Consider the following 113,193-nt stretch of genomic DNA (forward strand, 5'->3'; position numbering starts at 1 on the left):
TACTTCCGGATCACGGTGAGCAGCCGTCATCTTCGTGGAATTGTGCGAACCGAGCGCGCTCCCCGCTTCATTTTCCTCTCGAGTTCCAGGTGCGCGGCGACGAGCCGACGACGGCTGGCTGGACGCGAAGCGAGCGCGCCGTGCGGCCGCGGGTGTTTCCTTTTTTCGGCCGGTGCCTGTACGTCCGCCCAGTTGCCACAACCGAACCAACAGCTCGTGAGGTCCATGGAGATCCGCCCGATTGCTCCACGATGATGGCAGGTGACCGAGGAGGCTGTTCCAACTACCAAACGGCTAACCGGGGACGATTCAATTCGCCAGTCGGATCCTGCTGCTCGAGACTGCCCTTTTCCGTGCTTGTTGGGAAGGCGAACTGAGAGGCGCGCGGGCACTCCTCTGTCTTCTTCTCCCGCCCGAAATTGGCAACGCCACGATCGCGGGAGAAGCCCGTCTGCGTCACTTTCAGCACCCGGACGACGTTAGCGATCTGGATCCCTGGGAATTGGGAAAGGAACAAGCACATGGGGAATCAGCTGTTTTGATCTTCTCGCGGCGTGCTGACAGCTGATAGATCGACCATCAGAAGCATAGTGTACCTGACTTGATCTGAACACATGCATATCTTGGGCATGCGGACGTGGACATGTCCCAGCTGCTTCTCTGACTTCACGCCGAGTAGGTATTGCCAAATGCATTACTACGTAGCAATGAGTGTCGAGAGAAACATTGCTGCCGTCTGTATACTGCAGACAAGGGCAGGTTGAGATGGACATATCACATATGCGCATATCAGTGCATCACACTGCCACCAGGCACCAGCATTTGTTCCTTCTTTTAGGACAGGAGGCCACCAGTGAGTGTGAGACGGCGAAAGTATCAACCGTGTCCTGGGCCGGATAGAAGCCCCAGTGGGTTGGGTTTGGTATCCGAATCTTGGGCCGTGGCTCATTGTTCTCTAACGAATTTTGAGTCCACATAACATGTTTGCCTTTCTCTCTGTCACCTTGGGGACCCTCCTCCCTATTCAAAGCTGCAAACGGGACATCTAGTAACGACCAACAAACAATAGAATTTAATTACTTTTACACGATTTGTTTTAATCAAATCCTATAAATGTTAAAATGGTATAGCCTGGACTACCAAAATTTCAACCCCATGAATATCTTTCGGATTAGTTTGACGGGTACGGATGGTCAGGGATGAAGCTGGGATTGGAAGAGGAGGGGGCCAACTAAGTTAATTCATGCACCAAATATTAAGAACATTTTTCTAATCTCAAGGTTTATAGTAGAAAAATTGAGACCATGAGGGGCCATGGCCCCTGCCAGCCCCCTACTGGCTTCGTCCCTGCGGATGGCAACATAGGGCGCGTTTGTATATTGTCCAGTGCCCTGTCCTGCCAAATTAGATTGGCCGGACAAATTCTGGCGACGAAATCGGTTGTCGCGATTTGGTCGTGCATGGCCTGAAAAATGAACTGCGCGTGGGCTACCTGTACGGTGGCCTGCCCACTTCATCATCCCTCACCCAGCCCTTGTTTACTTGGAAAGTTGGGAGGTGCCAAATTGGTATTTTGCCATAAATGCGACACTGTAGCGTTTCGTTTGTATTTGTGAATTATTGTCCAAATATTGACTAATTAGGCTCAAAAGATTCGTCTCGCAAAGTACAACAAAACTGTGCAATTAGTTTTTGATTTCGTCTACATTTATTACTCCATGCATGTACCGCAAGTTTGATGTGATGGGGAATTTCTTTTTGCATAGTGTCAAAGTTGGGAGTTTTGTGGGAAGTAAATAAGGGCCCAGTCACCCCCCCCTCCCCCACACATGCAGTCCTGCTCCCAATTGTCATCCGCTCAACAAGAGTGATTGTCGCCATACTAACTATATCGAAGACTCTCTCTTCGCGCCAAGTACACGCCTATGTATCTCTCCATCCTTGTGCAACGATGAGGTCCTCCATTCTCACCATTGCCCTATCCGCTTACCATGGGCCTCCTCCATCGACGGCGCAGCAGGGGGCGCTTGCACCTGCACAGGACGCATTGTTGAAGCAACGGTGCCTGGAAGATGGGCACCTGAAGCTCGAGGCCACCTCCCACCCGGCCCTCTTCGCCTCCTCCGAGCTCCTCACCCTCCCGGCCCTCTCCAAGGTACGCCGCCCCGCCTCGGCCTCCTCCTCTGCCACTTTCCTTGGCGCTCGCCGCCGGTCAAAGGGTTAGGGTTTAATTATTCTTTTTCCCGGGGCGATTGGGTAGGGTGTGGTTGGATCTAACGCAGTGTGTGCTGGTTGTTTTGTTCGTTTGCGCAATGTGTGCGGTTGGATCTAACGCAGTGTGTGCTGGTTGCTAGATATTGTGGTTTTTTGATCAATCCGGAGACAGCTCTGAAGAGTGCTTGAACACAGTGATTTGGTGAGTTATCCTCTTTAATGGGAATCGTCCAGGCCGTGAAGATGCATCAGTGGTGTCGGACACCGTCAGGAGGATCAGGTAAAAAATTCTTGCATCCCCTGTTGGTATGATTCGTTTTCTTATTATATGGGGTTGCTTTGGTCCTCTCCAGTTTTTTGCAGTATTCAACACTGCATAATCTAAATGCATCTCTTCCGTTAGTCTGATTACACCTTTTGCTCTATCCATCGTTTAATCATTATAGCTTCTGTGAATTAGGTCCAAGTTAATTATGTATTTTTGCCAGATTAGCAATGAATCATAGTTTTATGAACACTTCCGTACGTGAAACTGATGTTTCAAAATCCTTTCAGTTTTTGCCATAGAAGATCACAGATTTCAGTTATAAAGCTTGGACAATTCAGTATCCATTGGCTCTATCATGGTTCTCTTTTGCCATAGAAGATCACTTATATCAGTTATAAAGCTTGGCAATTCAGCATCCATTGGCTCTATGGAATTATTTGAAGAAAAATGAGCGATGGAGAAAGGTATGTTATAGTTGCTGTTACAAGGCTCCAGTGTTTTCTTTCTTTTGAGTTTTTGGTCAATTTCTTTGTCTTGGTTCAGTAAATAATTTTGTTTATTCAGTGAGCCATGAGCCATTTTTCATATTGGATATTTTATGAAACATGTATAATGCATAAACGGTCACATATATTTAGTGTGGCTTGGTAAGGTAGCAAGGTACTTATTTATTCCTAAGAGCAGGATAACCTGTTTATCTCTAGGGCCCTACTATTTCAGCTGGAAGCATCATAGTTCTCTTTTGCCATAGAAGATCACACATTTCAGTTCGAAAGTTTGGGCAATTCTGCCTCCGTTTTCTCTATGGAGTTATTTGAAGAAGAATGTGTGAGCACTCATAGTATCGGCCGCGGCGGCCGCGGTGGTCATCGCGGTCGTGACGACGCTGTCTGTCGGACTCCGTGCGTTCGCAGCTCCGTGCCTGGATCGTGTGACGCGTGTCGTGCGCCCCACCCAAGCGGCTGTGTGCCGAGGCTGCGGGGCGCTGTGGCGCTAGCGCCCCTCCCGCGGGTTGCTCAGCTTCCTGCTGGCCACCTACTGGTGCGGCGGGCGCGCGGGACCCTTAGGGACCGCCCGCGCTCCGTGTCTGATGGCTGCTACTCGCTTCTTGTCTCCATTGGAGGGAACTCTCCGCCTGCTGGACCGCCGTGGTCTCAAGCAGACCCTTAAGCTCGCGATGGATGCACAAGCCCTCGGGGTCTTGCGGCTAAGGGATTGAGCGCAAAATCATTGCCGCGGCGGCCACATTCTGGCTAGCACGGGCGCAGCGGTGGACTCCGTCTTCGTCGCACATGATCTGCTCATGCACGCGATGGGAACGATTGTGGGCCGCTCCGGCCGCCTGTTCCCCCCGTTGCTTGCTGAGCTCGGCGCACTCGTGCTCCAGCTGGGCGCGCTTGCCTTCGAGCTCCGCCGCTTCGGCGGCGAGGCATTCCGCTTTTTCGCGGAGGCATACCTCGCTTTCCTCCGGCGTGCGCTGGATCGGCTGCGCGCGCTACCCGTGAGGAAGGGTGTGCACAGCAAGCTCTTCCATGAAGCACTCCCTCGACAGGTTATCACGGTGGACGAGGTCCACCTCCGACGAGGAGCTGCACGCGGAGTGGATCTCCATGAGGTCATGGAAGGATGCCGATGCGTACTCCGCCGCATCGACGAACGTGGGGTTCGCGGGGTCGGGGCGAAGCCTGCGCTCGAGGTCCATCTGGAAGAGCTGGGCTATGTCCTGGAGACCATACGGCAGCTGAACCATAGGGTCCCAGAACTCACTCTCTGGGGGGAGTAGGGCCTCCCCCGAGAGCTGGGTGAAGACGTTGGCCAACACATAAAAGGTGCGGCGGCAGGCCTCGGGCTCGGGGCCCGCCCCAAGGTGTACGTCGATCTGACGTGCTAGGGCATCGCCATTGATGGGCAACGCGGCGGGGTCGCCACTTGGTGGCGTCCCCTCCAGCTCAGGCTGGACGGGGAGCTCCTCTTCGAGGAGCTGTAGGTGACCTAGCTGGTAGGCGACGAAGTCCAGGCTTCCGAAATGGAATGCCTAGGCTGGAAGAAAGCTAGGGACGAGCTGCAACTCACCCCCAGCATTGATAGCGAACTCAAGGCTCCCAAAGCGAATGGTGTCGCCCGGGGCAACGCCGCTGCCGGTGCTAAGACCGAAGGAGGCCATTGAAAGCTAGCGAGGAATGCGCGACTGCCCCTACTTGGCGCGCCAACTGTCGATGTTTCGGACCGCCGACTGGTGATTGTATGTCGTGTTCTCCTCACTTCCGATGGCTTGCACACAAGAGACAAGGAGTTATACTAGTTCGGGAAAATCCCTACGTCCAGTTTTGACAGGAGTCGTCATGTTCCTTGGATCAAGTGCACTGGGCTTACAACGGGGTGCTTGCAAGCAAGCGTTCGTGCGATGTGTGGGTGTGTGCGTTGAATGAGAGAGAGAGAGAGAGGAGGCCTGGTTCCCCTTATATAGGCCAGGGACCGGACAATGACATTGAGAAATGGAGGGGATCCCCGACCTCAGTGGTCGGGGGTTGTGGCGTGGTCGGGTCTTCCTTGCACCAAGAGGCCTCCTTGTCCTGTCCCCTTGGCTGGTCGTGGACTTTGCACGCCTTGTACAGTGGCTCCTGTGCATCGTGGGTTGCTTACGCACGGCCCGACCTGCTCCGTGGCGTGCTCCTATCCTGTCCACCAACTCTATGGCAATGAACGGGACGGGTGCTGTTGCTGTCGTCCGTACTGGTGACGAATGGGCGGGCCGTAGTTAGTGGCCTGGACGGGGCGCGCCGCTCGTCCCGGTTTTCCCCGACCTCTTTAGTGCGCTCACGGCCGCTCCTCGCCGTAACATCTGTTGTTGGGTCCCACCTTATCTGCGGGACCGTACCGGGCCTGGCATAGTAGCATGGCCTTGATCTTGACGGGTTTCTTTGATGGCGAAGGCGATGATGACGCTGGGGCGCGTGGGCGCGTACTGCTGTGCGTGGCCTCATCCTGCAGGCCGTCTTGGGCGGTCCGAAGGGTGTAGCCTCACCCTTTGTTGTGCATACATCTATGGGCTCACCAGAAGGTTTGGACAGTCCTAGATATATGGTTGTACACCAAGATGTGTTAGACATAAGACTACGTTGCAGGACGGCGTGGTCTACCTAGAGGATAAGAACTAGTCGAGGATTAGGAAACTACTCGTAGCAAATAGAGTATGACTCACTAGTCGAATCTGACTAGTATTCTTGTGAACAACCGACCTGTAACCCTGCCCCCGGCGATATAAGACGAGGCAGGGATCAGTTCAATACAACCAACACACAGGACGTAGGGTATTACGCAATCTAGCAGTCCGAACCTATCTAAATCGTGTGTTCGAGTTCACTTTCGAGTTCCTGATCTTGGCGAGCCCCACGCACTAAACACTACCTCGGGCATCCCCCTCGGTAGGTTGCCGTGTCTAAACACCAACACCCTCGGACCCCCTGGTTAAAGGTCGTCTCCTCTCGCCCGGTCATGTCTCCGGCGTGGGGCGGTCAGGGGGGCCACACCGTGCATTTAATGCCTCTCTACGGCGCAGGTCTTCCTGAGTCAAGGAGTGGGTGAGGCGTTGTGGGCCCCTTGCGGGCCCCGCCCCTGAGCTGGCTGAGCCGGCGAGTCATGGCTCCTGTCTTCCGACCAAGGGAGGTCAGGCGGTGGACCGCAACGTCGTCTGGCCCGCTTCCAGGATGCTTCTAGCTGTTGGGTCTTTGGCCTTTTGGCGCTTGGTTGCCTTAGCCCCTTTCCTGAGGGTACCCTTGGTATAGGTACCCGTCACCCATCTTAGCTCTAATTGGCAAAGGAGTACCATGTGATGAAATAAGCAAATCAAAGGAACGAGAAGAGGTAACATGTTGGCTGAAAGTCTGAAGCATCAATGGATTACTTCAGTGACTAATTTTCATAGGGTACTAATTTTGCATGTAAAGTAGATTTCTATCCCTGATTATGAAGACACTTTGTTATTCGGAAAATAGATGGATTTGTACTAAAAGTTCAAATCAAAATTATACTCAGTACATTTACGGAACTGAAAGAATACGTAGCACCGCAGGTATGTAGAATGAAGACCTTGCAAACTCAGTAATAGAACATGCAAATTCAGAAATTTTGGAGACCAGTTGAACAGAAGTTGCTGTGACCAAGTACATATAGAGTTTTTTGAAACATGCAGCCACAAAGTAGTTTGAAATCGGATGGTCTATACCCTGTTCTCGTGGATTACCACTGATGTCATCATTTAACACAAATCTGATTTAGAGGATTATTGGTCCCCCTATATATGATTGAGTGAACTGAATATATGCTTCAGTTGGCAATAAATATGCAATTTTTAAAAAAACATTTCATTTTAATTCGAATATATGATGTATTTTTCCCATGTTGTGATTCATTTATAGATTATAGATTGTTGGATTTAATACAGTCCTTGACACAAGAAAGAAAAATGATGTTTGATGCACAATAAGCTTCACAATCCTTGTTTTCACTCTTTTGGCCACACGATTAAAGCATCGTTGCTGAATCTAGCGTGCAATTAAAAAGTAAGATGGTCTGTTCTCGAAATGGCTTGTACGATGTATTGGATGATTGGGTAGACAATATTTTAGTGAAGCATAGGTTGCTTTCTGTCTACTCAATTCTTACTTTATTTGTTTCAGAAACTGATTGAAAGATGCTAGGTATTTCTTTCCCCTTGTGATCTTGCTACAATGCTACTTATTGTCTTGCCAAATGCTTTGGTTGCTGAAACATGCTTGGTTCAGATTTGGTCTGATTGGTGTGATTTGTGCAGAACTGGGGTGTTGTATAAGTTGCTGGTGATAGGAAGCATGCTCAAGATGGACGCAGTGCTGCCTAGGATGGATGACAAAATCAAAAGCTGGACGAGAACGAAGTGACTCACTGTTTGACCTTTTCCTGCTTGTTTTTTGTGATGATTACTAGGAGCTGTTGTTATTTTAGTTTTTTTGGAAAGCCCTGCTAAGTTTTGAGAGGGAATTATCTGGTAATCTCTGCACGGGAAAAATTCTTTGACAATTATAAATACTAAACTAAACAAGGCTTAGATAAAGTGAGAGATAGTGTCATGAGACATACCAAAACCGACAATTATAAATTCATGAGATGTTGCAGATGAGAAAGATGTGGTTGTAAATATGGGACATGGAGGAGTAGGAGGCACTGCAGCTGCCGATCTGGGTAAGAACTCTTATTGTCGGTTTTGGTACTGTAATTTCATAACAACTCTTTGTTTCTTTAGATTAGATGTGGTTGCAAATGATTGAGATTAGTAAATTGATGGGTTCACTGTTCGGTTTTATATTCTTAAGAATTGTACAGTTTTTAGTTTAGTTCATTTCCCAGTTGTGTTACTGATGTAGTGTGATTCCAATGTTATTGTAATCATAGGACAGATGAAACCAAATTGTTAATGTACTATATTGATGCAATACTATACCTCATGTTGGAATGCAAATGAGCGTGACAAAACAGAAAGCAATCTCATGATGTTGTTCATGTGCGCATCTGAAATCACAGTGAAGCCTTCCGTGCTCGACTGCTACTCTGTACAAGCACGTGTAAGGAAGAGAACTGCAGAGCTTGCTTCTTGTGCACCCATTGTATGTATTTCAGTTGCTGAGTTGAAGGATATGATCCAAAGGATTTATGAGCTTCAGAAATATGTGGAAGCTTTTCGTAGTCTTTGGTTGGTCTCCTTGGATTTTACGAGATATTAACCTTCCACTCTTGGGAAAAAAAAAATGGAAGATTTGGACTGTTTTCAGCTTACCATTTATTATCCCCCTCCCCCCCCCCCCCCCACACCCCCGGCGCGCGAACAGATTGCTTTCATATACGTGGTTTATCCTGCTCTTGTACTGGTTTATATGGGACACGATGCTTTTACTGCACAACATTACAACTTTAAGAGTAGTTATCATATTGGATTTTATGTGTCAGTACCAGATAAATTTTTTATTTTCCTTTGCTCCTTTTTTAATTTTTAGTAAAGTAATTTGTTATCGCAATATTCATTTAAAACATCGGACTGTGTTTGTAGAATCACTCAGATCGCCTGTTCTGGTGAGTGTAGTTGGAATCAAGCAATTAGTACTGGAACTTTTGCAATCATCAAGCACTGCTCTTCATTATGCTGTTTTTTCTGGAGTGAAGATTGTGCATACATGGTCCAGAGTGCATGGTCAGATATACATACCAGAAATCAATTGGACGCTGATGATACTGTGCCTGGCTGTTAATATTGGCTTCAGAGACACAAAGCACTTGGCAAATGCACAAAATAAAGAAAAAGCGAGCTCATTTAACTATCTAGACGATTGTGGTGTCATTTATGCGCTTCATGCATTTATTTGAGCACGGTGCAGCTTGGCTTTGCATATATAATATATTTGATTGCCATATGGTGCAACAAGGCTGAGAGGATATATTAGCTAGAGCTATTTTAGATTGAGAGGATCATTTTCTCACAATGGGGTTTCTTCTCTTCTTTTTGCTACCAAGCTGAGACGATTCGTATTAGCTAGAGCTATTTTGATTATGGTGCAGGATTAACTGTGGTGTATACCTGTAGTCGCACAATGCAAATACATACGACATGTCCAGTGTTTTGAAATATGCAATATGATGGGCGTGTTACAAAAACTGTGATTGTTTCTCTGACTCGTTTTAAAAACAAAATATGGAATTCTGAAAGGTCAAATCTGTAGGTTGATATCTGGAAGCTATTAAACAATTAAAGTGTGCAATCTGGAGTTAATGTGGAGTGGAAAAATTCAGAAACTTTCTGAATCCTTTTTGAGAAAAAGGAAGAACAGATTCTTGTTTAGTAAAAAAAAATTGTTCCCTAAATGGCTGATCTTTTCAAACAATATAGATGAGTTCACATCTCATATATAGCTACCCAATTCATGATCCCCAACTATTGTAGTGCAACTCGAAATAAAATGCAGAGTGCAACAAGGAAGGTACATGTATCAGACTTTAATTTCTTAACAGCCGGCTGCTCGATCAACTCCCAGTAACATATCTGTATGTCCTTTTTTTTATCACGTGCGGCACGCACGCACGTGCACTTCCATTAGTAATCTAGTAGTAATACCTACTTTGAGTTTGATTGCTCTCTCTCATCGTTGGAGCTGTAACTCAAGAAAGTGTTAATAGATTTTGTAAATGGTACGCTCAAATTCAGAATATAAAGGTAAGATGACACGCCAGGAACATTCTCATCGTTGTAAGGCCACCGATAAACTAACAAAAGCATGGCAAATCAAAAGATCTCAAAAAGCAATAGTTTCAAGAATGAGGGTCCTGTTTGTTTCAACTGCATTTTTTTAGCTTTTCTAAAAAAACCAACGCTTGCTTTAGAAGATGCATTTAGCTTCATGACTCAAAAAGATATAAAAAAGTTTATAAAACTGAGTTTTCCAACTTTCTATATAAACCCATCTTTCCTGAGCTTCTAGCTTTTCTGGAAACCGCACAAGAAATTCGTTGTTTATTTAAGCTTCTGACTCTTTACACTGAGAAACTGCTAAGATCAAACAAACAGCCTTGAGTATGAGCCCTTGCACATGCCCAATATATTGACCTTACTATATTGTTAGGTAGTTTTTCCAATTCCAATGCATATAATTTGTGCTCCCAAGCTTGAAAATATCTCCGCTCTCTAATTACTAATAATGATCTAGCCATGTCGCACATGTCGGAGAAGTAAAGCTATGTCGCAAATATGAGTTGAAGCCTCGATGAGGAGAGGTCCGCTGTTTCATGTTTGCAAGAATACGTTCAATACGCTGAGCGAAGGTAGATGGAACAACGGGTCTGTTGCTCCCCTCTCCCGTTCCGTTCGATCGACCTCGGCCCCGAAATTCGCAGGAAGCGAGAGCACGCGCTGGACCCGAATCTAACGACCACCGGTTTCTTTTCTTCCTTTGTTTCGCGACGGAATAATGGCCTGCGCCGGCCGGCCCCCGTCTGTTGTCCGACGACCCATGCCGTGCTGCTGCGTCGCCGCACCTGACCGTATCGCGCGCTGCCGTTGGGACCGGCCAAAGTTGACGCGCCCCACGACGGCAACTAACCCCTGCCCGGCCAGCCCACACTGTTATCCTATTAGCCTGTCACCAACTATAACCCGTCCGTCCCCGCGTGGATCCCCCGCGGCGGCGTCTCCAATGAGCCACCCTGTGCTGCTGTGCAGGGGCATGTGGTAGTTTGCTACGGTAATGCATTGCGGATTTGCAGTTTTACTAGCAGGCTACTAAGCAGTAGTAGCATAACATGGGTTACTGCAGGTGGCGAGAGGTGTCACTCGTGGGGTCCTTTCTTGATAATGCCGAGTCTAATCATGTCCCAAATTATGGTACGGTCTACTACTGTTACAGGGGAGCTACCTTGACGTTGTTTGCTCAATGGAACGTGAATGCAAAAATCTATCATTTGATCGTGGACCACTCCACCGAATCTTTTATTGATCGTGGATTAGCTCTTCATTACCGGCTGCCCTCATTTCACTCCTTACATTAGTATTTTCAGCTAACGAAAAAGTGGACAAACAATTTATCACCTTCAATTAACGTTCATACACACGTACTCCGCCAAGATTCGTAGCCTGAGCCCTAGGGCACACAGAATTTCTTCGACGCCGCCACACTGGATCCGGATCGCCAGTTCACCCAGGCCAGGCTTGAGAAGATGAAAACCCAAGCGCCTGCACCCAGTTCGGACAGCCATTTGTTTAGTCCCCACCACCCCCCTCCGCTCCGCTGTGCGGCGCCCGGGAATCACTCCGCACGCGAACTGCAGTCGCGGACACCCCACGCCCAGCTCAGCTCGGCACCACCACTCCATCGGCCGCGGCGGAGGCAGGCAGCAGGAGCTGGAGCCCATCGAGCCGCGGCCGGCACGGCAGGCACTCGCTAGCCTTTTCTTTAATCCGGAACCCCTCCCTGAGCTCCCCCGCACTACACTGCATCCCTCCCGCGACGTTTGACATTGGGCGCGGGCGCATGGCCCCTTCCCCACCACCGCCACCTCGTCGTCTCCTTCCACTCCCCCTCCCCCGACTCCACGCGGAGTGGTGAGCTGTCGCCTGTCGCCTCTCCGGGCGAGCTGAGGCGGCGGCGAGGAGCGCGCGCTCGTCCTCGTCGCAATGGCGGCGGAGGCGGCGGCGGAGATCGTGCGGGAGATCGCGGCGGTGGGCGCCGCCGACCTGGCCGCCGCCGCCGAGCCGCTGCGCGCGGACTGCCTCCGCCTCGCGCGGAAGGTGTCCCTGCTGTCGCACCTCGTCGCCGAGGTAGCCGAGGCGGGGGAGGGCGACGCGGCGGCGGCGGCGTGGGTGCGCGAGCTGGTGAGGGCGCTCGAGGCAGCCAGGAGGTTCGTCGACCTCGGGCGAGCGCCGCCGACGCCGACAGCCGCGGCGGGGGCGTCAGATCAGGTGAGGAGATGCTGGGATGGTCTCGTATGGTTGCCTGAAGCGTTCCGCTCAAGCTGCATTGCTCGTTAGTCGGTGCGTTCCCCGTTGGGGGATTCCGTCGAACACCTGTGGCGCGTGTTCAAAGTAGTTCTGTTCGTCTGTTTGCTGCCCCCTCTTGCTTCGTTCGGGGTCGGCTGTTAATTACCGCACTGCCCTGCATCTGTAGTTGACGTAGCAACTAGTTTATCTGTGATTGTTGGGATTCCCGATTCCGTCAAACTCTTGATGTTCGCGTCTAATTTGTCTGTTGCCCTTCAATTGATTCCCACTTTAGCCCTTCAATTTACTAATTGATTGCTGCAAAGGCCCCATGGAATTTGTGAATATGTCAGTTGACGATATCTAGCATCTTCAGCAAGGAGGAGCAGAGATCGGATTTCAACCTGGTTTCATATTACCTGACATGCTTGTCGTGTGGTCATCTAAAAAGGGTCATTGTCAGTGTTTTTCACTGATTACTGAAACTATCCTCCTTTTAGAAGAGAAACACTTCCAAGGCTTTCTATCTTATTTTAGTGAACATCATGCATCCCTTCTCGGTATTCACCATCATCTTAGCAAATATGTCTTTTCCGTCCATTATGTGTAAACTTACTCTAATGTATTAACGATTTGCTTCAAAGGAAATGTTAATGGCTTTAGTGCAGCATAACTACATCGTATTACAATTTATCAATTGTCAATTTACTTGTTTATTGGTGTTCCAAGGTAACGTTTTGCTACTAAAACTTGCACTGAAGAAGTTGTATGGCTGCTTGTGCTGTGGAATGGACTGAGGGAGTCGTCTCACTCCTTGAGGGCATCCCATCTGAGCTATATTTGTTCAAATTTTATCCAGATATAGCTAGACACTGTTCTTATTTACTAAAATCTGGATTAGTTTTGTTATGTATGGAAGTTTTTAGAAAGGACATTTTCAGGCTTCTATCACCTTGCTGCTCACTTATGGGATTTCAAATCAGCTTGTCTAGCATATTTTTTTATCAGTCTGGTTAATCTGGTTTGCAAACAGTCCTGTCCTGTAAGCAATCTACTGGGTTCTTTCCTGAAAGGATTAAAGCTGGCAAGTGCTGGGCATCTTTTTGCATGTGTTGCATCTAGAATTGTCCTTTTCACTTTAATGGCACACTTTCATTTCTGTTATATGGGATATATGGATCTGACATTTATGTAAAAGCAATCTCTGCTTCTTTCTGTCTTATTTTCTACAAGTTGCCTGTGCCTTAAAAAAGTTGATCTGTTTAAAATATATGATCTAAGGAAAATTTTGATTTATAATGTAACGTGATATATATAACAGCTGTGGACATGTAAGGAAAACAAAAAAATTTTAATGGCAAAATTTCACCATGCATCTGGATATGAAATTTGTGAATCATTTGGAAACAAAAAATCTATTCTCGTTTATATTGCTCCCTCATCCTTCATGAAGGAGATAGAAATGAGAGAGATAGAGCTCAGGAGTGAAATCAGGAGCAAACATGCCTTCTATATGATCTCTAGAGTTTATATTACACGTAGAAGGCAATGCATAGCTAACTGAATCCTAGTCAACCAAATCTGAGCTCGAGATAGGTCCAATTCTAACTGAAGAACTTGTACATGATTTGAGCTAGATGTTCGCTAACACTCGTCTTTTTGTTTCCATACCTGTTTGTCGGTTCGTAAGCTTGAGTTTTGCCTAACCACTTATGATCGTGTTCCTCAGTAAATGCAGCCTTCAAATGTAGTTGCATCAATGCTTTGGTCCCATGTTGTCTTCTGCTTATGTTTGTATTGTTATTAACAGTTGTTCTGACCTCCCTGTTTTTCTCCCTTGGTTAAGGATGCCACCTGCAACAATACTGATCTCCAGTTCAAGTATGTCACCTGGCAATTGCAAGTTGCTCTAGCAAATCTGCCACATAGCTGTTTTCGGATATCGGATGAAGTTCAAGAAGAGGTATAGTAAAGTTGGTTCATTGTGGAGATAAATCCTTTATTTTCAATCATACATGTTTGAACTTTTTTAAGCTTATAGGTTGACTTAGTGCGAGCTCAGCTTAGAAGAGAAATGGAAAAGAAGGGAGCCCTTGATGTAAACGTGTTTACAAAAGTTCATGATATCTTAACTCAAATTGACAATGCTGGACCACAATCTCAGCAACCCCATCAACAACCAGAGCAATCACAGATGGAGAAATTTAGTAAAGATCACCTGGAGTTGCAAAACACTGTTTTACTAGTTTCAGAAATAAGCGGGTTATCCAAATCTGACATGACAAAAATAACGTCCGAGCTGATTGAAGGACTTGAAAATGTTGGAACTCCTGATTCTCCCAAACCTGCCAATGTTGATAGTCAATCAAGTGATGAAACAAAAAGCTCATCTGAGGAAGTTAAGAAGCCTGACTCCGTAGCTATTCCTGAGGATTTCCGTTGCCCGATATCTCTCGAGCTGATGAGAGATCCGGTCATTGTTTCCACAGGACAGGTGAGGCTTCACATCATCACCCTTTTACTGGTCCTGCACTGTAAGATTCACTCTTAAACTGTCATGTATAATTTGCCATCTGCTGACAAATTGCTCACAAATTCTGTAGACTTATGAGCGTGCTTTCATCCAGAGGTGGATTGACTGTGGAAACCGGACCTGCCCTAAAACTCAACAGAAGCTCCAGAATCTTACATTAACCCCAAACTATGTGCTAAGAAGTTTAATAATGCAGTGGTGTGAGGAAAAGGGGATCGAACCACCTAGCAGATCTAAAAGTGATGGCTCTTCTCTTGAGGTTGGTGGGAACAGATTAGCAATTGAAGCATTGGTTCGCAATCTCTCTAGCAGCTCGTTAGATGAACGGAAATCTGCTGCCGCTGAGATAAGATCTTTGGCCAAGAAAAGTACAGACAACCGTATAATTCTAGCAGAGTCTAGTGCTATCCCAGCTCTAGTGAAACTTCTGTCGTCAAAAGACCAGAAAACCCAAGAACATGCCGTGACAGCTCTTCTAAATCTCTCCATATATGATCAGAACAAGGAACTGATAGTGGTTGCTGGTGCCATTGTCCCAATCATACAAGTGCTTAGGACAAGTAGCATGGAAGCAAGAGAAAATGCAGCTGCAGCTATTTTCAGCCTGTCACTAATCGACGATAACAAGATAATGATAGGAAGCACCCCAGGGGCAATTGAAGCATTGGTTGAGTTGTTGCAGAGTGGTAGCTCAAGGGGTAAAAAGGATGCAGCAACGGCACTCTTCAATCTATGCATATACCAAGCTAACAAGGTGAGGGCAGTTCGAGCAGGGATCCTGGTGCCACTTATGCGGATGCTGCAGGATTCATCCAGAAGTGGGGCTATTGATGAAGCGCTGACCATCCTGTCAGTTCTTGTGAGCCATCATGAGTGTAAAACTGCTATATCTAAGGCGCACGCCATACCCTTTTTGATAGATTTGCTACGGTCGGGCCAGGCCCGCAACAAGGAGAATGCTGCTGCTATTTTACTTGCACTTTGCAAGAAAGATGCTGAGAACCTGGCCTGTATAGGGAGGCTTGGTGCTCAGATACCACTAACTGAGCTGGCGAAGACCGGCACAGACCGAGCTAAGCGCAAGGCAACCTCACTCCTGGAGCATCTCAGTAAGTTACAGGTGCTCTAGTTCCACTGCCCACCGCATACCGTTTTGTGGGTGTGCGTGTGTTTTTTCAACTTTTTTCACGTGTATGTATACATACAGGAAAATTGTAACTTCATCTGCCATCGAGTGTGAATTTAGTGGGTTGGTGATTAGTTTGTTTCAGTCACAGTCAAACGTGTGTCAATCGATTCGCACCATAAATTGGTTGGTGCTGCTGAATCTGAAATGTTCTGTTGTTCATCTGCATGAAGTTTTGATTTCAGATTTTAGGCTCAAGGTGCGAAACTATCTAGGTCGCGATCGAAATATCTACTCATGACATCTTTGTCTTCAAGATATCAACCTGATATAAACCTGATACCTTCAGCACTTCATTCCTGGGGGTTCCTTTCTGAAGATCTGGAGAGTTTCGTTTGAGTGCAGCACCATCTTTACCTTACGCAATTAATTTGTTGGAGCCACATTGTACCCACCTGGACATGATTACTGAGGCGACTGATAGAAAAGCACCACGGTAATGATGGTTTTATGCTTGTTACCTGAGTGCCTGTTTCTTTAATCCGAGGTTCCCCTATGTCTTGGGCACAATCATATCATTACTTGTTAAAAATGTCGACCTTGACTCGAAACAGGATAAGGATGAGATGGATCGATGACGAACCAATATTCCCCTACTACAAAAATTAAAATAAAATAAAAAATCAGTGCCATGGTATTGTTCCCGGTCGTAAACACTGAACTGCTCAGAGCATCTGCTTGCATCAGATGCGGATCATACCATCAGGAGTCAGATGACAGAGCACTCCAACGCAATGCAACGAGTACGTGCTGTGTACTGCTGGTGAGTTGGCCACTCGCTTTCATGGGGTGGTGATGCCTTCGCCCTTGGGACTTGGGGAAGAGACCAAAACCACGTGTGCACACGAATTGTCAGTTTGTCCCGCCCGTTGTCACTACGTAACAGATGCTGTTTCTGATGTATCGCCATGGAAAAAGATGATGGCTTGATGAGCTCGGAGAGTGTATTATAATCTCAAAGGCATGCATCAAGTGCTGTACCAAACAATGCAGTGGAAAAAAGACGATCGCGCCTGATTATCTCAACATTATCAATGCAATCCTCGTTTTAATTTAGTGTCAGAAAACAAAAGGCACTTTCGCAGGCCATCATAGTCATCAGGAAGATGCATGATACGTACCAGGCACATTGGATGGTCACACGAACTGACAATTTGATACCGGGAGTCTTGTCAAGATCGTGCACGAGCTTTACCTCACGCACTACCGACACGAGAACCCTTTCGTGAGCAAGCACAGGAGGACGAGATGGATGGTGCAGCCTCCAAAGCAAGCTCCCATCTCCATTGCCCTACAACAAACAAGAAGGAACCGTTGACCTCCGGCACGTCTTGTACACGCGTGGCAAGACGCAAGAGGAGGAGATCTATGGGATTGACCGCGTTTACACACACCCATTCCGAGGGAAACAAGAGGACAAAACGGCGTGTGCGAAGACCAGCGATCTGGAGCAGCGAATGGAGAGGTACCTGAGTGTTCACACCGACGCAGGGTGGTGTGAAGTGAAGTTCGAAATTCCTGTGGTTAAGTGAAGTCAAGTGGCGAGGAGCTTACCCTACCCCCGGACAATCTTTTGAGAATGCTTGCAAGCTTCCAACCCTCGCATTTTCACATGCACGGTCCTCCTTTCGTGCTGGAGCCTCAACGTCCTCGGACAGTCTGTAGGCGATGTTGTAGGGAAAGTGATAGCGGGAGAGTTAGATGCGGCAGCAGAAATGGAGGAAGATGTCAATGGATTTAAAAAATAAAATTACTAGATAGAAAAACGCTATAATGTCTTCTCACGCAAAACCTTGTCAAAATTAGGCATTCAAATCGGGTCAAGAATCTCAAAAATGTGGATTCTACTCGCTACTAGAATCATAGAATCGCTCTAGTCAATCTAGATCTTAAAGCCATGAAATCGTGGTACTAGCATAATTGAGCCACGAAATCGTACACTAGCATAATTGAGCACCATCCCATTCCCATCCACCGGTGTTAGAGGGAAAAAAGTCAGAAGCAAAGCAGAGCCCCCGTAGGTTTGCCGCTGGCCCAATCGAGCGCGGCGGCTCCGGCGACACACGGATCTCACCGATACGGAGCTTTTAAAGTGCTTTACCACCCACCCCAAATCACGCGCCCTTCCACTTCCGCTTCCACCCCGTCCCTCCTGCAAACAAAACAACCTCTGCGTCTTGACCGAAAAGGCGAAAACAACAAAGAGAAAACACCCACCACCTCGGGCTCGGGGGCATCTCCGCTCCTCAACCCCTCGCCTCGAGCCTCCCCTTCGCCTCCTCTGCCCCCCTTTTAAAATTCCCTCGCCGCCGCGCCCCCGCACTTCCCCCGCACACACCACACCCCCTTCGCAGGTCGCAGCGGCGCCACCGCACCGCACCGCACCGCAGCAATGGGGAACAGCCTCGGGGGCAAGCGGAAGAGCGCCAAGGTGATGCAGCTGGACGGCACCTCCTTCCGCGTGAAGCCCCCCGCGGCGGCGGCTGACGTGCTGCGGGACCACCCGGGCTTCCAGCTGCTGGAGTCGGAGGAGGTCAAGCTCCTGGGCGCCCGCGCGCGGCCGCTGGCGCCCGACGCGCCGCTCCGCAGGGGGCGGCTCTACTTCCTCGTCGCGCTCCCGCGCCGCGCCCCCGCCGGCGCCGCCGGCCGCATGCGCCGCGCCTGGTCGGGCAACCTCCGCGTCGGGGCCCGGGAGCGGCTCGAGTCGCTCATGCTCGCGCGCCGCTCCACCTCCGACCTCTCCTCTCTCCCCGCCCACGCGTCGGCCTCTGCGCCCACCTCCCCGCTGCCCAGCGGCGCCACGTCCCCGCTCCCCGCCGCGGGGGCCGGCGGCGGGACCACGCCCGTGCGGCTCAAGATGCGGCTCCCCAGGGCGCAGGTGGAGAAGCTCATGGGCGAGAGCAAAGACCCCGCAGAGGCCGCCGCCAAGATCATGGAGCTCTGCGGCGCCGCCATGGGCGGCGACGCGCACGCCAGCGCCAGGGTGACACCGGAGCGCCCGCCAGGGATACTGCGGAGCCCGCGGTTCGCCAAGACGCCCGAGTGGGGCGCCGGGTTCATGCTCCCGCCGCCGGCGCCGGCGAAGACGCCGCAGCGGTGGCCCACGCTGCCACGCACCAAGGAGGTAATTCATTCGCTCACAGATTTAACCCCATCCCCCACGTGCATTGCATTATTGTTTGTTCCCATGCCGGCACGAGCACAGCAAGATTCGCACGCTGCGACAGAGGAACGTGATTTGCGATCCATTCCATCTCTTGTTACGTGCAATGCTCAACACAAAAAAGAAATCCCTAAACTCACGATTGGAGAATGCACCAAAATGCCCATTTATTCTTAGATCGCGTTGCGCATTTGGTTCGTGTTCATCTACTCCAGTGTGAACGCGCGCGGTAGCAAGCACGAACAAGGTTACATGGCAGCATGTTAGATGCAGTTTGCTTGTCGTCGCAGAGAACATGATAGACTTCTCTAGTGGCATGTGGAGTTCTTTGACAAAAAAAAAAGTAGGTTAGAATTGCGCCTCAATAGTTGAATATCTGGAACTTGGTGGTATGCGGAAAATTTTCTGGTAAAGCATCCAAAATACTAGAATACTAGCCTTGCCTGTGTACATGAAAACGAAGTTTGTTATGCCTGCCTCCAATTGACATATTGTTTCAGTTATTTTTGCTCATCACTTATAATAGAGCTCTCATTTGATGTTCCAGAAAAAGGCGAGGTTTGTGGAGTTGCCGGACGAGCTAATAGCATGACATGTACTTCCCTGAAGCGAGTTAACTCTTCTTGTTTACTGTCCCAAGCATGTTTGGTGATTGTCAGGCCAGGAGATAAGGAATTGTAAACTTATCTTCAGGCGGGGCTGTACTTCTTCTTCCATTGCTCATTTGAGCGAAACAGCTATGGTTTGAAGATGAGAAGCCGCCGATGGCTTCCAATTCACCTTGATCCAATGATCTGACACCGTGTTTGACTGTTAGTATGTTTCCTTCCGCTTTCTCGAATCTCTGCGTGTTCCTATTGCTGGCTTCTCTTTGGTGGTTTGTTATTCGCCCAATATGGCCTGTCATTTGCAAGCCAATTGTTCAGGTCAACTATGGTTGCCGCTGGGTAGTTTCATCTTTAGACACAGGGCAGCATCAACATGTGCATCTGCATCCATACATCACTACACGGATTAGAGATGCCAATCTGTTCTCTGCATTATGCCCATCATCTCATCCATTTCCTGCATGATTTTGGAACGAGAATTAGGGATCATAATGCACAACAATCTCTCTACGCGTAATGGTCCGTTGAGTTGAACTGGTCGATCGTCTGTTGAGGAATTATTGGGAGGCGTTGCTCAACTGCATTCCTCAGCACATGCAAGAGCATCATTTGCAATGCAAAGTCGTGCGTCGCTGCACCGTGAGCATTTCTTATCAGCCACCGATCATCCGGATTTGGATAAAGATTATCGCCGCCAATCACCGGTAAACCTGCACATGCAGAAGGATCTGAGTATCTGACCTAGACCTACCCTACTACCCTCGTATATACAATCCGCCCAAGTCAGAAGAATGCGCTTCGTGAACCAACAAGACGACCTCGAACATCTTCTGTACCCCGTGCGACTGCTTGAGCCTTCAGGCTCAGGGATGTTCTCTGAATCTCACTCGCCGCCGCCCTCGTAATGCAATAATGCATAGTTCGTTTCAGGCCCTCAGAAGGCCAGAACTTCTACTAACCCAGCGCAGCTATTCATTGTTTCTATTTGTTGACCTTAATGAACAATTTCGTTTGGCACCACCAGACACCAGTTGGCCGTTACATGATGGCAATAAATTATTCCAGCGTACTAGTACTATTGTTCAGATTATTCGAACAAAAAGATTATTGTCCAGGCCTCATATCCCTTCTAGATCTGATATGTGCAATTCTCATGGACAGTGAGTACGTGTAGCTAGTTTGAATTGGTTAATTCAATTGCTTCATAAATGGGATAAGGTCAGAGCTCAAACATCATGGCAGCACCCACCGGTAAATCCGGTACGTAGAACAGTAGCTACCATCCTGACTTGGCGAACGCCAACCTGACAAATTACCTGCTGCTGACGGGAAAAAAGAAAAGAAATTCAAACAGCGTCACGCTTACCATCACGTTTGGATTATGCGGCAATGAATTGTTCGGGGTCGATATTTCCTGGCACTGCGCTTGGCCACTCCATTCCACGCCGATCCGATCCGATTTGGGCCTACCCGTAGTGCCCGGCCGGCCTCCCAATCGATCGATCCGCGGCCCGCCCGGCCGGCCGCCCTCCTCCTCTGGATTTCGGCCTCGTGCGGTGGCGAGTCCGCGCATGCGGCCGGGGCCTGGGGGTGTGAAAAACTCCTAGCCTTTTGCGGGAAAACGTTGGCCGGCTGGCCACCCGGCACCGGCGCAAGCGCGAGGTGTCGGGGGGTGTGACAGCCGCGCCTATTTATACAGGCGCGCAGCCAGCCTAGCCACGCCTCCGATTCCGACATCGTCCCTAACCAGCAGCACAAGGCACAGGGCAAGGCACAGCACAAGGCACAGGCCGGCGTCGTTCGGTTCGACGAGTACCCAGCCGCACGAGACCCTGTGAGCGCGAAGAGATCCCCGGAGCCGGGGAGAGAGAGAGAGAGAGAGAGAGAGATGGAGCTAGACCTTCTTGGACTCGGCTTGCCGCCGGCGACTGCCGGCCACGGAGGTAACCATACCATTACCATGCACACCGGCCGTCACTCACATCAATTCCAGAGCAGATCAAGCACGGCGTTCGGCCCCTATTGGCTCTCGTCAGAGACGTGATTGTTGTGCAGCAAGAGCGTGAGATGTTTGCTGATCGCTGTGCGTTTTAGATTCAGCGGTGCAGCGGCCTGATCTCGAGAAGGCGGGCTCCGACGAGCCCCTGCGTCTGGCTGCCGCCACGGCCGAGACCCCTCCACTGGTGCGCTCGCGCATGCACCGGCGCCCCGTGGACGCTGACGCTGACGACGTCCATGCACCTCCGGCGAAAAGACGACCGAAGCCCCCGTCGATGGCGCCGTCCCCGCAGGTTCGTGTTCCGGGCGCCGCTGGAGACAGATCTGATAGATTTGCAGGAACACTAGGAGCTCAACTAGTAGGTTAACTAACTCATTCTTCAGATTAAATCAGTGTCCTAGAATCTAAACAGAGATACAACCAAGAGGGAGAGATAGAGTTAGAGAATGAGAAGGTCACCAACCATCGGGCTTAACACTTGAGGTCGCCATAGCGGTGAAGATGACAGTGGCATTGACGCAGGGCGGCGGTGGCGGCGCGATGAGTTGGCGAAGCTTCCCGCCGCTAACAGCGTAAGTAGATCGGATACTAGAGTTGTTGGTGGGCCCGGTGGGCACGGCGTCGAACTTTGACGTTCGTAACCTTAACCCCCACCTCCGCTTTATATGCGCTGCGCGACGGGAGTGGTTGTGCGCCCCCGATCAGGGCGGGGGCGCGGATCAGGGTCGGACTTGGCCGTTGGGCCAAATTCGGTGGAGATCAAACTAACAAGATCTCCACGAGCCTCTCAGCTCGTTTTTTCCAGGGGGATGTTTCCATCGGGGCCGGGTGATCTGGCCGCCGCCGGCCACGCCCAGGTGCACGCCATGGCCACGATTGCGCCGCCGCCGCTGCTTGGCGTCAGCGCTCCCGCCGCGAACGGGTTTGGCAGGCCACCGCCGTTCGCCGCATGGCCGATCTTTGAGGGTTCCGCGGCGGCGCCCAGCAGCAATACAGATCATTCCACCGCGCCATTGACGATAATCTACGCTGGCTCTGTGCGCGCATTTGACAGTGTGCCGATGGAACAGGTACGATGTCAGCCCTAACTCTGACGACACGTTGGTGACCGAGTAGTGTGTGGTTGTGATCATATGCCATTACCTGCAGGCTGAGAAGATTCTGTATCTGACTGCAAAAGAGGCTCAAGCTGCAGAAACCCCGGCCTTCCAACAGCCAGAACCAGCTGCTGCACTCCCAATCCCAAGTAGTAGTGCAGCGCAGATAATGACGCTCTTGGGTTTGGCTAATGCCAATGATAGTAAGCAATTTCCCTGCCTCTGAAGATTGCCTCTGGGTATGGATGTGCATCTTAATTATGCCGGGATGATCTGATTGCTCCAGGTCTTCTACCGAAGAGGGCGGCGTCCCTTGTCCGCTTCCTGCATAAACGCAAGCAAAGGTAAGAGCACACCACTCAGACTGCTAGTTCATGTCATTATTTTTCAATCTTTATTATCTCAAAACTTTAGTGTGGAAAATTTTTCAGCCTTGGTTTGCTGAAAACAAATCGCTACTAGTAATTAACCTTGTTCCCGATCCGATGAATGGGACAATCAGATTGTCTCGTGCTGAATCCGTATCGGGAAACTGTTGCACTTTGATTTTGCTTCTTGCAGGGTGGAGAGTGCAGCAGCAATGCCTTACCCTTGCGAAGAGGTACTGCCAGTGCCTGCTCAAATGGACCCTTCCACTGCGGTTTACGCACGAGACAAAGCCCCGTCTGGGGACATAGAACAGCCATGGGGGACCTCCGAAGATGGGGCAAAGAGCATGAAAGAAAATCATGGAGAGGCCGAGGAGGCAGTGAACACTAACCTGAAGCTATAGCTGGTCTGAAATCATCGGCTTCTGCACATTCTTGAGTTCGTGGATTCAGGCATCAGAACCCATTCCGCTTTGTCATCTTCACAATAAAAATACACATGGGTGTGCCCTTTAGGATCTATCTCATAATATGGTGTAGTAGGATCAGCTAACCTGTTGTACCTTCAGAATGACTGCTAATTGCATATCTTAGTGTGGCGAGGGTGCTGTCTAAGTGTTAACAATTCTTTGATCTTATTTGTTCATGCTGGGAATAGTGTAAAATTCTTTTTAGCTTCCTGTGGCCTTGTTTAGTTCACCCCCAAATCCCAACTTTAGCACTATGTAAAAAGAAGATTTCCCGTCACATCAAACTTACGGTACATGCATGGAGTACTAAATGTAGACGAAATTAAAAACTAATTGCACAATTTTGTTGTACTTTGCGAGATGAATCTTTTGAGCCTAATTAGTCAATGTGTGGACAATAATTCACAAATACAAACGAAACGCTACAGTGTGCTACAGTGCTGGCACAGTGATTTTGGCACTCCAAAATTGGGCAACTAAACATGACCTATGTGTTTGGTGATGGAATGCTAGTAAATTCTGTAATGCCTTGCACTGTTACAGTCTTGCAAACCAGTTCCGTTCGGTGTACGATAAAATTGCATCGCAGACTGTAAACATCCGGTCAATTGCCTGACTTCGAATGGTTCGCACTGTCAAGGTTTTGAGTCTTGCATCAAGGTGATCTGTACATTCGGAATTATAGGATCTGCTGAATCACTTCCTGCGTCCTGATATATAGTCAGACTCAGAAGGTGTTCTGGAAAAAAAAAGGTAATAGAACTAGTGACAGTTTATATACTACTTAAAAAAAAACATAACAAAATTTTGTAACAAACAATGTTTTGAGAGATTAGGAGATGAACTTTCACTCTTCCATAATTGATAAAGAAATCTATGCCTCCAAATTAGGCTGGTCTGGTACGCGAGACGCCAACAAGAAAAAAACACTAAACACCCACAATAAAGAATAATAAAATAGTCAAAGGTGTTTACAAAGGAGTGCAAAGGTTGAGATGTTCAAGTACTAGACACCATATTGTTTGTCTGTGAAACCAAAGAGGAGCAGAGATCGCAAGGTGGTCGCTTTTAACAACTGGACCAGGAAACAGGAAGTGGTGATTCACAGGAAGACTCAAATCACCGCGCATCAAGGAAATCTTTGCCTCCAAATTAGGCTGGTCTGGTACGCGAGACGGCAACAAGAAAAAAACACTAAACGCCCACAATAAAGAATAATAAAATATTCAAAGGTATTTACAAAGGAGTGCAAAGGTTGAGATGTTCAAGTACTAGACACCATACTGTTTGTCTGAAACCAAAGAGATCATAGATTACAAGGTGGTCGCTTTGAACAACTGGACCAGGAAACAGGAGGTGATTCACAGGAAGACTCAAATCACCGTGCATAAAGTGATATAAACACACAGAAGCTACTTTGCTGTTCTAGAGTGCTTGATAAGCCAGTCAATGACAACGTCTATGTTCACAGAATCCTTACAGGAGATCATGTAGCAACAAACTTCACGATCCTGTATTGATTCTAATCCACTGAAACAAAGAAAAAGAGCACTTCAGCTAAAATATCATGTACTCCCTCCGTCCCAAATTACTGTTCATTTTGACTTTTTTAGGTACATAGCTTTTACTATGCAACTAGATATATATTATGTCTAGATACGTAGTAAAAGGTATGTACCTAGAAAAGCCAAACCGAATAGTAATTTGGGACAGAGGGAGTAGAAAGAAAGAAGAATGATGAATAAGGTAAGCCCATCTGGAACAAGATTAAACTCACAGTTGGTCAACCAAAGCCTGCTTAGAAAGCGCTTCTGACTTGTCAATTTTGTTGCCAAGGACAAGCAAGGGAATCCCAGCTAAAGACTGTTTCATCAGCAGATCATGCAATTCACTTTTCGCTATTGGGACACTATCCCGATCCGCAGCATCCACCACATATCTGCAATTAAATCACAAGATTAACAAATCATTATCCATCCGTGCTAGCTAGTTAGGCTAGAGAACTGAAAAATACCTGTGTAACACACACACACAAGAGAACATGGTAAAGATAGGAACAAACAACATGGTTACATTTTCAAAGGTATCTGCCTATTCAAGTAAAACAAATATAGGCTAAAAAAAGTAAAACAAATATATGCATTAGAGGATATGGCTCTGTAAATGTAATTGGGTTCCTTTATCCTTTATTTTGATAAAAGCATCAATCAAAAGTCAATACAGTGATACATTAACGACTCACTGCAATAAAACCCCATTTGTAAAGCAGCATAACTGGCGATGCTCCAGTATGTGTCAGTTTCCAACTTAAAAACCATGATCCTTCAACATGTATAGCCTATAGCGGTAAACAGAATGCAGCACACATTTTTTGACTGGCCATGAAAAAACATCATCTACATATCATGCAGTTACCCACTTTAATATCTCTTTGCTACATGGATAAACATAGACAATGCTCCGCTACTAGCAGATGGTTTGACTATTTTTGTAAAATGAGAAAACAGCAAACGTGCTCCAATGGAAGTTATTTGTCGTATGTTATGATCCTATCTTATTATCACCGAATTGAATATACAATGTACAGAATATGAAATATCTAAGAAGAGAAGGAATTACAGAATGGCAGAAACTCCTCGGCAGTAGCGCTCCCACATAGTCCGGAATCTCCGTTGCCCACCAAGATCCCAAAGTTTAATTGTGACATTGCCCTTGGTAACTTTCCGCATATTAAAGCCTACCTGTTTTAAGAGGTGAGCATTTTGGATCACTTAGATAACCAAAATATTATTCAGGATATCATAAAGAAGTGGTGTACATACGGTTGGAATCATGTCCTCGCTGTAGCCACCAGTCTGAGAAGCACAGCAGCCATGAGTTAAAATTAAAACATCACAGCAAACATGATAATATATCTTAAGTCGGGTGAGTAGATGCATACAGCAACAGCATTGACTAGAGATGTCTTCCCAGCATTCTGTAGGCCAACCAAGGAGAGTTCCATCTCCTGCTTAAAAAACAAGCTGAAAACGAGAACATTACTGCTGTGGGTAGGATTGTAATGATTTAATATGTACTGCTTCAAAGCCAACAAAATGCTACTCGATAGCTAAGGCTGGCATGCCTACTAATCTCAGACTAGCTGAGTTAGCTCGGAGTTAAGATTTAAGACTGTAACTTTAGTAAGAACTTTGCCAACAATATTCAAAACCATAGGTAATCCCATATAACACAAGCAGAATGCCAAGAGTACACAGGGCAACGAAAAATGGTCTCAAGCTGACCAGCTGGCTACGAGGCAATTTGAAAACTAAGATTCACCAAATATAAGCTGGACGAAGTAAGCACTTTCTCAAGAGCAGGACACAGATTGTTCAGAACCATCCTAACAATGAAAGTCCCCATTCACACATGCAGATTGTAGGCAGTCCTTCCGAAATATGGAATTTAAACTTCTTTCAGACAGTTGAATATGATATTTTTCATCCCGTACTCCAACTAATGATCTTCACTCTTCAGCCTTCTAACTATACTGACCGCAGCAAAATCTATCTAGGTTAGTACGCAAAAGCAATTAACGAATGCTTGTGTTAACTAATAGCCTGGATCTAACTGCGGAGAGCACACGACCCACTTCAATTCGCAATGAAGCCGCATAATCTCGCCGCACAGTAATCCCCAATCTAAGAGAACTCGTGGTTCTGCCCCCCAATCGAAACACCCTAGGTTGTGGAGCCAACAAACGGGCGGGATTTCCACCAAACGAATTGGAGCGAAAAGGGCAGACGGCGGGAGAGAGAGGGGGAGAGTCCGGGAGCACGAACCTTCGGAGCCAGTTGAGGAGCGAGTCCCAGAGCCCCATGCCGCTGTCTCCGGCGATCGACCGCGCGCGCCAAGGGCCGGATCTCTCTCCCGAGGGGGAATCCGCGGCTGCGGCGCGGGGAAGGGGACGAGCTGGATTCGATGCTGCGCCTGCGCGACTAGGAGACGACGTGTCGCGGGCGGTGGGAAGCAAATCGAAGGCGGGGCGGCCGCGCGCGGCTGGCTCAGGCTGGCCTAGGCGCGTGGCGTGGCGTAGCGTCCCGGGAAGGGAGATCCGGAGATGGCCAGGCCAAGTGGGTCTGTTTGGACGTCATCGTATCGGCCGTGGATTCTTGTGGTTTTCTTTCTTCGGGTTCAAGTTGCGATGGACGGATAAAATATAAATCCAACGGTGGGAACGTGTCCAAGGCAGTAGCAGCCGCCACCGTCGCCACCTCGCAATCCAGACCTAGAGCTCGGCCGGTTCGGTTCCGCGACATGGAGTCGCACGCCGGATCAGAGGAGGCGGAGAAGGAGCGTGCCCGTTTGATGCCGCAGGATCCAAGCTCGACGAGGAGAAAGCGCGCGCCGGCCCGAAGGAGGAAACGAAGAAGGCGCTGCGCCTGCGGGATCCCGTGCTCCGCGAGTCTCGGTTCCCTTTCGGGCCGGAGGAGGATGGCCGCCGCCGCGATTCCAAGGCGGGAGGCAGGAAGAGGAGGAAGAAGGTGACGATGAGGTTGGACAAGGCATCCGTCGAGTGCATAGCGGAACTCCCACTTCCCCCGCCCTTCCAAACCTTCCCTCCGTGCCTGGACCTGCGGTTCGTCGAGGTACAAGAAAGCTGGGCCGCTAGGCTAAGGGCTGAGCGTGAAGAACACGACAGGATCCTCAGGCAGTAAGAGGATCACGTGTACGCTGAGATCGAGATCGAGATCGAGGTCGTCGACGACGACGACGAGGAGGACGCTGGTGAGGGATTAAGGGTCGCTAAATAATTTATTGCATGTTGCCTCTTTGTATGGAAGGCATATCCAAATTCTAGTTGTAGCATGTCTTGTGTGTGATCCTGCTGCTATCGTAAGTTGGAGGACTCGTATCGTTTCTAAAAGAAATGAGTTGAGGTTGAACCTGAAATATGAGCCAGGGATGCGCGTTAGGCTGAAGGCACCGGTGCCGTTTCTTCAGCAAGTCTCCTAGCTGATGCTAGGCGTATCAGCATCTTTGGAGATGCTTTTAGTCGCCGTGCACATAACTAGTAGATTGGACTTGTTTTGTGGTTTACCTCGACAAACCCCCATTCACATCATCACGACACCATTGGGCTGCAAATGGCCATGACGAGGATGCTCCGCCTATCTGTGTGTGGGCCGATCGATGCAGCCCAGCTTTTGTTGTATGCGTGTCCTTCGGCCTTCTGTTCTTGCAACAAACGAGCGTTCTGTGAATCTGTCTGCTGTGTGGCGTCGACGAAATCCATCCAATCCTCGCCGCCGGTTGACGTCGTCCGCGCGCCCCAGCCGGAAGACCTGCTTCCGCATCCCACGTAGCTCAAGTGCACGCGCACGGGATCGGCGTGCGGGCATTAGAGAATTCCCTATTTGATAATTGATATGAGATAGGCTGAGGAGTTCTTTGAAGAACTCGGGGTGAAGTGTTTGGAACCAGCCAAAATTTTGGGCCCGGGGCACTAGCTGAGGCCATTGGAGCCTCCCTCTTTTTATCTACCTGATGAGGCAAGATACAATCCTCCTACGTGATCGTCAAGTTTACCAGCTCATTATAACTATTTACCTTGATGGAATTCAGTCGTTCCCTGAGCTTCAAAAATTTTCGTTCTCTACTTGACACCAAGTTCAAGTTTCATTCCTTATACAACACTCTGTTGGATTTTCCATTCGAGAACCGTTAAATGCTCTGCGAAAAGATGATTTTACCCATGTGGGTCCCACCACCCTTCTCCCTCTTCTCTTCCCTTCTCCAACTCCAGCTCCCGTACGACGTGTTCCTCCTCTCCTCCTTTCTCCTCTCGTTCCTTTCTCGGCGTCCTCTATAGGGGCTTCCTGGGGAGAATCCGAAGCAGAACACCTGGCGTGGTGGTGGTGGTGAGGGAGAACCGTCGCCGCCGTCGTCCCGCCCCCTGTTCCGCTCCCGTAGCATCGGCCGGCCCCGCCGTCCTGACCCAAACAGCCTCTCCAAGTCCTCGTCCTCGTCGTCGTCGTGAGCCGCGGGGACGGTGGCCGGTGGACGCATTGGCTGCTACGGCAGTGGCGGCGAGGAGTCGCCCTTCTTCTCGACCACCTCCGTCGCCGCCGCGTCTCCCGGTGGATGCTCGTCTTGGGCCACCGGGGCCAACGCGAGCGGCTGCTCATGTGGAGGGTGCGGTCGCGGCGGGTCGAGCAGGGTAGGGTGCGGCGCGGTGACACTGCGATCGAGGCTCCTGACTGGTGCGGCAGCGAAGGGGCGGCGAGGAGGGACTTGAGCTTGCGGAAGCAGGACTCAAGGCTGGAGGGGAGGGCGGAGTTGTCGGCAACGTGAGCGGTGTTTAGCTTGGCGATCTGCTCGAGTGCGATCAGGTCCACCGCCTCCGCGAGAATGGCGTTCACCGTCGACATCTCGCCGCCACCCAAGTAGGCCATGGTGGGCGCCGCCGGTTGCGTGGAGGCAGCGCCGGGGATCGGGAGGCCGAGGCCGAGATGAGAGGGAAGGGGGGAAGAAAGAGAGTCAGCTGTAGCTGGGGGAGAGGAGGAACACGCCGTACGGGAGCTGGAGTTGGAGAATGAAGAGTGGTGGGACCTACAGGGGTAAAATTGTCTTTTTGCAGGGTATTTAACTGTTCTCGGATGGAAAATCTAACAGTATCGTGCGAGGAATGAAAGTTGAATTCGGTATCAAATAGAGAACGAAAATTTTTTGAGAGAAAAAAAGAACAAGTAGTTTTTCCAGTATCAAATAGAGAGTTCTATCTCGTAGCATTCGTTCTCTTCGTCCTCATCGACCGGCCCGTCGCACTCGCACCCCTGTTCGATCGGCTGCTGTTCTCTGCGGCCAGCCGGCCACGTACGTCGGACTGATTCGCGCGCTCTCCTGTCCAGTTAACTTCATTTGCTCGAGGCGCACACGGTTCCGGACGTGCATGGTGCACATGTCGTCGTCGTGCGCATCGCGGTCGCCGCGCGTCGCGTTGGCATGGCGCCCTAGCCATGGCCTCTATGGGCATGCACGGCGCTGGCATTGGCATCCGCACTCGATCCGGCCTCAGCGTGTAGGCCAGGCGACCAGGCCCCAGCAGCGCGGCCAGAAGGGCGCGCACGGCATCGAAGCCCCTCGAAGAAGCTACTACTAGTACGAATAGCTAGCAGGCTGGCCGCCCGGAATCCGTGTAATGAAACGAAACGGGACGAAATGATAGTGGGGAAAAGGGAAGGGGACGGGACGGGCGAGATCGGTGGCACGATCCATCGAGAGCATGCATGGAAATATGGAATGGGAATGCTGGCTAGCTAGGCTGGTAGGGAGGATAAGGTAGTTAATAATCGGGAATGGAGCACGGGGCCGGCAGATCTCATCCACCTAAACCCACTACCCGGAGCGGAGCCATGGCATCATGATGCTGCCTGCCGCTTGGCTCCGCCCGATAGGGCGCCTTGCCGCCTTTTGCAGCCGGCGGTATCGAGAGCACAGTGCTTGAGTGCTGTGATCGATCGCCGATCGGGATCTCCTGTCACGTCGAGCGAGCTGCTCCGCCGAGATTCCACGCGCCGGCTCCATCTGGCGCTCCCCTCCTGCTACCAAACCCAACTCGTCAGTCACATCCGTCGACCACAGTGCCCCCGGTGGTTCGCTGGAAAACCCTCCGCGAACGAATGAAACGCACCTGTGCGCGTGACCGGGCAGGCGGGCACCGCAATGTGGTGTGGTGCCTGGTGGTGGTGGACGGCTCAGGTGAAAGAAGATCCCGTCCCGGGCCCGGCCGTTGGCATCACTGACCCGATCTGACCACCCAGTGATCTGGGACCTGTTCGCTGCAGCTTATTCAGCCGGCTTATCAGCCACCAAACAGTATTTTCCTCTCACAACAAATCAGCTGTTTCAGCTTTTCAGCCGACTTATAAGCTAAAGCGAACAGGCCGCTGAGCGGCCCGGCCGTCGATCGGTTGGGGCCTGCAAATATATTCACATTTTATACTCAAAAGGCTCGAGTGCACGCTTGCACTGCAGGGACGATCTTTTTGTTTATCGATTCCTTGATCTTTGGCTTATTTTTTTAAGCAGCAGCAGCTAGGCGCTACGAGTCGACCGTGGGGGCTAACCACTCCATCTGCCAGGAGTAGAATAGTAGAACCGCTAGATTTGCCGGTCGGACCATCAGCGTCGCGCGGCCGGGCCACCGCCCCACCAAAGACGGCCGCAGCGCATGCAGGGAAGGGAATGGCCGCGAACGCATGCAACAGCGCACGCTTCCACTCAGAACCCGTTACCCGTCCATGCCTTGTGTTGTGTGGCAGACTGGCAGCAATCCACCCATTACCACACGACGATACGAGAGAATGAAGCCTAGCGCGGGGTCCCGTCCAGGAGCCAGCCCGGGCACGGCGAGATCCGAGTTCGTTGTCCCATCATTGCGGGCGCCTGACACATCCCCCTCGCCTTTGCCGGCGCCCCGGCCGGAAAAGCCACCGTCATTGGGTCATCCCGGCACGATCGGCCGGGCCCTTTTCCGCGACGGACCGGAAAAAAATGAAGTGGTGGTGGAGTGGAGTGGAGGGCGCCACACGCGCGCGCGGCCGCCGTGCGATGACACCTGGGAGCTCTGCCGGCCTCTCGTCGCCGGCCGCGGCCGGGTCAGGCCGCGGCCGACTCCGATCCGTCGCGGCTGCGGCAGCGGGCAGGCGTGCTCTGCTGCACCGCATGATGGGATGCAACGATTTTGCCGGCATCATGGTAGCCTGCGGCGCGTACTGATCCTGGCCGTAGAGCGTAGTAGAGGTCAGGTCGCACTGATTTGTGTGGCTTTTGTTTTTGCAGGGATTTGGATACGAATTATCATGTGGCCTGCTCTTCGATTACGACCTCTTTACAGATAATACGAGACGTTCATGCTCATGCATGCTCGACTCGAGAGGTATAATGAGCAACAGTGGCGCATGATGTGCATACGGTACGTACACGTACGTGTCACCGAAGCCTGTTCCCAAAAAGCTGGGCTGACGTGTCGTGCTCCCGTGCACCCCGAACTATCACAGGCTAATCCGAAGCGCAAATAAACCGGTGACGCAGCGATTACGCGATGCTGAGGTCACGCCGTGGGAGGGACGAGACGGGTCCGGGCGAAACATTCGCGCGGCTCGGCGATTACAGGTGAGGTGTGTTTGTGGCCGGCCAGCAGCAAATGCGCGGGCCGGGCAGCTCGCTTTTGCAGAGGACGATGGAACGGACGGCCGCGTCGCTTTCGGCAAAGCTCCCTGTCGCGCCGCCCGAGCCATCGGCTTCGGGCACATCAGGCACTCAGGCAGGCAGGGTGTAGCATGTAGCGTACCCCCGCGAGCCAGACGTCCCGCCCGGCGACCGGGCACCTACCGGTGCTGACAGCGGCTGATGGAACAGCACTTCACTCAACACTGATGCATGCGTGTGCTACCTCGTAGTATGTGCTTGGTGCTACTACTGTATAGTCTGTATTACTGAACCAAGAGTTTTTTTTCTTTTTTGTGTTTGCAGTTCTTTTTTAACAATGATATAATGATTTGAAGGAGTGATATATACAACACTTCATGTATCTTGATCAAGTGCTATGATGCTTTTGTTATAGTCGTGTGCTACACATTGCCTGGACTGTTGTCTGTTGTTGGTCTTTATGCTGTTCTTTCTTTCTTAGCATCATTGCATTGTTGATTTAAGATTGAAAAGTTCAAGGGAGCCAAGTTCATGCCCACCTTGTGCTTTTTCCTTACTTTACACCAATATATTACTAGCTCAGACCTTACAGCTGGCTAGGATCTACCTTGAAATGTCAAATAGATTTTTTTTAATTTGCTTGAGGGGTCAACCGATCGAGTACAGTGGAATGTTTGGTCAACAGATAAAGGTTTGTTCAGACATCACAAAATGAAAAGGGTTTTCAAGGACGATTTCGAAGGACTCCATGTGCATTCAGGATTACCGAGCCAAAGCTCTGTGCAATGAATTTCTGGTACGGAAGAGTCTCTGCAGCAGTCGTCATACCAAGACATTTGGTTTGGTTGGGGGTCTGTGCAATGAATTTGTGTTTTTGCCATTGTCCTGTCCAAACTGTACTTGAAGTTAGTACCATGAAAGGTAGCATTCCACATCAGAAACTTCACATTCCTGAACTGTACATCAGAATTTTACTGTCTCGCTCTAGCCATCAGATGCAATCACTCTATCTTTCTCCGTCTTTTTTTTCACGAATCACGCACTCGGTTTCTCTCCTCATAAGCAATCATGCATGCATGGACATGGATGACAGGATGAACTTGAATTCACCCAAGAAACCAAAAAAAAAAGAAAAGAAGAATTGAAAGGAGAGAAACACATGACATGCAAGAACAGAGATGATCACGAACCACGACAGTTTCTAAGTCCTACCAATCAGCAGCATCCTAGTATCGGCATCACATCCAGACTTGTTGGTCGAAGCCATCGCCGGGGTAATGGTCGAACAGGTCGACGTCTACGCCGGCGCCGTCGTCGCCGCAACCGGACAGGATGCCTGCCCAGTCCATGTCCATGATGCCATCCACCTGGAAGAGGTCGATGGGGTCGGGCCAGGCCGCCACGTCCGCGCCGGGGGTCGCGACGGAGGCCGAGGCGGCGGACGAGGAGGAGCAGGACGGCGACACGGCGGCTGCCGTGGAGGCCGGGGACATCGCGCCCTGCAGCGGCTCGGCGCTCGCCGGCGCCTCCTCGTCCTCGGCGCCGGCGGCAGGCCCATGCGACGACGACAGCGCCTGCTTGGGCTCTTCCCGCACGTGCGGGGGATCGCTCGCCTGCGCCGCCGGAGAGAGCGGGCGGTGGGTGACGGGGTCGATGCCCATCCTCTTGAGCTTCTTCTTGATGTGGGTGTTCCAGTGGTTCTTGATCTCGTTGTCCGTCCGCCCAGGGAGCCGCGCTGCGATCTTGGACCACCGGTTGCCGAGCTGCGCGTGGAGGTCGATGACCAGCGCCTCCTCCTCCTCCGAGAGGAGGCCCCGCTTGAGGTCCGGCCGCAGGTAGTTGGTCCACCTCAGCCGGCAGCTCTTCCCGCACCTCAGCAGCCCTGATGAGAGAGGAGATCGAAGCTATGTCAGGATGCTGAATTGCCATCGACATCTAACATTCTGCATGTCGGAGTAGCGAGCTCCTGGAAGGAAAGTAGGAGACAGAATCGGCAGTGAGTGATCTCGCGATCGAGCACCGCACCTGCGAGCTTGGGGACGAGCCGCCAGCAGCAATGGCCGTGGGAGAGGAGGAAGGCGACCAGCTTCTGGTCCTCCTCCGCCGTCCATGGTCCCTTCTTGAGACCGACCTTCTCGCAGCACGGCTGCCTGCCCATCTCTCTCTCACACACACCGTGGATACAGAAACGAGAAGCGGTTGACTTGCGCGCGCTCTCTCTTAACTCACTCTAGTGTGAAGTCAGAGGTCTCAGCTCTCAGCAACGCCGGCCGCGGCCAGGAGTGGAAGAGAGCGAGAGCGGCGGCAGCAGCAGCCTTAATTTGGAGGGGAGGCGCGGCGCAGGGGGATTAATAGGTGCGGCCCGAAGTGGAAAGGGCCGCGCGTGGCGGGGAGCGGGGGCGGGGTGACCCGCACGTGTGAGCCCGTCTCTGACTGGCCTGTGGCCTGTGACCTCAGCGCAGGCGCAGACGAACGCTGCCCTGGCTTCGCCTGCCTGCGACGGCGATCCGATGCGTGCACGGTGCACTGGGCCGACGACCACGACATGCTACTAGCTAGAGGGGGCTTGGTTGAACGAACCTGACCAAGCATGTACCAGAAGCCCAGTGGGTAAGTGTAAGAAAAGGAAACGGGGCAAATCGCCGTGGCAGCGTTGTAGAGAAAGGACCCTTTGATGCTGGAGGAACACAGCGTCAGTCATACTCAGAGATCATGAGTATAACAACATCCTGACAGGTTTTTGCATGGTAGGAGTTGACCTAGCAGTTAACTTATTAGTGTATATCTACACTAGATCCTAGGGATTTGATTCCAAACCAACATTCTCCAAGCAAGCCTCTTGGTTGCGAACCTTCTCGTAGCCGCGATCTAAAATTTAAGGCTAAACCTGACCGAAATTAGAGGCTCTGGTGCAACCGACACAATTCAGATATCAATTCCATCACAGGGTTGAGAGGACAGCAAAACTCGAGAAAGTATGAAGATAATTTTTTTTTGAAGGTGAAAGTACGAAGAGAAATGGAAGACAGTCGGCCATCGACCTGGAAAACGACCGATGATCTCGACAGCAGGAACTTAGGACGCGCCCTGTGGAAGACGTTTGCCAATTCATTACGACAAGATGTGCACAGTTCGGGTTGTACACTATTAGCTGATGATGCGGTCACTCCTCTGACAAATCTTCCACAAATGGATACTGTTCCGAACAGATCTGCTCGGTGACAATCGACCAACCGGCATAAATCTTGCATAGGAACGCGACCGTGTCGATTCCCCCCTCACCCCCTTGTGCGACAAGATGCAAACAATGCATAGTTCAGAAGCATGACAACCAGCATGCTTTGCCTGGCATGGTTAGCTCCATGTTTATGCTATAATCATGCATGTCTCAATATGCCCCTTAAGCAGATATTTACAATATTGCTAGCTAAAGGATACAACTGACAACGACGATGCTCTGAAGAATATGTCCCTGATCATTACGGCAAGATCTATACTCCGGTTAGATGAGGATACAGGTTACAGCTACTGCAATTCTTCTGATCCTACAGCATCACTTCTGCAGCGGTTCAAAGGATCTCGCATTATACATGCACTTGTAAGCTGTGACATTAGGATGTGTTTTGCACGAGCTTTGGATGCGTCGCTGCATATATTGAGCAGTTGGGATCAGTCTTCAGGTGCGAGAGGAGATGTTGCACGTCTGGCCTCAAAATTTCTATAACTTTCCCGCATAATGTCAGTATCTCCAGCTTAGGTTTGCTAGTGCTCTGAACGGGACCCCCTTGGCCTTCATACATCACAGCATGATGCCTACTTAGCAAGAGAGAGAAATTCATGAGATGATCATGCAGCAACAATTTGACGGGAATGAGAACAGAAACGAAGTGCATGTCAGGAAGGAAGTAAAAATATCTTACAAGAAGTCAATTATGTCTGTAATTTCTGAAGCGTCCACAGGATTCGGGACCTGAGAGTTCTTACCAAATACATCACCCAAAACATTGAACAGTAAAGCCAAGGTCTGCAAATCCAAACAACACAACCAATAATAATTAGTAGAACAAGCAAGAGAATGTATTAGTCTGTAAATAATTCAATACAGCAACATATTCGCACAGGCTAGCAAGTACAAAATTATCAAAAATGGGTTCAAACAAACAATCTTACGTTAACAACATAATGCAAGAACTTAAGTAAATTTGGAAGTAATTATTTAAAGCTTGATCATATCAAAGACACCCAAAGCAAAGCATGCGTTTAAAATACATGTAATTTCTAACAGAAAAAGTTGGAAGAATACTAAATGATGTAACATAAACTTGCTGGGGTTATTGAGTGCATTGCAGGTACAGCATGCGTTGATCCAATTCAGATTCATCAGCGCCTCGCCGTACAAAGTTGATGACTTCAAATCATGACCAATTCCAACCTCATAATTTAAATGTAATGCACATTCTTTTTAGTAACTGCGAAGGAAAACCAAGTATACCTTCATGAACAAAGGTCGAGCAAAGGCTAGACGAGGTAACAAGGGACCCAATATGCGGAAGGCGATCCTTAACATGGCAACTGAATTAACTGGCCGAAGGTGTTTTATGACAGTATGGGTAGATTCCAGCCATTCTTGTGGAAGATTGCTAAAGAATGAGTGCAGAAGGGCGACAATGTTACCTGAAACCAAGGCACAGATAATACAAGTTATAAATGTAGGCACTATCATATTAAGTTAACTCTGATCTGATCCAGCTCAAAAGATGAAAATCTACCTATGGCTGTTGATGTGTTGTCTTGAGAAGCCCATGTAGGATCCAGCAGTGCATAGCCAACAGCAGAGTCAAGCTCTTTAACAGGCCTCGAACTATCAGCTAGCCACCAGCAATCTTTTATGACACGGGCTGCTTCTGAGTATAGTTGCATGTGAAATTCTGGTGGGAGTTGTGCCAGCAAAAGACCACATGCTTGAATCATTAAAACAGACAATTGTTGGGAGGAGTAGCCACTCCTAGAAACAAAGTTAGTGGCATTGATCCCACTTGCAGCACTGTTTGCTTGGTTGGGACCTGCAGATTCAGCACCTCCACCTGAAGGAGAAGTTGGCAGCCCAGAACTTTGCCCCAAACCACCTGACATTCCTTGGCCACTATTTGACTGTATAAGCATTGCTTGTACATGAGCTATTATTTGAACTAAAGAGGACACTATTTGAGCAGCAGAGACGGGAAGTGAGAGAATCTCAATAGCTGCTGTTTCCAAAACAAGCTGTGTATATGACCCAGGATCTTGATTCTGATAAAATGCCCTCTGACCATCAGTGTTACCGATTCCACCAGCTTGTGAAGACGCATGATGCTTGTTGAAAGTCGAGCGTGTTGTGTCTGCTGGGTTTGATTTGGATTTGCTACTTAAAGGAGGTATGACATTATTGACCAGGTTTAGCAAAAGGTTGGCAAAGTATTCCGGTGGTGGACAAACTGATGAATTAGATGACACTAAATATTTAGCAAAAGACTCTGAGAAGGGAGTCTGAAAAAAAAACTTGTAGTTAGCAGGCATTAGGTATAAAAGGCTCCAACTAAAAGAGTAAATAGGTTTACCTTAGTGCTAACACCAAGCAAGTTGAGGATCCTACCAATCAGTTTGATTGGAAGATGACCATAGAAATATGCAAGAATATCACGTACAAATGTAAACCTTAGCGGGTGGAAGGCAAGCAAGGAAGAATAAAATGCAAGAACTCTGTCTGCAATATCTGTAGCATCATTCTCAATAAGCCTATAAATAATCAGCGGGATAACAGGAAGCAAGCGCGCAGCAATGTCATCGAAGAACGGGGGATAACTGCATTATAACACAACACATACGAGTACATCAAGATTCTATAACCATGAATGAAACAAGAAAAATGGTGAACATAAGGTCTACAAGGTGAATCTTTGACCCAACATTTCTATAAAAAAAATATAATATTTCAACGAAAAATAACTGCACATTATGAAAGAAATTTTCATGATGGAGCGAACAACATCAAACTTATCTTCTCAATCTACATGATTTTTCATCAATTGATGGTCAAAGCTATAAATGTTTGACCGACAGGAAGTCTAAAATGACTTGTATTTTGGATAGGAGGGAGTAGACAGGTAGCCCTACGCTAAAGTAGGACAACATCTGGTGTAGCAACAATATGCATCTAAGAAGAAAATCATCACATTCAAATCTGTTTGGTAAGCTGAAAGTTAATAGCAGCCTTATAATTTGGAACAGGCGCAGCATATAATACTTACAATATCAACCTGTCAAAATTGAGTTTTAGGCTGGGATATCAATGGATAAACAATCATTGATCATAGAGGAAATATAGTCCTATTAAAAAAACTACACACCATACTAGCCAAAAATATGAACAGAGCATCCAAAATACCAAACTATGTCAGGAAACCAAATTAGTGTAAAGAAACATGACTATGGAATAACTAGATGGAATTGCTATTCAACACAAAATACCATTTTTTTTAGTGGCACCTATTTATTACATCTGTGCCACAAATATGTTACACAAGTATCAAACATGAATAAGTAATTGCATAATTGCTTGATGTCATCAAATTACCAATTATAAAACATTTTTGCAAGTAAATAGATCAAAGGGTTGCAATTACCGGTCCTTCCATGATAAATGGTTACCAAGAGCTTTCTGGAGCTCAACTCTTTTAGGATGTTGATTTTTGAGCCAATGCTCTGGGGAACGAGAACTGCAGAATGCCTTGACTCTTTGCTGAAGTTCTGGCTTTTCAAGCAGACTTATCTGTGATTTAAATTGACGATCAATACTAATTATGTGCATGCATGGCTGAAGCAACTAGTAATATATTAAATTTAGTCCAGTAAATCCATTTTAGTAACCGTGAACAAGCAATACAGAATCTAGGCAGTTACAGGTTACCGTCAAAAACTGGAAACCAGCAAGCTCAAAGCACTAGTCAATAGTCAAATGCAAGGAATCAAGGTGCAAGCATAGTGACATCTTATTGACAATCTTGGTTGGTCACACTGTGGATATACCACTTACACTAGATTCGAAATCTGTGAATAGAATGTAACTAGAAGCTTTAAGGTCTAACCAAGAACACCTGTTGAACTGGCTACTCCGTCTGATCGGAAATGCTAAGTTGTTCTGAGATTTGTGTCTGTCAAATTTCTTGGGCTTTGAGCATTAATATATAAAGAATTACATGGACTGATAACATGGGATTGATGCTACTATAAACATCATTTTTTCATAATTTACAATTCTAGATCATCTCAATGTCTTAAATGACTTAGATTTCCAATCAGAGGAGTATAGAATATTTACATGTTTACCTATTTCACATTTGAACAAAAACAATCAAAACTAAAAGAACAGTTATGGTCCAACACGATGTCAGAAACATAGAACAGAAACTTTTTTAAGTTTCAAGAGTATTTACCACAATGCGTAAAGCATAAGGATCATCATCCCTGTCAATAAGAGCTAGCAGTAGAATATCCAGTGGAAGAAGCTCATGTGTCCATATAAAGAAAGAAAGATTTGTGATTGCTTTGGATAGTAAGTCCTGCATAAATAAAATATCAGAAATTTTACATGGTAGCTTCTGAATAAAGTAGGCCATAAGCAGAAGCGAAAGAGAGTTTTCTTAATACACCAGTGAAGTATACAAGCAGCTCTTGTTCTGAATAAGCAAACCTGTGCTAGATGGCCTCTTTGCACCTCAAATTGGATATGATGCAGAAGAACATCAACCATTGTATAGATATTTGCTGTAACTTCCTCAGGTGAAAACTCCCTTAAGACACGAGCCTGCATGAAGATCACAAGATAAACATATAGAGAGAAACAAACAACAGTCACATTAAAAGAAAATTAAGAAACATACAAGATTTGCACTGTTGATTTCAAGATGTCCATTCATCAGCATCCAAGCACCAGCACAAAGGTATTGACGATGCTGAGGGAAACTGTGGCTCAAATAAGTCATGACATAGTTTGGCTCAGCAGATGGTGAGAGCAGCTGATTGCATTGGTTAATGACAGTTGTTTCTGCCTGGAAAAAAAAGAGAGGGGGAAGCTATCAATACACAAGGTAAGGAATTATGCAGCCTGGCGAAAATTTCACTGATAAACATGTGGTAGCAATTTAAGGACACTACAAACAGTATTATATTATAAAATGAAACTTCAAGATTTTTTATGCTTATGTAAGGATACTGCTGACCAAACTTTCGCTGATAAACATGTCGTATCAATTTAAGGACACTATAAACAGTATTATATCATAAAACGAAAATTCAAAATTTTTTATGCTTATGTAAGGACCCAATAGTATTTGAGAATAAATTTCAATTAAAAATCAGGTAATAAAACTCCATCAGTGCATTTTATTGAGCCCATTCCTTACATGCCGTTATAAACTTTTTGCAGTCTATTATTGCCATCGATGTGTCAATGACTCGTTGGAGCCACCTTTTCACTGACAGTGGCATTAAAGAAACTTTGGATTTAATCAATGGACGGTGAGAAGTTTTCCCATTTTATTAACCATAAAAGTACTGACAATATCATTCTGTAGACTTTAAGTGAAAGGATATGATGAATTTCTAGCAGCAACAGTAAATAAGAAACTTTAACGGACTTCATCAAAAGGCTACATGTTGTACATGAATGCATAGAAGCATTGAATAAAACATACAAATGGTCAAACACCCAGCCCAAAAGATAATAAAAATAATACCTGCTGCCATGCTTGAATAGCTTGGCCCCTCTTATCCATTCTCCCCATTAAAAAATCACGAATAAGAGGAGGAAAATAACGTAGCGTCTTTTCCGACCAGGTATGCTGACTGGTTGCCATAATTTGCTCTAGCAATGGTTGAAGATAAATCATGTGTTCAACCTCAGCAATTCCACGTGTCTTGATGGTGATAGCGAGACTTATTATCGTTATGCGGTTAAGAGTTTCAGTAAACTCAGTTGGCCCCTGCATTAAATGCATGTAAAAGCTAATTTTGTATGATCTGTTAATTGTCAAATTTCCAAAGGCAAGGAAGTACAATCATTACCTTCAGTTCTTTTTTCACAAAAAAGAAGTCTTTCAGCGAGAGAATCAAATTCATGCACAAATTTTCAGCTAATCTGAAAAGACGATGCTCTCCACGTTTACCCTTAATCATTGATATTATCTTTGTAACATCATACATCAATGCCTTGCTTTTTCCATGATACCTGAATAACAAATTGTTGCACAGAAAAGTAGGCATAATACATAATCAATAGGAGGAAGGAGTTATTAGCCTACTCCAACTTTAAAAGCTTTGTTGAACTGGGTGTCCCTCCCTTCCAAGGGAAAAAATATTCACGGAGGGGATAAAGGTCCAATCATTTGATTTGTTTCATAAATTAAGATTTCCTATCAGATAAAGAGGGACAATATAATAAATTATTGGATTACCTATATAGAGGAAGTAGCCTGTAATTCAGTATCTCAAGTAGGAGCAAAGAGACACCAGATTTGCTCAGAATAGACGGAGATCTTTGGGTTAATGTCTGCAAAGTTTAATAAAATAGTGGGAAAACGTCAGAATTTTCACTACTTGTTATGTATGTAATTTTGAACATGAAAAGTTTACGCCACAGAAGGTCAGAAACCAGACATAAAGAACATTGCCAGGGTGGCATGATGCCATGCCACTGCATCATTAGTATAGTTCACCACACGAAAACATAAGAACTTACCGTAAAATGGGGACGGAACAATGAATGAGGCGCTATAAGCAGTAATCTCACATAGGTTTCCACCATTGCAATGCTAGGTACAGCCTATCCCAAAAAAAAGTAGAGGTGAGAATGAAAAACTGATAACATTTGCTGACAAACATAGAGCTGTCAAGGTGCAGATACTTCTAGAGAAATCTATTTGGTGAAGGTTACAGATGATTTCATAAGGTGGAAATAAATTACTTCACATAATGTAAGCAAGCCTATGATAATTTCAATATACATAAATAGTTAGCTACTCTCTCAGTCCCAAACTACTATTCAATTTAGGTTATTCTAAGTCAAAGTTATCTAACTTTGACCGAGTTTATTAAAAGATATAATAGCATATCTATACCATGTTAGGAATAGCACTTGTATTCATAACAGGGGCTCTCTAGGCCCATATATATACAGGTACAGGAGGGGGAAATATACAGAAAACCCCCTAACAGAAAAGGTAAATTACCAACAGTACATATACATCTAACAGATACCAAATTGGTTTCATTGAATCCACCATGGAATATTTTTTGTAGTGAATTTAATTGGTATGGTAGATATTATTATATTTTTCTATATCAAAGTTAGACAAGTTTGACTTAGGACAAACCCAAATTAAATAGTAATTTGGGACAGAGGGAGTAATTGTTTAAGATGATATATTCATGTGTATATTGCAATCAGAATAAAACATGCCCTAGTTGTAAATATTGAAACAACTGCATGTTACTTAGATCCACATGATTACTTACGAGACCAATTAAAAGGGATAGACATGGATTGAAAAATAGATAAATAGAAGGAATCAACTTAGGTCTTAGCAGCAATTCATGTTTTGTGTTCCTACCTGGCCGAGAAATATGGTCTCTTCAAGCTGGAAAGCAAGCTTCATACAAAGATTAATAGCCAACCCAGAAAGCAATGACATTGACAGAGGATATGTTTCACGCATCATCATTATTCTTTCATTTGGCTGCATATTAGGCCCCTGAATTAAATCTGCCATTCCAGCTGACGTAAACCAGTTCATTACTGCTTCACAAGCTGGCTGCGCCATAGTGAAGGAGAGAACCCAGAACATCCCCGTTGCCCGTTCATCCAAGTTCGTAAAGTCTATCATTCTCTCGCCAGAAGCTATTATTTGGGGGAAGAAAGGGTAACTTTCATATTAACCATAGACACAGGAATGAATGCAAAGTGTAATCATAGTGTGTAAGCATAAATCTCACTCCAGAAAAATACAAGCGTCAGAGGAACTCAAAATTGCAGTGCAAATAGAGCATGAGTTTTGCTACTTGAGAAAAGGAGTAAGATTTTCCCTGCAATCGATTGATTACATATTGCCTATCTACAACGTCAAATTTCCTTCCACGAATTCTGGATCTACCAGGTAATCATATAGACCAAAATCATAATGACACGTCCACAGTAAGCAGGTACCTTTTGTCATCTGTTTCCACCACTCATCTATTTGTTTTCCTTTCTGAAGCTGATCACTGTTCAAATGCTCTCTGATTGAAGTATTGAAAGACCAAATGCGCAGAGTCTGACTGCTACTAATGAAATCAAGAAGAATACTTTGAGGGCCAATATTATTGGCATCAAGGCTCTTGTCTTCTTTGTGGAATGAAATTATCTTTCTTGTAGTTTCAACCTGATAGCCCAAGAAATAGCCAGAATGACGACGAGATATATAAGAACAGAAACATGAAAAATACTACCAAAAAATCATGTATGCTTTTATATTGTAATAGCTCTCGCCTCAGATGTGAGGTTAGTTAATCTGATTTTGGCAAAGTAGTGCTATCAGTTATTAAAGTTCTAAAAACTTTGAGCATAAAGTTTATAAAGCTCCTTGAATGTTTGCCAAGTAAATCATCAGCTAATTAATTGAAATTAATTGAAGGAACAAAACAGTAAAATTACAAGTAATAGTACAAATATATATCACCTTCCTTGGGTCTGAACTAAGACTATTCATCACTATCTCAATGCGGATAATCTGTGCAAGCAGCCAAGTGACATGATTACTCCGCAGAATCTGTTGGTCACTATTTGTCACTCGAGAAGCAAGCTTATCCACAAAATCAAGGAAGTCAATGCATCCACTTTTCATTAGGAAGAAAAAGATGTCAGCAAACAAAAGCCAATCTTGCCAGCACTGAGTCTCTGCAATAGCATAGCAAAGATTTGATGAGTACGGGCAGACAGTAGCTAACAACTTTCCGCAAGGAAGATTACAATATCCTTAATCCTTATATCCAGCTCTTTATGTTCTTTGAAGAAAAGGTGCCCCATATAAATATTTGGAGAAAGGGGTGTACCATGGAGCCATTGGTGAAAGGGGTGTACGTGTACCCCTGGATGGAACATATGGTTCCTACCAGCTCTATATTGAATGCACAAATGGTGGAGCTTTTCAGATGCTAACCTGAGTTAGTAAGCCTCAAGAGTTCGATTGTCCTGTCAGCAACTGCCTCACCAATCATATCAGGAGAGAAAACAGCTCCAGGAGTTGATGATTGTTGAGACTGTGATCTGTAACAAGGGGCAACGAGAAGAACACGTCTCCACCAGTCTGGTGATGGGGTTGTGCGGAGAGCATGCCTCAAGCAACGAAGAGCACGTTCCCAGTCTAAACCACCCTTAGGAATGGAGTTTGCAAGATCCTAAACAATGAAGGTAAAGCTTTGATATCCCGCCAGAAATAAAAATAGAAAACAAATTAGATCTGTATCCACTTATGGCTACCAGTTGTGATTTTTTTGTCATTTCACTTCTTTCATTCAAAACATTCATGCTGCCAGCATATTACTAGTAAGCATGCACATGTAGCACATGTGGAATCAACAATGGTGCAACGGGGTCTGAAAATTCCTTATGATGATGAAGATTACCTCCGTGACATGAAATGTGCCGTTAAACTAGCTTATTATTTCAAGTAATTAACTAGTACATGAGAGCACAGAATTTCAAGTACTTGTTCTTATGCATAAATCCTTTTGTAGTTGATGCACTTAAACTGTTATAATTTTGACACCAGTATAGGTCTCTGAAATGGGCGCGTTAGAATGACATTAGTAGACCTACCTCCCAAATATTTCCATAAGATTGTACTATGAAAAACAATGCATGGTCCAAGTCGTATATGGTAGGCCATAAGAAAGAAGCAAAATTAGTGTGTATAGTATTTCAAACGTCGTTAGCACAACACAATGTGCTTGTAAATTTAAAAATGTTTTTCACAGTTTACCTAAATAGATCTATGTGTTATTCGTGACCATCCACTTTAATACTGCATGGACTCTCCAAGGCATTTACATTTTCATCATTCTTCTTTTTAATCTTATAAACTTTAATAAAACATTGTAGGGAGCAGTGAATAGTAATTACGACTAGAGTCATCAGCACAGGAGCTTCCATGTACATTAAATGACAAGCGCACAGATGCAGGTATGGAGAAAATACATTAGAAACATAAAAGGGGAGAGGCTGTTAATTAAATAAAAGGTAACATTACCTCTCCATGTAGTGGCTCTCCCAATACACTAGGGTATGTAATGGGAGAATAACGCAGATTAGTAACAGATTCACCAGCTATGCTTGGGTAGGATTGTGATAAGAAACGATGAGTTGCAAATGTTGGACAATGAAGGTGTTGATCTAACATTTGCATGTGCATGCAAACCATGTCCCTCCTCCTATGGATCTCCATGATTATACTAACTAATGCTTCATCATCAGGAATGTTTTCAAGAAACTGCAAGTTGCAGCGTACAAGCTCATAGAATGGAATGCGGCATTTCTCTTCATTAACTAAAATCCATATAACATCCAAGCATAGATGCATCCATTCATGTAAAGGTTTTTCCATCCTCCAAGTTTGCATTGCATCAGCTTCGTCCATGCTGTGCGGCCTCTGGTCCCAGTTAACCAGCCAATTTACCATATGCTGGAAAATCACAGCATGAGTAGCTGGTTTCAAATTGGACTCCAGCCCTGCCAGAATTATCCTACAGGACAGAAGATGCAGATAGCCAATTTCTGCTCCCCTGCGAGACTGGTCACCTCTTGCTGCTGCACTAAGCTGAGCTGCGCTGGAGAATTCAGCTGCCTTAATTGGTGACACATTTGCACCTACTGGTTGGTCAACACCAGATTGAGTAGGAGATCCAATGGTGTTCATTACTGACAAAGGTGAAGCTGGATTTGAAGGGTGGAAGTTTGGAGCATTTGGCATAGCCATAGCTGATGAAGATGGAGTTACAGGGCCACCACCAGTCACAGGAACTCCTTGCCCCATAGGCGCCTCCATGGAGGAAACAGCATTAAGCAGAGATGGAAGGAGGTTGTCCCATCTAAGGTGGCCTCGAGCACATAAGCACCGTGTAGCAAAGAGCAAGAACTCAGATTGTGGTGCGTGGCTACTACACTGCAGGACAAAGGAGATCAGAACTGATTCTGTGACTGCCTGCAACTGGTCCTGGTCCTAAAAAAAAAGTAAATTAAACAATTATTTTTTCAGTACTCCTCTTATGCCAAACAAGACTAGTAATGTAATTCTTATGCTTACAGGGTACTGCATGCGCAGCTGCTCATAATCTGAAATGAACTGCTCATCACGGGGAGGCAGATCTCTGTTCATAGCTGTCACTCTCTTCTGCAGCTTGTTCCTGAATAATTCGATTTCCGGATAGCATCATAATTTGAATAAACTTACTCGATTTGTGTGCTCGAACTACAGGCCTACAGCATACGCACTAATTTAAAACGAACAGAACGTGTAATCACCATAGCAGTCTGAACTCTGAAGCCCTGAACTAGTAACCAAATTCCCCCCAAAAAAATCTGGCCTAATCTATTAACAGCAACCCGAACTGCAGCATACCGCGTATACATGTAATTCAGATATCCAACTATCAAAAGACGAAAAGTCGCAAAACTAAAAGCCGTCTCGAAACTCCGCTAGGAGGGAAGCAACTTACGAGCTCTCTCTCGATGGGTCCTCCGCTCTCTGCTTCGAGTTCATCTGCAAGCCACAAGCACCCAGGGTCATTACTAGCAGGAACCGTCACTCGGTGGGTGATCAGGGGCGAGGGATGCACGCACGCCGAGGTAAAGGGTGAAGAGATCGGCGATTGCCGGCCGCGCCGGGTGGTGGTGGAGCTGCATCTGCCGCTGCTGCGGCACCACCGCCGAGGCCGAGATGGCCGGAGACATCGGCTGCCTCGGCCCGTGCCCCCCGTCCATCTCCGCCGCCGCGTCGCGCTCGTCGACGGCGAAAGATGCGGTTGCCCGACTCCGGCCGGAGAGGGGAAAGGGTTTACACTGACTAGAGCAGTCTCCGGTCTTGCGATTTCGCTGTTCTTTGGAGGCGGGCGGAATGGACGCTGGGATGTGTACGGAGGCAGATCCAAGCGCCGACGTTTTAAGTAGAGTTTTTCCAGGCAAATGAAATGAGTCTGATGTGTCATGTCTGCGACTTGCTGGCGGAAACTGGGTTTAAGACTTTTTCTATCGGAACGAAATGGAACATGTAAAGGGAAACATCCAAAACGAAAGACGTGAGTGACAACGATTTGGAAAGAACACGTCTGTTAGCGAATCGAGTGTAGCTCATCCTTGCGGTGTCGAGGTCTAAGTCCTCAACTCGACACCGGTGCTCATATTTTTCTAAATTTATTTCAGGATTTAACCGACGTTATTCTTTCAGTGGTAGGTGGCGTGCCCGTCAACAGCGAAGCAGCAGTGGTGACTTCGTCAATTTCAAGGATTTGCCGGCTCAATCTTTCGAAGGTGCTTATAGAGGTACAGCGGGGTAGTGTTGCGTGCGTGTGTTCGTAAAGATGAGTGTGTGTGCGTGTATGTGAGCGTCTACGTCTGTACTGTGTGATTTGGAAAAAAGAAAAGAACACGCCTGTTAGAAGTAATAGAATTTTAAAAAATAGTTTTTTTCTTGTTTTGTAGTTGTGGTTTTATCGTTCACTGTTCACAAGTCAATGGCCAGAGAAAAATCGTGTTGATTTGTGAATCTTAAAGAGCAAAATTACAAAGTTAAAAAGATAAAAGGAAATTCCAAATTACATCAAAATAAGGGTGAGAACAGGTGAAGGGCGGCAACATCCAAAACGAGGGATGTGAATGCCAGCGATTTGGAAAGAACACGCCTGTTAGAAGTAATCATCGAATTTAAAAATAAAAATGGTGGATGAAATAAGGAACTCTCATTTGAGCCCAACGATTTAGAAAGAACAACCTGTTAGAAGGAATCGAATTTAAAAACAATGAAATTGATGGATGGGTGGATGGAGGTAAACATCAAGACATAATTCGATGCTAACACTGTGGCAATACGTGGTATCATGGTGCCATTAAGGTTATAGATTTAGATTGGGGAGATGATTTTAGACTATCGAGCCTAGAGTGATAATACCTCACAAGCCTAGAGTGGTTTATGGACGCTAGGTGGGATGGTGAGATGGAGGTGATGCCCACCTTTGTGGTTTGTGGTTAAGGATGTTGAATAGGGAGGGTTGGTAATGGAAGAGCCTCGTTGAAGAGACTTGGGAAGATATGTTTTGAAAGACAGCGATAATGGCATACGTTGAGGCTGCGGAATATCCAAGGATTGAGATGATAAGTCCACGACGACGAGACACAATAACGGTGAAGTCGAAGCAGAGAATATAAGCCGATGCTTTTTTTTCTACTATATATGGTGTTGACGGGAGAGGGAGATTTATTGGTAGCATTAAACCGAGAACACCCTCGGTACAGTCACATCCATATGCAAAAAGTTTCATCGAGATAATAGAACCCATTTAAAACTGAGTAACGGAAATGAATTAATCGACCATAGCATGATCACTGAAAATTAGATGACACAACGGTCATGTCTAAAACCTTTGAAAGTGGTCATTTCTAAAACCCTTGAAAGTTGTAGGTCATATTTTGGTTTACCTTCGGAAGAAGAGAAGCCTTTAAACAAATGGAAAATTTATAAAACTCATATGCAAGTCAAGGGTGTTCATCGTAGACTCGCCTGCACCCCGCATGTCATTTTTGTTCAATTCCCACACCTGAGGGTTCCATATGTTTCAGAATTACTATAACTTGCATCAATCTAAAGTGATGAATAAAGAGTCGATGGTTCTTCCAAAGAAATAACTCGCAATGTGATGAACTCAAAACATCTGCGACTCCCAATTGCCAAAACGCTCCGCTGGGCGCTGGCGCCCTCAGTAGTCATCAGACGGGGACGGCGCCGGCGCCGCGGCGGGGCTGGACGCGCCGGCGCGAGGGGGAGCCGAAGCAGCGCCCCCGTGCCCGGCGCTCACCATCATGTCGGCCCAGAGGCGGTCGGCGATCACCTTGTTGGCGGCGTCGGAGGTGTGGTACGCGTCCCAGAACACGAAGGCGCTGCGGTCGCGGCAGGGCCTCGTGTTGGGCAGGCACAGCCCCCCGACCTCCGTGTCCACGTTGCAGCACGACGTGTGCGCCGTCGTGAACCCTGCGAGACGACGACGACAGCCATGCGCCGTGAGGGAAAATGGAAAAAGACGTAGTCATCACATAGGCACGCCGGCGGCGGACAATGCAAGTTACCGTGCTTCTCGGGGTGGTCGATGAGCTCCATGACGACGGAGTAGCAGTCGGCGAGGGCCATCTGCGCACCGGGCAGCTTGGCGTTCAAGCCGTCGAGCAGCTTCCTGGCGGCGGCGTTGAACTGCGCGGCGTAGGCGTTCACCTTGCCCAGGCATTTGCCGTCCGTGGAGCGGACGCGCTGCGATGGGATGCAGCCCAGCGGGGCCAGCCCGTTGAACACGACCTTCCGGGCGCCGAGCCCGTACAGCCGCTGCACAACCAAAACGGATTCGGATTAGATCGAGAGCTCTGCAGACTGCAACCTGCAGGGGCAGTGTTGATCATTCGGGATCGATAAATCTTGCCTTGAGCTGCCGATCGAGGGTGGTGATGAGGAGGCGGATGAACTGGTCGTGCGTGTACGTGGTGCCGTCCGCCATGAACGGCTGCAGGAAGTTGTTGATGTAGTCGTTGCTCCCTTTCACCGGCCAGAACGTTCGCCAAAAACATTTTCACACGTCATGCAGTGTCCAATTAACACGACTAGCTAGCCGAGTGTGAGATGTGATGTGATGAAGAAAGTGTGGCACCCGCACTCACCGAGTCCAATCTGGAACAGCGCCGCATTGACCGCGGCCTCGGCGGCCTCCTTGCCGATCTTGGCGATCATGGCCTTCTTGACGGTCTCGAAGCACGTTATCTGCTCGTCGAAGGAGAAGTACTGCACCTGCAGAGTCACATTCCATATCGCATTCACACGGGGGCGGCAGGCATTACAGGTGGAGAATCGGAGAGCCAGAGCGATTCGTGTCTTACGAAGTAGACGCCCGTCTCGTTCAGGATGCCGGCGCCGCCGGAAGCGAAGTTGACGCCGCCGAGCACGTCCTTGCCGGCCAGCGACAGCGAGAGGAACGGCGGCGGGGATGGCACGCCGAACTTGTCAGCTGCATCGGTCGCGCGCGCACAGAAATTAGCATGGAGAGGGACAGAGGGTTCTCAAGTATGCGACCTTGATCTCGATCCTGGCGTGCAGATCAATGGATGGACGCTTACCCATGTAGTCTCCGATGGTTTTGCCATTGGTGAACCTCCCGGTGGCCTCGCGGCCGGGGTAGTCGATGCCGTACCAGGGGTAGTTGGACTTGGCGAGGGACATGGGGAAGTAGTTGTTGTTCCCCACGTCCGACATCGAGTCGCCGAACACGTAGGTCACCGGACCCTTGGCCGTCGTCGAGGGAGCAGAAGGTACCGTGAAGTTTCTCGTGTCTGAAGTATTTGGATCGACGACCGCCGCCGCTGCGCCCATGGCGGCTGAACAATGTGCGAAAACGGCAATGGCGAAGACAAAGACAACGGCAAGAGCTGCCATTGTTGCTTCTCTGAAGAATGTCGATAGCTCGTGTGCCCGTGTCTGTGTGTGTTCGTGCTGTTCAGCTGTTGGTTGCTGATGACTTGTGTTGCATGATGGGGGATGGCGAAGCGTCGATTTTATAGCGGGGCGTGGTTTGCATCGAGTCGTGCCACTCTTTTGCAAGTTTGGGTTAATTCAGATTAACGGTTTAAGTTTCCGGCTTGAGTGTAGTGATGGATGGTCTGTTGCTACAGCTATTCGTGCGAGGTGCGGCGTACGAAATGGAGGGACGAATTGGCAATGCATATATGAACATGTGCGGTAGCTGAGGTGGTTGAAGAACTTGTGGCCTTCTTGCTTGAACAACTTTACATTTTTTTTTCCCGATTGGACAGCTTTGGTTGTTTAACTTGGCAATGGAAATGACATCAGCACACCGGCGGTTGGGGTTTGTCGATGGCACAATCGAAGAACTCGAGGCTCACAAGAAACCAAGAACAAGAAGCTAGCACAAGCACTACTATGGAAGTCTGGAACAGAAGTAGCAGAGGCTTCAGCAGTGTGCTGCTAATCCGACCAGTTCCGATAAGATAAGATTCACGATCGCGGCCCATCCCACGGAAACCAAAGTGCGGATTTGATCCCCTAGCTTGGCCCATACGGGACCATCAGAAACTGGACCGCGACCATCTGAACCCGGGCCCGACTTGTTGACAATATCCGGCCCAGAATGGAACGGCGGAAAATCCCATTTCCCAACCAGGATCGTCCCCGACCTCCAGCAGGATAGGGACAGAGACGGAGAGTAGTTCCCCCCAGCTGGAGGTTTCGCTCTCTCCCTCCACTGGCCCCGGCCATGCGGCCCTCCACGCCCTCCTCCGCCCTGCTCCCTCCGCCGACCTGCTCCTCCCGTCTGCCCCCGCTCCGCAGCTTCGTCGGTCTCCGGTGGTCGGCCTCCCGCTTCCAGGTACCCCCAGTCCTGTGTTTCATAGGGCATCACATCTCCGACTCTTGTGGTTCCGTGCCAGTTGCTCAGCGGCAGTGGCTGTTTGCCGCAGGTTAGGGAGCGAGCGGGTGCGGCTGTAGGGGTTGCCAATGGCAGGAACGGATGCAGTTTGAGACTCGGGTAAGTCTGCTTCCTGCTGGCACTCTGGGTTATATTTGCTCGGTAATCACGTCTCTCTCTGGAACTGCCATGAACAAATCGATAGTGTTTCGGGAATTAGGTCCGGAAAGATTGTTCAGCAGTGCGCAAATCAAGAGCTATTCCGCAAATATCTCTGCTGCTGTCAGAACTAGTAGCGACTAGTGGGCGGGCGGAATTGCTATGTAAATCTGTATGAGTTCATGCGAAGTATGCTCAGTGGATTGGAGAATGAATTATCCTAATTACTCCAAGCATCATAGCACTTTGATAATTATTGAAAATGTCAACATGTGTTGATGTGTGTTCATCCTGCAAATCCATCGCTGTCTGGACCCCCTTTGCATCTCATAGGTCAATTAGAGTAAGTGGAACATGAAGTTTCTGATGTATTCATTCTCTGTACTGGAGACGCCAATGACTGGGTGAAATTTATCAAGATGTTTGTGAGAATTTCTTGATTATATAATACAGCAGTGACTTGGACAAGACTTAGTCATCTTGATTTCTGTGTTTTGTTAAAAAGTTGCCTGAATGCCATTCTAAGTACAAGGCATAGCAATTCATCCATGTCTTAGCAGCCATGTTCTGATTTGTTGATGAATTTACTTACACTTGTACTGACCCTCTTTTTTTTCCAGAGTACCTGCTTTAACTGTCTGCCAACCTCATCAAAGGGCCACTGTCATTAGAAACGAACATGCTCAGAATGCTGACCTTCCACGAAAATACTCAAAAAGGGAGAAGAAACCATTTCCTATACCAGTGCTGGAGTTAAGACGCCGAGCAAAGGAGAGGATGAAGGCAGCACAAGGGAAACCAAAACGTCCACTGCCTCCACCAAAAAATGGAATGCTAATCCGTAGACTGATACCAGTTGCCTACAAAGTGTACAATGCAAGAATTTTGCTGATCAACAACTTGAGGAAGCTTATGAAAGTAGTACCTGTAAAAGGCTGCAAGTAATTCCCGTTTCCCATCATTTACTGATTATTATTTGTTACAGATCATGCTTATGTGTACCATAGAATGGATCTAAACCAAGATAACACAATTGGATGCATATAAAGCAACAAACTGTGTGCCAACACAGCCTTGTTCATGGCAACGGATGAAAAAGAACATTATTATTTGGCAATTTTGCTTACATGTTATATGTTAGCTGCTCAGTTGATCAAGTGTGCTAATTACTATAATGGATAACATACTTAAGCATATGGTCATCTTAGATTATGCAATACGAACTTAGCATCTGGAAAGCCGCATCTGTTATTTGCAATAATGGTGTTTTTTTTTACTTGGGCTAGATTCTGTTATAGAACACTTATGCCTAATCGAGGATACACTCTTCCACTGGTTCAGGAGTTTTTGGATTATGCTCAGTCTGTTTGTCTTGGAACACTGCACTAAGTCGGGCCAGGGAAGTAGGATGAAAGTCCCAATGAAACCTTTACACTGTAGAAAGTAAAAGCTCATGGTCATGCTAGATGAACTAGATGCTCATATGTGCTTGATCAGTTCCCTATGTCCTAATTAGCACATTCACATGTGATTTTTTCTGTTGCAGATATTGCAGTGAGATACATGTTGGATCTGTTGGACATCCTTTCCGAACATGCCGAGGAATGTTGTCAAATCAACGTAGGGGAGAGCATGAGTGGGGAAGTACTTTAGCGGAAGCTGTTTTCTTACCTGTTGAAGCCTACCATCTAGAGGACCGTCTTGGGAATCGTATCCCGCATGATCGGAGGTTTGCTGTACCCCGCATTCCCGCTCTTGTGGAACTTTGCATCCAAGCTGGAGTTGACCTCCCTGAGTATCCCACAAAGCGTCGAAGAAAGCCAATCATTAAAATTGGAAGAAACGAGTTTGTTGATGCAGATGAAGATGACCTACCAGAACCAGAGCCTGACAGATTTAAGCAGACACTTCTTGAAGAACTACAATCCGATGAAATTGTCTCTCCATCTAGCCCGGAGGAGACAGTGGCTCTTGCCGAGGAGACACTCGAAGCATGGGAGACTGTCAGGGATGGCGCCTTGAAGCTAATGAAGGGCTATGCTGTGAGGGTTTGTGGATACTGCCCTGAGGTGCATATCGGACCAACTGGCCACAAAGCACGGAACTGTGGGGCCTTCAAGCATCAGCAGAGGAATGGACAGCATGGATGGCAAGCAGCAGTGCTCGATGACCTAATACCTCCTAGATATGTGTGGCACATGCCAGAATCTGGGGAGGAACTGCAGAGAGAGCTGAAGACATTCTATGGGCAGGCACCCGCCGTTGTTGAGATATGCATTCAGGGTGGCGCCAAAGTGCCAGAGAAGTACAAAGCTACTATGAGACTAGATATAGGAATTCCTTCTAGCTTGAGGGAGGCTGAAATGGTCATCTGATCAGTTTCAAGATGTCTCCAAATGATCGTCTTTGTTGTGTCAGGAAAACAAACAATGTCACCCCGGGGTCAATCCTGCGATTAGCTTACCATACCATAGTTTCATTTTACTAGTCAATGTATATATATCAGGACTTAGATGAGAAAATTCAGCAAATGTCCTTGTTTGAGATCCACGTTGTTTTTCCTATGTTTTCCTTTGTACAAATCCGAAATGGTTCCGTTGAATCTACATTTTTTTTTGGCTAGTAGTCAACCATTAGGAAAGAATCAAATAACCCAGTATGAACAGAGGCAGCAGTTGGCCAGTTGCTGCCTTGCAGAACAGCAGATGGTCAGTTCCAGCTGATTTAATACTTTGTGAAGGATAACAAATTCGTTGCCTGTGCCGTGCCGTATCTGGTCATCTACAGAGGAACCAGAAATTCCCTACACTAGCAGGCACAATTACACAACCACTAGCAGTATGTATAACACAGATTCTGCTGAAACAGGTGACACCAATAAGTCGTAATTTTATCAGAACCATAAGGAGTTTCCGTTTGCCTTCGAAGAAACAATGCAATTTACAAGTTACAAGGCTCGGTTTAGCCGACTGAACAGCTGAATTTGGCGTGGGCTTCCCCAAGAGCTGCGCATTCACGAACCATTTTGTCTAGTGGTGGTGCCCCTCAATGAGGCGAGGGCTCCACGGCAGTCCTGAAGAGCAGGATGTAGACCTTATCGACGGAAAAATACAAGAATCCACCCCGGGCGTGCGTGACATATGAACCGAAACTAGTCCCCACGATGCAGTGCCAAGCTGGCCCGTATGCAGTGTCAAACTCCTGTCAGCAAAGGATGAGACCTTATCAGTACGTGCAGGATTGCAATCCGGAACAGGAGGACACAGACAAAATGAAGAAATTGCGGACAAAAATCGGAATATGCGGTTGTATGATCATTGATCAAGTATGGGGATGAAATGTGCCAGATGGTCCCGGATTCGCTTGTTTGGTTGCTTGGAGATTTTGTCAGGTTCATGCGATTGAAAAGATCCATGGAGTCTTTTCAGTAAGTAATTGCAGAATGAACTGACAGAAGCAAGAATAATTTTGGGCACAAATGAAACGTTTGGAAATGCTAGATTAAAATGAATCAATTTAATATGCAAATTCAAGATACGATGTTCTGCTGAAAGGTTTGATCAGTCGTTAGTCAAACTTGGATACCATTTTGTGAGATGACAACCACCTGAAGGTATGATGACACGAACCTTCTGATTGTGCAGTGTATTAATTGCTCGTTTTGGTGGTTAGCTACCATGGATTGCACAAGGATGGTTTAGCGCAGTTGAGAAGCATAGTTCATTCAACCAATGTGACCCCATAGCCTGGTTGTTCAGAGACTGATACTTCAACTGCCAATGATGGGATCAACTATTTTCGAGAGAAGGCAAACGAACTAAAAGGACTATTTTGGATTCGGACGCGTGAAGACAATCTGAAGACCAGAATTCATCGTGGCGACAAGGAGAAGAGTGATCAGAGTGCAGAGCTCTATCAGCATGGATATGAATGCACTTGGTGGAATTCTCGTCGTGGTAAGGCATCGACCAGGTCAAAAACCAGTTGTGAGTGACGGCATTGCCGTGGCAATGCTCTACTGCACGTGGACGGTAATAGTGGAATCACATAAAGCAGCAATGCCACTCTCGACAGACGACAGGCTAGGGGGCTAGAGCGAACAGTTTCTTGTTCGTAACGAGTGAAGATGCAGTGTTGTTGTCCTCACGAAAGTCCTATGAACATGAACAACCCCATATAATACTCTAATCCGCGAATGATAAAACAATTTGAAATCTCCATCACCAATTTGCAGAAACAGTAAGTAGTCAGCATTGTATTTGCAGGCTTGGGAGTGGTTCGTGTCGTACCTTCTTGAGCGCGAGCGCGAGGCGCTTGGGCTCGAGCCGGCGCGGGTAGCGCGGCATCGCGGCGAGCTCGTCGCGGGCGCAGCGGAACGCGCGCCGCTGCAGCGCGGCCGGCATGTCGGCCGCCACCACCCTCACCACGGCCTTCCTCTCCTCCTCGCCACCGCCCGCGCCCGCGCCCGCCGCCTGCTTCCCCGAGGAGACCCCGACCGCCCCCTCGGCGTCGCCCTCCGCGAGGCGGCGCTCGACGCCCAGCAGCGACCTGATGGCCCCGCCCCGGCTCCCGGCCACCTCGCCGGAACCCTGCTGCTCCCTCATCCTAGCTCGCCTGGATTCCCGTGTGTCAGCGCGCGGGCCGAAAGTTTTGACCTGGATGGAAGCGGCAGGCTGGGGCAGTGCGTTTGCCTCAAGCGCCGTGCGTCGCAGCGGCTCTGGCGGCTTTTGTTGTTTTCTGGGGGAAGGACGGGGACGCGAGGAGGGAACTAGGGAAGGGAAGGGGAGAAGGACGTTGGGGGTCGTTAAAGCGGGGCGTGTACTTTTTATGGGTTTTTCCTCCCAGCCCGGGAAGCCCGCCGGTGGGATCACCGACGCGCCGGGGGCGGGACTCGCGGCACGGCACGAGCACGAGCGGGTGGAGCAAGGCGCGCGAGCTCTCTCGGTGGCGATGGCTTTCGCCGCTCCGATGGGCACGAGTTGGAGGCGAGCGTCGTGCGGGGTGGCCGCGACCGTTGTGACTGTGGTCAGCGGAGGTGTGCCGCTGCCGGGGGGCCGGGGGCGCATGGCACATTGGCACACCAGTGCAGCAGCTCCGTGTCAGTGTACCGCGCCATGACTACTGTACTGGTGGCAGTGCTAGTGTTACCACAGGACCGTTGGAGGGTACGCTTTCAAGTTTCAACGCATTTTTCTATTTTAGAACGACGGCGGGCGCGGCGCCAATGTAACGGCGAGTACGCCTTCCAAAAGTACACAAGGATTTGACTTGCAGATGACAGTGTGATGCATGTAGTGCAAAATTCAGGTCAGTCCCATTGATCCTGTTTACCTCCCTCTAAAAGGCCTCAGACAGCTGACAAAAGGGAAATATTCAGGTCGAGCACATACGCCACGGAAGATAAAAGGAGCGCAATTAATTGCTGGGAGAACGAGCAGATCCTACGCACAAAGCTAAAAAGGGTAAGGAAAGGTTTTCATTTATCTTTTCTCAAGTATTATCATCAGAGTCCAGGTTCCTTTCTCAACCATAACACAGACATTGGTCCTATGTCAACTATCGAAACTGATTGTTTACCTCCCCGTGCACTGTGCTCGAATCAGGATGGTTTTTGGAAAGGCTGGTTCTCCCACCATGAAACAAAAGCCCGACCCACGCGTCCAGCTCGCGGTCGAAGTAGCCCTGGCCATGGAACGGCAGCACCCAAGCACCTTGACACCGCCACTCGCGGCGCGTGGTGTCGAAGGAGTAGGTGCTGCCATTGCCGCGGTGCCAACCGCGGGCCACGCGCGTGGGCACAAAGATGGTGCGCCCGTCCGATTGCACCGCGTAGGAGACGACGGTACCATCCTCACCGAACGGCGGCGGCGGCGCGGCCACGCTTTTCCATGACCGCTCCTGGGTCGGTCGCCCCGGCTCCTCCGCGTCGGCGTCGCGGGTGCAGCGCGCCCACGAGAACGCCTCGAAGGCGAGCGGCAGGCCCGCGCCTGATTCCACGCCGACGTTCAAGCCAGAGATCCAGCCCGGCAAGGGAGGGGCGACGGCCAGCGCCGCCGCCGCCGTGTCGTAGACCAGGGTCGGAGCCTGCGCCCCTCCGCCGCTGCTCACGATGGCGATGTTGCTGCCCATCGCGACGAAAATCGTCTCGGAAGCAGGTGCGACAAACCGGAACGCTGCGGGCTCGGAAGGTGCTCTGGGTCCTGGTCGGTGCAGGTTGACTCGACGGAGGCTTCAAGTAATATCAGGATCAATCTTGCGGATGGACTATCCCTTCTCCCAGTCATCGATCACCGAATACAGGTGCTTCTTGGGCGCCGGCCGCGACCTTTTGCAAGGGCTTTGGCTCTGGTTGTCCTGACCCCGGCGGCGCTTAGACATCCCTGCAAACTTCGGGACGTTTGGTTTCCTTTACTTATTTTTAACACGTGTCACATCGAATGTTTACATACTAATTAGGAGTATTAAACGTAGACTATTTACAAAACCCATTACATAAGTGGAGGCTAAACGGCGAGACGAATCTATTAAGCCTAATTAATCCATCATTAGCAAATGTTTACTGTAGCAACACATTGTCAAATCATGGACTAATTAGACTTAATAGATTCGTCTCGCCGTTTAGCCTCCATTATGTAATGGATTTTGTAAATAGTCTACGTTTAATACTCCTAGTATCTAAACATTTGATGTGACGGGTGCTTAAAAATAAGCCAGGGAACCAAACCAGACCTTCAGCTCTCGGGGACCTGACGATGTTATTAGCAGGTGAGGTTTTTCCGATCTTCTCGCTCGTTCTATGTGTTCGCGGATCTGTGCTCTATCGGCCAACAACCAGAAAGATCGAAACCTACTGGAGTTTATTTGTATGGAGGGGATGGCTAGTCGCTACCGAGACAGGAGAGGATTCCGAAACGTTCGAGTGCCGGGCAATTCGAGCCGCCGTTGGCGTAGTGCATGGGAATATGGGATGGTCGTCGAAGCAGAGAGGCCTGAACAGAGGACGGAACCAACCCGGCGGTGGCGGTGAGAGGCAACGAGAGGACATAACGGGTTACATGGGCCGGTCCACAGAATTTTGAAGGGATTATTTGGGCCTTCTCAGGTGGTGTCGTGCGTTCTGGTTGTTTCAAGGTAAAATAGACATTTTGATCCTTAAACTTTAGTTCGTTCCGAACTTTCTAATCAGCCAATCTAGTCCCTCACCTTTAATTTTTAGATTAAATTCATCCTTTACAAATATTGCTCTCTATTTTTTCATGAGAATAATATAAAATGTCTTTTTCCCCCATACCTTCTTTTTTTTCCTTCTCAATTTCCTTTTCACCTTATTAAGTTGCTTGCCTCATGGTTAAACTATGGAGCTGCTGTCTTCGATCGTATGACTAGGTCTGACGCATGAGCAGCTTGCAATGGACACACCCACACGGCCACACCACACCAAACTACGAATGCTACTTGATGAGAACGAACTCAATCAGAACCGGATGCTGGCAGCACACGATAGCAGCCATGGTCCATGGAGTGCCACCGCGGCCAATGCACCAACGATCCAGCGAACCGCGGTTAGCTGTAGCTGAGCATGTAGCCGCTACACGATGCCGTGGCCGCGCCAACGCCTGCAGTTTGCTGGCACCTAAGACATCCTGCTCTTCGTGGTTCCTGATGCACGTGGGAATTGAGAAGGGAATGAAGGATCAAGGGTAGAAGGGACTTTACACATTAGCCTCTTCATGCTAAATTAGCACAAGGATGAGTTTGATTAAAAATAAATGTTGAGGGCCTAAATTAGCTGATCTAAAAGTTGAAGGGCAAACTTGACCCATGGAGCAGAGCCGAGGGACCAAATAACTTATTTTGCCTTGTTTCAAAGTTTGTATTAGGAGTACTACTAGTGCCGAACTGCTGAATATGGAATATCATATGAAATGGATATTCGAACTGCGTCGTGTTAGGACCTTAGGGGCGTGAATGGTTTGCTGTTCAAGTCAACCTAGCTCGTATCTTGGAGTCAGGCTCAGCAGATGCAATGGAGATTTGATTGGTTGTCTAGAAACTACTCAGTTGCTCGTATAAGAACGTGTTGCATGAGATAAATTATTTAAAATAAGTATTATTGGTGATGCTTATTTGGTTTAAGTTTATTTTGATAGCTCTTATTTTAACGCATTAGGTGGGCTTAAAAATAAGTATTATTTGTCTTTTAAAAACACTAATATCATTTAATATAAGTTAATCATCTGATTAACATCATCATTAATAGAAAATCAATGCACCCTCGGGAAACGGACCTGATCTCACATGCGCTGGGCCAAGATCACACGGGAAACGGACTTCCAGGGGCCAAGCTCGGTGGTGCCATTTGCATGTGCTGGGCCAGGCTCTCACATCAGTACGTAGGCAACCAAACTCAGCAGCCTGGCCCAGCCTTGGCATAGGCAACCAATTAGCCCCTTAATGTTTCGCTGATGTGCTGTTTAATGTTTCTGATACAGTATTTATAGTTATCGGAGCTAAATGATTTACATCTGCCAAGTTAAAAGAAGATTGAGATGCTATGGCCCTACGGGTCTGAACCTTTACGTGCAGGATCTCGGATACGTATTAAAATATGTGAACGTCAGATTGGCTAAACCCGCGGACCAAGTGATTAATATGGTCTGGAGCTGGTTGGCTCTTAGCTAAATCATCTCTATTTAGGTCCTGTTTGGTTACTCTTGCTAAAGTTTAGTAGCTAAAATTTGCTAAACTTTAGCAACAGTTGTTTGATACTCTTGCTAAAAGGCATTTAATAAGCTGTAAAAAGACCTATCTACCCTTATTAAAGGTGCGCAGGAGGGGGAGACAAGCAATAAATGAGGGGTATAGGTTGTCCAGCCCACCTTTAGCAAGTTTTAGCAACAAAAACTTGCTAAAGTGAAACTTTAGCAACTTAATTTTAGCAAGTTTTAGCAAGGGTGTTTGGCAGTTTAGCAACTAAAAGTTTAGCAAGGTGGAACCAAACATCCCTTAATACTTTTTTACGGATATTAATGACTACAGTATATAACTATATATAGGCAGGTCCATTGGTGCGTCACTGAGGTTTGAAATAGTTAGATTGCAGACAGGCATATTGTTCCTCTAAAGTTTTGCCGCAGGCTGCAGCTTCAAACGGATCGAACACTGTGTAAACGCAAGAAAAACGCAGCCCAATCTGGAGGTATTCGTCTTGAGCAAAACGCTTGGACTGAGCTACAGAAAACTAGACCACCCAGACCACAATTGCATTAACGGATTAACCTGCCTCCCACCCATTGGAAGTGTACTCTGCAAAACTGGTTGCTTCATGCCTTTGATGTGCTATGTGTAATACTAGACCTGACGATGTCATTGCGGTCGTCCTCTGGGGGCCGGCTTCCTCCTACTCGTACCGTCGGCGGCGATTTCCTAGGAAACGGATTAATGGCACTCCAGTCGATCCTGTGCAACCGTGCTCCTGGTTCCGACCGTTGGTCGTATCCGGCGCGTGGCGTGGCAATAAAACCCAGTCACGAGAGCAGAGTGCTCTCGAACGTTCGCAAACGGCAGGGCACTTGCTCCATCGAATCATCGAGTGCCAGTGGTGGTGGTCTCGAACTCGGACAGAAGAACAGGGCAGCAGCAGTTACTCGGTCAGGACTCAGAACGCAGGATTCAGGAACCCGTCGTCGCCTTTCCCGGCCTCGCTGTAGCCGCGGTCACCTGAAAAGCGGCGAAGCCCGCACGCCCGACCCGTTCCCGAGCAGCTGCAGCTCGAGCGGGCCACGGACCACGGCTGCCGTGCCCGTGCCGTTGGGCGACTGGGCGTGCATGCCGGCCAAGTGGCGCCGCCCACTGGCGCTCGCCCAGAAAGCCAGAAAGGCGGAGCCGTCGCCGCCGGCCCGTCGCAGCGTTGGGCCGTTCTCGAGTGCAGTGGCGCAGGCGGACGCTGCGACGCAGGCTGCGCTCGCCATTTGCCAGCCGTGGATCAACCACGCCTGCCGAGAATCCAAGGACACGTCAAGTGCTTGGCAGTTGGCGCATGGGCCTTCGCGTTTAGTGGCTAAACCTACTGCCTGCCCGATCCCTTGATTTCTCCTCACGCAAAGCACGGCAGCAGCTACCTCTGCGCTGCCTTTGCGAGCCGAACACCTCCTTTCCTTTTCTCGTGGCAGCTATAGCAGCCGATAGCCGTACGCTTTAACGGCTCTCCGTCCCGTCCCGTCCCCATGCCCGCCGGAGTCTCGGCCGGCCGGCCTGTCGGCTGGGCCCCTCTCTTTCCTACGGCCCCCAACGGTCGCATTTAACAAAAACCGGCGGATCTCCGGCCACTGATATTATCGTTAAGTATACTGATGTTGTCTAATAAGCAGTTTTAGGCATTGGCACATAATTTTAAGATGACTTAAGAAACAATATTTATAATAATTTATCTTTTAAGTTGTCTTATAGTAATTCTATTTTCTTAATTTATTTATAGAAAAAAAATATTGTGAGTTGCAACCATAACTTAGTTGAATAGTCATCTCATAGTCCTAAAATTTAACCTGCGAGGCAGTTGTTTCGTGAAACAACGATCTCTTTCTCTCTCCTCACCTTCTCTAGATGACATGAGACTGCTAACGTGTAGTGCTCTAAGACGATGCTACCCATTAGCCACGGCTCATCAGCACAGCATCTGGATCAGAGATTTCGGCGGTAGCAGACCAACCAAATCACAAGGGCGATCCGGAGAGAAAATGGCAAGAATCAACGGGACGCAGCATGCAGGTCAGTGATTTTTGCCCGTAAAATTGTGCAATCTGTGCCCATTAACTGTTCCTTGATTTTTGCCCTAAAAATGGCTCATGAATCCTGTGTTTTTCCCCCAATAAGATATCCAGTGCCCAGTAAAAGCAACTGAATATTTTTCCCCGTATAAAAATCTGCAGTCGAATTAGCAGCGGCGGAGGCTTGAACTTGAAATGTGGATTGAACAGCAGTTACCGACGGTAGACCGGCGCTCACCCGAATTCCGTACGGGACGAGACGCGAGCAAGTACTGCTACCGCGTGTTCGCGTAGTAGATTTGTTTTGCACTCCACTAATCCTGACCCACTCGTACGCCCCCAAAGCTCGCGAGGACGGACACTACGGTGCGTCGAGTTATGAGGGAACCTTTGATCTTCTTTGGTTTAAAGTGGAAAAGTTGTACGTGCTGGATAGGTACCTTTTAGGTCGATACGTCAATACGTGCATGTGCAGTGTCCATGTGTTGTAACATTGTCCTGGACGAAGTGAGCATTCTTTGATGGATAATGGATGGAGGCATGGAGCTTATCAAATACCGTTCCACTGACAGTTTTATACGGTGGGCAATACGAAAGTACCGGTACAAGTAGAACACAAAATCCATCCATCCGGGCCACTCACGAAGAAGAAGAAGAAGAAAGCCGTTGCCACGCTAAGCGCCATGCCCATAAGACCGTTTCGGTACAGGACCAACAGCCAAAACGAACCAACCAGCCAACGGCAGAGCCATCTGCGCTGCTGGTCCCGCTCCCTCTCGGGCCCCAGCCAAGCTGAGCTGGCCTCCGGCGCCGCAACGTTCGCCACGGCCACGCGGCGCCTCCGCATTGGCTGCCCCGCCTGGCCCCATCCCATCTTCCTTCCTCGGCCTCTTTCCGCACCCATCATTCTCCATCGGCCGTGTCTGCGGCCCCGTCACATGCCGTATTTACCCCTGCTCCCTCCCGTTCGGCCGGCCACCACCTCACCCTCACCTCACTCGCCGCCTCCCCCCGCCCATTATTAAAGCGAGCCACCCCTGCCGAGCACGGTCAGTGGTGCTGCTAGTACGCCGCCGCGCACACCTCAGTCGCTCGCCGAAGCGTCCAACTGTGCGTGTGCTCTCCGGCGGCGGCTTGCTTTCGCCAGTGAGTGGTGGTTGTGCATCGCCGTTGCGTTGGCTGAGCTTCTTCAGGCTGCAATGCCGGCGGCGGTGCGGAGTGCCAAGGCGATGGCGGCGGTTGTGGTGGCAATGCTGCTCTCGACGGCGGCGGTGGCGGCCGCGCAGCACGACTACGGCGACGCCCTGCACAAGTGCATCCTCTTCTTCGAGGGCCAGCGCTCCGGGAGGCTCCCGCCGGACCAGCGCGTCCGGTGGCGCCGCGACTCCGGGCTCCACGACGGCGCCGCCGCTGGGGTACGCGCGCTCGTCTTTAATAAATCACTTATCTTTGACTTCCTGTTCCAAGCAAGATACATGTCAGCATTGCGTCGCCATTAATTATTGGTCATGTGACGACATCTTCTCTGTCGCGCGCGGCGGCCGGCCGGCCGAGCAGGTGGACCTGACGGGAGGGTACTACGACGCCGGCGACAACGTGAAGTTCGGGTTCCCGATGGCGTTCACGGCGACGCTCATGTCGTGGGGGCTGATCGACTTCGGGCGCAGCTTCGGCCCGCACAAGGAGGAGGCCCGGAAGGCGGTGCGGTGGGCGACGGACTACCTGATGAAGGCGACGGCGAGGCCCAACACGGTGTACGTGCAGGTGGGCGACGCCTTCCGCGACCACGCGTGCTGGGAGCGCCCCGAGGACATGGACACCCCGCGCACCGTCTACAGGGTGGATCCCTCCCACCCGGGCTCCGACGTCGCCGCCGAGACCGCCGCCGCGCTCGCCGCCGCCTCCATTGTCTTCCGCGACTCCGACCCCGCATACTCCAAGCGCCTCCTCGACCGCGCCGTCGCCGTAAGCGCTTTCTTGTCCGCGACTGTAGCTAGCTTGTGACATGACAGCTCGGCCGTGCCAGTGTGAAAAAGTTTTGGGGGGTGGCAGGTGTTTGAGTTCGCGGACAAGCACCGGGGCCCCTACAGCAGCAGCCTCCACGCGGCGGTGTGCCCCTGCTACTGCGACTACTCGGGGTACCAGGACGAGCTGCTGTGGGGCGCGGCGTGGCTGCACAAGGCGTCGCGCCGCCGCGAGTACCGCGAGTACATCAAGCGCAACGAGGTGGTGCTCGGCGCCAGCGACGCCATCAACGAGTTCGGCTGGGACAACAAGCACGCCGGCATCAACGTCCTCATCTCAAAGGTTACCTTCCTACTACCTCTTCATCCTTGTGACTTGTGAGCGCTAGCACGTGACTGTGCCAATGTCACGGTGTGCTGTGGCATCTCCACGGTCTTGGTGACGAGGCCGGCTATTCGCTGACGTCCGAGGCACACGCAAATCTTTTTGCTATTGTTAGGCCGTCATCAGCACTGGTCAGCGTGGTGTTAAGACGGGGCTGCCTGTCTAGTTCTGGCCGTTTCTATATCCGTGCAACATCTCTGTTGCGCATCGGGCAGCAGGCCGGGCACATGGCGCTCCTGCTGCCTCCCATCGAGGATGTCATCAGCTTTTCGTTGGGCTCGGGGCATGTCAGCCTCTGCATGTCCTTGACTTACTCGATATCTCGATGACATTATTTTAACCACTGTGATACCTAGAATGTCTGGCTAATGGAATATGCACCAGCCGTTAAGATTGATTTTTTCTGCCAGTGTCTTGAGCCAGGAGCTTAGATACGGAGCAGTAGAATAAAGTAGCATTGGCCACAAGTTATTCCATAGTCGATAGTCCATACTACTCCTTTAGCATGAATCTTGAGAAGACAGTGTAAAAAAGCTAGCCAACCGATCAAAAAGTGCTGCATTGCTGCTTTCTAACTTTAGATTTTGGATTCAATACAGTATATGCGTCATGATTATACTGTCAACGTCCTCTCACGTCTCTGAGACCCTGACGGCGACCGGATCTAGGATGGTATTATGAGAAGATTAGATTAAACAATACCTGAACTTGCAGTAACCTACCACTCATTGACCTGTTATAGAATCAGTACTATGAAATCATAGGCTATCACTGTTGGGGGTGTAGGAAACTAGGAACACGCTTGTCTGCTGCGATCTCGGTGTCCTCCTAGGTCCTTGTGCTCCGCATGATGCCGGAGCAGGCGTGCAGCTAGCGAGCGGTAGACTAGCAGCAGCCAGGTTCGCAGCGAGGAGGAAGCCTTTTCAGAGGTTTCACGGGTGTACTGTTTGTGGAATAGATGCCCGAAATACCCTCGAGTATGTTCTGAATTAAACAGAGTAGTTGCATTATTAAAAAAAACAGAGTACTTGTGTTAAACTGATCTTGTGTTGCTCTTCAGGAGGTTCTGATGGGGAAGGATGAGTACTTCCAGTCGTTCCGTGTCAACGCTGACAACTTCATGTGCACCCTCCTCCCCGGCATCTCTAATCACCCCCAGATCCAGTACTCCCCAGGTTCGCTTTCATTCACGCCACTAATCCTGCTGCTATTCGGATTCATGTTCTACTGCATCTACTGAAATAACCTTTGTGTAATCCTGAAACTGAAATGCAGGCGGGCTGCTGTTCAAGGTGGGGAGCAGCAACATGCAGCACGTGACGCAGCTGTCGTTCCTGCTGCTGGCCTACTCCAACTACCTGAGCCACGCCGGCGGGCGGGTCTCGTGCGGCTCGTCGTCGGCGTCGCCGGCGCAGCTCCGGCGCGTGGCGAAGCGGCAGGTGGACTACATCCTGGGCGACAACCCGCTGCGGATGTCCTACATGGTGGGGTACGGGTCCCGGTTCCCGCGGCGGATCCACCACCGCGCCAGCTCCATCCCGTCGGTGGCGGCGCACCCGGCGAAGATCGGGTGCAAGGCCGGCGCCGCCTACTACGCCAGCCCGGCGCCCAACCCGAACCTGCTCGTCGGCGCCGTCGTCGGCGGGCCCAGCGACGCCTCCGACGCCTTCCCGGACGCGCGCGCCGTGTTCCAGCAGTCCGAGCCCACCACGTACATCAACGCCCCGCTCATGGGCCTCCTCGCCTACTTCTCGGCCCACCCCAACCCGGCCGAGTCGGGCGGCGACTGAAAAAACAGCGAGTAGTAGTGTGAGGACGACGAACGTATGGGCCTGGGTATTTTAGGTGGGCTTTGGTTTGTCTTGCTGGGGCCCGATTGGGGTGCGCGATTGTTGCCTGGTGATCTGGCCGGCGTATGAGTGAGTGTATCCGTAGGTTTATGCTGTAACTAGTTAACTACAGCCACCTCCTTTCCTGCGAAAAAGATCAGGGAAGAGAAATTGGTAGGCTGCAAGATTTTATTTGTAGTGGTAGGTCATATATACTAGTAAGATTACGTGTGCTGCTGCTTGCCACTTTGTTTACAATGTTTTAGCAAGTGGATTGATACAATACAAGAGCATGTGACGCTTTGTCTGAGCATATGTGAGTTGTGTCTCTCTTAACTCTTGACTGAAACGAGCCAGAGAGGCAGAGTACTGTGCTTCAGAGATTGTGTTAAATACGGCCACTTCCTTTCCTGCGAAAGAAGGATCAGGGAGACCGGGAGAGCAATTGGTAGGTTGCATGATTGTGTTAGGTTATACTAAGTGCGTTTCAAAATGTAGGTTGTTTTGGTATTTTTTTTCTTTCGAAACATTAGCAGGAGCTCTGCCTATTCATTTAAGGAGATAAGAAATTTGAACATAGTTTTACATGGAAATTACATGAAAATAATCAAACTCTTACACATGAATTAACAAAGAGATTCTGAAGAAAGTCATGGGAGAGTGAGCTCTTCTCGGATTAACGGAGTACCATATGCCCTCCTTCGAAGCGGCACGTCATTCTGAATATGGTGAAAAACCTGATGAGCCTGCATCAATGTGTTGTCGAAAATCCGTCGATTTCTTTCCTTCCAAATGTTCCAAGTGGTATACATAATTATCGCTGCCACTTATCTTCTTTTCTTTCTTGTAAAAGGTTTCAGAGTTTCATGCCACCATTGTTGTATGTCCTGTACTGGATCCGACAACAGATCAGCAAGCCACCCCATCCAATTTGCGATGAGGAACCAAATTCCCTTTGCATAGGGACATTGCAAACAAATGTGAGCTGTCGTTTCAGGTGCCTGATCACACATCAAACAGGTTTCTGAACATGGCCAATTCCTGATTATAAGTTTGTCTGCTCAGTAGCTTGGATTGAGTTAAAAGCCAGGCAAAAATCTTCATTTTCCCTTCAGCGTATGCTTTCCAGATGCTATCCCCTTGTATTGTTGTAAAGGTCCCTTGCAGCTGAGCATGATAAGCAGATTTTGCCGAGTATGAATCGTCAACTGTCCAACGCCATCTGATTGAATCCTCCTGATCATTAAGCTGAACACCTTGCACTAGATCCCACAGGACAACAAATTCAGCCATCTCCTGTATCGTGGTCATGCGCCATAGCCCTTTGGTCCAATTATGATTATGGAGGTCTTCCTTGACTGTTTGTTGCTTCCTCCATGCTAACTTGTAGAGGTTTGGAGTAATGTCCATGGGTGCTTAACTTGTATCCAACTGCATCGTCAAAATTTGGCCTTTGCACCCTTTCCAATGGTCACCACTGTGCTGGATCTAAATAATTGCCTGTCTATGTCATCACAAGGTATTGTCGTGCCAACCTACGGTCTATGAGGATCACTCCACTCGATCCATAACCACCTTAACCTCAACACCCTGCTGAATAACTCAAGGTAAAGAATACCTAGGCCTCCCAAGTTTTTAGGTAGTAGTACTTTCTTCCAAGTGCCTAGACAATATCCCCCATTCACATTTTTTGAACCCTTCCATAAGAAACCTCATCTGATCTTGTCAATCTTCTTGATAGCCCATTTTTTCAGTGAGAAAACCAGGAGAAAGTAGATTGGGATGGAGGTAAGAACCGATCTGACCAATGTCGCCCTTCCAGCCCTGTCCCTGAGTTTACCTTTCCAAGTTGGAAGTCTTACAGCTATTCTGTCTAAGAGGGGTTGCACCTCCACCCTTTTTAACCTTCTTAAGCTTAGTGGTATTTCTAGATACGTAAATTTTGTTACATGCATAGCAAAATGTATGTATTTGAAAAAGTCAAAACAATCTACATTTTTAAACGGAGGGAGTAGTAGTTTGACAGCATTGTGTTCTAAAAAAGGTGGGGTAGAGGAGAATGAGAAATAGCCATATGTCAAATGCTCAAATGTGATCTTGCAGTTGTAAGACCCCCCCCCCCTTTTTTTAAGGAAAAAACATAATCCCCCAAGTTTGGCTAGTAGCTATGGTGGATTCGCGGTACCATCAAGAATCGTTCCTCTGTACGGCTACACACGAGCATAAGTTAATTTTGAAATGTCACTTTTGGGTGACTAGACCTCAGGATAAAGTTTCATAATATTTATTTATTAAGGATGTCATTGTTGAGATATTTTTCACTCCCTACCCAAACTAAATGTTTTGAAACAAAATAAACAGACGTATCATGTTTTTTAATAAAATGAGATTTTTTTTAAAAAAGAACAGAATAGTTGTACCATGTTCTTTAATAAGGCACATGGGTAATTATTCTCGCGATGATTTTTAATAAATAGTTGTACCATGCAGCATATTTTTTTATTAGTATTTTGTGCTATGAACAAATATGAAGAAACAGATTGAGTAGATTAGTATTAGGGAGAGAGGCCGGGCCGCTGGGGGCATAAGCCCCACTATCATTTGATTAACCGTATCTATCGATGATCAAACCACACCCTAGGACCTGATCTAACCTCTCATCTACCATGAGGTAGCCCAGGTAGTTGCTAGATCTAATTTATTCCACGTCATTTAGAGTTGCACGAAAGGTCAACCACCTAGATCTAGCCACATTGTTTTAAGGTTGTGCAGTCCATATATTAGTAATTATTTATTCATAATCCATTTCTATATATACCACTCACTCCCTCCGCCTCTCTCTCTTTATCTTTCTAGCGCTCTCGGTTCTAGAGTGAGCCCACTCATTCTTGAGCCATACGACAAGAGGTAGTGCAAAGTAAGGGTGTGTTTGGTTGCATGCACCACATGATGCATGCATGGATAATCCTGGATGAGGTGGTTCAACCAATTTGCTTGTACCATATGGTTCACTCTAATTAGTAGAATAATGTATTAAGTGGGATGGCCTCATCGTGGATGAGTTGGTCCAATTCACCCAAACAAACAAAAGAATCATTATTATTTTGAATCATTTCATACATGAAAATGATACAACCGGTAGTCGCTAGCGGATCCGGTTTTCCCTGCACAGCCTCCACCAGCCGCCGCCGCCGCCGCCGGCGCTGCGCCAGCGCCGGCGCCTCCACCTCCCGCGCCACCTCCACCCCTCACCCTCGTGCGCCGGAGCGCGCGGCGTCTCCGTTCCCTCCCCTGCATCCCGCTCCGGCTGGTGGTGGTCCTGGCCCTGCCCCGGTTCCTCGTCGGCGAGGGACACGCCCATCAGCGTCCCCAGCGTCGTGCTCCGGTCCCGAAAGAACGACCCCGTGGACTGGCAACAGACACCAAAATGAGGATTCCAAAGATTCTCCCTCGTGCGCATAAACACATCGATTCTGATTTCTGAAAAAGAACGAACCTCGGTGGCGGTATCGGACGAGGAGGGCGACGTCTCCGCAGAGGGCGAAGATGGGATCATGTCGCCGTCTCCGTCCATCTTCTTCTTCTTCCCTTCCGGCGAGGATGTGTTAGGTGTTGGAGCTCGGCGAAGCAGAGAGTGGGAGAAAGAGAGTGTGCTGCTCAGAGAGATTCCCCCCTTTGAACGATCCCTAGCTAGAAGCCTAGAACTTCAATCTCCTCTGGAACGATCCCAGCTAGAATCTCACTCAGGAGTCCGGACAGGGACAGGACGAGCGAGAAGACTGGACGCCTGTGTCCCTGTGCCCCGTGAAATCAATCCTTGGTTTTGAGCCCTGAACCTTTGACCATTATGTGGGGGAAGACGCAGGCTCATTAGGCCTAGTATTAATAATCGTTGGGCGTCGGCAGCGAGCAAAAAGAAACTTTGGCTGCATGTTCCAGGAGTTTAGGTAGGACCGAGAGCTCTGCAGACTGCAGCACTGCGTGCTAATGATAGTAGTAATACTATGCTTAGCTAGCGTCTTTTTGGGTCTGTCTCTGGCTCTCTTGTCTGGCGTGGCGTAGCAGATTAAACAAGGAACCAGTGTTGATACTCCTGCATGCTCTCTCTCTCTCTCTCAAAAAAAAGAAGAAGAGGTGTTGACTCCTGCCGCAACGGATTTTCAATTCTTGAGAGGTTATTCTGAAAAGAGTTTTATTAATAGAGTTTCGATATTGAAGTCCAGGTAGATCACGCAAGCAATGTATCATGCATTCGCACAAAGAGTGCTGAAAGGATAATTGAGGGTAACAACGAGCATGTGTTTGAGATTGACAAGAAGACGAAAGCTATGGGCCTGATTGCGATGGAGAAAGTAAAAGTTATGTATGAGATTTAGCTATCTCTCAACCGCTTTTTTTTTGTCGTCCGATTGGAAATCAATAGCTCAGATTCGTTTCTCCCTCCCGCTCCACTTATCTTCTTTCCCCCGACGCTCCCCGACGCCGCCTCATCTCCTCCGCTGCTCCCACCCCCGTCGGGCTCCGGCGGCCTTCGTTGCCTCCGCCGAAGAACCGCCGCTGACGCTAATCTCTTGGAGCTCAATGCCCCTGTCGCCTCCACTACCCACCGGAGGTCCCTCGCTGCCTGGCTCCGGCGGCGCCCACGCCACCTCCGCTCCGCCGCCATCTCTTCCGCTTCCACCGCTAGCCGGCGAGCCGCCCAGAGCTTCCTCTACAGTCAGAGAGGGAGGTAAACCACCCAACCCCGAAACCCCAAAACTCTAACTCCGAATCCCCAATGGCTCAGCTAAAAATCATTCAGACAAACTCAAAAATCAAGTATTTAAGGTCTAGCAAATCTAAGAACAAAACACTGACCACACACTACAATCGTATAAACCAACTATCATGCATGATCTAAGGCAAGGAATATTAATATTGGATTTTTTGAGGAAGGAAATCACATTGAATTAAAATTGTACTATAGATCTCTCTTCTGAATCATAGCTCCATTCTTTTTCTGTTAACTTTGGTCACACCAAAAGGCTTCACAAACCAATCCGGAACTAGTAGACTAAAACCAACAACCATTAGAACGTGAAACCCTAAAACCGATTCATCTCCCTTTAGTCCTCTACAAGCGGCTAATCAGGGATTGCGGCAGTAAGGTGCATACGTGCATCGATGAACGATCGGAGACGAAAACGTACGCTTGGGGGACGGCACGTATGGCTCCTCACGCCGCCGGTTCGGTGTTCAACATGGCCTTGAACTCGTCGAAAGAGATGACCCCATCGCCGTTGCGATCAAACGCCGCCACCATCTCCGCGCACCGCTCGGCCGTCACCTCCTCGCCCAACCTCCGGAGCGCGCGGCGGAGCTCCTCGGCCGTGATCACGCCGTCGCCGTCCTCGTCGTACTCGGCGAACGCGTTGCGCAGGTCGACGGACTGGTCCCCGCCGTCTAACAGCGCCCCGAGCTCCTCCAGGCTGATGAAGCCGTCCCCGTCGCGGTCCGCGGCGGCAACCATCTCCTCGGCCTCCTCGGCTGTGCAGCCGCAGGACTCGCGCATCTCGTCCGCCGAGATGCGGCCGTCGCCGTCCGCGTCGAAGCGGCGGAACACGCTGACGAGCTCCGGGTCCGGCGTGGTGCCGTCGTTGGGTGGCTGGGTGGTAGCCGCAGTGGTGGGTGGAGGAGGAGGAGGCGAGCGGCCTCGGCCGAGGATGTCGCCGCAGGAGGCGGTGGCGGAGACGACGAGACCCATACCAGCCGCCGCGTGAGATGGTTTCGTTTGTTTCGGTTGGTCTCAGGGTTTTGGAGCTTCTCGGGGTGGGGTTTTGGTCCCGTTTCTATAGCCTCCCCAGATTGTTGGACCTGATCTCGGATGTTTTTAATCGGGCCGGCCCTCGCTCCCGTCCGCATGTAGCTTCCTTAATAAAATCTTAATAAGGACACTTTCAAAAAAAAAATCTTAATAAGTTGAAATAACTTATGGGGATCCTAAATCTTTACAAGTTTACAGCAATAGAAAATAATCAATTACGTTCACAACCGTAACCACTGGAACACCGCAGGAGTTACTCCTAATTTCACTCCGAAATCTGTCCGCGAATGCTGCTCTTTGTGGAAATTCCCTTTGGTGATAAATTGGAAATTCTTGTTCCCAATCTGTTTTCCCCCACAAAATGCGCCATCACCAAACTCTAGAACGGAGAAGGAAAATCCATGCTCCGATGCTCGTACGGTTGTCTCTTCAACGCGGGTGGCTCACGCCCATCATGCCCAATCAATATCGATATGACTAGATATGTCTTTAAAGTAGTTTCGAATATTATAATTTGCTATTTTTTAAAATACTTTAATAAAATTAATTAATTATTAGTAGTGTTTTGATAACCGTGTCTATATCTGAAATGATAGTTATTTATTTATTTTGGACAAAATCATACTTACTTGTTACCGGTGAGTATGTTTCAAAAAGGAATAGTTAGATGTTTATAAATCTGCATACGTTAAATTCGTCACAGTGAGCATTTTATATGAACTTACAGAGTTTGAGTTGAAATTTTCCGACACATGTTTGGAGGTTTGACCTTGTGATAAAAGGAGAGTTCACTTTGATGAGGGAAGTTCCATCATTTTCTTTCCTTGATACCACTTGCGGAGCATCAAGCGGAAGATGTTTTAGTAGGAAAAGGTCTAAATCGTTGTGCTTTGTGTATGGATCATTTAAGATTTCTAGGACAAAGCTTCATGTGCACTAGCTCTGCATATGCTCGGAGTCCTACAAAGGTTGGCTCTGGCATAACAGCACCATAATAATATTAACTTTAGTGATCTTGTATTTCGAAGTCTGATGAGATTGGCATTTTGCACGGCAGGAAGTACCAAGTTCAGGTCGAATTCAGGAATGGCTTTCGGCAATTTCAGTAGCAAGCCTTGGTCTGTTCAGGGCAGTGCACAGCTTAACACTGAATTCCCATGCCGGGCAGGGCAGGGCAGGGCAGTGTACAAAGTCCAGTTGTATGAAATCTTTGCTGGATTTCACACAGCCGAGAAAGCTTTGTACACTGGTGTGAGAAATTCTGATTGACATCATCAGTCTGTCAAATGTCCAGTTGTCCAGTAGTCGTCCGCTCAGCATCTTGGCCTCTATAAATAAAGGACCCCAGAAGCATAAATCTTTTTTTTTTTGAAGATGATGGCAGCAGCACTGCCCAGTGCCCAATCATATAAGAAGAGGAAGCATGCGAATTCTTACAATGGTTGCTATTACATAAATAGTTAAGAACTCAAACTCAAAACGTAGGAAACTTAACATGACAAACTAGATACACACGGTCGCCCGACCGCTTGCTGTCGAACAGCAATTTCCTCCTTGACGAAGCAGAACACTTGCATGGGGGACGCCGCCTTGCCTTCAAACGTTCTTCTGTTCCCTTCCTTCCAAACATTCCAAGCCGTGTACGTTAACAGGGCAGCGACGTTTCTTCGCTGCGCAATTGGAGCTTCACCCCACGAAACTCACAAGCTCCAGGCATGGCGCCCATGAATAGGATTAGCAATCGCCTAGCCTTCTTGGCTTTCTTCCTCCTCGTCACCGCCATGCGCGGCTTGCCTGTCCAGCTGGCCGGGGACAAGGCCCGGCGCACGTCCCCCGGCGACTCCGTCGCGGTCGTGCATGGCTCCGCCGTCCAGCGCGGCGGGAACAAGGCCCGGCGCACGTCCCCTGGCGAACCCGACACGGACGTCCACGGCTTCGCCGCGCAGCTCACTCTGGGCATGGCTCGGTGCACTTTCCCCGGCGGCGACTCGGTCACGGTCGTGCTCGTGGACGGCTTCCCCGTCCACGTCCAGTACAACCACGTGTCCGAGCCGCTCTACTCCACCAACCTCGAGCGGGGCGACACCTACGACACGCACCGCGAGTTCACGACGACGGATCAGTACAAGTTCCACGTCCCCCTGCGACGACGCTGTGATGCATGGCTTCGCCGTCCAGCTCCGGTCGGCCAACGAGTGCAAGTTCCACTTCCCGAGCGATGCCGTCATGAACGGAGAGCTCACGGCGGACGAGGACGAACTCGACTCCGGCAGCGACGCCGTCTACACCCTCGAGGCGGCGGACAAGCTCGACTTCCCCGGCAACGGCGTCACGCACGGCTACACATACGGCACTGTCAGGTCCGGCTTCGCCGTCGGGCTCATGGCGGCGGACGAAGCCCGGCGGACGTCCCCCGGCTACCCCGTCACCCGCAGCGACCGTGTCACGCACCTCCTTGGCATCGTCTTCCCTCTCGTCATCTCCAAGCTCCGGAGGCGCCCGGGATTCACTGGGCTAGTGGTTTTTGCCACCGCCGTGATTCCCTTCGTTGCCGCGGACCTAGAAGAAGGGGCTCTCCCCGTGCCCCCGCCGCCACCGCCGCTCAAGATGACTCCGGCAACGGCAACAAACTGGCCGTCGATTCTCACTGCCGCCGGCGTGGCAGGAGGGATCGTGGCGGTGGTCGCCGTCACTGCCTACCTTTGCCGCCGCCGCGACGCGGCTGGAGATGCCTGACTTCACATGCTGTAGCAGTTCTTGGCATTTGGTTTATCCATAGTACTGCTGATCATGCGAGGGTAGTAGGAGTACAGTAATTCGTAACTGGATTAATTAGGCCTATGGCCCATGATAATTGAGACAAGTATCTTAATTACTTTCCTGCCTGCGTGTTACTTCCTCGATCTCACCGTTCCGCGAATTGGTTCTCTGATGACCCACTCATATCAATTCATGGGGAAGAGAGGTAGAACGATCTGGTGCAATGTCGTGACTCGTGTTACTATGTATTTCCATGTGTGCGGTTCATCCAGATTGGAATTGTTCACACTAATTTTGGCTGATGATGACGTGCACTTTCTTTCAAATTCTGTGCATGCTGTAACTGATTAAGATGGTGGAGGAAGAGATGGAAAACGTCCGATGCACCGCACTTTCACGATGATGTGTGTGTTTATTCATTCCTGATGAGTGGTAGGCTATAAAAGGAATCCTTACTTAATCTCTCCTAATCCGGGTTACTCTATTGGACAGAGAGTTGAGGAATGGTACATGTAATTGACATACCAAAGAGGGGGCATTTCGTACCTCGCACACAACAATCACGTGTACAAGTTCTACCTCTTCTCTATATGTATATGTGAATTATGAAGCCGATTGCCGAACAGACAAGCTGGCCAAGATAATTTGAATTTTGGACTGTCACGATACCGAAACAAGGGCCACGATCCAGCCAAGAATTGCGGAGCGAAAAAGAAAAGCCGATCAGTTGTTAATGGGCCCCAATCTCTGTTGTCTGTGGATGGGTCCCGCGCGAATGCCCCCGCCAAAAAAAGCCTGGCTACTGCATAAAAAGGCAGCCAATTAAAATATTGGGGTATAATCAAAATAAACTTAACTTTATTTTTTTAATCTAAAATTTTAAAAACAGCCCATCTCACATATACACCCAACATAAACATTCACCTAGAAAACTAGAGATCTTGGTTGGCTACCTACAACAAACTAGACTCCAACGATCGAATTCGGTCGAAGAGCTTAGCTTAGGCTAACAGGCGCAAAAGTGGTGAAGGTATAGGCTACAGCCTCACAAATCACAACAATGTCGTCAGGCGTAAACAGGACAAGGCAACAAGCATGCAAGAGAATCCGGCGATGAGCCTACTCGGGGTAAGTTCAGCGAGTGAATTGCATCGGAATGGAGCTACTGCTGCTCAGATTGTGGAGGATGCAAATCGGAAATCAAATTCGTTGGGTAACAGGGCATCAGTGTTCGTAATTGTTTGATTTGCTTGTTCCAGCGAATGTTTGTCCCTATTCTGGCCTTGTTGGAAATTCAAGATTGATGTCTCTCCATCGCTCTGGTGGCCTGAAGCGTACTGCAATGCAGCATGGCACCGAGACATTTTATCTAGTTCAAGTACTTGTGCACGATCTCCGTCAGATTAAGAATGCATTATCAGGGATGGAAAGATGATTCAGTTGCGCATGGCAAAAATGAGATAAGGTCATCACTGGGTACGATCAACAACGTGTGAGGCTCACGTACATCTGTCTCCGTTGAGCGACAGAAGTAGGAGCGGTAAGGTAGATGAGAGGAAACGCATGGTACAATGCGTGGCCATTGAGGACAAAGACAAGCATGGCATGATGCGCGGCCATGAGGATCAAGAGCATGGGGTAGAAAGCTCTTAGGCGCACCATGCTTGCATCTATGGCCATGAAAATCATGCAAGTAATCCCAATGATGTACTACCTCCATATCAATATATTTGTTGTTGGTTAGTTTAATTTTGAGCTAACCAATGTCAAACATTTTAGAGATAAAAGTGAGTATATAAGTGAGTATATGAATCACCATATGCTTCGGAAGATACCTACAATATAAAAGCACAAAAGGGTTGTTAGCCAAGTATAGAACATTTTAGAGATAAAAAAAATGAAGTTTTTATGCGCTAATAAAAGTCGACATATCTATGAAAAGTCACTTCAAATTGACACTTCTTTTAAGAAGCTAAGGTGCCAGAAAGTTTGAACCATATTTTCTATTGTTGATTGATCTATGTTTATCAAGCCATGGCCTTGCTTGCTGAGATGATCCTTGCACTTATGTATGTCGGTCTCGTATGTTACTCTCTACTCTCTCATATCTTTGTCAGGTTCTTCCCTACTTTGGACTTTGGAGGGGAGGTCATGTCTATGATGTGATCTTCATTGGAGTCATGTGGTAGCCACTAGCATTACTGAAGTCAAGAGGAATCAAAAGAGTATCAATCGCTCTAAGAAATTTGTGTGGAAGCGATGCCAATGTTGCAGTGTAAGATTGGTGATTCATCGTCTCTCATGGCATATATGGATGAGGAACACAAGTAGCAGGTGATGAGGATTGGTGCATGAATGTAATGCTGAACATTTAGAAAAGGGAAAAAACTTGGTGGAGTCCTTAAAATACCGCCTGCTAATATCTAAAACATCCGTAAGCTTCTCACCCCCTACACACAACCGCATGCAAAAATGTAGAACATGTGATCTTTACACAACATGCAAGACCGACAAACCTAAAAAAAGCAGAAAAGATAAAGCTCACTAACCATATAGCAAATTGTAAAAAAAAAATTACATATATTCTACTGAAATGTGTTTGATCTTGAAATTTTGATGTGTGTAAGATCACCTATTGTGCTTGTGTGATAATTTTTATAATTTTGTACATTTCTAGATGATATTCATGATTTTTTATTGACAGTTTTTTGGATGGGATATTCATGATTCCACTTTAAAATGATATGCTAGAATATTTTATCCAAAGAGAAAAAAGTCAAGTTGCACATCCATGATTGAACATGCGCAGATAAAAAGGATGCGCTGCAATTTTGGTGCGTAGATTTATGGAAAGACAAATGAGTGAGCCGTGTATTGTGGTTGTAAATTTTGCAATGTGAGAAATGTGTATAGGATAGTGAAAGAATATGGGATGAATATGAAGGAGGAGGATGATAAGGACAAATATGATACTATGAACAACATAATGGAATTTATGGCCGTAGCATATATGAAGGCCCAAAGTTGCAGTTGTTCATGTCCGGATGACTAGCGAACCTTGGGGAAGGTCTTATAACTTCGAATGCACCTCTTGGTAGATTTCGAGGTTTGTTGAAAGAGTAATTTTCATAAAAGGGGTGGACATTATGCAATGGCATTTCAAACACAGAATGTAATATTTATTAGAACTTTACAAGTGAGAAATGTTTCTATGTAAATTGAGAGTTTTAGTTACCATCCACCCGACACGGATTGAATTATAGTTTTCCTTTGATCCATCGCCAGGTTAACAATCCAAACTGAAGAAGCGCTCACTTGGCCATTAACAATATTGTAACCATACACATCTATGGTCGTGACAAATCCAAAGTACTCATTATAAGGCTTTCCAGGAATTGACGCATGTGCTGCAAACTGCAAAGGAGTATAAGACATCAGGTTCCTGTGCCTCACAAGGACTATATGGGAAACTCTAGCATAGCGCTCCTATGATGTATAATTTAATGGAAATCTTGTATACTTTAAAGTATATGCAATCTTGCAGCATTTTATTCTACATATATTTTGAAAGATAAACAAAAATGTTAGTCCCTATGTTCGTGCATTGGTGATTCATTTGTGATTTGTGAAATCATACTAAACCATAAATTCTTCAATAAGTACATAACTATGTATAACTTTATTCTATAAACAATGTGCATGACAAGTACACAAAGATCATAAGCAATTAATATTCACTCAAAATTGATCCACGGTCTAGGCAATCAAATCGGACGGCCGGAATCTTCCGAAAAAACATAACAGTTGAAGCCGACGGGCCAGATCATGTCGCAGCTCGCCACTGACCGACCCGATCCAAACTTCCGAAGTCCCAAACCTCGCCTATCCCGTATTCGTTCCGGTGCACACCGCATCCATCCTGCGCACCTCCCATGGCGGCCGCCGCCGCGGGGGCCACGCCGGCGACTGCGAGGAGGATCCTCTTCACCACTACCTCCTCCCTCCTTTCGTCCTCACTCACGCGCAGCAGCCGCCGCAGCCTCGCCTGCTCTGCCGCGTCCGCCGCCGCCCCGCGCCTCGCGCCGCAGCCGCCCGACCTGGTCCGGTGGGTGCAGCGCGAGGGCGGGTTCGTCCACCCTGCCCTCCGCGTCTCCGACCACCCGGAACACGGACTCGGGGTCTCTGCCGCCGCGGCCGACGGTGACATCCCCCCTGGGGAAGTCCTCATCACGCTCCCGGGCCGCCTCCCACTACGACTCCGCCGCCCCACCGGCGCCGCGGATGACGTGCTCGTGCAGCTCGCCCAACAAGTCCCGGGTAATGGCCTTTCTAATACAGTTGCTTGTGCGGCAACGTATGCTTGTGGTGGCTGTGAGCCTATGAATGCATCAAACATTAGGTACATTAGTGACTGTAATGCTTTGAGCCTCTGTATTGATTTTGAAGTGACTGAAATGAAACCTTAATTCTTTCTGTTTTCTTATAGTTTGATAGTGATATAGTACCATAAGGTCAATTTGGATATATAATCTAGAGTTTGTTCAGAATTATTGGTGTTTCATGTTGGAAGCTACCAGATGTGGAATCACTAACTAAAAACTCGTGCTTGCACCAATTCTGTGGGGGCTGGGGATATTATGTTAAATGGTTAAATGCCCTCTAGTTCGTATTTGAGTAGTACCATATAGTATTCTGTACATCTGCAGTGTGCACTCTTTCCATTTAATCATCTTAAGAATTCAGTTTCAATGTTTAGAAATTGCTTTAACAAATACCAAACTCCCATCGCTCAATAAGAAATCACATGCATTTCTTGGTTTATAATTCTTTAGTTCTGTTATATTTTCCAGAGATAGTATATTGTTTTGCACAAGCTTTTATTCATGTTTTCCTGTTATTGAGTCATTCGATAATCTATCTGTGTAACTGATACTATTAAGTGATTGAGCTTATACATGCTGATAATGTGCACGTTTTACTGCAGCCCCTCTGTTAGTTATAAGGGAATTTCTATCTTGTAAACTGAACAAGAGTAAATTTAATCATGTGGGAAACATTTTACAGAGGAACTGTGGGCTATGAAGCTGGGCTTGAGGTTGCTTCAAGAAAGGGCCAGACCTGATTCATTTTGGTGGCCATATATTGCCAATTTGCCAGAGACATTTACCGTTCCAATCTTCTTTCCTGGGGATGACATAAAGAATTTGCAGTATGCCCCTCTCCTCCACCAGGTTGTTAAAGATATGTGGTCATATCTAGTTGAGGCTTATCACCCCCCCCCCCCCCCCCCCCCCTGTTTTCTGACTGATCCTATTCCAGGTCAATAAAAGATGCTGTTTTCTTCTTGAGTTTGAGAAAAAGGTGCAATGGATGCTTGACACTCTGCCCTTGGAACATCATCCTTTTTATGGACAAGATGTAAATTCATCTTCCCTTGGATGGGCTATGTCAGCTTCCTCTTCCCGTGCATTCCGTTTGCACGGTGAAATCCCAATGCTGTTGCCTCTTATTGATATGTGCAACCATAGTTTTGACCCAAATGCTAGGATTGTCCAGGAAGGAAATGTAAACAGCTCAGACATGTCAGTTAAGGCAAGTAACCTGTGATATTCTTCCATTTTTGAATTTTTGATCTTATACACCTGAAAATCTTGTTCCAGAATCAAGCTATTCTTTTCTTCCTTCACATATCTGCTTTGCAAACGGTGATGATATTACTGGATATCGTATATGATAAAGTCTGTCTTTCATAAAATTCCTGCTTTGATCTCTACTTGTCCTGATACACTCATTACTGACATAACTGTGTGCCAGTTGTAGCATTTGTGCGTCAGATGCATTCTTCACTACCTGTATTCAGTTACAATTTTCTATGTTGGCATTGACCTGTAAGACCTGATACTTGAATCGACTGTGCCATTTCTACACTCTGTTCGTCTAGTAAGCAATAATTAATGAAAACTATTTCCACTCCTGGGCCTATATGTGCTTAATGTTCTTGATTACTGGTTTGCACAGATTTGACATGTTGAAGTTCATTTAATCAACTGATTTCCTCGTTACATGTCATTTAGAGTCTATAATTTCCTTGCTTACAGAAGATGCAAATAAATCCATCACTATCTTTATGTTATGCTGTATGCACAGGTTGTTGCTGAGACGAAGATTGAGAAAAATGCTGCAATAACACTGAATTATGGTTGCCATCCCAATGATTTCTTTCTTCTTGATTATGGATTTGTGATAGCACCGAACCCTTACGATCTAGTGGAACTGAGCTACGATGGAGCCCTTTTTGATGCTGCTAGCATGGCAGCAGGAGTCTCATCTCCCAACTTTTCAGCACCAGCCAAGTGGCAACAAGATATCTTATCACAGCTAAACCTACATGGAGAGGGTGCAATTTTGAAGGTTTTCCCCCACATTCTTAAACTGTTTGTATTCATGTATTAACCTGTTGAGCTTTAGTTTCAGTAAGTCTCATGCTTGCTATGGGCGATACATGTGTTCCATTTCAGGTAAGCTTAGGAGGCCCGGACATAGTTGATGGACGTTTGCTAGCTGCTTTACGGGTGCTTCTTGCAGCCGATCCAGAGGCTGTGCACAAGCATGACCTCAAAACTATGATGTCCCTTGACGCACAAGCTCCTTTAGGCCCTACTGTTGAAGCCTCAGCTCTCCGAACAGTTCTTGCGCTATGTGCAATTGCTCTCCAACACTTCCACACAAAGATAATGGAAGACGAGGCCATTCTAAAAGGGGAACCGCCTCTTACCACTGAACTGGCCGTCCAGTTTAGATTGCAGAAGAAGTTCCTGATAGTTGACGTGATGCAGAATATCAGCCGGAAAATCAAGATGCTATCTCCACAGAAATCCACCGCTTAGGTCTTTAATTTTGCCATCAGACAATCAGTTACCATTCTGTACCACAGTCATACTACTTCCAATGCCTGACATTGGAAAGTTACATCTCCATCATCCAACGGATGTGCCTTTGTCTTGCAGTTGATTACTTTCCTGTACTGATTGCTGTGGGTGATAATAAAGCCCCAATTTTGACTCTCTACCATCTCTCGTCTTGCTAACTTCAGTGCCCAACATGGAGTAGTTACATCCTCTTGGTTCAAAGAGTGTCTCTGTGTAACAACGTGTACAGATTGGATAGTCTTTAAGCTATCCGAAACCAAATGTTGTTGCGCAAGTTGCAACTGATTTCTACCTATTGCAGGGGAATGCAGGGGAAATAACAGTGCTGTTCTTGATAGTGAATTTCCTTTTCTTATGATTAACTGGTTCTCCAGAGAAACAAATGTTCTCGCGAGACGAGCAGAGGAAACCGTAATTACCCTGTTAACACAAGAAATCTTTTTAAAACTGTAATAGCTGCCCTACAAAAAGATCTTTTCATATGTTCTCCCCACAAAAGCTGCAGCGGTGAGAGACTTTCACATCATCCTAATTCGATGAAATGGTAAAATGTATTTACATGATCCATCCAGACAGGAATATCATCATGACCCTAGAAACAACAGAAAAAAAAATCCATCTCAACGACCACTCTGACCATGCCAAGAAGACGACGATCATCATCAAACGAAAATCTTAACGCCGATCGACCACACAGGTCGATCGATCCTAGCACCTGACGACGACGGAACGGGTGGAGAGACGATCGATCGGCTCCCCGAGGTGGTGTCCTGATTCAGGAGTCGCCGCCGATGGAGATGGCGGCGGGGCGCGCGACGACGCGGCCGAGCGGCGAGCGGGAGCGCTGCCTGCCGAGGTCCCGGAGGACGAGGCGCATCTCGGAGACGTGGTGCTGGTACGTCTCGTGCACCTTCACTTTCTCGTCCTCCTCCTGCTTGATCCGCCGCACCTGGCTGTGCACCACCAGCGCGCTCGCCGCCGCCCCCTGCTGCTGCCCTTCCTGCGTCTTCTCCATCATCATCTTCCCGATCACAACCTTCCCGATCGGATTATTATCTCCCGATCGGATTGTCCTTTTATCCAGAAGAATAATCTAGGATTTCTTCGGATACGATGTGAGGGAGGAGGAGAGGAGGAGATCTACCATTTGGATTAACACACTTCGCGGCGGTGCATGGGCGAGGAGATCCGGCCGGGGGCGTATAAATAGGGAGCGGGGGGCACGCGGAGCACCGACGACCGGTTCCTCCCCCCGGCCGCCCGAGTGAAGGCCGCGAGCAGCGCACACGTGTCCTCCTCCCCGGACCCCTGCCGTTTACCAGATCCGCGGCGTCTGGGTGCCGTCGTGTCGTCCCGTTGTGGCGTGTCACCTCGCGTGATCGATCGGGTCTCTCCATAGTCCATCCATCCACGAGTTTTTCCCGGCGGCGTCGGCACTCGCGTTCGTCCAAGTGTGTGCCGCGCCGCGCATGCGAACGCACGTTGACGAGAGGGACGGCGCGGCGCCGATCGGCGGGTGCCGTGGGCGCGGACGTGTCGTGCGTGCGTGTTTGCCGCGTTTGGCTCGGCTCGGGTTGGGTTTTCGATCGGCGAGGGAAACGTTTGCCATGCGCGCGGGTCACGGAGATGGGAAAACGGGGCGCGTCGGCTCGTAGCGGATTGGACGGATCAGGGATGTGTGTGAGGTGAAGCCGGAGGAGCACAGAAAAGGATGGCGTGACGCGGCGTGGGCGCGATGCTGAGTTTCAGCTCGACCGGAGGTTCGCTCCCGTCCGGTCGACGCGTGCACACGGGGGACACATGTCGGGCCCACCATCCGCGCGCGCCCACGACACGATAAGGCTCTGGCCTGTCACCCTCTCTCCTTCCCCGTCACTCTCTCTCACACACACATTCCCGCTGTTAATTAAGATATCAAGGAATAATTATAGGTTTATACCAAGATACCCTAAAGGTTGATCCTATGTAATAGAACCTGTATACATCTATTATTCAATAAGAGATCTGTCTCACCTACATCTACTGTCTCTCGTGTGTTCTTCGTGTGTGCCGTGCTTGGAATTGGGAAGGGAGACGGGTCATCTACCATCTTCTCCACATCTCATCTGCTGCCAGGAAGGGAGCGTATCGGGGGATTCGCAACGACACCTACAACTTAAAACGTTATCAGCAGCTCTACCAGTCAAGGTATGTCGTTCGTGATCCTCGTCGAATCCTCCTCGGTAGATGGATTTGGATGATCCGTAGAACTTGTGGTTCTTAATTGCATAGGGTTTCTGCCATTGTTGATTTTTTCCACCTAGTATATCTGCCATCTAGCATGCTTATTTAATAGATGCGTTCTATACGTGGATCTCGTAGCATGCTTTTTAGGGTGTTCGTGCTAATTAGATTGCCAATTCTTTATAGATCGTTTTGTCGTATAGATGTCCAAACGGGCGGCTCGACCTGGCCTGGAACGGGCCCGGGTTAGCTCGGCCACACCACATCGTGCCGGGCCATGCCCACCAACGGGCTGCCCCAACAGCCTAGGCATGGGCCCACGAGCCCATTTCGTGTCGGGCTAGCTCGGCGAGACCCGGGCTAGCCCAGGCACGGTGGAGAAGTCGATGTCGTGTCGTCGCCGCTCGTCGGGATCTGTGGAGGAGAGGAGAAGGGAGCGTAGGCGGCCGCACCGGCCTCCGCCGCGGGGCAGGGCAGCGGACGCTCCGGTCTCTGCCGCTTGCCCAGTCGCTGCCCCAAGGCGCCATCGCCGCCACCTACCAGCTCAACGAGCTGAGCTCGCGCGTCATCGCTCCTGGAGGAGTCGTCGAAGGGGAGGAGGATGGGGAGGCCACCGGGAGGGATGAAGGAGGACGGAGGGAGGTGGAACCGTGAAGGTTGGAGGGAGGATGGGGAGCGGCTCCAGCCTGGAGGAGGAGGGATGAGAAGATGAGGATAGGAGAAGTGGAGAATTGTATGGTGGTCTGGTGGAGAAGTTAACAGGCCTTCTCGGACTCGCCACCTAAAATCGGGTCGGACTGGGCCGCCCGTCGTGCTGGGGTGGTAGCCCACGCTCGGCACGAGCTACCGGGTCAGGCCAGCACAGGCACGAAGTACGTCATGCTGGGCTGGGCTGAGATCGGGAAAAAAAGGGCTCTTAGGTGCGCTTCCGAGCCACAGGCCATCTGGACATCTATAGTTCGTTGCATCGTTTTCTTTTACCATCTAGCCTATGTAGAACCTTTGTAGATCGGTTCTTGTGCTAAGACATTATTTCTATCCTAGATGTTCCATCTAGTGCGGCTTAATTATTTTAATAGATGCATTTGTTTTTCGATGGCAAAATCTTTTTCTGCCATTGATCAAGAAACGCGCCGCTTCATGCGGCAGTCATTGGCTAACCCATCGCGTACTACGCGAATGCCATCGGCTAATAATTCTTACGGCGCCGGCCACCCCAACGCGCATGCCCTTTGGCCCCTGCGTGTACGCCGGCACCTTTACAATTGTGATCTTGCCGTCGAGCAAACTAGCATAGATTAGGTATCTATCTTGATCAGCATGTTAGCGTAGAACCTCTGTAGATTGGTTTCATGACTAGCGTTACTTGATCGTACGACTGCTGCATGCGCAAAACTGCATTGCTGCCTGGAGTTGGCCTTGCAGTATACTGCCTCCTATCACTGCTTCGAGGCCATTTCCTATCACTCTCTCTCTCTCTCACACACACACATTTCCTCTTCATTTTCTCTCCCCCGATAGCGGAGCGCGGCGGCGGGCGGGACTACACGCGGCGGCGGGACCGCGGCCGCCGGCCCGGCGAGCGGCAGTTGCGAGTGGCGCAGAAGCAGCCCGACGGCGGCGGAGCATCGCGGCCCCACGACCCGGCGAGCGCCGCCCGCGGCAGATCCGCGCGGCGGCAGGCCCCGGCGAGCTCCGCCGGCCGGATTCGCGCGGCGGCAGGCCCCCGGCGAGCACGACCGGAGCTGCGTTGGCTGCCATTTTTTTTCGTTTTCTTTTGTTTTCAAAAACTGTTGTTCTCCATTTTCCATTCCAAAGTTTTTCTCAAGGTTTTTCTCGAATTTTGTTCATGATTTTTCTTCCAAACTTTTGTTTCTAATTTCTCATTGTTACAAAAGTTTTTATTATGGATTTTTTTCCCAAAGTTTCTTGGGTACATTTGTTTGAATTTTTTTTCTTAAGTTTTTCTTCAAAAAAATTGTGTTTGATTTTTCTTCTTCAATTCTTTTGTTTCTGAACTTTTTTCTAATAAAAAGTTTGTTGAAAATGTTTTTTTTCCAAACTTTCCGCCTAGTTCTTAAAAATGTCGGGGACCGTGCTTTTTTTTTAGCCCTTTCTGTGAAAGATTCTCACAAATACGTTTCTAGCGGAACCATTTCAAAATCTGTACCCTTACACGATGGTGCCAATCTTACATGTTTCGACACCAGCCACCCTGGTGCCAAGGTCCATGCGCAACTATTGACGCGGATGCCGACGTGGCGGGAACTTGACGCCATCCATGCCTTAGCGTCGTGGATCTTGACGCCAAGCTGGACGACGTAGGCCTTGGCGCCGAACAATTTACCCCATACCTCTTGGCGTTTCGAACGAAATAAGTATAATTATTTCGTGAAGTATGCAACAAACTATGCTGTGGTTCAACTGGTTAGGATGTGGGTTTCTTATCTAGAGACCTGAACTCAGGTTTATAGGATAAGAAACCCAGGTTTGAACTCAGGTCTCTAGGATAAGAAATCCACATCGGTTAGTTGAACCACAGCATAGTTTGTTACATACTCCTTGAAATAATTATACTTGTTTCATTCGAAATGTCAAGAGGCATGGGGTAAATTGTTCAGCGCCAAGGTCTACGATGTCAAGATCCATAGCGCCAAGGCTTTGCGCCATCATGGATGGCACCAAGCCCCCGTCACGTCGGCATCAGCGTCAGCAGCTGCGTATGGATCTTGGCGTCAGGAGGGTTGGCGCCGAGACATGTAAGCTTAGCGCCAACGTGGATGGTGACAAGCTAAGGGTTCATATTTTGAAATGGTTCCGTCAGGAGCGTATTTGTGAGAATCTTAAAAAAAATTAAAAAATAAAAAAGACGGACCGTGCATGCGGGGAGGTGGTGGACGCCTGGGCGGGCTAGGTGGTGGACCGCGGCGCTGGGCTGTCGGCTCCCACCGGGCGCCCGTAAACCTGACTGGCCCCGGCGTGGGTCACGAGGAAAACGTGGGGAAATCCGTTTGATAGCCCAGAGAGCGAGAGAAAAATAGCCGCGCGCAGCGCCTGGATGAGCGTCGGTGGATATGGACGGGTACGGCCACGACGGGGCAAAGGAGAGCCGGTTTGTTGCAAAGCGAACGTGCCGGATGGGGTAATCTATTCATTAAATAATGTTCAGGCGAAATGTGTTGAATGAGTTGGTTTGTGGATTTATTTTCGTATTTTATTTCGCACGGGAAAATATCACATGGAAACTTTGTTGAAGTGACCGTATGTATATTTTAATAGTTCTGCTCATTATTAGGTGGATTTTGGTATGTCCTCGTACAAAGCGAATCTTTTTTTTTCCTTCTCGAAGGTGTTGACTGTTGATCCATGCCTCGCAGATCCACGCGTACTAAGCAAATCTTACATTTATGCAAAAAAAAAAGATTGGTACTCAGAAATTTTCTTCCTTCCAATTTTGTTTGCCCAAAAGACAATCATCAGGTAACCATACGTGAAGAGGGAATTGTGCGGATTTTGCAATACAGAAAAAGGAAAACTAGGCAAAACGAAGAGCTGGGCTAGTAGACTCGTATTTAGACGACGTTAGTGGCTTTTAAAGCCCATAATCATAATCCACGGTCCAGCAGGCTTGCTCCCGACGGGCTTTTCAGGCCGGCAAGTGCAGCCCACATACTGATCCCCCATCGTACTGTCGTACAAACGAACGGACACTCTCGAGTCTCGACCCGCCGTCGTCTGCATCGCTCTCGTCTGTCGTCGTCTCCAACAGAATCGTCAGTCACCTTCATCCGCGCCACAAAGTCCGCAGCCCCCATCTGTTTATCACCAAGCGCTCCTACCAAGACGGTAAGGATTCCAAGATGCCCACCCACCGCCAAAAGACAAGCCCTTCCATCCCGTTCCGCTCGCCATGCATCCGGCTCCGACTTCGCCTCGCACGAGTTGAAAAGTGCAGGCCGATCGAACAAGCGCAACAAGACGAATCTCAACCTCTAGCTCAAGCCGAATCAGTAACAGTTCCAAGTTCCAACCCCTGCGCCGCTGCTCCGGTGACTGCAGGATTTGTCCTTTTCCAGATCCGTGGCCAAAAGCGTTGGTTGCTTCCGCTTGTCTCGAGGCTAACGACCGAACCTTTAATTTTTCCGGCCGCGAGGATTCTGCAGGTATCTAGCTAGCGCCTAGCGGTAGTTGCTCACGGCTCCTCGCCTTGCCAATGGCCCCGCCGCGCCGCGTCGCGTCCCGGCGCGCGTGGAGGTGACATGGACTCCACGGGGCCGTCACATGCGGGGCGGGGCAGCGGCGAGCCGGGGAAGTAGACCGTGGAAACCGGAGCGGCCACGTGAGCGCGCCGGGAGCCACGGTATCGTGTGGTGGCCGGTGAGCTCCGACACGCGTAGAAATCTCAGCTGGTCGCTGTACGTATCGGGAACGGTTTGCCGTCATTTTCTTCTTTTCAATTTGCAGCAAAGACGTGCCAGAAAAAATCGTCGAGGAGCAGTAATTGCACCCAAAAACACATCGTGTGTCGATCGACGATCAGTGTCCATCTATGCTTCCTTGATCGAGCTTTGGCAATAATGGCCGGCGACAGTGATCTCGACCGGGTGACGGGTCAGTCTTGCTCGATCGATCGATCAGCGAGGCGTGTCGATCTGGTTTTACTGCCAGATGTGTGGCTGCCAGGGATGGGCTCATCAGCCGTTTCGGCGCGTCGCTGTCCTCCCTCCGTTTCAGACACTCTCTGGTGACGACAGTGACTCGTCATCCCATATCTGATAACCCGTTTCTGAGTTTCTCCCCTCCAATCACTATGGTTATCTACATCCAGGATGCTCCACAGCTGCGTGATGTGTTTGGCCTAGCGGAATTGGAGCAGCTAGCTAGCTAGCTATACACACACACACACACACACACGATGCCCTCATGCTTTAGCCTTTAGGCAAGCTAGGAATTTGGGGTTGTCAAACGATGCATGTGGCTCGGGATATTGTCTCTGTCGCACAACATGCATCGTTGATTCGTGTGGCCAGTTCTTTGTGAAGATTAGAGACTCACCTTCTAGATGCATGGCTCCTGTAATAAGCTTTCAGTCAGGATGCACTAATTCAGAGTTAGAATTATTGTTGAACAATTTTTCAGTATGGAAGAGCTAAAGTGCCGAGAGACTGGAGCCAACCGAATCACTAGCTAGTCCAGAAAGGCGGCAGAAAGTTGACAGAGCTCCTCTTAGATAAATCCAAGATTCTTCACTGTCAGGCTCACCAGTTACGCTGAAACACACCCGCCACTGCACGCCAGTAAGACATTCAGAGCTGCACCCAAAAATGGGTGGGAAATAATATTCTGAAACAGCATCATTTCTTCAGATCGGTGTGAATAATCGGAACGGTCAAGATCTGCACAGTTTCCATCTCAAGACTGAACCGCATGTATACATAGTATATTGTGGCAGCGCTCAATGTGCTTCTTTCTGAGGGCCGGCCATGTTCTGGTGAAGGAATAGGGCCATCAGTCCATCACCTTCCAAGTAACTCGCATGTGTCGTTAAACTATGAGATCAGATTGTGATATCTGACTATCTGGGACTCGGAAGACACTCGGCCATAACGCATGTTACTCGCTGAATCATACAATATCAATTGCACATGTCCATGCTGATGCGATCATCAAAAACAAAATATTTGTCAACATGCATATATATACTGGCTGCATCAATCGGTCGCCTTCGTCATATCACGTTGACCTAGACTCCAAATTGCACATTATACTATCGTGATTCGCCATGGCCCATGGCTGTTCATCATTAGCCTCGCAGTTTCATGGAAAATCACCAGCTACCATGCATGCTGAGTTCTTGAAGTAGTTTCGATCTGCTCAGTTTATTTTCAGCTAGTCTTACTCTTACCACCAGGTTACGTGGGTCGATTAACCTGTGGATTCCTAACCCACGTGCACTCTGACGAACATTACACGAGACAGTAGGAGTTGCTACGTGATCATTGAGAATTTCAGACAATCATCATATATACTAATGTTAGCATGCAATGATTTTCCTTATTTTCTAAACTGGATGTTGACAAGCTCTACCAGAACATATGCCTGGAACATGAAGGCAGGATGAGCAGTAGTTAAGGTTCCCTAGCTCGGGCGTCTGTAGTTGATTTAAGAATTATTCGGGAGCAGTCGACCGATGGTCTGACCGAATCTCACTTATGCAGCTAGGGCTACTGTTGATGCATCATTAGAGATCGTTAGTTCGAGCGGATCCATCGCAAATCATGGACTATACATATATTTGCTTCAGCATACTAGGCATTTTGGGTGGTTATACCTCCCTAACGACCTGCGCGCTGAGATTCTCGTGAAATTTGGTTGGGCTAGCTAGAATAAGGCTTTGTTTTTCTTTATACAAAACTCATCCTTGAGTTGAGACTAATCAAGATTCTTCAAAAGAAAAATAATGTGTTTTCAATGGCGAGTAGTAGTACTAGTCTATGGCATTATTTTGATCAGGATGGGGTCGAACCGGCCAATCATTGAAATGGCTCGAGCCAACCAACAGACTAATTCTAATCGGCACTGTTTCTGAACGAACGATTCTAACTGGCATTGTTGCCGTAGTTTGGAACTGGCAAACTGATGCAATCATGCGTGCAACTGTAAGAAATTGGTGCTCGTAGCCTAAGAGGGGGAGGGATGAATTAGGCAACTTAGAAACTTAACCTATAACTTCCACTACTTTTACATCAAACTTAAATTAGATCATGCTATCAAGATGTGCAACTATGGTTGATCTAGTGTGAAACCCTCATCCCAAACAAATTTTGCAACCTAGAACCAATTCTAGCAAGATAGTACACTAAGAAAGTAAAGGCACACAAGTTGCAAGTATAAAATGCGGAAACGTAAAGGAGGGGATGAGGGGAATCAAACTCTTGACACTATGATTTATTCCGTGGTATCGGTAGGCACTAAGCCACCACTAGTTCACGTAGTTGTTGAAGCACTCACACAAGAGTATTGCTTCCCGGTCACCAAGTCTCTCCAGAGACACCTCTTGACTTGCCGCAAAGGCTTGGCCACTAAGGCTCACGCCAAGTTCCCCGATCACCTTGATGCCGTCTCCACTAAGAAGCTTCTCCACTAAGGAAGATGGTCTCCACATCCCCCGCACATGGTCGTCGACGCCGCTCCAGACCAAGCCGGAGGGTCGAAGACTTGCCGGCAAGCCACAAAGGCTCCAAGGCGCTGGCACACCTTGTACAACTGTGGTTCAGTTCTAGAACCGATCACAAGGTAGGCACACCTTGCACTATCCCTTTCTGTAGGTCTATCCTAGCACTAATCACTCTCCTAAGCTTGTGCTAAGTCTTAGAATAATCACTTAAGCACTTTTGATGGTTTGGAGGTGTTCTTGATGAGTTTTGATCTCCAATAAATTCCTGCACACTCCAGCAATATCAAATGGGCGAGTGGATGGGGTATAAATAACCCAAGACATTAAAGAGCTGTTGCTCCAACGGCTAGTTAAAGTGTACCATCGGATGTTCCAATGGTATATTTTTGGGTAGCATCGGAACATCCGATGCAACTAGCTGTTGGCTCCCCCGCGCCCAACTTCTTATGCCCCCATCGGATCATCCGGTGCTGATGGTTTTCTGGCCAAAACCTCTCTAGAACTTCGCAAAGTAAATATGCTTAGTCTGACGTCTCCAACTCCTGACCGTCGGATCATCTGGTGTTATAGGTTTTTTTCTGCCTTCTCCTAGTATTGCTCAGACGCTTGTAAAAATCATGCCGTCGGATCATCCGATGCTTCCTAGAACTTAAGTTGATTTCCCTGTTGTACCAATTGCTCCGACGCTTGCTTCGATGGATGCTCCGATGGACCATCAGAACATCCGATTATGGCTTGGTCACTTGAATACCATAGATTGGATATTTGAATATCATGATTTGGATATCAAGAATACCAAGATTTGTATCTTGCCATGATTTGGTTTGTATACTGGAGACCTAGAAAATCTACAAGGCACATGCTTGACAAACCATTAGTCCCAATGATTATGTTGTCACTCAATCACCCAAATCACAAACTATAGCCTAATGGGGCCATGTTCGCTACAGCAACCAAACACCTACCAAGTCACGCAACTATTGTCGGAAATGTACGCCCCCTTTGTTCAAACATCCAATAGTAGAAAACTAAGTATTAATCCTGGTTGGAAGGGTGCAAATCTCTCGAAAAACTATCCGGGATAAAGCAATCGAGACAAAAGGAGGGTGTTTTTTATCCCGGGTCCCTCAACCGGGACTAAAGACACCCTTTAGTCCCTACCAACCGGGACTAAATGGGCTGCCACGCCAGGCGTGGTACAGGCCCCCTTTTATCCCGGTTGGTAATACCAACCGGGACTAAATGGTTTTGCAAAAAAATTTGAAAATAAATAAATTCCCGAGGGGTCCCAGGGAGGCCTCCCCACAAGTCACGCGATTTTCACGCGAAATATGCGCGTGCGTGAACCTCAAGCCTCGCGCGTAGCTTCCTTGCCATCCCACCTACACACCACATCTGACTATATAGGGGATCCAATCCTTTTATACTAACTCGTGGGGGACCCTTTTATCCCGATTGGTATTACAAACCGGGATAAAAGGGTCTAAAGGATTTAGTTCTGCCCCAGTTATGCGTGGGGACCCTTTTATCCCGGTTGAAAACACCAACCGGGATAAAAGACCCCCTTTTATCCCAGTTGGTATTACAAACCGGGATAAAAGGGTCCGAGGGCTTTAGTTCTTTTTCAGCCACCCGTGAGAACCCTTTTATCCCGGTTGGAGTTTCAAATCGAGATAAAAGACCCCATTATATCCCGGTTGGTGTCGTGAGCTTTAGTCCCGAGTGGTAACACCAACCGGGATTAAAAGGGTGACCTTTAGTCCCGGTTATTCTTACCACCTGAGATAAAAGGGTCCCCACGTGTAGCTGATTTTTTCACCCGGGACTAAAGGGTCCCCCACGGGTGGCTGATTTTTGAACCGGGACAAAAAGATGACTTTTAGTTCCGGTTGCAAATACCAACCGGAAGTAAAGCTCCACGCACCCCATTTTATAGGGGGCATACTTTAAACCGGAATTAAAAGGGGGCGCATCGAAAGTCAACTCACCAGTAAATTTCGCCAGTCATCAGTAGGACACATGCATGGGTCGAGAACAATCAGTACGGGGGACTACTAACAAAGACTGACCGTCGTCGACAGAGAACTTTTCACGGCAACGGAAGGTTCGGTGGAAAACCGAACAAACAGAAGATAACATAAGGTGAGAAAAGGCAGCTGAAAGCCTGAAAACCAAGCAACAACCCTAGTACCCTGCCCTGCCTAAAAATGTTCCTAGGCATGGAGCTCGAGATAAAGAACATCGAGAGCGTGAGTCGATTGCCGACGAGTTGTTGCTGTACATGCGAGGCAATTTCGAGCAGGACTTTCAGGCTCTTTGTTGGTGGCTCGACGCATGTCTGAACTCTGAACAATGGTCACGAGCTGGGCCGTTGATCGAGCGTCATAACAAAATGCAGTTATATCTGCAGGCCTGCAAATCAGTATGGACGTCGATCTGAACTCACACACATATCCCATATTCCTATATCCGATACAAGATAAAACAACATTCACTGGTCGTGTGCATGCATGTGTACATTTCTTCGCGTTTACACGCCCGGCGCCGACGTGCCAACAACCGTGGGGCCGGCCGGGCACGGCACCTCTGTCCTCGTCGGTCAGTCGTCGTCGATCTCGTCGCGTCACGCCCCCCAACAACTACTGCTAGCACGCGAATAGCAACCGCACGAAGTGTTATCCTAGCACGAAAATGCAGTGCCCCCAAAAGCAAAGCTCTCGAACATCATGGCGTGGGATTTATTTCATCTTTTCATCATGGGAATGGAAAGAGAGAAAGAAACAAGGACACTGGCCCGAAACGGCCGGAAGGAAACAAAGCGGAGATACACCCACACGGCCACACCTGACACCTCCCAACAGCTGCACGCACGGCGGTGGCCCGTGGCCCCCGGCCCTGGGGCTTGCTTGTCTATGATCCGCGGCAGCTACCGGCGGGGCGTCGTGTCCGGCCATCAAGCTCGATCGCCTCCCATCAATGCGTGCCCGTGGTGGCGGAGACCGCGCACGACGCCACCTGCCCCAGCTCGACATGGCTGGCCGGACGAGAGCAAACCTCTGGCGTGCATGCATGGCATGTCGGAGCGCCACGGCCGGCCGCCGATTGGTCGCCGCGGCGACGGCGTTGTTTAATTGGGTTCCGGTGGGTGGAGCTGCAGGCCGCGGGAGACCCGTCCGCTTCGGTCGCGCCGCTGGGTCGCAGCCGCGCCCGCCATGTGGTCCCTGGCCTCGACGCCCTGGTCCCCAGCACCACACGGGCTGCTGGTCCTCCCGGCCGCCCGCTGTCACGTCTGCTCTCGCCGAGTAATGGCTAGTACTGCTACCAGTTGTGTTGCTGCGCCGCGCCACCGGTGAATAATTCAGGAAAGATTTCAGGTATCATCCGTAGATCACATCGTGTGCTTGCCTGCTTGGTGCAGATTTTGGTTCGATTGTTGCAGCTTCCGAGCCATTTACGGCCAGAATTCTGTTGGAACCGAAACCAACCGGGGACGACTACTGGACGAGGACACTAGGCCCGACTGCCACCAACCACCTGTCGGGAAACTCGGGCGACTGCCGTTTGCCTGCGCCTTTTAGAATGAACGTGAACCTGGCTGCAACATAGCCAGTTTCCGATGGCTGCGTGCACGCAGCACACACGCGATTTCCACTCAGTTTCACGTCGGTGCGTGACAACGCCAGAAATGACGATGCGCTGAGGCTGCCCGTTTTGTCAAGCAGTATACTTAGACGGTTAGACCACCCACTCGCACGTGCATCTCATCGGAGACGTACTTTTCACATCCGGCACGGGAGACGTCGTCACGGCGGCTAGCTGGGGTTACACACGGTGGTATTTTTGTCACGTGGGCAACAAAATTGCATCGATTGCCAAGGAGTAGTAGTGCATTGTAGATTGTATAGTCCTTGGCTTCTTGCATTTCGCCATTGCTAATGCTCGAGACCTGTTTTAGACCACAGAAGAGGCTGCGACGAAAGAAAAGGATGGCAGCCCGTACGTGTGAATCCACACCATCAGCCGGCTGCGCGAGTGTTCTGGTTCTCTGTACATTCACAAGTAAAGATATATTAAGAGAACTGGCCACGACACAACACAAACAAATGCAGTAGTAGTGTGTGGACACGGCAGACACACATATAACTGATGATGCAACTTGCTTCGCAAGCATGATCACTGCCGAGATGCACAAATGGCTTACTTCCATCATGCATAAACAAAGCCTAGCTCTGCCCCCGGCGACACGGAGCAGCAGCGACGTCACTGACGACACGGGCAGACGTGATAGACAAAGGAATGAAGTGATGCGAGCATACCGCTGCGCGCGGCCATGGAAAAGATGGACTTGGCCATGCACCAGCGCCGATGGACTTTCAGGTTGTCAACTAGGGCAAGGAAACGCCACGATGATAAATACGCAGGTGAGCAGAGCAGCGGGGAGAGCGTGTGCGCTTACGCGCCGGCGCGGCCGCGGCGGCCGACGACGACGAGCGCCGCGAGAGAAGCAGCGGCGAAGGACGGGTGGTTCGCGCGCGCGCGGGGACGAGAGCTGATACGCGCTTTTGCTCGCTATCGTCTCCCTCCTCGCCCTCCGGGGGGCATCTTCTGCTCTCTGACTTGGTGGACGCGGTCTATGGGCAAGCGATGTCGACCTGATAGATTATATGATGGTGATGCTTCCTTCGGGTGGTGGTTAAGTGTCTTCTTTTTATTTATCTTTTAGATTTTCTTAATAGGACAATAACACTGAAGATTACGGAACAAAACAAAACGGGGAATGAGGCTTTGCAATCGAATTCCCTGTTGTGTATTTTGTCTCAGCTGGTGATCCGGATAAGTCCAGTGAATTAGCTTCTGATTATGGTTTCACCCCCATTATGTTTTTGTATTGGCTTCCTATTACAAACTTGATCTGCCTAGATAGTTATGGACTAAAACGATGTTTGTTGCATGTGAACTAGAACAAACTTTGTAGAATTTTGAGTATACGCTTTGGCTACTCATAAAAATTATTCCAACCCCTACGTTCTAGATAGAAAATGACATGTTTTAGGTCAACTACTCCCTCCGTTCCAAATTGTAGGTCGTTTTAGCATTTCTAGATTCATAGTTTTTTCTATGTACCTAGATCTAGATATATATTATGTCTAGATATATAGCAAAATCTACTAATGTAAAAATGCCAAAACGACCTACAATTTGGAACGGAGGGAGTAGTTCATACAAGATTCAGTAACAATATAGAAGGCAAACCAAAAAGTAGCCTTTTGCAACGTTTAATCTCTTATGTATGTTTCACAAGATCATTTTTGTGCAAAAACTATTGCGCCTTGGGTGTAGTCGTCAGAGTCGTGGTTGATTTCATCCGCAAAGGATTCAAATTCTCATGTTCATATAGGAGTATTATAAAAAAAGATCAAACATTGCGTTTATGGCTAGCTGATGTGGATGGTCTAATATTAAAAAAATAAGCTAGATGGAGTGTGGAGACAACATCTAAATCCGAAGTTGGAAAATGATGATACAAAATCAAATTTATTGCAAATAAATACTTTGACTATTATCCCTTGTGTACACACGTCATGGAAAGCTTAGTGGTTTGCCCAAGGTCAATTTTTGCAATATCTAGATAATTTGAATCGTAACTGACAACAACATGTAAGATAAAAGCATTGTTACTAGAGAAACCTAGAATGCGTGTCACTTGTCAGCATAGCTACTTTCCACAGAAGTCAAAAATATCCAGCAAACTAAGCCTTGTACGAAAACTGAACACATCTGATTCACGCGGCTCAGGAGGCGTCTCTGAATCCCTCTGATCGGAGTGAAATCCCCCAGACGCCAGACCAACCTGAGGCTGAGGCGAGGGCAGCTCCATCTGCCACAGAAGATCCGGCTGGCGTGTCCACGTCCCCAACCAGACCTCGCTCGTCCATACTCCAGGCCCATGCATGTTACCCAGTTGTTCACTCGGCCCCTACGCACCATCACCACCAGCCTCTGCCATTGACTTGACGCGGCTATAAAATCCCGCGATCCCCAGCTCCATGGCCGCAAACCAGAAGCTGCTGCAGCATCCATCCCTCAATCCTGCTCTCGAGCTCCAAGCAGCCTCCAACGCGACGACCGACCTCGCCTGCATCCATGGCCGTGTTGGTGGCGAGGCAGGGGCGCGAGCTGCAGCGCTACAGCCAGCGCACCGGCGGGCGCATCGTGGTGGGCTGCATCCCCTACCGCGTGCGGCGCGACGACGGCGAGCTGGAGGTGCTGGTGATCACGTCGCAGAAGGGGCACGGCATGATGTTCCCCAAGGGCGGGTGGGAGGAGGACGAGTCCATGGACGAGGCCGCCCGGCGCGAGGCCCTGGAGGAGGCCGGCGTCCTCGGCGACACCGAGCCGATGCTCGGCTTCTGGCACTACCAGAGCCGCCGCTACGCCGACCAGACCTACGAGGGCTTCATGTTCCCGCTCCGCGTCGCCGACGAGCTCCACCAGTGGCCCGAGATGGCCTCCCGCAAGCGCACCTGGGTGAGTTTAAATTTCAAGACCACGAAACAAACACCCATTTAAACCAATGCAAGAACATGTCATCTGACCGTGCGCGCTCCATCGATTTGATCTGAACAGGCGACGGTGAACCAGGTGATGGACGGGTGCCCGCACTGGTGGATGCGGGAGGCGCTCGAGAAGCTCGTCGCCCGGCACGCCAAGCTGCAGTCCGCTCTCTGATTGGGTACCTAACCAATCGGAGACGAGGAACCTCGCGGCCGGCGGCGACTCCGGCAAGAAAGGATCGGCAGCACGAGCGAACCGACGCTAGCGTGCGCGCACGAAGTCATCACAGCTCTCTCGGTGCAGCGGCAGGCCGGCCGGCTCGGATTTGGTCGCCCTCACCGGAGAAGAGAGAGACGACGGGGCGCACCGCGCGGATGGATGCCGGCGATGCTTTCCTGACTCCCGAGACGCGGAGTCGCCGTTGAGGCGGCAGGTTCAAAATAATTTATTTAGCGAGCGAATGATTGGACAGAATGTACACAGAAACCCAACAGGACGCGTCGTAGAGAACAGAACAGCAGAGCAGAACAATTCACGATTCTTTGGAGTAACAGAACAGAGTGTAAATTAGCGCTAGTAACTTCGTTTCTTGGTGCCATCGGAATTGAAACAGCTGTTCAAGAAAAAATTTAGCGCGCGCGCACAATTTCTCGTAAGTACGTACTACCAGTACTCAATTAAGCGGTAAAGTTGCTCAGAGACAGCGACGTCTGAACTCTGAAGCTCGTAGTCCTCTCCGTATGCATGTGCTCTGCAAGTAGCAGCTTTGCTGCCTGCATGCCTAGCAGGCAAGAACATGGATCCTCTCTCTTACAGTTCAGAGTAGAGCTACTCCACCACGGATTGGTCATCAGAACACACCCTGCATTCCGTTTGGTGATGATCTGATGATAGCCAGGTTGGATTGGATCGGATCGGATCGGATCCATCCAGTGCCCGCAGAAGCTAAGCCAAGAACCAATAACCGTGCCGTGCCGGAAACTGACCTGTCGATCCGGTCCCGGAGCAGCGACAGCTCCGGGGCCCCGGCTCGGCGTGGCAGTGTCCGTCACGCAGCTGTGCCTGTGCGCCGGGACGTCGCCCTCGCCGTTTTTCTTGGCCCGCCGATAAGAACGGGACGGGCCGGGGCACCACGTGCCCGCGCGTTCCGCTGCCTCAATGAGTAGTAAACAAACGACTCGCGCCCTCGCCGCGACGTGCCGACGGCGACCCCCTCCTGCCCTGTCATCGCCGCTACTCCCTCCGATTTTATTTTTAGCCGAGACTGACTTGACCCGGCCCTGCCACAAGCTCCAGGACAATGTGCAAATGCAAGCACTTTTGTCTGGGACGGTAAAAATTATCGCGACAGGTCGGCAGGCTGACGAGGCAATCGGGTGATGATTAGTCTGGAAGCCACTGGTTGCGGGCCACGTAGGCTCGGGGGGCGCCGTTCGTCAAAGGGGTTAGGTGGCCGCGCGCCGGAGGGCTAGAGGTAGAGGTAGACGTGAGCCGTGAAACGAAACCAGTGACAAGTCGTCGCCCTTGCAGTGCCGGACGGGGAGAGGATGGCATAAACAAACCGGCCGTCGCCGCGGAATTTTCGGCCGCGTCGGACGCCACGCGAGCGGGACGGGGATGAGGAGGAGGAGGAGGACGGGATGGCGCGGCGCCCGCTTCGGCTTGCTGCTCTCGTGGACGCGAGCTCTTGTTGGGTAGCGGGGGGTAGCGATTGTTCGCGACCCCGGCGGTGAATTTCGGCGAGCCGGCGGTGATTTTTCCTGCACGGGTTTTGCTACCGAGTGCTGGCGAGGGATAGTAGACGACAGCACCGGGACAAAAACGATCACGTCGCCGGAGATGGTGAAGAGATTTTTCGGATTGGTGTAGCAGAGTTTCAGAAGGATCTTCTGCCTAGGATATCTTTCGTCTGCGTCTCAGCAAAATCTCAGTTTCAGCCTCATGTAGCAACGTTCGTTCCCCGGGGTTGTTCTTGCTCATATGATGTGCAGATGTATATTCTAGCAGCTCCGTTACTAGTCTTCCTTCACTGGCTGAGACGAACAGCTGCAGCTATAGTAGGCTTAGTAGCCTAGTACGAAATGCTCGCGTGGTTGCCGTCAGCAATGTGCCTGCCCCCAACAACTTGAACGGGCTGGTTCAATCCGCGGCGGAAATGCCAGAAATAATCGTCGTCGTCGGTCTAGCGTCCCGGCGGAACGAGCCTGTTCAAGCTAAGGCAGCTGGGCCTCGGTGTGTGGCTGGTTCAAGTTCCGGCCGTGGGCACTGGGCAAGTTCGGGTGGTGGTCCCGGTCCTAGTCTACTAGCCACTTGACACGTTCAAGTCCCGGCGACGAAACGCGAATCTACAGGAGTAGGAGGAGTAGGACGGCGTCCTCGGCGACGGTGGCGGCGCGGTTGGTGCCTTTCCGAGACACGCGCAACAGCAACGGGCTGCGGGAGTGCTGGACCTAGCCCGTTGTTGTAGTTAGGATCGTGGGCTGGGCACTCGGACCGAGATGACTGGCTCCAACGTGTGTATTTTCTCGTGGGCCGAATGGGGTGAGCCTGCTCTCTTCTTTTCTCGTGCCTGCATAAATCTGCACAGCCTGTGTACTACTTTGTAGCAGGCCTATGCAAAAAAAACTGGGCCAGCTACGTATACAATACGAGCAGGCCTGGGCGATTGTACGCGGTGGCCTATTCCTCTCAGCCCGCACGCGAGATAAGTGGCCGCTTGCACACGAAATGCGCGGCGGCCGCTTTGTGTTTGCCGAGACGCAAGAAACCACCGCCACACCAACCGTGTGGAAAGCAGCGGCACACCAAGTCATCGCGGCCTCGCGGCAATGGTCATGGCCCGTGCCGCAGGAACAAGCCACCTCCTGGCCGCTGCTGTTCCTCGGCAACACCTGCCGTTGCTTCTTCTACCTGTCTCCGAGCGGGAGTGGGGGGCAGGGCTGATCTTTCTCATCTACCTCCAACGGCACAACAGGCAGCACCCAAAACAAAACTTCTGCTAGATCAGAAGCGTGTTTACATGGAAAATTTGGAAATCTACCTTTGCCAATCAACCATGCATTGGTATACGACACTCAATCCAGCACAGCACTGTAGTAGTAAATGAGAGGATATCCCATTCTGTAAAAAAGTAGATGTGAGGATGTCGCGGATGCTGCTACTGCGGTTACGAAGCCCGTCCTATAAGGGCGGCGCGCGTCCTGCACAGATCGAGTTGGTGCCCACACACCTCCGAGAAGGACGCAGCAGCGTCAGGAGACGGGAAGGGACAAACAAACCAGCGGTCAGCGCGCGAGAGACGAGGCCGAGCCGGAGGCATGGGTTCTCGACGGGCGCTGCCTTCGTCGTGCCCCGGCGCGGCCGCGCCGCTCCTGCTTCTCCTGGCGGCATCCTTCGGTATGTTCTACCGGCCGAGACGCAGGTTCGCCGGCCGGCTTCGTTTGTTTGATCCGCCCCCACACGTTTTGCTCATCGTTGTTGCGTTTATTTGTGGATTTCCGATCGAGAAGGTGGTGGTGGTCACGCGGCGGCCGGCGGCGCTCCGGGCTCGGGCGCCGGCATGACGGAGCTGCAGAAGCACGTGGCGTTCTTCGACCGCGACCATGACGGCATCGTTACCTTCGACGAGACGTACCAAGGTGAGCATGCGCGCGCCGGGCGGGCTCTTCCGCGTGAGCTGAGAGGCTCTGCTGCCACATTCCGTTTATTTTTGGGCAACGCACAGCCGTTCGTCGCGGGTCTCCTGCCTGATTCCGGCAAACCAGGCCGTATTTTTTGGTGCGTGCTGACGCGTGTCTATGGTGGGTGGATGCATGGTGGCATGGCACGCAGGTCTGAAGGACGTCGGGCTTGGAGCTGTCGCGGCCAAGGCCAGCGCCGCGCTCATCAACGCCGCCCTCGGCCCCAAGACCAGACCTGTAAGGCTGTAACTGCATCTCATCGCTCAACGTCCCCTCTACTAGTCTCCTGACTCCTGTGGATGTCACTCAAGCACACACACGATTATTACACGCTCTACGTCGGATGCGAATATTGTTAACTTTTCCCATTCTGTTCAAATGCTTGCAGGATAATGCAAACTCGTCCTCGAGCATGGATATCTACATCCAGAACATTCAGAAAGGGAAGCACGGGAGTGACACAGGCGCGTATGACGCTCAAGGAAGGTCCGTGCATACACTAATGCATGATGCAACTAGTTCTAGATTGTTGGTCGTTTCAGCGTGTGTATTCTACTAATGTTCTAACGACAGTTCCAAAATGATCTGCAGGTTTGTTCCTGCGAAGCTGGACGAGATGTTCACCAAGCACGCCAAGACCGTGCCAAACGCCCTGACACAAGACGAGGTGGAGGAGATGCTCAAGGCCAACCGACAGAGCAATGACGTCACGGGATGGTAATAAATCATGATCTGATTTTAATTCGTTTGAAAAAAAAGAGTAAAATGCACTATCGGTACATGCCAAGTAAGTGTCATCTAAGTCTCCGAACTCTCAAAATGCATATTAATTGGATGTTTGGTTCCTTTAGTCCACTCTAGTCCATGGACTAAAGTTAGTCCTACTCTGTTTAGTTTCATGGACTAAAATCCATCAATGCAGTTGAATAAAGATCCTTTTACCCCTTCTACCTACCACCTGGTACCCCTGTACTGGTGCCAACTTCTGGTTCTGGGCGCCTGCTACAAGCTGCCTGCTACACAATCATCGTCTTCCAATCCAAGCCGCCATCAAAATCAAAAGCTTCCCCAGCAATAGCACTGATTTACCAAAGCAAAGCAAAGCAAAGCGAAGGGGGCGCATTACCTGAAAAAAGAAACCCCTCCCCTCCCCTCCCCTCTTCCGCCCACATGGCGCTCGAGGCGCAGGTCTCACCGTAGCCGCACCGCTCACCGAATGCGGTGGTGGCGGGGGACGAGTGGCTGGACACGGAGGACCCCCCTCCCCGCCGGCGCCACCGCCGCCCCGGTGAGCTCCCCTCCCGCGGACCCCTTCACAGCTGTCGTCGTCGTGTCGCGGCACCACGCCTCATCCGCAAAGTACTGCCGCCGTGCGCCGTGTCCCGCACCGCCGACCCGGACCCCGCCTGCGCCGCGGGGTGGTACTCGTGGAGTGGCGGCCGCGCGGCGGGAGGGAGGCCGGCGGTGGGCAGGACGGCGGCGGGGGCCGGGCGGGAGGCCGGTGGCGACAGCGGCGGGCGGGAGGACGGCGGGGCCCGAGCGGGAGGCGGTGGGAGGGAGGCCGGCAAAGGGAGCCGGGTGGGAGGAAGGGCAATAAATGAGGGGCAGGGTGTCCCCAGGACCCTTTAGTCCACTTTAGTCCACCCTATATGAACTAGAGGACTAAACACTTTAGTCCACCTATTTAGCACTTTAGGGATTAAAAGTGCCAAAAATGAGTGGACTAAACTTTAATACTGGGTAACCAAACATGCCCTAAAACCTCTAAACTTTGCTAATTGGTTTACGTGAGATCCAAAGCAAAGTTACTTAGGTTAATCGCTCACGTGTCTGCTGACGTGGCGCTGGGTGGGACCCCTCATCCTCTCTTTCTCCCTTATCGCCATCTTTGGTGCTGGCCTGCGCCACCATTGCTCGCTGCTCGGCCCATCCACCCCGCCATCACTAGGCATGACCGCGCTTGCCCCGACCTCATGATGCTGAAGTTGGCCTTATCCGTCGGCGTCCAACGCGCCGCCAACGCTCGTCCCGACCCCAACCGCGCTCTCTTCCCCATCCCTCACAGCCACCAGCGAGCACCTCCCCTCCCTGATGCACTCACCTGCACCCTCGTCCGTGCGTTGTACAGCTGGCGATCGCGCCGCGCGATTTGCATCATCCATGCCCGGGGTCGACGCTCCACCAATGTTTATGTTCATCGCCCCGCTGAGGAGAAGTCCCGGGTCAGCGGAAACGGAGGGGAAAAAATCCAAGCAATGATCTTGCTTACCATTCACCAACACGGCCGCAAAATCGAAAGATTGAAATGGACACAATCATTTTTAATCCTTTGACCAATCACGTTGCCTGCATAAATCGAATCTTGGGCATAAACGGCAGCAGCATGTAAGTAGTTGCGCAACTCATTTTAACCAATTGATTGATTGCGGCTATGCAATGGTAGGCAATCTCACCAACGCTCCGGCGGGACAAGACCATGGGCGAGCGGCGTCGCGGGCACGCCTTCAAGCCCCACCGCTGGCCGTGCATCCATCACGGGAGGTTGAAAGGGAAGGTGTTGGGCTGAGGAATGGAGCAGAGAAGAGCGAGAGAGAGCAACGGGAAAGGAGAAGGAGAAGAGGTAGGAGAATGATTGCTCCGCGAACTTCCGGTTCCGGCGATGTTGGCAGCATCCGCAACCAGCATGGGATGACGGCGAGGACTGAGCGGCGCGGCGGGGGCAAGCCCGAGCGGTGCGTCTTGGCGGAGCTCCGGAATGTCTCGGGACTTGGGGGAACGGGCCTGACGGTGGCTCCGAACGACGCGGCGGGGACGAGTCCCGTGTGGTGCATCTCGGCAGAGCTCCGGGATGCAGCGGTGGGGGCTTCCCCGAGCGGTGTGCCTCAAGCTTCGGGAAGATGCGACGTGCCTCGTGGCAACTCCGACGCTGGGGCTGGCCTTGGCCTTTGGGTGACATCGTGCACGAGCGGCCCTGCACGGGCGGACAGTGGCGATCTGGCAGGAGTGGACGATGGCCGAGGCCGCGACCAGCGTGGGCGGATGGTGGTGGCAGCCATGGCCCTGCGGGTCAGCACGGGTGGATAGAGAAGGGAGGTTGGGTTGACATGCGGATCCCACGTGTCAGGTCCCATCATCGTCTGCCACATATGCAGTTTAACGCGTGTCATGGAGATTTGGACCTCGTGTGAACCAATTAGCAAGTTTAGGAATTTCAATGTATATTTCGAGAGTTCGGGAATCTAGGTGACACTCACTGCTAAGTTCATTTACCGTTGGTGCATTTCACTCGAAAAAAGAAATTAAAATGATGTGCATTAGCTTTGCTCACTGATGACGACTGTTCTTGTCATGGCGCAAATTCACTCGACAACGCAGGCTTGGGGCCAAGGCGGAGTGGGAGATGCTGTACAGTCTCGCCAAAGACAAGGACGGGCGCCTGCCCAAGGACACCGTGAGGGCCGTCTACGATGGGACCCTCTTCTACCAGTTGGCGCAGGGGAAGAAGGGCTAATTCAGTTGTAATCTGATTTCAGCGACAGTTAAGCATGGTTAATTTGGTTGATGTGTAACAAAAAACAATCAGTAATAAATACCATTTCTTGTTTTTAAATGGTTGCCTCCAGTCGAGTCAATACTCAATACCAAGCAACAGTTATTTTCTTTCAGTCGGACAGTCGGATCAACCAAGCAAATGTATTGTTTTTTCTAAAAAAAAAATCGAGAGCATGTGTATTGCGGTTCCTGACTTGTGGCCTTGTGGGCCGTGAGCTGCCCTCTTGCAGCTACGTGCTCCCTCAGTTCCCGTCCAAAACAAGCCACGTACATCCAGGTCCAGCGTTGTTAGAAATGCCGTGCATTCCAAATCTTGTGTCAAATTGATTCTGAGGACAAAGGTGCAATGTCCCCGCGTCGTCCTGAGCGGGCGACTCGGGCGGCTCCCTTGCCTCCCTGCCGCTAGCCAAATCTCCGTGCCCCAGCGTCCGCCGCTGCCGGAGCCGCCTGCCGAAAGCCCGAAGAGCGGCAAGGAAGGTGGTGGCGGGGCCAACTCTCCCCTTCCCCTTCCTCCCTTCTTTTCCCCTCGCCCGAACCTCCTCTTGCTCCACATTTTCTTGCTGCTCCGGTGAGCTTTGTTCTTGACGGCCAGTTCCGCAAGGTAGAGGCTTGATCCGCACTGGGGGAGGCCGGATTCGTGCGAAGGGCGGTCGGATCTGCACCATGCCGCTTCGGTCCTGGAGAGCGCCACTTCTGCTAGCGTCATCTCCGATGGCTGCCCTCGTGACCCTTGGTGCGGTGGCAGCGCAACCTAGGGGCCTCCGCGCGACGGCGGCGGTGACGGCTCGGGGGTCTCCACATGGTGGCATTGTCGGCATGAGCGAGGCCTTGGGCAGGTGGCTCGGGGGCCTCCGCTGGTCGGTGCGCGTGGTGGCGGCGCAACCCGGGGGCCTTCGCGCGTCGGAGGCAGCTCATGCGTGGCTCGAGGGTCCACGTGGTGGCGTTGTCGGCAGGTACAGGGCCCTGGGCAGATGGCTCAGGGGCCTCTGCTCGTCGGCACGCGTGGCGGCTGCTCGCGCGCAGTCCTTGGGCGGCGGCGGGCAGGGGGCTTATGGCCCTGTTATGGCGGATCCGCCCAGATTAACCCGGCTAAAGTGTACTCATCGTTGCCTCATATGCGAGCAGACACTTAAATCAAGTTAAAATGGTAGTCTCGTCGGGTTTCACCCAATAAACTACTTGTCTCGGATCGAAACAAAGCATACTCATACGAAGGCGAGTCTAGAGATTGCAGAAATTCATATACATTATTACAGGTCCCAATTGAGTTATTACAAACCAAGAGTTCAAATGTATAAAAGGTAAAGTCAGAGTTCAAAGCAGAGGAAAAGTAAACAATAAATCTAACATCGATATACAATACCATGGTGAAGTCTGCCATGATATCAAACACCACGATCCTCACCGATCGAGGAAAGGTCCCACTCGATAGTCCATCCCGAAGGGAGCTGGGATGGTCAGGTCAAACTGGCAACCAAGTCAACCACAAAACCTGAAAAACATAGCCACAAGCGAGGCTGAGTATACTAATACTCCGCAAGACTTACCCATCAGGTGGTGACTACTCCACCGACTTCCAGACATGCAAGGTTTTTTTGGCTGAGTTTGTTTTGCCAAAAGCATCTAAAGTAGGTCCTTACTTTCAAGTTTTAGCATCAGGTTCTAGTTGATTAACCATTCTAGGTAAGCACCTATTCTAAGCAAGTATGGTGAACAAGCAAAACTTATCAAGCATCATTATTAATCATCATACTTGTTCCTCTTCTTACTCAGTGCAGAAATGCAGTCAAGCAGTCTCAAACTATGAGAGACAGACAATTTGAATCGAGTTTCTTAACCTTGCAAGGTGAATCAGAACCCACGACATATGCGTACCACATCGGGTCCACACATGTCAGCCATCCCCATCAATCCCCAGGCACGTGGGCAGGGCCCACTTCCCTTGGATACAATGCCCCATGGTCCCGGAACGTTGTCGTACTGTGACTGCACTTGTACCCACATGCTGCAGAAGGGGAACCCAGTTGCAGAGAGAGTGGGGATCAAGCCATGGTTTGGGGTCAATCAGTTACTAGGCTTCCCTATCCCATACTAGATATGAGGTTAGTACTTTCAAACACTTGACCACAACTCTAAACATATTTTGACCTTAGCAGCTTTCTTCTAGACAGACGGGGCAATCCACTAATTCAGAACATATTGCTCGACCCCACCCGTCATCCTTATGGTTGCAACATCTGTAAACATGCAACTCTTATAACTCGTGAGTGGCAGGAAATCGTTCGACTTTTACCGAGTCCCTATTTAGCATTGCATCTACTCGACCTATCATACTAGTATTCTAACATAGGTACCTAGGATAATGCAACTAAGGTTTCAAGCAACTCCTATGAACTTAATACACAAACATAAGTAACATAAGTAGTGCGTAATTTTAGGAACTAAGGTTTTGCTCCGGAGCTTGCCTTGTTTCCCTAACTCAGCCTTGGGCTCTTCCAAACTTTGGTTCGGGCCTTGGTTTGCCTTGATCATGTTCAGCTTAGCAGAAGGGTGTCCTTCTTCGCGTTCCGAGCCAAACTCGTTCGTTCCGTTGGCGAGGTTAGTTTCTATATGAGATGCATATGCATAAGATTTCATTTATAACTTTTCATAACATAGGTTTCATCTCGTTAATTATTGCAAAAGCATAGGGTGTATTTTGGACCACATTTACTTATTTACTTAAGATGCTCTTAATTATCTTGTCTCGTGTGTTAACTTGTGAACTCTGGTGGTTGCAACTCCTACAATCTGCTCAACTACTGTATCCAATTTTTACCCATCATGTTCATTTGTTCAACGATGTTAAAGAACCTTATTAGAAAAGGTGTTGATTAACCTATGAGTAATTCTTTTACTAAGTGACCATTTTTGACTAAGCAGGACTAAGCAATTTGCAAGATTAAGTTATTATAACTCACACTACTCGAGCAACGAAGTGTAAGATAACAAAGCAAATGAGTCCATAACAATAAAAACCTAGTTCTAATAATGCATTAAGGTAACCGCATGCAGCCTATAGTGATACATAGCAACCATTTCATTTCACAAAGTAGGTGACAAACATGCTTAGTGGCTTGCCTTGGTTTTCTTTGGGCTCAAACTTGATTTCTGTGCCGGCCTCGGCTGTGGATTCAAAGGTCACGTTCCGCGGCAAATTGCTCTCTAAAAGAATGAAATGTGGGCATGCATTAGAGATGATGCTACGAGTGCAAATGCTCATGAAATGCATGAAACTTGGGAGGATATCTGGTGCAAGAAGTCAGGAACTCAACAACAGCACATCTACAGCTTAATAAGGCATAAGTGTTTTAGTGCAGGCCTATCCAGAAAAGAAAGAAACGACTGCAATTATCTAAATGTTGAAAAAGAACACAAACTGACTACCAAAGACAATCCTGAGATAGCATGGTTGGCATTATTTGTAATTGATAGAACATGTATAAATACAATATCAGAATTTGGTTCCACAATTAGCTAAGCATATACTAAGTTAGATATGCCTATGAGTTCTGTAGGAAAAAAAATATCAACCACATCTCCATGACCAAGCATATTTTTGTTGTAAGGGAACAAGTTTAGGGAAAACAACAGGACTAACCTCATGTCACTAGGAGGTATGACGATTTGCCTAAGGATTTCAATTATGCATGTAGACTAACAAAACTGATTTCATAGTTTTCCTTTTTATACAATTGTTTTAGCATGATTAAAAGGGCATAAAGCCAAGGTCACATTTGGTCAAGAACAAACATCCTATCATGCTGGTAAGGAACTTTTAAGTGGGACGACAAGCATAGTAGAACTACATAACAATTTCAGAGCTACTGAATCATATAAAAAATACAATAACTAGGAGGGAAACTAATTTGTACGATAAACTAAACAGGTACAAAATTGCAAGATTAAAATCATCTGTTGAGAAATGGTTATGAAATAAATGGTACTGACAGAAGACAACTATACAAAGTCATGAGAGTTGGATTCACCTCAAAATCAATTTTTAATGTGGAGATACAACATAAACAAGATAACTACCATTAAGCACATTAAGTCTAAAAAGGCTTGTAAATCAACCAGAAAAGTATCAACATTATTTTTCCTGGATCCTATGTGGAAAAAAAGGCTAATAGAGGTGGTTTCATCATTTTATCATTTTTCCACTATTTATCATGCAATTAGCAATATTAAGACAGCAATAAGCATTTAGTCTTTTAAAGCAGCATGAACACCATAAGTTCCACTAACACAAGTTGTAGATCTGAAACATGCATGTTAAAAGGAAGCTATCAAAGTTGGTTTCACCCTTTTTAGAGCACTATATGATTTATAAAGCATTTAATGACCTTTGGACCAATTAAATCATAGCCCCAAATATAAAATAGTAACATGCACAAAAATCATTTTTGAAATAAACTAGACCTGAATCCAACAAAACAAGAATAAGATTTTTAGCATTTTTATACATTTTTTATGCCTTTTCCAAGTTTGCAACAATTTGAAACTAGCTGTTTAAGTAAAACCGAAATCAACTTCACGTTTAAGCCCCTGCGAAAAAAATTTCTTTCTCAGATCCGCCCTTCTCTTCACAAGCAAGCCCCTACATCTTGCGCTCAAGCCCCTGGACAAAAACCTACCTCTCACATAAACTTGTAACTTTTCACAAGAACCCCTGAAGTTTCTTTTCCCCTTGCAATCGGTCCCTAGCCTTCTTCTACCTCCAGAACCGACACGCACACACACAGGTCTGGTAGGGGCGCACCTGGGCCAGCCGGGGATAGGGGAAAGACGGCACGACGGCGCTAGGGAGAGCAGCGTCGCCATGCCGCAAGGCCAAGGGCCTTACCGACGAGTCGATGATGGGGGGAAAAGGATGGCGCAGCAGGAGCTCCAGGAATGGCGGCGCGCACGTTGGCGACATGCGCGGGAACGCGTGTGGAAAGTTGCCCAACAAGGAAAACAAACACGAGCATGATGACCAAGGACTCACCTAAGATCCGTTTGAGCAGTTGATTGAAGACTAGGACGGCCGGAAGATGGGCGTCCACGGCGAGGTCAACTGCGGTGGGTGCAAGTTTCTGCTGGTCGGGGAAAAGGCTATTGCCGGGCGGCTTCTTGGACCACGGGCGACGGGGAGTGGTCGAGGATGTAGCTGAGGGAGTGAGTGAGGTGGAGGTGAGAGTAATTTGGTGGAGGCGGAGTGAGATGGCCGGATTTTGGCCGGCGGTCGGAGGAGCTCGGAAGCTCGGCAATGGGGAAAAGTTTCTGTTTTGCAGGAAGGAAACTTGGGGGAGGCAGGAGGCTTGGAGGAGAGGCCGCTTTAAAGGATGGGCGAGATGATAAGGATGACACGGCAAGCTGCCCGGGTATTGGCAGCAAGGGCGAGTGCCGGAGTTCTCTGGCCGCGTGGTGGTGGGGTCATGCCGCTTGGGGCTTTGTCCAACTGGGGGCGAGGAGGGGCATGGCTCGCAAGGGGCTACACGTGGGCGCTGCCGTGGTGGCCAATCCGCGGGTGGGAGCCTTGCTGGCGCGGCCGGAGCTGGCCAACAGCCATCCTTGGTGTCTGCACGGCCAATCAATGACGCCCAGGTACGGGAGCGAGGAAGAAAATGCAACTGACATGTGGGCCCACGATTTTAAAATAAAACCTCAACTTTCTCCACTCATTTCAAAATGCTACACTTGTCCAAAAATTCCCCAAAAAATATTCTTTGGAAAGCTAAAATCACAAAGAATACAATGCCACAAAAATCGCTACAAGAGCTCCTACAGTTTTCACGCAATTGACAAAAGAAAAGAGCCAAAATTGAATTTTAAATGAATTTTAGCACACGCAAACATCCCTGAGAAAAATTTGGTTAAAATATTATAAAATCACCAAATGGTATATCATATTTAAATAAAATAATATGAGGCACAATTGTATAGAAGAAATTGGGGTTGCTTTACAAGTTTAGTTTTTCAACAATAAACAACCATTAGGTGAACTTAAATAATGCATGATCAAAATGCTCCATTATAAACAAGTGATGCTCGTGATGCTTGGTTATGCACAAATGGTGTTCATGATGTTCAATAGTGCACAATGATGCTTGTGATGCGTGTCGTGACAAAGGTGTCATGTTTAACGTGTGTTTTCTCACCAAGTTGGAACTATGCGTTTGCATTTTCAAAAATCAAAGTTGGAGTTCAAGGGATATGCTATAACTTTTATAAAGGCGAACAGGTGAAAAGATCGACGGATTTGGAGATAGGATTATGGGAACTTTGGCGGGACGTCGATCAAAGCTGTTTTTGAATTTGGTCAAAATTTGATGGAATGTCAACCCTGTTTTTAAACACCTTCCATTCATAATCAAGAAAAGCGTTAATTATGAAGGTTGTTCAATTTGAAAAGTTCTACCACTTTTATATTGACCAAAATTTAAGTTCTTATATAAAATTTATTTTTATTTCTTCCCAAGTGATTATCAACAGAAGTGAGTTTTAACACTTGGCCAAAATCTAAGGTGTTTTGGATCTTAGCTCTTAACAATTTGGAGTTAGCTTTTATTTGCTCCTTAATCACTTTGTTTATTCTTTGATTTAGTTTCTTAATGACTAGAGCTATCACACCTATGCGCGGCAACAGCTTGTCGGGAGCCGCCCAGGGTTGTTGCTTTTGCTAGCATGTGCTGAGGGGACGCCCTCGGCGCACGTGGTGGTGTCTGGTGGTAGCAGGGACGCCTGCGTTCACCACGAGCGTCCAACGACAAGGCTTGGTGCCTCTTGTGGCACAGCAAGGGCAGTGCTGCCAGGCTGGGGTTTGGGGACTTCGCGAAAGCCTTGCCCGTTTGACAGGCCAATGATGGTGGCGCCTGCGGGCGAAAAACAAAGTTTGGAGGAGACGCGGAGGAGACGGGGAGGAGGCGTCGGAGGAGGAGACGCGGAAAAGGTGCGGCGGCCCATGGAGAATAGCAGCGCAGAGGGGTGCCGACGCGCGGGGCAGCGCAGGGCACGGCGCGGAGGAGGATGACTGCTAGCGAGCGAGCGGAG

At 48.9% G+C, this 113,193-nt stretch overlaps 16 protein-coding genes and 2 long non-coding RNA genes across 19 annotated transcripts; 9 read left to right on the forward strand and 9 right to left on the reverse strand.

Annotated features, from left to right (window-relative positions):
* Nucleotides 1-1,832: 1,832 nt before the first annotated feature.
* Nucleotides 1,833-7,979, forward strand: LOC117836948 (uncharacterized). The gene is made up of 4 exons (XR_004636208.2): nucleotides 1,833-2,155; nucleotides 2,355-2,494; nucleotides 2,770-2,946; nucleotides 7,296-7,979. It is a non-coding gene; the product is annotated as an uncharacterized lncRNA (long non-coding RNA).
* A 3,314-nt stretch (nucleotides 7,980-11,293) lies between these two features.
* LOC117836911 (U-box domain-containing protein 11) lies at nucleotides 11,294-15,859 on the forward strand. The gene is made up of 4 exons (XM_034716443.2): nucleotides 11,294-11,960; nucleotides 13,825-13,941; nucleotides 14,020-14,472; nucleotides 14,582-15,859. The coding sequence occupies exons 1-4, from the start codon at nucleotides 11,676-11,678 to the stop codon at nucleotides 15,638-15,640; spliced, it is 1,914 nt and encodes a 637-aa protein (XP_034572334.1). The 5' UTR covers nucleotides 11,294-11,675; the 3' UTR covers nucleotides 15,641-15,859.
* A 1,947-nt stretch (nucleotides 15,860-17,806) lies between these two features.
* Nucleotides 17,807-19,676, forward strand: LOC117836938 (uncharacterized protein At1g66480). The gene is made up of 2 exons (XM_034716470.2): nucleotides 17,807-18,821; nucleotides 19,408-19,676. Exons 1-2 carry the CDS (start codon nucleotides 18,090-18,092, stop codon nucleotides 19,450-19,452), a joined length of 777 nt encoding a protein of 258 aa, XP_034572361.1. The 5' UTR covers nucleotides 17,807-18,089; the 3' UTR covers nucleotides 19,453-19,676.
* A 2,657-nt stretch (nucleotides 19,677-22,333) lies between these two features.
* Nucleotides 22,334-23,336, forward strand: LOC117836920 (protein TIFY 10a). Its single transcript, XM_034716452.2, has 4 exons — nucleotides 22,334-22,537; nucleotides 22,617-22,767; nucleotides 22,851-22,908; nucleotides 23,126-23,336. The coding sequence occupies exons 1-4, from the start codon at nucleotides 22,334-22,336 to the stop codon at nucleotides 23,334-23,336; spliced, it is 624 nt and encodes a 207-aa protein (XP_034572343.2).
* Nucleotides 23,337-24,597: 1,261 nt separating this feature from the next.
* LOC117836978 (ADP-ribosylation factor-like protein 8c) lies at nucleotides 24,598-27,516 on the reverse strand. Its single transcript, XM_034716510.2, has 6 exons — nucleotides 27,227-27,516; nucleotides 26,344-26,425; nucleotides 26,225-26,257; nucleotides 26,022-26,143; nucleotides 25,180-25,341; nucleotides 24,598-24,932 (listed from the first exon to the last, which is right to left on the reverse strand). The coding sequence occupies exons 1-6, from the start codon at nucleotides 27,262-27,264 to the stop codon at nucleotides 24,815-24,817; spliced, it is 555 nt and encodes a 184-aa protein (XP_034572401.1). The 5' UTR covers nucleotides 27,265-27,516; the 3' UTR covers nucleotides 24,598-24,814.
* Nucleotides 27,517-33,545: 6,029 nt separating this feature from the next.
* On the reverse strand, nucleotides 33,546-35,053 carry LOC117844910 (MYB-like transcription factor ODO1). Its single transcript, XM_034725761.2, has 2 exons — nucleotides 34,623-35,053; nucleotides 33,546-34,479 (listed from the first exon to the last, which is right to left on the reverse strand). The coding sequence occupies exons 1-2, from the start codon at nucleotides 34,753-34,755 to the stop codon at nucleotides 33,836-33,838; spliced, it is 777 nt and encodes a 258-aa protein (XP_034581652.1). The 5' UTR covers nucleotides 34,756-35,053; the 3' UTR covers nucleotides 33,546-33,835.
* Nucleotides 35,054-35,909: 856 nt separating this feature from the next.
* Nucleotides 35,910-47,759, reverse strand: LOC117836986 (mediator of RNA polymerase II transcription subunit 23). The gene is made up of 21 exons (XM_034716521.2): nucleotides 47,506-47,759; nucleotides 47,382-47,425; nucleotides 46,970-47,069; nucleotides 45,917-46,885; nucleotides 44,828-45,065; nucleotides 44,348-44,565; nucleotides 43,837-44,050; nucleotides 43,244-43,530; nucleotides 42,373-42,456; nucleotides 42,089-42,183; nucleotides 41,700-41,862; nucleotides 41,372-41,617; nucleotides 40,517-40,684; nucleotides 40,327-40,440; nucleotides 40,070-40,195; nucleotides 39,260-39,405; nucleotides 38,195-38,438; nucleotides 37,367-38,123; nucleotides 37,090-37,271; nucleotides 36,518-36,621; nucleotides 35,910-36,410 (listed from the first exon to the last, which is right to left on the reverse strand). Exons 1-21 carry the CDS (start codon nucleotides 47,644-47,646, stop codon nucleotides 36,209-36,211), a joined length of 4,842 nt encoding a protein of 1,613 aa, XP_034572412.1. The 5' UTR covers nucleotides 47,647-47,759; the 3' UTR covers nucleotides 35,910-36,208.
* A 1,511-nt stretch (nucleotides 47,760-49,270) lies between these two features.
* On the reverse strand, nucleotides 49,271-51,456 carry LOC117837005 (GDSL esterase/lipase At5g37690). Its single transcript, XM_034716543.2, has 6 exons — nucleotides 51,034-51,456; nucleotides 50,797-50,924; nucleotides 50,581-50,707; nucleotides 50,346-50,458; nucleotides 50,002-50,251; nucleotides 49,271-49,906 (listed from the first exon to the last, which is right to left on the reverse strand). The coding sequence occupies exons 1-6, from the start codon at nucleotides 51,347-51,349 to the stop codon at nucleotides 49,635-49,637; spliced, it is 1,206 nt and encodes a 401-aa protein (XP_034572434.1). The 5' UTR covers nucleotides 51,350-51,456; the 3' UTR covers nucleotides 49,271-49,634.
* A 644-nt stretch (nucleotides 51,457-52,100) lies between these two features.
* On the forward strand, nucleotides 52,101-55,044 carry LOC117836995 (APO protein 2, chloroplastic). The gene is made up of 4 exons (XM_034716532.2): nucleotides 52,101-52,298; nucleotides 52,390-52,457; nucleotides 53,117-53,437; nucleotides 54,043-55,044. The coding sequence occupies exons 1-4, from the start codon at nucleotides 52,188-52,190 to the stop codon at nucleotides 54,869-54,871; spliced, it is 1,329 nt and encodes a 442-aa protein (XP_034572423.1). The 5' UTR covers nucleotides 52,101-52,187; the 3' UTR covers nucleotides 54,872-55,044.
* Nucleotides 55,045-55,365: 321 nt separating this feature from the next.
* LOC117837015 (uncharacterized) lies at nucleotides 55,366-57,279 on the reverse strand. The gene is made up of 2 exons (XM_034716556.2): nucleotides 56,786-57,279; nucleotides 55,366-55,697 (listed from the first exon to the last, which is right to left on the reverse strand). The coding sequence occupies exons 1-2, from the start codon at nucleotides 57,098-57,100 to the stop codon at nucleotides 55,542-55,544; spliced, it is 471 nt and encodes a 156-aa protein (XP_034572447.1). The 5' UTR covers nucleotides 57,101-57,279; the 3' UTR covers nucleotides 55,366-55,541.
* A 358-nt stretch (nucleotides 57,280-57,637) lies between these two features.
* On the reverse strand, nucleotides 57,638-58,977 carry LOC140223361 (uncharacterized). The gene has a single exon (XM_072295088.1). The coding sequence runs from the start codon at nucleotides 58,623-58,625 to the stop codon at nucleotides 58,053-58,055; it is 573 nt and encodes a 190-aa protein (XP_072151189.1). The 5' UTR covers nucleotides 58,626-58,977; the 3' UTR covers nucleotides 57,638-58,052.
* Nucleotides 58,978-64,219: 5,242 nt separating this feature from the next.
* Nucleotides 64,220-67,753, forward strand: LOC117841740 (endoglucanase 6). The gene is made up of 5 exons (XM_034722223.2): nucleotides 64,220-64,677; nucleotides 64,820-65,227; nucleotides 65,315-65,569; nucleotides 66,672-66,786; nucleotides 66,887-67,753. The coding sequence occupies exons 1-5, from the start codon at nucleotides 64,462-64,464 to the stop codon at nucleotides 67,399-67,401; spliced, it is 1,509 nt and encodes a 502-aa protein (XP_034578114.1). The 5' UTR covers nucleotides 64,220-64,461; the 3' UTR covers nucleotides 67,402-67,753.
* A 4,604-nt stretch (nucleotides 67,754-72,357) lies between these two features.
* Nucleotides 72,358-73,309, reverse strand: LOC117858327 (probable calcium-binding protein CML20). Its single transcript, XM_034741413.2, has one exon. The coding sequence runs from the start codon at nucleotides 73,181-73,183 to the stop codon at nucleotides 72,656-72,658; it is 528 nt and encodes a 175-aa protein (XP_034597304.1). The 5' UTR covers nucleotides 73,184-73,309; the 3' UTR covers nucleotides 72,358-72,655.
* Nucleotides 73,310-79,866: 6,557 nt separating this feature from the next.
* LOC117837041 (uncharacterized) lies at nucleotides 79,867-83,071 on the forward strand. Its single transcript, XM_034716602.2, has 5 exons — nucleotides 79,867-80,320; nucleotides 81,068-81,234; nucleotides 81,323-81,595; nucleotides 82,151-82,414; nucleotides 82,522-83,071. Exons 1-5 carry the CDS (start codon nucleotides 79,936-79,938, stop codon nucleotides 82,888-82,890), a joined length of 1,458 nt encoding a protein of 485 aa, XP_034572493.1. The 5' UTR covers nucleotides 79,867-79,935; the 3' UTR covers nucleotides 82,891-83,071.
* Nucleotides 83,072-83,347: 276 nt separating this feature from the next.
* On the reverse strand, nucleotides 83,348-84,129 carry LOC117837049 (uncharacterized). Its single transcript, XM_034716613.2, has one exon. It carries the CDS (start codon nucleotides 83,951-83,953, stop codon nucleotides 83,708-83,710), a length of 246 nt encoding a protein of 81 aa, XP_034572504.1. The 5' UTR covers nucleotides 83,954-84,129; the 3' UTR covers nucleotides 83,348-83,707.
* Nucleotides 84,130-95,059: 10,930 nt separating this feature from the next.
* LOC117865505 (uncharacterized) lies at nucleotides 95,060-96,713 on the reverse strand. Its single transcript, XR_004642545.2, has 2 exons — nucleotides 96,649-96,713; nucleotides 95,060-96,377 (listed from the first exon to the last, which is right to left on the reverse strand). It is a non-coding gene; the product is annotated as an uncharacterized lncRNA (long non-coding RNA).
* A 1,654-nt stretch (nucleotides 96,714-98,367) lies between these two features.
* Nucleotides 98,368-99,543, forward strand: LOC117859827 (nudix hydrolase 18, mitochondrial). Its single transcript, XM_034743037.2, has 2 exons — nucleotides 98,368-98,860; nucleotides 98,960-99,543. Exons 1-2 carry the CDS (start codon nucleotides 98,477-98,479, stop codon nucleotides 99,059-99,061), a joined length of 486 nt encoding a protein of 161 aa, XP_034598928.1. The 5' UTR covers nucleotides 98,368-98,476; the 3' UTR covers nucleotides 99,062-99,543.
* A 139-nt stretch (nucleotides 99,544-99,682) lies between these two features.
* On the forward strand, nucleotides 99,683-106,177 carry LOC117845182 (probable peroxygenase 5). Of its 2 annotated transcripts, none has more exons than XM_034726130.2 (6): nucleotides 99,683-102,283; nucleotides 102,397-102,525; nucleotides 102,719-102,804; nucleotides 102,956-103,053; nucleotides 103,159-103,284; nucleotides 105,943-106,177. In XM_034726130.2, the coding sequence occupies exons 1-6, from the start codon at nucleotides 102,205-102,207 to the stop codon at nucleotides 106,076-106,078; spliced, it is 654 nt and encodes a 217-aa protein (XP_034582021.1). In that variant the 5' UTR covers nucleotides 99,683-102,204; the 3' UTR covers nucleotides 106,079-106,177. The 2 variants fall into 2 exon arrangements, with proteins under 2 accessions (XP_034582021.1, XP_034582026.1); XM_034726135.2 differs by lacking the exon at nucleotides 105,943-106,177 and adding an exon at nucleotides 105,011-105,935.
* Nucleotides 106,178-113,193: the final 7,016 nt, after the last annotated feature.

The sequence above is a fragment of the Setaria viridis genome, chromosome 1 (genome assembly GCF_005286985.2).
Source record: "Setaria viridis chromosome 1, Setaria_viridis_v4.0, whole genome shotgun sequence".
Lineage (NCBI taxonomy): Eukaryota > Viridiplantae > Streptophyta > Magnoliopsida > Poales > Poaceae > Setaria > Setaria viridis.

What these genes read in the sequence shown, in the direction of transcription:
- LOC117836938 (XM_034716470.2), top strand. Translation starts at nt 18,090, where the DNA reads ATGGGGAACAGCCTCGGGGGCAAGCGGAAGAGCGCCAAGGTGATGCAG. An exon ending in CGCTGCCACGCACCAAGGAG is followed by an intron (nt 18,822 to 19,407) that starts GTAATTCATTCG and finishes TTGATGTTCCAG; the next exon opens with AAAAAGGCGAGGTTTGTGGA.
- LOC117837005 (XM_034716543.2), bottom strand. Translation starts at nt 51,349, where the DNA reads ATGGCAGCTCTTGCCGTTGTCTTTGTCTTCGCCATTGCCGTTTTCGCA. An exon ending in ACGAGACGGGCGTCTACTTC is followed by an intron (nt 50,708 to 50,796) that starts GTAAGACACGAA and finishes GTGACTCTGCAG; the next exon opens with GTGCAGTACTTCTCCTTCGA. An exon ending in GCTGTTCCAGATTGGACTCG is followed by an intron (nt 50,459 to 50,580) that starts GTGAGTGCGGGT and finishes GGCCGGTGAAAG; the next exon opens with GGAGCAACGACTACATCAAC.
- LOC117836978 (XM_034716510.2), bottom strand. Translation starts at nt 27,264, where the DNA reads ATGGGGCTCTGGGACTCGCTCCTCAACTGGCTCCGAAG. An exon ending in CGAGGAGTTTCTGCCATTCT is followed by an intron (nt 25,342 to 26,021) that starts GTAATTCCTTCT and finishes ATTTAATTGCAG; the next exon opens with ATATGTGGTGGATGCTGCGG. An exon ending in CAGGCTTTGGTTGACCAACT is followed by an intron (nt 24,933 to 25,179) that starts GTGAGTTTAATC and finishes TCTTTGTTTCAG; the next exon opens with TGGATTAGAATCAATACAGG.
- LOC117837049 (XM_034716613.2), bottom strand. Translation starts at nt 83,953, where the DNA reads ATGATGATGGAGAAGACGCAGGAAGGGCAGCAGCAGGGGGCGGCGGCG.
- LOC117858327 (XM_034741413.2), bottom strand. Translation starts at nt 73,183, where the DNA reads ATGGGTCTCGTCGTCTCCGCCACCGCCTCCTGCGGCGACATCCTCGGC.
- LOC117837041 (XM_034716602.2), top strand. Translation starts at nt 79,936, where the DNA reads ATGGCGGCCGCCGCCGCGGGGGCCACGCCGGCGACTGCGAGGAGGATC. An exon ending in GCTCGCCCAACAAGTCCCGG is followed by an intron (nt 80,321 to 81,067) that starts GTAATGGCCTTT and finishes AACATTTTACAG; the next exon opens with AGGAACTGTGGGCTATGAAG. An exon ending in GAGAGGGTGCAATTTTGAAG is followed by an intron (nt 82,415 to 82,521) that starts GTTTTCCCCCAC and finishes GTTCCATTTCAG; the next exon opens with GTAAGCTTAGGAGGCCCGGA.
- LOC117859827 (XM_034743037.2), top strand. Translation starts at nt 98,477, where the DNA reads ATGGCCGTGTTGGTGGCGAGGCAGGGGCGCGAGCTGCAGCGCTACAGC. An exon ending in CCTCCCGCAAGCGCACCTGG is followed by an intron (nt 98,861 to 98,959) that starts GTGAGTTTAAAT and finishes TGATCTGAACAG; the next exon opens with GCGACGGTGAACCAGGTGAT.
- LOC117844910 (XM_034725761.2), bottom strand. Translation starts at nt 34,755, where the DNA reads ATGGGCAGGCAGCCGTGCTGCGAGAAGGTCGGTCTCAAGAAGGGACCA. An exon ending in GCTCGTCCCCAAGCTCGCAG is followed by an intron (nt 34,480 to 34,622) that starts GTGCGGTGCTCG and finishes CTCTCTCATCAG; the next exon opens with GGCTGCTGAGGTGCGGGAAG.
- LOC117845182 (XM_034726130.2), top strand. Translation starts at nt 102,205, where the DNA reads ATGGGTTCTCGACGGGCGCTGCCTTCGTCGTGCCCCGGCGCGGCCGCG. An exon ending in TCTCCTGGCGGCATCCTTCG is followed by an intron (nt 102,284 to 102,396) that starts GTATGTTCTACC and finishes CCGATCGAGAAG; the next exon opens with GTGGTGGTGGTCACGCGGCG. An exon ending in CTTCGACGAGACGTACCAAG is followed by an intron (nt 102,526 to 102,718) that starts GTGAGCATGCGC and finishes CATGGCACGCAG; the next exon opens with GTCTGAAGGACGTCGGGCTT.
- LOC117841740 (XM_034722223.2), top strand. Translation starts at nt 64,462, where the DNA reads ATGCCGGCGGCGGTGCGGAGTGCCAAGGCGATGGCGGCGGTTGTGGTG. An exon ending in ACGACGGCGCCGCCGCTGGG is followed by an intron (nt 64,678 to 64,819) that starts GTACGCGCGCTC and finishes CCGGCCGAGCAG; the next exon opens with GTGGACCTGACGGGAGGGTA. An exon ending in CCAGATCCAGTACTCCCCAG is followed by an intron (nt 66,787 to 66,886) that starts GTTCGCTTTCAT and finishes ACTGAAATGCAG; the next exon opens with GCGGGCTGCTGTTCAAGGTG.
- LOC117836911 (XM_034716443.2), top strand. Translation starts at nt 11,676, where the DNA reads ATGGCGGCGGAGGCGGCGGCGGAGATCGTGCGGGAGATCGCGGCGGTG. An exon ending in CGGATGAAGTTCAAGAAGAG is followed by an intron (nt 13,942 to 14,019) that starts GTATAGTAAAGT and finishes TTAAGCTTATAG; the next exon opens with GTTGACTTAGTGCGAGCTCA. An exon ending in TCATTGTTTCCACAGGACAG is followed by an intron (nt 14,473 to 14,581) that starts GTGAGGCTTCAC and finishes CAAATTCTGTAG; the next exon opens with ACTTATGAGCGTGCTTTCAT.
- LOC117836920 (XM_034716452.2), top strand. Translation starts at nt 22,334, where the DNA reads ATGGCCACGATTGCGCCGCCGCCGCTGCTTGGCGTCAGCGCTCCCGCC. An exon ending in ACAGTGTGCCGATGGAACAG is followed by an intron (nt 22,538 to 22,616) that starts GTACGATGTCAG and finishes CATTACCTGCAG; the next exon opens with GCTGAGAAGATTCTGTATCT. An exon ending in CTGCATAAACGCAAGCAAAG is followed by an intron (nt 22,909 to 23,125) that starts GTAAGAGCACAC and finishes TGCTTCTTGCAG; the next exon opens with GGTGGAGAGTGCAGCAGCAA.
- LOC117836995 (XM_034716532.2), top strand. Translation starts at nt 52,188, where the DNA reads ATGCGGCCCTCCACGCCCTCCTCCGCCCTGCTCCCTCCGCCGACCTGC. An exon ending in GGATGCAGTTTGAGACTCGG is followed by an intron (nt 52,458 to 53,116) that starts GTAAGTCTGCTT and finishes TTTTTTTTCCAG; the next exon opens with AGTACCTGCTTTAACTGTCT. An exon ending in GTACCTGTAAAAGGCTGCAA is followed by an intron (nt 53,438 to 54,042) that starts GTAATTCCCGTT and finishes TTTCTGTTGCAG; the next exon opens with ATATTGCAGTGAGATACATG.
- LOC117837015 (XM_034716556.2), bottom strand. Translation starts at nt 57,100, where the DNA reads ATGAGGGAGCAGCAGGGTTCCGGCGAGGTGGCCGGGAGCCGGGGCGGG. An exon ending in TCGCGCTCGCGCTCAAGAAG is followed by an intron (nt 55,698 to 56,785) that starts GTACGACACGAA and finishes CTTTGCTGACAG; the next exon opens with GAGTTTGACACTGCATACGG.
- LOC117836986 (XM_034716521.2), bottom strand. Translation starts at nt 47,646, where the DNA reads ATGGACGGGGGGCACGGGCCGAGGCAGCCGATGTCTCCGGCCATCTCG. An exon ending in AGACCATATTTCTCGGCCAG is followed by an intron (nt 42,457 to 43,243) that starts GTAGGAACACAA and finishes TTTTTGGGATAG; the next exon opens with GCTGTACCTAGCATTGCAAT. An exon ending in AAATCAACAGTGCAAATCTT is followed by an intron (nt 40,441 to 40,516) that starts GTATGTTTCTTA and finishes ATCTTCATGCAG; the next exon opens with GCTCGTGTCTTAAGGGAGTT.
- LOC140223361 (XM_072295088.1), bottom strand. Translation starts at nt 58,625, where the DNA reads ATGGGCAGCAACATCGCCATCGTGAGCAGCGGCGGAGGGGCGCAGGCT.